A 144179-nucleotide genomic window follows, 5' to 3' on the forward strand; every position below is an offset into this window, starting at 1 on the left:
ACTGAGTGCCAGAGAATTGTTACTCAGGGACAGACAGAATTGTTACTGAGTGCCAGAGAATTCTTACTCAGGGCCACAGAATTCATTCTCAGGGACAGACAGAATTGTTACTCAGGGACAGACAGAATTGTTACTGAGTGCCAGAGAATTGTTACTCAGGGACAGACAGAATTGTTACTGAGTGCCAGAGAATTGTTACTCAGGGACAGACAGAATTGTTACTGAGTGCCAGAGAATTGTTACTCAGGGACAGACAGAATTGTTACTGAGTGCCAGAGAATTGTTACTCGCACAGACACAAAATTGTTACTTGCACAGACACAGAATTGTTACTCGCACAGACAGAATTGTTACTCAGGGCCACAGAATTCATACTCAGGGACAGACAGAATTGTTACTGAGTGCCAGAGAATTGTTACTCAGGGACAGACAGAATTGTTACTGAGTGCCAGAGAATTGTTACTCAGGGACAGACAGAATTGTTACTGAGTGCCAGAGAATTGTTACTCAGGGACAGACAGAATTGTTACTGAGTGCCAGAGAATTGTTACTCGCACAGACACAAAATTGTTACTTGCACAGACACAGAATTGTTACTCGCACAGACACAGAATTGTTACTCAGGGCCACAGAATTCATACTCATGGACAGACAGAATTGTTACTGAGTGCCAGAGAATTGTTACTCAGGGACAGACAGAATTGTTACTGAGTGCCATAGAATTGTTACTCAGGGACAGACAGAATTGTTACTGAGTGCCAGAGAATTGTTACTCGCACAGACACAAAATTGTTACTTGCACAGACACAGAATTGTTACTCGCACAGACACAGAATTGTTACTCAGGGCCACAGAATTCATACTCAGGGACAGACAGAATTGTTACTGAGTGCCAGAGAATTGTTACTCAGGGACAGACAGAATTGTTACTGAGTGCCAGAGAATTGTTACTCAGGGACAGACAGAATTGTTACTGAGTGCCAGAGAATTGTTACTCGCACAGACACAAAATTGTTACTTGCACAGACACAGAATTGTTACTCGCACAGACACAGAATTGTTACTGAGTGCCAGAGAATTGTTACTCAGGGACAGACAGAATTGTTACTGAGTGCCAGAGAATTGTTACTCAGGGACAGACAGAATTGTTACTGAGTGCCAGAGAATTGTTACTCAGGGACAGACAGAATTGTTACTGAGTGCCAGAGAATTGTTACTCAGGGACAGACAGAATTGTTACTGAGTGCCAGAGAATTGTTACTCGCACAGACACAAAATTGTTACTTGCACAGACACAGAATTGTTACTCGCACAGACACAGAATTGTTACTCAGGGCCACAGAATTCATACTCAGGGACAGACAGAATTGTTACTGAGTGCCAGAGAATTGTTACTCAGGGACAGACAGAATTGTTACTGAGTGCCAGAGAATTGTTACTCAGGGACAGACAGAATTGTTACTGAGTGCCAGAGAATTGTTACTCGCACAGACACAAAATTGTTACTTGCACAGACACAGAATTGTTACTCGCACAGACACAGAATTGTTACTGAGTGCCAGAGAATTGTTACTCAGGGACAGACAGAATTGTTACTGAGTGCCAGAGAATTGTTACTCAGGGACAGACAGAATTGTTACTGAGTGCCAGAGAATTGTTACTCAGGGACAGACAGAATTGTTACTGAGTGCCAGAGAATTCTTACTCGCACAGACACAAAATTGTTACTTGCACAGACACAGAATTGTTACTCGCACAGACACAGAATTGTTACTCAGGGCCACAGAATTCATACTCAGGGACAGACAGAATTGTTACTGAGTGCCAGAGAATTGTTACTCAGGGACAGACAGAATTGTTACTGAGTGCCAGAGAATTGTTACTCGCACAGACACAAAATTGTTACTTGCACAGACACAGAATTGTTACTCGCACAGACACAGAATTGTTACTCAGGGCCACAGAATTCATACTCAGGGACAGACAGAATTGTTACTGAGTGCCAGAGAATTGTTACTCAGGGACAGACAGAATTGTTACTGAGTGCCAGAGAATTGTTACTCAGGGACAGACAGAATTGTTACTGAGTGCCAGAGAATTGTTACTCGCACAGACACAAAATTGTTACTTGCACAGACACAGAATTGTTACTCGCACAGACACAGAATTGTTACTCAGGGCCACAGAATTCATACTCATGGACAGACAGAATTGTTACTGAGTGCCAGAGAATTGTTACTCAGGGACAGACAGAATTGTTACTGAGTGCCAGAGAATTGTTACTCAGGGACAGACAGAATTGTTACTGAGTGCCAGAGAATTGTTACTCAGGGACAGACAGAATTGTTACTGAGTGCCAGAGAATTGTTACTCGCACAGACACAAAATTGTTACTTGCACAGACACAGAATTGTTACTCGCACAGACACAGAATTGTTACTCAGGGCCACAGAATTCATACTCAGGGACAGACAGAATTGTTACTGAGTGCCAGAGAATTGTTACTCAGGGACAGACAGAATTGTTACTGAGTGCCAGAGAATTGTTACTCAGGGACAGACAGAATTGTTACTGAGTGCCAGAGAATTGTTACTCGCACAGACACAAAATTGTTACTTGCACAGACACAGAATTGTTACTCGCACAGACACAGAATTGTTACTCGCACAGACACAGAATTGTTACTCAGGGCCACAGAATTCATACTCAGGGACAGACAGAATTGTTACTGAGTGCCAGAGAATTGTTACTCAGGGACACCTAATCGTTGAATTAAATAGTATGTCAGACAACATGCAGAGGAGTGGCAGAGGAGGCAATGTTTTAGGAGCGAGCAGACGTGGCAGCAGAGGAAGGGGTCGAGGCAGCAGTATTCGCAGCCAGAGGCCAGTGCTCCCGGTGTCATCCAGCGGTCGTGTCTCCACCGACAACCCTGCCGTCATTGATTGGTTGGCTCGGTCGTCTTCCTCTTCCCAGGTCACCTCTGACACCTACAGCCAACGGTCGGTGGGTACGTCAGACACAACCGTTAGTTGGCATGGCCCGGGAGCAAGCCCACTGAAATCACGTGTCCTCTACCTGCCCCTGTCCTTTGCTGTTCCCTCACCAAGCGAAGTATCGCATGCTGTGGGCTCAGCCCCACTGTACAGTGAGGAAGAGCTAACAGAGGGCGGTCAGGAACGGGGGGAGACATCGGCCTTTTCAGCAGCCAAGCGAACAAGTACTGGCGAGGAGAGTGGCTCGGTAGCCGGTCTAGAGACAGGTCTGTCTCCTGACCCAGACGCAGCCGAGGGGGCTAGTAGTGAGGCGGAGACCCTACTTGATGATGAGGAGGTTGATCGCACTTGGCAGCCTCGTCGTCATCAGGCAATTTCTTCCGCATCATCAGGAGAAGAGGGTGGCAGCTTGGCAGCGAGCAAAACAGTCGGTGGGTTGCCCAGGAGACAGCAGCAGGGTCGCATCAGTGTCAGTGGAGCCAAACGTCCACGGAGTAGAGCACCAGCTCCACTGCAGCCTACCACCACGGCCAGTAGTGGTGCCGGTGCGCACGGAGGAAGTAGCAGTCAGCCAGTGAAGAGTAGCGGGGGCAAAGTTTCCTACTCGGTGGTGTGGCAATTTTTCCTCAAGCCGCCCGAGGAAGTAAACGTAGCCGTATGTCGACTATGTGGCCAGAAATGCAAGCGTGGCCAGGGGGCCCATGTTGGGACTACAGCGTTGCGTCAGCATATGCAGCGTCACCATTCGGTGGCCTGGGAAAACCGTGATAAACATACGGCGGTTCTGCCTGCCCCAGCCCCCGCTCCATCACCCGCTCCGTTACTTGCTCCGTCACCCGACGTCGTCAATCGCCCTCTATCAGCCAGTCAAGGCTCCAACACCTCTGCTGAGGGGAGTTGTCGCTCGTTGGCATCTTCCGCTCGTTCAGATGCTCCTTCTCCTGCTACTCCTCTTCTCGGATTCCGTCAACAGTCTTTCTTGGAATCCGTATCCAAGAGACAACAGTTTGCGAGCACGCACCCGACGGTGCAAAAGCTGAACGTCCTCCTGTCCAAGTTGCTGGTGCTGCAGTCCCTCCCTTTCCAACTGGTGGACTCAGCACCTTTCCGAGAAATGATGGCTTGTGCCGCGCCGCGGTGGAGAGTGCCAAGCCGTCATTTCTTTGCCCAAAAGGCAGTGCCAGCCCTGCATTCACATGTAGAAGAGATGGTGGGCCAGTCTTTGAGCATGTCGGTCTCTGCCAAAGTGCACGGCAGCGCCGACGTGTGGAGCTGTAACTACGGTCAGGGACAGTACATGTCATTTACGGCCCACTGGGTGAACGTGGTGCCGGCACAGCCGCACCAGCAACTTGGACAGGTCACGACGCTTTTGCCTCCACGTTTGCACGTCCTTGGTCCAGCAAGCATGTCCGCCTCTACCACCTCTTTTTCCGCCGTGTCCTCAGCCGCCACCCCCGTGCCAAGTCCCATTACCCGACCGGCATATCACATGTGCAGGGCGCAACGGTGTCACGCTGTGCTGCACCTGGTATGCCTTGGCGAACGTAGTCACACAGGGGAGGAACTGCTGAGTGTAATGAACAGAGAAATCGACAGATGGCTGTCTCCGCGCAAACTAAAAATCGGAACCATGTTGACTGACAACGGAAAGAACATGGTGTCTGCTCTGCGTCAAGGAAGGTTGTGCCATGCGCCATGCATGGCTCACGTGTTCAATCTGGTTGTCAAGCGGTTCCTAAAATCCACCATCCCACTGCAAGACATCCTTAAAATGTCACGTAAACTGTGCATGCATTTCAGCCATTCCTACACCGCAAAGAACACCTTCATTGAGCTGCAGCGGCAGAACGGAATTCCACAGCATCGCCTGATCTGCGACGTTGCAACAAGGTGGAATTCAACCCTACACATGTTAGACCGCCTTTACGAGCAGCGAAAGGCCATCACCGATTTCCTGATGTTACAAGCGGATAAAGGTACTCCCCTGTGTAACTTAGATGTCAGCCATTGGCAGCTCATGCGTGACACCTGCCGCTTGCTCAGGCCCTTTGAGGAGGCCACGCTATTCGTGAGTCGGCAGGACTATGGGATGAACGACGTCATTCCTCTGTTGCACGTCCTGGAACAAATGCTGTTAACAATGGCTGGTCAGGGTGCGGTAGACGTGGCGCACAGATCTCAACGCCACATGACCCCTGTGGGGGCAGGACAGGAAGAAGAGGAGGAGGTAGAGGAGGACATTTGTGCTCAGGAATTATTGAGTGAAATGGGTGGTTTTTCCACTCAGCGGACAGGAGTGGAGGAGCAGGAGCATCTGGTAGAGGAGGAGGAGGAGGAGACAGAGGACCCAGACGCACCGTGGCAGTATGCTGTGGAGATGGAGGCAGGGAGTCCCTCGCATTCCTTGGCACAAATGGCCCATAGCATGCTCGGTTGCTTGCGTAGCGACAGCCGAATAATAACCATCAGACAGAGGGATGACTTTTGGCTGTCCACCTTGTTGGACCCTCGCTACCGGTCCAAAATGGTGGCCTTTTTCACACCTGCTGAGAGGGAGGCCAAAATTACGTACTATAAAAACCACCTATGTAGTCAGTTGGTCTCTGCCTTTGTGCGCCAACGTCCATCCTCAGACACTGTGGGCCCTGTGCGCTCGCGTTCCGCTGGCATGGCAGCAGGGGAGGGGTGGGGTGGTAGGAGCAGTGGCAGCTCCACCAGCAGTGGCTGCCTCAGTCTGCAGTCGATGATGAGTAGCTTTCTTCACCAGCGCAGTGAGGAAACTACTAACCAGCCGCAGCAGCAGCAGCAGCATCAGGTGGACCTGGAGCAGGAGCTCAAACAACAGGCTTGGGCCTACTTGGACAGCACCCTGCCAACCGAGGTAGACAATCCCCTTGACTACTGGGCAACGAAACTTGACCTTTGGCCCCAACTAGCTGAATTTGCCCTTGAAAGGCTGTCATGCCCGGCCAGTAGCGTGGCATCGGAGCGCGTGTTTAGTGCGGCAGGAGGTATTGTAACTCCGCGGAGGACACGACTGTCCACCCAAAGTGTGGAGAGACTCACGTTTGTGAAAATGAATCAGGCGTGGATTAGTCTGGATTTCAAACCACCAGTTCCTGACACAACTGACTAAATCCGCCATGAATCATGCCTCAAACATGTGCCACTTTCAGGTCTCCTCACACTGCTGGTGTGTTTAATTTTTTGACATAGGGTGCTGGCAGATTACGGGCCTCCTATAGCTGCTGCCAGGCCCCTAATCTGCCATAGGCCCCTATATACCGCCTCCTCATGCTGCTGCTAGGTCCAGAGTCTCTCATGGGTCCCTGTACGGCCTCCCATTGCTGCTGTCTCCATCGCCACACTCTGCTGCCATGTGCCACTTTCAGGTCTCTTCACACTGCTGGTGTGCTAAATTTTTTGACATAGGGTGCAGGCAGATTACGGGCCTCACATAGCTGCTGCCAGGCCCCTAATCTGCCATGGGCCCCTATAAACCGCCTCCTCATGCTGCTGCCAAGTCTAGAGTCTCTCATGGGTCCCTGTACGGCCTCCCATTGCTGCTGTCTCCATCGCCACACTCTGCTGCCATGTGCCACTTTCAGGTCTCTTCACACTGCTGGTGTGTTAAATTTTTTGACATAGGGTGCAGGCAGATTACGGGCCTCACATAGCTGCTGCCAGGCCCCTAATCTGCCATGGGCCCCTATATACCGCCTCCTCATGCTGCTGCCAAGTCCAGAGTCTCTCATGGGTCCCTGTATGGCCTCCCATTGCTGCTGTCTCCATCGCCACACTCTGCTGCCATGTGCCACTTTCAGGTCTCTTCACACTGCTGGTGTGTTAAATTTTTTGACATAGGGTGCAGGCAGATTACGGGCCTCACATAGCTGCTGCCAGGCCCCTAATCTGCCATGGGCCCCTATATACCGCCTCCTCATGCTGCTGCCAAGTCTAGAGTCTCTCATGGGTCCCTGTACGGCCTCCCATTGCTGCTGTCTCCATCGCCACACTCTGCTGCCATGTGCCACTTTCAGGTCTCTTCACACTGCTGGTGTGTTTAATTTTTTGACATAGGGTGCAGGCAGATTACGGGCCTCACATAGCTGCTGCCAGGCCCCTAATCTGCCATGGGCCCCTATATACCGCCTCCTCATGCTGCTGCCAAGTCTAGAGTCTCTCATGGGTCCCTGTACGGCCTCCCATTGCTGCTGTCTCCATCGCCACACTCTGCTGCCATGTGCCACTTTCAGGTCTCTTCACACTGCTGGTGTGTTTAATTTTTTGACATAGGGTGCTGCAAGATAACGGGCCTCACATAGCTGCTGCCAGGCCCCTAATCTGCCATGGGCCCCTATATACCGCCTCCTCATGCTGCTGCCAAGTCCAGAGTCTCTCATGGGTCCCTGTACGGCCTCCCATTGCTGCTGTCTCCATCGCCACACTCTGCTGCCATGTGCCACTTTCAGGTCTCTTCACACTGCTGGTGTGTTAAATTTTTTGACATAGGGTGCAGGCAGATTACGGGCCTCACATAGCTGCTGCCAGGCCCCTAATCTGCCATGGGCCCCTATATACCGCCTCCTCATGCTGCTGCCAAGTCTAGAGTCTCTCATGGATCCCTGTACGGCCTCCCATTGCTGCTGTCTCCATCGCCACACTCTGCTGCCATGTGCCACTTTCAGGTCTCTTCACACTGCTGGTGTGTTAAATTTTTTGACATAGGGTGCAGGCAGATTACGGGCCTCACATAGCTGCTGCCAGGCCCCTAATCTGCCATGGGCCCCTATATACCGCCTCCTCATGCTGCTGCCAAGTCTAGAGTCTCTCATGGGTCCCTGTACGGCCTCCCATTGCTGCTGTCTCCATCGCCACACTCTGCTGCCATGTGCCACTTTCAGGTCTCTTCACACTGCTGGTGTGTTAAATTTTTTGACATAGGGTGCAGGCAGATTACGGGCCTCACATAGCTGCTGCCAGGCCCCTAATCTGCCATGGGCCCCTATATACCGCCTCCTCATGCTGCTGCCAAGTCTAGAGTCTCTCATGGGTCCCTGTACGGCCTCCCATTGCTGCTGTCTCCATCGCCACACTCTGCTGCCATGTGCCACTTTCAGGTCTCTTCACACTGCTGGTGTGTTAAATTTTTTGACATAGGGTGCAGGCAGATTACGGGCCTCACATAGCTGCTGCCAGGCCCCTAATCTGCCATGGACCCCTATAAACCGCCTCCTCATGCTGCTGCCAAGTCTAGAGTCTCTCATGGGTCCCTGTACGGCCTCCCATTGCTGCTGTCTCCATCGCCACACTCTGCTGCCATGTGCCACTTTCAGGTCTCTTCACACTGCTGGTGTGTTAAATTTTTTGACATAGGGTGCAGGCAGATTACGGGCCTCACATAGCTGCTGCCAGGCCCCTAATCTGCCATGGGCCCCTATATACCGCCTCCTCATGCTGCTGCCAAGTCTAGAGTCTCTCATGGGTCCCTGTACGGCCTCCCATTGCTGCTGTCTCCATCGCCACACTCTGCTGCCATGTGCCACTTTCAGGTCTCTTCACACTGCTGGTGTGTTTAATTTTTTGACATAGGGTGCAGGCAGATTACGGGCCTCACATAGCTGCTGCCAGGCCCCTAATCTGCCATGGGCCCCTATATACCGCCTCCTCATGCTGCTGCCAAGTCTAGAGTCTCTCATGGGTCCCTGTACGGCCTCCCATTGCTGCTGTCTCCATCGCCACACTCTGCTGCCATGTGCCACTTTCAGGTCTCTTCACACTGCTGGTGTGTTAAATTTTTTGACATAGGGTGCAGGCAGATTACGGGCCTCACATAGCTGCTGCCAGGCCCCTAATCTGCCATGGGCCCCTATATACCGCCTCCTCATGCTGCTGCCAAGTCTAGAGTCTCTCATGGGTCCCTGTACGGCCTCCCATTGCTGCTGTCTCCATCGCCACACTCTGCTGCCATGTGCCACTTTCAGGTCTCTTCACACTGCTGGTGTGTTTAATTTTTTGACATAGGGTGCAGGCAGATTACGGGCCTCACATAGCTGCTGCCAGGCCCCTAATCTGCCATGGGCCCCTATATACCGCCTCCTCATGCTGCTGCCAAGTCTAGAGTCTCTCATGGGTCCCTGTACGGCCTCCCATTGCTGCTGTCTCCATCGCCACACTCTGCTGCCATGTGCCACTTTCAGGTCTCTTCACACTGCTGGTGTGTTAAATTTTTTGACATAGGGTGCAGGCAGATTACGGGCCTCACATAGCTGCTGCCAGGCCCCTAATCTGCCATGGGCCCCTATATACCGCCTCCTCATGCTGCTGCCAAGTCTAGAGTCTCTCATGGGTCCCTGTACGGCCTCCCATTGCTGCTGTCTCCATCGCCACACTCTGCTGCCATGTGCCACTTTCAGGTCTCTTCACACTGCTGGTGTGTTAAATTTTTTGACATAGGGTGCAGGCAGATTACGGGCCTCACATAGCTGCTGCCAGGCCCCTAATCTGCCATGGGCCCCTATATACCGCCTCCTCATGCTGCTGCCAAGTCTAGAGTCTCTCATGGGTCCCTGTACGGCCTCCCATTGCTGCTGTCTCCATCGCCACACTCTGCTGCCATGTGCCACTTTCAGGTCTCTTCACACTGCTGGTGTGTTAAATTTTTTGACATAGGGTGCAGGCAGATTACGGGCCTCACATAGCTGCTGCCAGGCCCCTAATCTGCCATGGGCCCCTATAAACCGCCTCCTCATGCTGCTGCCAAGTCTAGAGTCTCTCATGGGTCCCTGTACGGCCTCCCATTGCTGCTGTCTCCATCGCCACACTCTGCTGCCATGTGCCACTTTCAGGTCTCTTCACACTGCTGGTGTGTTTAATTTTTTGACATAGGGTGCTGCAAGATAACGGGCCTCACATAGCTGCTGCCAGGCCCCTAATCTGCCATGGGCCCCTATATACCGCCTCCTCATGCTGCTGCCAAGTCCAGAGTCTCTCATGGGTCCCTGTACGGCCTCCCATTGCTGCTGTCTCCATCGCCACACTCTGCTGCCATGTGCCACTTTCAGGTCTCTTCACACTGCTGGTGTGTTAAATTTTTTGACATAGGGTGCAGGCAGATTACGGGCCTCACATAGCTGCTGCCAGGCCCCTAATCTGCCATGGGCCCCTATATACCGCCTCCTCATGCTGCTGCCAAGTCTAGAGTCTGTCATGGGTCCCTGTACGGCCTCCCATTGCTGCTGTCTCCATCGCCACACTCTGCCATGTGCCACTTTCAGGTCTCTTCACACTGCTGGTGTGTTTAATTTTTTGACATAGGGTGCAGGCAGATTACGGGCCTCACATAGCTGCTGCCAGGCCCCTAATCTGCCATGGGCCCCTATATACCGCCTCCTCATGCTGCTGCCAAGTCCAGAGTCTCTCATGGGTCCCTGTACGGCCTCCCATTGCTGCTGTCTCCATCGCCACACTCTGCTGCCATGTGCCACTTTCAGGTCTCTTCACACTGCTGGTGTGTTTAATTTTTTGACATAGGGTGCAGGCAGATTACGGGCCTCACATAGCTGCTGCCAGGCCCCTAATCTGCCATGGGCCCCTATATACCGCCTCCTCATGCTGCTGCCAAGTCCAGAGTCTCTCATGGGTCCCTGTACGGCCTCCCATTGCTGCTGTCTCCATCGCCACACTCTGCTGCCATGTGCCACTTTCAGGTCTCTTCACACTGCTGGTGTGTTAAATTTTTTGACATAGGGTGCAGGCAGATTACGGGCCTCACATAGCTGCTGCCAGGCCCCTAATCTGCCATGGGCCCCTATAAACCGCCTCCTCATGCTGCTGCCAAGTCTAGAGTCTCTCATGGGTCCCTGTACGGCCTCCCATTGCTGCTGTCTCCATCGCCACACTCTGCTGCCATGTGCCACTTTCAGGTCTCTTCACACTGCTGGTGTGTTAAATTTTTTGACATAGGGTGCAGGCAGATTACGGGCCTCACATAGCTGCTGCCAGGCCCCTAATCTGCCATGGGCCCCTATATACCGCCTCCTCATGCTGCTGCCAAGTCTAGAGTCTCTCATGGGTCCCTGTACGGCCTCCCATTGCTGCTGTCTCCATCGCCACACTCTGCTGCCATGTGCCACTTTCAGGTCTCTTCACACTGCTGGTGTGTTAAATTTTTTGACATAGGGTGCTGGCAGATTACGGGCCTCCCATTGCTGCTGCCAGACATGTAATCTGCCATGGGCCCCCGTACCGACTCCTCATGCTGTGACGTTGCAACAAGGTGTAATTCAACCCTACATATGTTAGACCGCCTTTACGAACAGCTAAAGGCTATCACAGATTTCCTGATGTTAAAAGCGGATAAAGGTACTCCCTGTGTAACTTAGATGTCAGCCATTGTCAGCTCATGTGTGACACCTGCGCTTGCTCAGGCCCTTTGAGGAGGCCACGCTATTCGTGAGTCGGCAGGACTATGGGATGAATGAGGTCAAATCGGCCATGGGCCCCCGTACCGCCTGTTCACGCTGATGCTGGTCCCACAGTGTGACCTGGGTCCCTGTACGGCCTCCCATTGCTTCCACTCTGCCATGTACCTCTTTGAAATCTCCTCACACTCCTGCGGTTGTCCATTTTGTCATAGGTTGCTGGCAGATTAGCGGCCTTCCATAGGTGCCGCCAGGCCCCATATCGACCATGGGCCCCCGTACCTCCTGGTCACGCTGCTGCTGAGCCCACAGTGTGACCTGGGTCCCTGTACGGCCTCCCATTGCTTCCACTCTGCCATGTGCCACTTTGAAATCTCCTCACACTCCTGCGGTTGTCCATTTTGTCATAGGTTGCTGGCAGATTACAGGCCTTCCATAGGTGCCACCAAGCCCCATATCGGCCATGGGCCCCCGTACCGCCTGGTCACGCTGCTGCTGGGCCCACAGTGTGACCTGGGTCCCTGTACCGCCTCCCATTGCTCCCACTCTGCCATGTGCCACTTTCAGGTCTCCTCACGCTCCTGCTGGTTTCCATTTTGTCATAGGTTGCTGTATGGCCTCCCATTGCTGCTGCCTCCACCGCCACACTGTGGCTCCAAACACTGGTTTTGGCCCCGTGACTGGCCAAAGGAGTGAAGTGTGCAGTGATTCTAAGATCGACGGCACTCATCTGCATGTCATACTGACAGACAGTATTATTTCTCTTCCCCAGCAGACTCCAAGGGCATTTAAATTAAAGGTACAGTGTTCTGCACTAATATTAAGTCTCTCTGAAGCCTAGAAACACCCTTTTTTAAGTTAAATTCACAGCGAATTTATTCGACTCGAATCGAATATTGTCCACGAATTCGCCGAATCAGTCGAATCGAATTTTTCATTTCTTCGCTCATCTCTAATCATATCCCCCCTTAATCTCCTCTTCTCAAGAGAGAATACATTCAGTTCCTCTAATCTTTCCTCAAAGCTGATCTCCTCCATGCCTCTTATCAGTTTAATTGCCCTTCTCTGCACTCTCTCCAGTTCCCCAATGTTCTTTTTGTGAATTGGTACCCAAAACTGAACTGCATATTCCAGATGAGGTGTTACTAATGATATGTACAGGGGTAATATGATATCTCTCTCTCTGGAGTCTTCTCTTTTAATACAAGAGAGGATTTTGCTCGCTTTAGAAACTGCAGCTTGGCATTGCATGCCATTATTAAGCTTGTGATCTACCAGAACTCCCAGATCCTTCTCCATCATTGATTCCCCCAGTTGTACCCCCCTAGTATGTATGATGCATGTATATTCTTAGCCCCCAAGTGCATAACCTTACCTTTATCAACATTAAACCTCATTTGCCACATAGTTGCCCAATTACACAGTGCATTGAGGTCAGCTTGTAAATTGAAGACATCCTGCAAGGACGTTATTCCACTGCACAGCTTGGTGTCATCTGCAAAGACTGAAATGGGATTTTTAATCCCAGACCCTATATTGTTTATAAATATATTAAAAAGTAAGGGTCCCAACACTGAACCCTGGGGTACACCACTGATTACCCTAGACCATTCAAAGTATGAATCATTAACCACTACTCTCTGAATACAATCTTTTAGCCAGTTTTCTATCCATTTACATGCAGATTTTTCCAAGCCCGTAGACTTTACCTTACACATTAGCTGTGTGTGGGGAACTGTGTCAAACGCTTTTGTAAACACAGACCTATGTGTGTGATTGGACATAGCCAATCAGCTGATTTCAGCCAAAATCAATCTCTTTTTTCCCTTTGGGATTTTCCTTTCTTTTTTTTTTTTTTGTTGATGCATTTCTTTTGTTTTTTTATGTGTTGTTTTTCGATGGGTTACTTTTGGTATATATTTCTTTTTCCTCCGTTTTGATATAACCCTGTCTGAATATGTATGGTTTCTTGTGATTTTATCCCAAGTAGACATGCATTTTGTGTTTTTTTTAATGCATTTTTGTATGCGTTTTTTGCATATATTTATATTTAATTTTGATTATTTACTAATGTGGCTTCTTAGCCTGTATCGTCTTGGGATATTTATTCACTTTTATCTGTGTTTGTTATTCTATTTTTCATTTATAATTTTTTCATAATTATTTTTGCACAATTATTTTTATCCATTTTTCTTTTTCTCTTTCTTTGTTTATCTTTTTATTTTACTTCACTTTTCTTTTTTCTTTTCTTCCTTTCTTGTTGTTCTTTGAGATCACTACTTTTGATACAATGGTTTTATTTGTCTTGTTACAATGTATTAGTAGGCATACTGTAGGAGTGCCGATTAGGACAGGTGTTCTATATTAACTAATACCTAACTAATATGCCACCCCACTGCAGTAAATGTACTATGGCAGGGCAGTAAGTGGTTAAATATATTTTGTCACATTCAATTGTCTGAAACACACAAAAGCTTACAAAATCTTGTCTTTGCTATGTGTTGCAAGTATCTGCTACTGGAAAACTAACTCTAGAGAGAGAACTTTCTCTTAAAGCAGTTCTACAGAACAGTTTCAGTGTCTACCCTTTCCTTGGTAAATCAGAATTCATATATACTATGCTACATTATTTATAGATAAAGAACATGTTGAAGAACAAAGCCACAGTTAAAGTACATGTACATGTAAATCCTAACAACATTTTCTTATTTGCCCCTCTTTGGCATGCTAAATACACCATTGAAAACATTTTGTTATATCTGTTCGGTAAGTGCAAAAAATTGTTTCAGAAATTGTGCTAGAAATTCAGAACTGTAGAGCTCAGTAAGCTTGTATATAGGAGCCTGAAGTCTTACCTGGCCATCACTACCCCTATGCAGATGACCCTGACAGTATGGAAGCAGGCTGGAATTCAATATGTCATAAAACACCTCCTATTCCCTCTACACATCACTCTGGGGCAACCCTACACTTTCTCATCTGCACACGGTGTCAGATCCTGCTGTGTGGGCTCCGTATGGCATTACGATATTGCAACACATCATGCCTCAGGGTGTCTTTCTCTCCTTTGCTTATGGCCTGCCTAACCAGATGATTTTTCGGTGTCTATAATTGCGCCATGCGATTGCTGCTCAATTCCCATCTTCCCCTACTATACAGACTGACCCTTTGGAAAGTTAGTTAATAAGGAAGATCTGCCTAAACCTTTGTCCTCTATCCACTCCTTGCTATCCCCTCTGACTTCTCCTAGAATGGAGTCACTCTATAGTAAATGGCACGCGGACCACTTGACCCTGACGAAGGACGACTGGGAGGACTACTTTTGCAATATCTCCCTACTATGGTCTCTGCCAGAGATCGCTTTATACAATTGAAATTTATCCATAGAGTATACTATACTCCTCAGCGATTGGTTGCAATTTATCCTAGCAGAACGATGGCATGTTCCCACTGTGATATGGTCAGGGGCACATTTAACCATATGTTCTAGTTATGTTCGAGGCTGCATCCCTTTTGGACTGGGGTATTGGACACTATCGATGCAGTTGGTAACCTGTCTCTTTCTATGGACCCGCTGATACTGCTGTTGTGTCTTACTGATCTTGTGGAGGCACCTTAGCATAGTAAGCTGTATGTCTTCTTCTCTACTTATTATGCTAGATGAGAAATTTTGTTGAGATGGAAGTTGCCAACCCACCCATGGCCTCTTTGGTAGGCTGCAATTAATGGTGCTCTTCCTATCTATAAGTTTAAGTATATAAGCCGCAACTGTCAAGCAAAATTTAATAAAATCTGGGCTGGGTGGGTGTAGGCACAGGGTCTCACAGTATAGGTTGTGATGTCTTCAGTTATTTAAGATTAATCTTGAAGATTTTTGTAGCACTCGAACAATGTGTTGCTACTGGTACTGCCTAATCTCCTCCCATGCCCTCTGTTTTCCCCTGCTGGTTTTCACTTAGGTCCCATACTTGATTTCTGTTCATCTGTGCAACAGCTTTCTATCCCCAGATAGGTCCTTTCCATTCCATTTAGTTATTCTTCTACTTCCCCTGCTGGTTTTTAGTGAGATGTGCGCTGCTGGACACTTCCTCTGAGGTCATGTCTGTAAAAGCTATTTGAACTTTTCTCAACTGTAGAGATTCTGTATATAACCCTACAAAACAGATAGTGTACAGTCCATTTGTGTTTATCTACTGCTTCTCTGTTAACAGGAACTTTAAAGACATAGAATTTAACCATAGGTGCAGCAACAAACTTATTAGCACTGCCATCTACTGACTGAAGAATATATCTCTACTGAATGGTGATACTGATTTAGTTGTTGTACAAAAATGTATGAATATTGTATTCCAACACACCCACTTAACAACTATTCCTTATATAACTGGAATTTATTTCTTCCAGTGGATTTCCTGACTGAAGCCTCTTGTGGCCTGGTTTCTTTGTTTATGGTATTTGGATTGTCTACATTAATTCCTTTTTCTGTGTCACTTTGTTGCTTGTCTTCAACTGACACTGATATGGAACTTCCCTCAGTTTGAGGCGTTTGTGTTAGTTCATGAACATTTTAACACACTGAATTTTCTTGGTGTAGAATTCTGTATCCCTTTTGAGATTCACTGTACCCCATAAGTACACCTTTCTTTTCGCAAGCATCCTATTTTGAAAGTTTTTCTTTTGTGATGTGCACATAAGCTTGGCTTCCAAAAAATTTCAGATGGTTCATTTTCTAAGCTTTTCCATTCCACAGTTTATATAGAGTTTTCTCAGTTCATTTTCCTGGTAGCATGCGTTCATAATTGGTTCCCCTCAGTATGTGGTTTTCAACTCTCACATAGAGTACATTTCAATCTTTACGCAACCCTGTTTTGTTCTGGATTGTATGATACAGTAGTTAGAAATATCATGCCCAGCTTTCTGAGAATCTCCTATGTGTTATCACCTGTATATTCAGTTTCATTGTTTGTGTGCAATTTTTGCTTACTTGAGCAAAATGCTGTTAAACTTTCTCTGTACTTCCCTTTTGTTGTGTAACAGATATAGTGTAGTATACTGTACCTGAAGTAATCATCTATAAAAGTGAGAAAATACCTTTTGGAGTCAATTTTCCATTGGACTGCAAAGAACTGAATGAATTTATTACAGAGGTTTGTTAGTTTTGGAAAGGCTTTTCTTGTCATTTTCCCTTATATACAGCTCGTGCATTTCATTGTTTGATCACATGGACTACTTTTTATTCCACTTCCATAGTCATTTCCAGTTAATTTCTTTATTATGTCAGGACTTGAAGTTTGAATGTTTTTCCTCCTTGGCAGTTATAACCACCTCATTGCAGTTCAGCTGATGCAGTTCATCTTTAATTTTAGCTTTTGTAAGTAAAATATCCCCTTTTGTGATGACACAACTGTCAACTTGGATGGTCACTAAATTGCCTTGTTTTGTGATCTTCACTGACAAAAGATTAGTGTCAAGAGCAGAGACATACAGAACATTTTTCACAGGTATGTTTCTGGTGATACTGTGGGCAATATGACATATTCCATATCTCTTATTCCTTCTGATTCCATTATTTGCCCATTAGCTGTGGTGATTTTTTTTTTTGTTTTACTCTGATCAAGGTGAATAAAGGCATTTGTCACTTGTCATGTGACTTGTAGCTCCTGAATCAACACACCATTCCTGAAAAGCTGAAGTGCAACATTTGATTGAAAAATGTATTTGTTATCTTAAGAAAAATCTGTTTCTTCCTTCACACTTTTGACCTTTTGTAGTTTAGTTTGTTTTAGCATTCTAACTTTCCAGATTCTGCAATCTTCTTCTAAACTACCTTGTTTCTTGCACACAAAACATTCTCGTATTTCTTGTTGCATATTACTGTTTTATATACTATTTTTATTCTTTAAAGCAGACTGTGTGACAGAAGCACTGTCACTATTAATGCTTTCTTTTTTATGCTTATAATTATCCACAAGCTTTCCCTTAACATATTCCAATGTCATGAAACTCCTGCATAAGTGTGGATGCCGCTCCAACCGCTCTTGGAATCCTAAAGTGAGATGGCCTCAGCCGTAACTCCGGCCATGCCCACTGATGTGTTTTGCCCCTTCCACTAGGGCTTGATCACAGCCCCTCGGTGGGCGGGGCAAAATGTGCCAGAGGGTGTGGCCGGAGATACGGCTGAGGCCATCTTACTCTAGGATTCCACGAGCGGTCGAAGCGGTGTCCACACTTATGCAGGAGTTTTAAGACTGAACCTATCTGAGGACACTGCTCTCCCTTTCATACTGGTGATGTAATGTTTTTATGCTCCAGCTTGGAGCAACGCCAGCACGCTATGCACACTAGTATATTCCAATGTCAGTTCATCATCTGGATGTGTATCAAGTGCTGTGACAAGTGTTTCATAAAGTTCTGCTACACCAAAAAGTAAGAGTGCTGCAACAGGAAACTCTGTTATTTCTTATCCTATACCTCACAGGCTTTCAATCATTTCTAGGGTGTGCCTTATGTAAGCCTGCATATTCTGGCCTTTCCTCAGCTTAGTTTGGTAAAACTTTCTAAACAATTACAGTTTATTGCTCAGATTAGCTCTCTCATGCACCTTTTGTAATCTTTCCCACATTTCTTCAGCAGTTTTACACTTTACACACATATATAGTATGTATGATTTGATCATCTTCAATGCCAAGAGAGGTTGTGCTCTGAGCTTTCTGTTCTTTCTTTATCCACTCATCTGAATGGTGTTCTGGCCTGACTTCATTTAAACATTTCCATGTAGCTTCCTTGTAAAATCATGCCTCGTCTATTGCAACTCCCTCCTCATTGGCCTACCTCATCGCAGGCTATCCCCCCTTCAGTCTATCATGAACACTGCTGCCAAACTCATCCACCTCACTAACCGTTCTGTATCTGCCACCCCTCTCTGCAAATCCCTCCACTGGCTCCCAGTTGCCCAACGGATAAAATTCAAAGCACTAACTATGACATACAAACCCATCCACAACACTGCTCCAATTTACATATCCGATCTTATCTCTAAATATCACCCAGTCCGTACACTCCGCTCCTCGTAAGACCTCCTACTCTCTAGCTCCCTTATCTCCTCCTCCCATGCTCGTCTCCAAGACTTCTCCAGGGCGTCACCCATCCTCTGGAACTCCCTACCCCAATCTATCAGGCTATCACCTACTCTACTTACCTTTAGGCGATCACTGAAAACCTATCTCTTCAGGGAAGCGAATCCCGCCCTCTGCTAATACTGGAATCCTCTACTCTTCCAACCACTCCATCCCCCACAGTTTTTACCTATTGTACCATTCACCCCTCTCTCCTAGATTGTAAGCTCCAAGGAGCAGGGCCCTCAATTCCCTTTTGTATTGAACTGTATTGTTACTGTATTGTCCCCCACTATAATGTAAAGCACTGAGTAAACCATTGGTGCTATATAAATCCTGTATAATAATAATAATATTAATAATAATGTACCTTCTCTTATTAGCAGCATCTTGAATTTTCAAGACTGGTAGTTTTGGTTTGTCAGCTTTGCAAATGAAAGCTTTTTTGCAGTTGTGTTACTAGCCATTTTCTTTTAATTTGTTAGAGTCGTCTTTCTGTTGCTGTATCTTGCACTTTTCTGCTGTAGCAGGCTATGACTGGGTGCTTGAGCCCATAACCTGTTAGAGATTCTGTGGTATTCCAAAATCGACGATCTCCATTATCCACCTGCCCTTTCATTTGCTCTGACCTTTTGACCATGACCTTGCCTGTTGATTTTGTGCCATGTTTTATATCTGCCTGCTGTCAGCTTTTGCTACTCCAAGTGTAATCAAGGGCCTCAGCTTGTAAGGGACATCCACAGCAAAGCTCATAATTCTTTAGAACCTGCACCTCAGCCCTCTTTAAGTCCTACCTTTGCCATCTTTGTGGTACATTCATTGTTAGAGCAAAGCTGATATACAATGAATAGGAACATATCAGAGAGCGGTGCTGTATTTACTTTTCACAAAACATTTTATGTTTTACACTTTCATGTATTTTTTTTAACAGCTCCATTTAAAAGCTAACAGCTTCCTATTTGTATACATTTTCATGCATGTTATTGCATTACATAAAATATTATACAATGATTATAAATAAATTTTTACTAACGTCTGCAAAAAAATACACCTCAGAAATGCATGTGAATATAACCCTATGTCTCTTATACACTATATGAAGAAGCAAGATTTATGTTTTTCCTACAGGCATCACATATAAAAACTGAAAAAATGTAGGTTACTATTTACCAGCTGTCATTTTCCTAATGCAGCTTATAAAATAACAACCAGTGGTTTGAGCCAAACAAGCAAAACCTCTATTTCCCCTTGCCTCTGTTTTTTACAGTTAAAGCTTGTTTAAGGATGACTAGCTTATCTTGTACTATAAGACAGTCTGCGGTAGATATTGGCTATAAAATGCAAACATAAAAATGTTGTTGTAATTAACAGCATTTGGGGGATTACAGCACACATCTCACGGAATTCTGTTTTTTGTGGTAGCCTTACCACAATATGATCTTTTTACATAAGCTTCTATGAGCAATAACATAACTCTTGTATAAAAAAACAGACCTATGAGAGAAAATAAACAGATTGTTGAAAAGATATTAGAAACAGCTAGAATACACATGATAATTGGAGATTAGTGAAATCGCCCAGGTTCAACCAGAGGGTTTGTTGCATCCTGTTTGAAACCCAAATTTAGCAATTTCCAGCAAGCTAATATCAACAGTAGCATGAGAAACTGGGCATTGCCATGGGGTACATTTACTAAAGCAAAAAAAAAAAAGTTTAAATATTGTACAGGGGGAAACTTCTATGTGTATTAGAGATGTCTTTAAGGTATAACTAAAGGCAAAGCTTTTTTAGCTTTTGATAGAGTGTAGAGCGATTAGAACCTCATCCATGGTTGTATAGCTGTCTATGCCCCCGTTTGGGGGATTTGCCTTCCCTATTTGTCATGTTTACCAATATCACTGAAAGTGAGAGAAAATCACAATTTTGGATTAAATTCAGAACAATAATAGAGGGGAAATCTTCCAATGGCGACACAAATTTTGGTGACACTGGTGACAACAAGTGACAGGAAGGGAGGTGAAATTTCCCCAATGGGACACAGATGGCCAAAAAAGCTGACAAGTTATAACCCTCCATGACTCTATTGAAAAAGGTTTTGCCTTTAGCTCTACTTTCAGCTGTATGCGGTGCTACAGGACAATGATTCTTATGGGCAGTGTCAGTAAAACTGTATTCTGGAATTGCATGTTTTGGATGGGCAATTGATTTTTAAATGTTTGCTTTTGGCTTGGCTTAAATATAGCCACAGCTCCCAAATCTGATTCATTTCCTTTTGAACAAAAGAATTTTTCATTTTTTTAAGTAGCTTTGGCTGTGGCACCTGATTTTTTGTCAAGCAGTAATAGGCTTGACTTGATCAGTATAACACTAATAATAATTGTGCTTGGGCTAAAACGAAATAAAAACTCTAAACAAGCAGCTAGCACAATATTACAGGGTACAATACAACATAGACATACTGTATCTCCTGCCGACAGCACCATTGTGGTCATTAGCTTCTTCTTGCAATGTATCAGCTGTGGTAAAAGTTCCAACAATTTATGCACCACAAGTATGAGGAAACACATGATTCAACACCACAGAGCTCAGTGGGAGCAGCACCTTGAGACAACAAATCTGCAGAAAAAGGCCCATAGTCTTCTTCCACATTACTCATTACTTTCCACACCTTCCCCTTCCATAACATTCTTCTGCTATATTTGTTAAAACTCCTGAAGCCTTAAGTGACAGGGAGGGAAGTTTCAGAAGAGTTTTTAGAGGCTTAGAATGTGCCATGTCAGGTGGGGAATAGGATCAGGGAACAAAGCTTGAACCTCTGCCAGAATCTCCACTGTTGTCTTCATTTCCAAGGCAGGTGTATCTTCCGCTGCTCTAGTATAAGAAAAAAAATCCCCCAAGTCACCGCATGCCCAGTGTCCTAATGCCAGCTTGACAGAACTACTGGATTAGTAGATGCTTTATTCCAGCTCATGGAATCAGCCCCCTTCCCTTAGTTTATGGCTTGTGCTATACCACAGTAGCATTTACTCAGCCCCCATTATTTTGCCAAGAAGATTGTTCCTGCCCTCCACCAGCATGTTGAATGTAATGTGCATGTGCAGCTAGACCATGCTGTCCAGTCAACATTGGCAGGGATGTTACATATCGTTCACTGCACACTGAGCCAATCTTTTGGTGGCTGGGAAGGATGCATTATGGGACACACGCTAGTGCTGGTAGTGCCACCCTGTGTCTTCTATGATGGTGAAACATGTACCCTCTCCCCCCCATAGGCCTCATTTTCTGACTCTTTGGAGCTAGCATATCTGCCAAGTGCCCCCAAGCATAAGCTCAGGCTGAGCACTGCCCTACTGTACTACAACTCCTATGGCTGAGGAATAGGAGCTCTCCAGACCCAGGCTGAGAGATGGCTGACCTAACATAATTTTCAGCTGGTCAAGGCCATGTGGGACAAGGGCACTAACCTGCCAACTCCCCTTTGCCAGGGAACATTCACACGTTCCCTGCCTAGCACATGTCCTCAGCCTGGTGGTACAGTGGTTCATAATTAATTACCTGGGGTTCCAGGAGGTCCTTCCATAAGCCTTAAGGGCTTGTGGATACATTAGGCATGCATACCCAGCCAGCATTTGCCTGGCAGAAAGGTAGATTCAACATTAGCTGCCTGCCAGCCACCTTATCTGTTTCACCCCCATGCACTGAAATTCAATATTGGCCATGCCTCAGAGGCTGCACCAGAATTCCATCATTGAGTACCTGTGTGATTATTGTACTGGGACAGAATCTGGGGACCTGTTTCCTGATTGACAGGGCACAGGAATTGTTGGGAATGCAACAGCATGTACTATAATGTACTATATACAGTATTCTGTGGTAATATCACTTGACCAGTAGATGACACTGTACGCTAAAGGTTACTAGTTGTGTACGTGTAAAACTTGCTGCTTCTTTATTCTTCTCTATCATCATCTTCAGGAAGTAATCTGTCTGTAATATATGTCTGCTGCAATGTGCTCTGTATGTTTGTAACTTAAGCCACACAAGTAAAGCCTGAACTCTGCTATCACTACCAGTGTCTTCTATAACACATAACCAACAGGAATCACAGCAGCAGGAGGAAGAATAGGACTTACAGCTGTGTCAGGGACAGCAGTATCCTTTGTCTACTACCTCCATCCCTCTGATGCAATAAGAGGTAAAGGAGAAATAGGAAGAGGATGAGGAAGGTTGAGCTGCTAGCAGTGAGCAAGAGTCTAGGCCTGAACCATGTGATTTCTGGATATATTGGGTCCTGGGCTGATGCAGACACTCTCAGAATTGAGGCCCTATTGAAGTGTCCAGGCTGGACCAAGAGTCACAGCTTGCCTGGTACATGCTGGATCTCCTAGCCTGCCCTGAATATCCCCCAATCCTCAACCCTGATATCTCTCATCCTTTTTTAATGTCACCTGTCCTGTAGAAATGCTACAGCATATTTCTGCAACTGGACCTCAGATATTAATTTTCCACCCAAAAAGTCTTCATAAACTTGTCAGTAGATGATGGTGCTCAAAGTATGATATGTAAAGGAAGACGACTCTTCACCAAACCAATTACATTGCCTCTTACCAAAGCATATTGACCACCCTGAAAATGAATAGTCAAATAGCGCTGTATAAAGCCAGAAAGAACTTCAAGGATTGGCTCTTCACCAACTCCTCCCCAAATCACACTCTCTTTGGTTTACAGATCAACCCAACCAGATGGGCAGGGGTACTCTCAAAAGATGTCAACCAAAGGAGAGAAAAGCCATTTCATAGTAGTAAAACCAGGTATCAACTTTTATTCAAAGTAATGCACTTGCTTAAAAATTATAATGAAACTGGCATATTGCCGATCTATATTTGTTGTTTCCAACCAAAAAGCTGGCTGCTGCATCTCAGTACACAATGACAGTGCTGTTTTATCGTTTCTTTTCAGGATTGTCAATATACTTTGGTAAGAAGCAATGTGATCAGTTTGGTGAAGGGTCTTCTTCCTATATATATCATACTTTGAACACCATCATCTACTTATGTAGACTTTTTGGGTGGACTTTTTACACCATCTGTTCGTCTAGAGGGAGGTTTTATTTATCTATGTTTTACTTATTTTATTTATGTTTGAAATGATCTAGGGGGGTCATCTGCTATTATTAGTGCGGCACTGTTTTTTATACAGTCAGGTCCATAAATATTGGGACATTGACACAATTCTAACATTTGTGGCTCTATACACTACCACATTGGATTTGAAATAAAATGAACAAGATGTGCTTTAACTGCAGACTGTAAGCTTTAATTTGAGGGTATTTACATCCAAATCAGGTGAACGGTGTAGGAATTACAATAGTTTGCATATGTGCCTCCCACTTGTTAAGGGACCAAAAGTAATGGGACAATTGGCTTCTCAGCTGTTCCATGGCCAGGTGTGTGTTATTCCCTCATTATCCCAATTACAACGAGCAGATAAAAGGTCCAGAGTTCATTTCGAGTGTGCTATCTGCATTTGGAATCTGTTGCTGTCAACTCTCAAGATGAGATCCAAAGAGCTGTCACTATCAGTCAAGCAAGCCATCATTAGGCTGAAAAAACAAAACAAACCCATCAGAGAGACTGTTTGGAACATTCTTAAAAAGAACGAACGCACCGATGAGCTCAGCAACACCAAAAGACCCGGAAGACCACGGAAAACAACTGTGGTGGATGACCGAAGAATTCTTTCCCTGGTGAAGAAAACACCCTTCACAACAGTTGGCCAGATCAAGAACACTCTCCAGGAGGTAGGTGTATGTGTGTCAAAGTCAACAATCAAGAGAAGACTTCACCAGACTGAATACAGAGGGTTCACCACAAGATGTAAATAATTGGTGAGCCTCAAAAACAGGAAGGCCAGATTAGAGTTTGCCAAACGACATCTAAAAAAGCCTTCACAGTTTTGGAACAACATCCTATGGACAGATGAGACCAAGATCAACTTGTACCAGAGTGATGGGAAGAGAAGAGTATGGAGAAGGAAAGGAACTGCTCATGATTCTAAGCATACCACCTCATCAGTGAAGCATGGTGGTGGTAGTGTCATGGCGTGGGCATGTATGGCTGCCAATGGAACTGGTTCTCTTGCATTAATTGATGATGTGACTGCTGACAATAGCAGCAGGATGAATTCTGAAGTGTTTCAGGCAATATTATCTGCTCATATTCAGCCAAATGCTTCAGTACTTATTGGACGCCGCTTCACGGTGCAGATAGACAATGACCCAAAGCATACTGCAAAAGCAACCAAAGAGTTTTTTAAGGGAAAGAAGTGGAATATTATGCAATGGCCAAGTCAATCACCTGACCTGAATCCGATTGAGCATGCATTTCACTTGCTGAAGACAAAACTGAAGGGAAAATGCCCCAAGAACAAGCAGGAACTGAAGACAGTTGCAGTAGAGGTCTGGCAGAGCATCACCAGGGATGAAACCCAGCGTCTGGTGATGTCTATGCGTTCCAGACTTCAGGCTGTAATTGACTGCAAAGGATTTGCAACCAAGTATTAAAAAGTGCAAGTTTGATTTATGATTATTATTCTGTCCCATTACTTTTGGTCCCTTAACAAGTGGGAGGTACATATGCAAACTGTTGTAATTCCTACACCGTTCACCTGATTTGGATGTAAATACCCTCATATTAAAGCTGACAGTCTGCAGTTAAAGCCCATCTTGTTTGTTTCATTTCAAATCCATTGTGGTGGTGTATAGAGCAAAAAATGTTAGAATTGTGTCGATGTCACAATATTTATGGACCTGACTGTACATTGTAAAATGCCCACACCACAGAGCACTGTGGACTGGTCCTGGAGATAGCAGTAGCCTGTAACTGTGGGACAGTCCCCTCAGATGGATTGGGATGGCTCCTCCTTTCAGTCCTTTTGATATCTGTCCCTGTTCCTGGACTAAATCCCCTCTTGCTGCTGTTTTGCTTCTATCTCAGAGTTTTCCTCCTTTCCAATCATTGGTACCCATGTTCTGCTATCTCGTAATCCCCCCCCCCTCATCACTGAAGTCCACTTGGCAATAAGCTCCAGTTGCTAGAACATCAGTGTCCCTTGCTGCTCCCTGCCTTACTCCCACCCCCTCCCCCTTCTTAATACCTGAAATGGAAAATACGTGCGCATGTCCAAGATTAGTCCCCAGGAGCAAGTCAGTGACTGTGTTATTAAATAAAGACTCATCATTGCCAGTTTGTGGGGCTATAGATTGATTAGCAGTAAAGGAAGAGGAAGTAGAGGGCACATTAGCAGCAGTAGCAGACAACTGACTTCTCTGTGCCTGGATGCAGAAAGAAGAGGAAGGCTTTGTCAGCCAATCACCAATCAACTACCTCCTGCATGCGCTGTGGCTGCATACCATGGCCATCTGAGATAGAAGGGGCAGACATACAGTGCCTCAGGATGGTGCTACCTCTGCCTCTCCATTTTGGTCTGCCTGGAATTTTTAATACATTTTTGGTATTTTGGTGCACAATATCTTACCATACAAGTATGTACGTGCACATTATGGTCCCCCAAAAAAGACCATAGCAAAATAAAATAGAATAACCCCCTCCCAAAAAAACAACAACCCTGAAACACTAAACTCCTACTTACATTTTATTAAAGTGATTATAAAGATTCAGCTTTAAATAAAAGCATGTCATACTTACCTGCTATGTGCAATGGTTTTGCATAGAGCAGCTCCAATCCTCCTCTTCTCAGGTCCCCCATTGGCCCTCCAGGCCTCTCCCCCCTGCTGAGTACCACCAAAGCAAGCTTGCTTGCTCTGTGGCACTCATGCATGCTTGCTCCCGAGCCATCTCTATGTGTCTATGGGACATAAAGAGTGTGGCTCAGCCCCTCCCCCTGCACCCTCCTCACTGGATGTGATTGACAGCAGTGGGAGCCAATGGAGACAGAGACCCTGGAGAGCCTTTACTATTGTGCACAGCACTGGATTGGGATTGGACTCTGGGACTGCACTCAGGGATGGAGGGGGAGGCGGTTGGGGGAGTTACACACTGAAGGTTTGCTACCATAGAATGCATGAAGGTAAAAAAGCTTCAGTCTTACAACCACTTTGTGGTAAGAAAGGTTACATCAGAACCTATTTTTTTTACGTTTTTTTAACCTAGCAGAAAATAAAAACAATATGGACAAATGTGAAAAACAAAACAAAACAACAAAAACTGCAAGGGGGTCCAGCACAGGCAGTTTTTTGGTAAACATTACCTAACCTTTTAAACACCTTTATAGATATGGAGGATATCACCTGGATGTGAAAGGCAAGCCACTTCAAAAAGTACCTACAAAATACAAAAGTTAACTTTTAACATTGTAAGCATCATGGCTAACCCAGTAACGTGCAGAGACTGCATTGTTAATACAAAACTAATACAGTTTTGTTGCCTGTAAAAGTTTTTCAAAAAGCATATGATGCCAAGCTTGTCATCATTGTCCTGACTATTAGCAGATGTCATGCACAGAAGATACCCAACAGAACCCTATGAACTGTCCTGCATCAATTTGTGGCTGACCCAATGATGCTGTTGAGTACCGTTGTTTATATTTTGTACAATGTACTTGTTTGGATGTTTAGACCAGTAATCACTGACCTAGAAAATGTTAGCACTTTCTGATGATTGTGTACTGTGAAACATATTTCATCCCATTCTCATTGGTGAGACATCTGATAGCGTTCATCTTCTATCAATTCTGTGCATTTATCTCCCTCTGTGATGCGTGTTATTCTGCACTATCTCAGTGTACTGTTTACCATATCCTGCACCTTCACTGAATTATTTTTCCAGAGCAGTCATGGAAACATAGAGCAGATATAGGCTGTAATGGTCTCGGAATTTCATACTCCACTTATTATTCTCAAATAGTTTGTTCTTTATTTTCCTTACAAAATGAGATCTGCTCACTTGTCAGAAGCTCTTTTATGTATGCATCTGACAAACGACATCCCATAGTATGTTCAATATATAAAAGCTACTAGCTTATTGTTATTTTCTTTCTACTGAAGATATATATATATGTATAGAGAGAGAAAGAGAGTTTGTTTGCACTTTGTACTCAATTTTTTCATGTTTGATGGCATTGAACGGTGAATCACAGTGGATTTAATTTGGTTTTTCAGTGCTATATTGTTTTACAATCAAACACAGAATAACTGACTGCATGAGAATACACCTCCTTCATGTTAGCATTTAGTAGTGCACATTTGGCAGTCTTGAATTTGTACACAGAGGCCTCTGTCAGCTCTGCGCAAAACTGATGCAGCTCTGTTGGGATATGCAGGAATTGTGCTTACACTTTCTCAGAACAAGATGCAAAATTTCCTTCGGATTGAAATCTGGACTCTGTCTTGGACATTTCAAGACATTATTATTGATCTTTTTAAACTCTTCTTGCATAGTTCTGGCTTATTCTTGGAGTCATCATCTTGCTTGAAGACAAATATCCCTAGGTTCAGGTTTCTTGCAGACCTCATGAGGTTTTCTTGAATGATTTCCTTGTATCCTGATGTATTCATGCTACCCTTCACTGATCGACTCTTTCCAGAGCCTGCTTCAGAGGAAAACCCATTGTTTCAGCCACCATCATTCTTTGCGGTGGTAATGGTGTATTTATCATACAGGTGAAACTCGAAAAAGTAGAATATCGTGCAAAAGTTCATTTATTTCAGTAATGCAACTTAAAAGGTGAAACTAATATATGAGATAGACTCATTACATGCAAAGCAAGATAGTTCAAGCCGTGATTTGTTATAACTGTGATGATTATGGCTTATAGCTCATGAAAACCCCAAATCCACAATCTCAGAAAATTAGATTATTGTGAAAAGGTGCAATATTCTAGGCTCAAAGTGTCCCACTCTAATCAGCTAATTAAGCCATAACTCCTGCAAAGGGTTCCTGAGCCTTTAAATGGTCTCTCAGTCTGGTTCAGTAGGAATCACAATCATGGGAAAGACTGCTGATTTGACAGTTGTGCAGAAAACCATCATTGACACCCTCCATAAGGAGGGAAAACCTCAAAAGGTAATTGCAAAAGAAGTTGGATGTTCCCAAAGTTCTGTATCAAAGCACATTAATAGAAAGTTATGTGGAAGGGAAACATGTGAAATAAAAAGGTGCACGAGCAGCAGGGTTGACCACAGCCTGAAGAGGATTGTCAGGAAAAGGCCATTCAAAAGTGTTGGGGACTTTCACAAGGAGTGGACTGAGGCTGGAGTCAGTGCATCAAGAGCCACCACACACAGACGGATCCTAGACATGGGCTTCAAATGTCAAGTCGCTCCTGAACAACAAACAAGTGTTGTGGTTTTTATTTTACTATTTGGTCTCCTCATACAATAGACTAGCCTTTTTCAACCAGGGTGCCTTGTGGTTTCTGCAGGGGTACCTTAGCAAAATGTCTAAAATTGCCCAAAACTTGTGTACAAGCCAGTTGGTGGAACAAGCCTGCCTTTTAGTTACAAAAAGCCACATGTGCATCATTATGATCTTCTAGCCACCAGTGTCCTGACAACCAATGACATCATCAGTTGATAAGGAGGGTGACAGTTGCCTTTACAGCATCCTTGTTTGACCCTCCCCTGTCCCTCTCCATTAGTCCAGGGGTCACATTATCTCAGTGATAGACAAAAACTAAGGGGGAAGAGAAACACTGGAATGCTAGTCAGTACCAGTGTGCAAAAGAGTATTTGCTTTGGAAGAATGAATCACCTCTAATGTTGGATGTACTACGTGTATGGATGTTGCTGCAGTATATAAAACTGTTAGAATAGTTTTTGCATTTTAGAATGGGGTGCGTCAAGACTGTCCATACTTTTAAAGGGTGCCTTGGGACTGTCCATAATTTTAAAGGGTGTCTTGACTAAAAAAATGTTGAGAAACACTGCAATAGATTACTAACAGAGTCTCTCAGATGCCTTCTGAGTGAACCACTGATACAATGTGTTAAAAAAAATGTTGAGAAAGGCTGCTCTAGAAGCTATTAGAGACCCACAGAGGTCAAGGGTGCTAACATTTCACCTCCAGGTAGAGCCCAGATGTATCAGGTTACATATAATGGGCTGTTCACACTCTGGTGAACACTAATGAATATGTACAACTGCTACATGATGTCAAAATGAAATTGAATTAATTTTTTTTGTGTTCATTTCCTTCCTGTTATACCTCAGTTATACAGTACAGGTCAGACTGATTTGGTACCAGACAGATATAATTACAAAGGCACCAAATCAGCATAAGAAAGGATACTTTACTTGGACACACTTTCCTACATAAAATGACCAAACCTCTCAACTAATGAGGTCTGCTACCAAAAAAAAATTGCAGCTTCCTTATTCCCAAATCAGTTGTTCTTAAGATGGGCACACACACACTTAGTTTTTTTTGTTCAGCCTAGCAGACTGAACAAATAAAAAGTGACAGATCACCATACCAACATAAGCAATGTTGGTGCTGCGATCTCCCCCACTGTGCTATTGTATTCTGACAAGGGGACTCCCTCCCTCCAGGCAGAACACATTGGACAGTGCTCACACCCATTGGTTGCAAGCTCTGATCAGATGAGGAACAGATGCTGGTTTTCCAAAATGCCCATTCAAAAGAAGGCAGTCATGAAACCAGCTTCTGTAGAATAGACAGGTGTACACACTAGCAAAAGGTTCCTGCTGAACCAAACAATTTCAGATGATTTTCGGCCCATGAGTACAAGGCTTTAGCAGGGTAGATCACAGTGGGGACTAGAGTTTAAAAGATAAGTATGGGCTTCTGAAAAAAACAATTATACTCACCTAGGTGGATGCAGCATTAATCCAATGCTGTATCTGTTCCAGCTCCTTCTAAGACCTAGAACCAATCAATCAAAGACTGCTGGTCATTCAGTTCTCAGTCTTCACTGAGCAAAGAGCCAGTAACTGACTAGTCTGCCCCTCCAGTGCTCACTGGAGTGCTGAGCTATGGAGGAAGCAGAAGCGACTCACTGAGAGCCTGAGCCAGCTGCTGGGTTCTTTCCAGATCTTAGACTGGCTGAGTGACGTCAGCCAACAGTGGGCTTTAGTCCTTTGCCAGCTTAAAATGGGTCACAGGAGCACAGTAGGAGCTCCACTCCTGTGATCCGTAGCAGTAGGGCCAATAGTAAAGGTTAGAATGAAATGTTATGTTACATTGTTAATATTAAAGTGTTACTAAACCCAGGACCCTGCATTCACAATATCTGGTCTCCCGCAGTACACAGAACATGGAAATGCAATTATTACAGTAAATATAAACTGCTAAATACCTTTTCTCATCAGCAGTTAGAGCAGTTGTGTGACTTCTATCAGTGTCAAGCAGATCACTAGAATGCATAGAATGCATGAAGGTAAAAAAACCTTGAGCCTTTAGAACCACTTTAAGACTTTGTTGCGCTCTTCAGATTGGGGAGATACTGTATATATGAGACAAGAAAAAGAGAGAAGGTGCACTGATCTTGTACATTACCACAAGCAATATTTATTCACATAAACAAGCTTCCATATACTCACAAAAGGTAAAAAGCTTCAAACACAAAGAAACAGGCCAGTATAAATTCCCGAATGCCGCCTATCAAAGGGAAACAGAGCTTGCGCTTTTCGAGGGCTCAACCCACTTCATCAGAGCTAAATGTTCATGATTTCTTGGCATGTCTGATATATAGTAGCGTGTTCAAATAGGCTTAAAAGTTTCGGTGCTATATCTATCAACATGTACTGCCTTGTTTCAATCCTGGTAAAAAAGAAAATAATTGTCATTTCTAGCTGCAATCTGCTTTCTCTCCCCTTCAGAAAATGCAGCCTGCTCAAAACGAATTCCATATTTAGCAGCAATTCTGTCAAATATTTATTTGCTCGGTGTGTGCAAAAGAAAGCCGATTTTTTGCTTTTGAATACAATCTAATTACCTGTCTGCATTAGAAATCATGGCCTACTCCAATGAAGACTTGAAAAGTGTGGTGCAGTTCTTTTCAAGGTTTATATTTTCAATTGTACACAGAAAAAAACCTTTCTTGTTCCAGATGAAATTGTACATACACTTTTCCCATTTTCAGTCTCCAAAACAAGACACTGTTGGGTTGATTTACTAAAATTGGTGTGTGCAAAATCTGGTGAAGCTGTGCATGTTAGGCAATCAGCTTCTAACTTCAGCTTGTTCAATTAAGCTTTGACAAAAAAAACTGGAAGCTGATTGGTTTCTATGCAGAGCTGCACCAGATTTTTAACTCTCCAGTTATAGAAAATCAACCCCTATATATATGCAGTGTGCTTGTGCTCTACCTCAGAATTGCAGACTCTCCAGTAAAAGCTTCCAAGGTGTGCTGCGATTTGCTTTAGGTTTTTCATTTTCAATTTAATATAAAAAAACACTCACTTTTTAATTTTCAGATACAATGTGCCTGCTCACTCAAAACTTGCAGCCTGACCATACTGGCTTAATATTTATGGTTAAAATTCTCAACCTTTTCCCATCTTTAAACAAGACAAATTTTATTTTCTACATGCAATGTGCTAGTTCTCTCCATTGGAGATTTTGGCCATTGATTGTGTGCTGCAAAACTGTGCCAGTGTTTTTCCATCTTCAGTCTATGAATGAAGACCTTAATGTTTTATTTAGAGCTGCAATATGCCAACTTAGTCTACAAGAATTTGCAGCCTGTTCATAGAGGCTTAAGATCTGTGGTGCAAGTCTGTAACATTTTTCTATCTATGGGGCAGCACAGTGGCTAAATGGTTAGTACTTCCTGGCAGTACTAGGGTCTTGGTTCAAATCCCAACCACAGCATCACCTGCCTGGAGTTTGCATGTTCTCCCTGTGCCTGCGTGGGTTTCCTCCGGTGCTCCGGTTTCTTCCCAAACTCCAAAGACATGCTGGTAGGTGAATTGGATCCTGTCTAAATTGGCCCTGTTATGTGTATGTATGTTTGTAATTTAGGCACTTTAGATTGTACACCCCTTGAGGGTTAGGGACTGATGTGAATGTACAATATATACTGTAAGTAAAGTGCTGCATAAATTGACAGCTCTATATAAGTACCTGTAATAAATAAATAAAATAAATATCTTCAGTCTCCTAAAAAAATATTTATTTTTTTATTTTCCAGATGCACTCTGCTCTATGCCTCTAACATAGCTTAAAAAGGAATACATACTGCCCGACAAATCAGTTCCATTTTTTTGCTTGTGACACTGGAAACTTTCATTCTATCTAACTTACTTATAATTTTTTTTTTCTGACTTCCATTGCAGCCTAGTAAAACACTTACATGTACAGCATGTCTGTGGAATAATGTTATCCCTTGACTGTGACATAAAAACATTTTTTGGAACAACATATGCCTCATCTCTCCCTCTAATAGTGGTTATGTACAAATGCTTGCATAATGTACTGCATGTCTATACAATACTTATGGTTGCTCTCTTTGAAATATCATACTATTTTATTTATCTCTCCCTCTTGCCCCAGATGCCAATAAACTGCTTACATATTCTTCACCCACTGTGCCATATGGTCAGCCATTGTCTCTGAAACAAGGCACTGTCATTTTTTTTTTAGCTGCCTTAGGCTACGTTCACACTAGCTTTGTCAGCAGGCGTCAGACAGGCATTTGGGAAGCATTTTTAACGCTTCTCAATGCCTATGAAAATTCTGCACATGGCAGAACACAGTGCTCTTCACACTGAGGCGTTAGAGTTGCGTTGCGGTAAAACTGACGCCTCATGTCCAGTCAAGAGGCGTTGAAGCCTCCCATTCAAGTCTATGGTGACGCTCCTCAAACTCCTGGCAGGCGGTTGCAAGGCATTTGTGGAGCATTAATACCATTAAACTTCATTGTAGGCATTTGTGGTGCGGTTTTATCAAAAGATAAATATAAAAGTGAGCGCTAGATGAAAAAGCTGCTATGCGCCAATAAGTACCAAAAGACTGTAATAAACATGCAAAGAAGGGGGCGCAGCGCTAAAGTGCAGTATGGTATAAAACATACATATATGATATAAAACGTACATAAATACAATAATAACAAAATGCCAAAAACTGTGTATAAAGGCAAAGTGAGTCCTTAAGTAATAAACGGTGACTGAAAAACGTGCGTCTTCCGGTGATCAGAGTAATTGAATCATGCACTCACCAGATGCATAATCCAAATATGCATATAGATGGTGTCCCGATATCCAAGCGAAATGGTCCCATAGATGGATAAGGTCATCATCTGAGTACAGCGGTCCGTCCAAAAAATCTTCTTATGGATCATGTGTTGCCACACTAAAGCACCACTCGGCTGTCCCCTAGGAGACTCTGCAAGTAATGAACTCAACAGGGTCCATAAAGGTGTACAAAGATGGCCGCCGCTCCATGCGGTGGCGCAATGTCTGGGGTATGCTGCTCTTACTCTGACGCAATAGTGGTGAGACCCTCCTGCGCTCCAAATAATGTGTTTAAACAATTAAAACAAATTAAATATATGAACCCCAAACAGCTGCTAGCATTAAATCATATACCAGTGATCAAGTGAATATAAACCATATAAATGCTGCGCTACATTCAAACTTATTAAGTGAATGTGGAATCCAATGACACAAATCCAATATAGTGACAATAATAATGAAATAAATAATACGTGCTTACTGATAACAAAAATTATCAAATAAAACACCCAAAAAGATGAAAAAACACAAACTTAAATCTATACGCATGTGCATGAAAATACACATACATATAATTACATCACACGTGCAAATGTGAAGTGAAATAATGGTTACTTATTAAACGCAAACAAAAAGTCCAATATAAAAATGTTGAAGGTGAACAAAACTGTAAACGGTGTTTCCAATAATACTGTAAAGTGACCACAAGTGAAAACAAATCGTGCAGGTATCTGGGTGTAGATAGAGCTTGTGAATCCAACCACCTTCTGGATTAGCCTCTCACCTCATCACTTCGACCCTTGCGGATCAAAGAGCAATAATGGATCCCTCTCACAGATCCTCCAGGCACCACAGCACTCCAAAAACGCTTTTCAGGATTTAATATTCCCACTCAAGCTCTTCTCCAGGTATAGGTGAAATATCAATCTCTCAGAACAAAACAGAGGAATCCTCCCATAGTGTAGTATATTTATTATACCATAGGAACATAGGAACATAAAACTTTTTGGTAAAAATTCCACTTACATAGCAGCCAGTCCACATGAGACCCTCATGCTCTCAGATGAGGATATATCTGTGTTTGTTGGGTGTACAGCTGAATAACAGGTGTACCAAGATGGCCGCCACGCCGGAAATACGTCACCGCGCTTACGCCCGGCGTAAGCGCGGTGACATATTTCCGGCGTGGCGGCCATCTTGGTACACCTGTTATTCAGCTGTACACCCAACAAACACAGATATATCCTCATCTGAGAGCATGAGGGTCTCATGTGGACTGGCTGCTATGTAAGTGGAATTTTTACCAAAAAGTTTTATGTTCCTATGTTCCTATGGTATAATAAATATACTACACTATGGGAGGATTCCTCTGTTTTGTTCTGAGAGATTGATATTTCACCTATACCTGGAGAAGAGCTTGAGTGGGAATATTAAATCCTGAAAAGCGTTTTTGGAGTGCTGTGGTGCCTGGAGGATCTGTGAGAGGGATCCATTATTGCTCTTTGATCCGCAAGGGTCGAAGTGATGAGGTGAGAGGCTAATCCAGAAGGTGGTTGGATTCACAAGCTCTATCTACACCCAGATACCTGCACAATTTGTTTTCACTTGTGGTCACTTTACAGTATTATTGGAAACACCGTTTACAGTTTTGTTCACCTTCAACATTTTTATATTGGACTTTTTGTTTGCGTTTAATAAGTAACCATTATTTCACTTCACATTTGCACGTGTGATGTAATTATATGTATGTGTATTTTCATGCACATGCGTATAGATTTAAGTTTGTGTTTTTTCATCTTTTTGGGTGTTTTATTTGATAATTTTTGTTATCAGTAAGCACGTATTATTTATTTCATTATTATTGTCACTATATTGGATTTGTGTCATTGGATTCCACATTCACTTAATAAGTTTGAATGTAGCGCAGCATTTATATGGTTTATATCTTACCCTGACGCGTTTCGTGCCAAGTGCACGTATTCATAGGGAGTGTGTCAGCTAACCAGACATCTACTCCAAACCCTGTATAAATAGTATCTGGCAATCGTATAAGCGTGTCCGCCATTTTCCCGGCGTCCTCGCGCATGCGCAGAACAGACATCGCTACGACGTCCGCATCCCAGTCCAGCGCCATTTTGTTGTGGTCTTAGTTATAACCACCGGCAGCTACGATACCAGATACAAGCACAGCTGTGCAGTGAGTACGATGTCATTCACCTTAGTCAATGACAACTGCTAGTAAAAACAACACATACAGGGCTGGAAAAACACACAAAAAATACATTGAAGACACCAAACAAATATAATGTAGACTCATATATATAGATGAATCAACATCGATATATAGTAAAAGTAAGTAGATGCTAAAAATTATGCCAAGCAAAAGCTTGTAAAAGTAGCTCTAAGGTGTCTTCAGTGTAGATGTACAAAAAGTGCAGCTACAAATAATACATAACATATACAAATGTAACTAACCGCACAATGTTTAAAAATAGTATACATAGAAATACATAATGCCCATATAAACAAAATCAAATAATAAAATATAAATTCACAATGACCAAGAACCACATCAAGGTAAAACCACATGATGTGTAATGTGACGATGAATATATAAAGAACCAATAAATGCAAGGCTGCATTTTATCTACGGTTGACAAGTTAAAATTAATATTAAAAATTAAAAATTATTTACTAAAATAGAAATATCAAGCGTTAATAATGTAAATTCCAACAAATAACAATATAAAATAGTAAGCTCATCAAATGATTAATAATAAAGAGAAAATGAAAGACTCAATAAAGAGATATAAAAATGTATAAATTAATAGCACATGTAGATAAATAACCAAAATCAACTATTATCAATAAATATTGATCGCTTGGCCAACGCCTATCAAATGCCTCAAAAATGCGCATAGGGAATTTGGGGAGTGTTTTGGGAGCATTTGAGGAGCATTAAAAACGCTTCCCAAACGCCTTTCTAATGCCTGTCAAACACTATAGGGGCGTATGACAAGAGTTAGAAATAAGTCAAGTGTGAACGAGCACTTAAAGTGGTTGTAAAGACAGGTAAAAAACCTGTCAGTGGTGACAGCGCACCACTGGAGGGCTTCATTTTAAAGGATAAGTTAACTTTTTGCCAAAAATAATAAATGCACATTTTTTTTTGCAGATAAAAAAATCAGCATTTATTATTTTTGGTTGCAGCAGCCTGGAAACCATTGCACCAGTGATCAGCAGATCGCTGACACCATGCATTAATCCTGCAGATCTGTCAGTATATCTGCATGACCGTACGGGACTGACAGGAAGAATCAATGAACATGATTCCACTAACATGGAGCTCTACAGTGCCGTAGTCGTTCATTGAGAGCTACAAGCTGACAGCCGCTAGTTTTTCATTCAAAGAAGACTGTGAATGAGTGACGCAGCCAGGTGGGCGGAGCCCAACGTGACTATGTTTTTTTTAATTTGACGGTTAGCGAGGGGGAGGGGGAGATCCCCCGTTAGCTGCAAAATAGGGGGAGTGGGGACCAGCGTATTCATAACATGTTACATGTTACACCCTGAATATGGGTGTAACATATAACATGCTATGAAAGGTGAACTTATCCTTAAGGTAAGTATTTAATAATGTGCTAGTATGCAATGCATACTAGCACATTATGCCATTGCCTTCCAGGAGATTTTTTTTTTTCAAAGGCCACTACCACTTTAATTTTGCTTATTTCTCTGGTGTAACAGTAAGTGTATATTGTAAGATACTGTACCTATCTAATCCAGATTTGTAAACTCATAGGAGATATACCATAGGGGTTACATTAAAAATAGAATGATGCTGGAACAGTGTATGGAAGGTTCAAAAACGTAAGAAATGTTATTATTGATTCGGTGATGGCTGAGTAACAGCCTGTAATACCCTTCTGTTCCATATTTTAGTTTCCAATGCTTTGATAGTTTGACTGACAATTACTCCATTGTGCAACACGGTATACAAATTAATGTTCTATCATTTTTTTGAGACAGATAGATCTTTCTTTTAATGGTATTTTAAAGCCAATGAGTTTTTATTTGTTTGTACTATAGATAAAAAACTAAATGTTTTGAAAAAAAACTGTTTTCCTTACTTGTTATTTGTTAAAATAAATGCTAGGACAATGTGAACTCTCCCAACATGGCACCTTTTTGGAAACTAGAAACCACAAGGTGATCCAATTTTTTGCAACAGTTTTTTGGGAAATGAAGAAACACATTGGTATTAAGATGGGCAAAACATGGAGCTTAGTAATCGTGCACAACATACAGGGTATACAAGTGATACACAGAGGAAATAATGAAGGTCATATACAGTGGGATGATGGAGATGAAGGTTAAAAATGAAGATGTTTAGGGTAAGGGAGGTTAAGGGATAATGTGTAGGTCACATGGAGAGCAAATATGGAAATCAGTAGTGTCAGAAATTGGGGTGGGGGTGAAATTGATAAATTTTACTTGCAGCTGCTGCTGCTGCTGCTGCTGCTGTGATTGTACTGCATTCAGGAACTAATGAATGAATCATCTATTCATTAGTTTGGGTTTCCTTAGATGGGATGGCTGAGATCTAAACACACAGATTGGGGGAAATGTATCATAACTTGTGAAGACAGAATCTGGAGCAATTGTGGATGACAAACAGCAAGCTTCTATCTATTATTTTCAAAGGTTAACTGAACAAGCTGAAGATAGAAGCTCACTGGATGCAATGCACAACTTCTCCAGATTCTATCTGTTCAAGTTTTGATAAATGCCTCACACTGTGTCTTTCTATGACTAATCACAGCCACCCCAAGGTACAGAACCATCTAGACTGGCTCTGTACACATTGTCTGTGAGCTGTCAGATGGTGGCTCTTTTCATGGACATTGCAATCAGAAATTGTGAATTGATAGAAATTATGGGACCCCCTACAGCTTACCTTACAGGGCCCCCCTCGACCCCACCCCTGACTCTGACCCCACCCACTCACCTAAAAAAATGAAGCTTTCTCTTCAAATTATATTTATCACCGGCACGACAAATTTGGACACTGTGACTGTTTCCATCTAGCCTCATGTCACAATAGAAATGAATGGGATCCTGGCATGCAAGACTTTGTGCATTCCCCTAATGGTAAAAGACAGATGTGCACAGGAGACACATATCTGTGATGCCATGTGTGCATAGGCCCTAAGGAGGCCTATTGATATATTCCACTGCCCTATGATCAGCAGCATGATAATCACACGATGCAATTGTTGAGGTTCCATACAGTGATTATCATGATGATAATAATGATGATCAAATTTAGCTGCTGCAAAAATCAATAATGGGCAACGGCGAGGGTATTTTACTGACTGTACTTTTATGGAGAAAAAAGAATTCACTGCAGTCTTGATGGTCCCCGCTTTTCTCATATTGTCACTCTCTGTGTTTTGATGGTTGCTGCCAATTTCCCTTCAGGCTGAGCCCGCCCTCTCTACAGCACCTAATTGATGAAGGTGAAAGGCAGTGAAGAAGATGCCGACAGCCATGCCCTGTGACTGATATCACTCTGCCAGGGCCAAAACCTTAATCTGATTTTTGGAAAAAAATAGTCCCTCCATTTCATAGCCTCCTTGGTCCATCTGAATAAACTGATGGGGCCCAGGATATATGATTTAGACCACTGTTTTTCAACCTTTTTTCAGCTGTGGCTTCCTTTACAAGTATGCAAACATTTGAGGCATCCCAATGTAAAAGTGTAAAATGTTTGTATAAATATATTACAATCTTTGCTTTATCACATGCCCCAATGAAATCATTCAACTCTCTCTTCTTCTATTTATCCTTTTCTCTCTCTCATCTTATATTTCCTTTTTTCTCTCTCATCCTCTCTTTTCTTCTCTCTCCCTCATTCTCTTTCTTTCTGTCTCATTCTCTTTCCTTCTAGTTTCCCTTTCCTTTTGTCTCTCTTTCCTTTGATCTCAATTCCTTCTGTTTCTCTATTCCTTTCATGCTCCTTCTGTTAACCGCTTCTCATCCGCCTTATAGCAGAAGTAATGCTACAGGGCGGCACAGGTGCGAAAAATCATGTATATATATATATATATATATATATATATGTGTGATTTTGCATTTCCAAGTAGGGGGCACACCCTATCCGTGCCGCCTTTTGCAGCCGCGGCTGTCAATCACTGAGTCCCGGCCGAAGATTACTCGCCGGCTCCCGGTGACTGTCGAGCATCTCCAAAGGGGGGGGAAGAACTGTTTGTAAATAAAACAGTTCTCTCCCTTCTCTCCCATGTCTGCTCCTGCACATAGCACAGCTATGAAAAGCAGTGTGCTTACAGTACACAGTTAACCCTCTGATTGCCCCACATGTTAACTCCTGTCTGCCCAGTACCATTAGAACAGTGTCAGTGCTTTTTATTAGTGTCACTGGGGATGTCAGTAACACCAAGTCATTTCCCCCCAGTGCCAGAATGCCCGCTGCAGTCCCGCTATAAGTCGCTGATCGCCGCCATTACTAGCAAAAATAAATCCCAGTATATATACCGCCATTTGTAAATGCTATAACTCTCATGTAAACCAATTCAATTACATGTATTGGGATTTTTTTTAGCAAAGACATGTAGCAGAATAAATTTTAGCCATTTGTAAATGATTTATGATGAAAATTGATTTTTAAAATGTTTTTACTAGACATGTTTAGTAGCAAAAAATCAAAAATATTGTCTTTTTCTCAAAATTGTCGGTTTTGAGAAAATGATCAAATACCACCTAAAGAAAGCTCTATTTGTGGGGGGAAAAAGGTCACAAATTTAATTAGAGTGCAGCTTTGCATGACCGTGCAATTGTCAGTTAAAGTAATGCAGTGCCATAGCACAAAAAATGGCCTGGCCAGGAAGGGGGGTACATCCTCAGGAGGGCAAGTGGTTAATTAAATTCTGAAACTTGTCTTGTACCTCATTCTCTTTTTATTTCTCTCTTTCGCTCTCTCTTTCTCTCTCTGTCTCTCTCTGTCTCTCTCTCTCTCTCCTTTCTCTCCTCTTCCATTCTCCTTTTCCTTCCTCTCTCTCATTTTCTCTTTCTTTTGTTTGCCATCCTCATTTAGATTTACTCCATTATTTCATGTTGTCTCTATCTCTTCATCTCTCTCTTTTGAATGTATCCAAAAAAATGTTTGGTGCTTACATACTGCACATTGAAGAAGAATATCTCTATTACACAATGTAGACATTCAAATAATACATGCACTCAGTGTACCAACAATGCCTACAGCACTTTTCAGGCAAGACTGTAGTATCTGTGATGTGAAAGTTAATAATGCTGTTTGGTTAATAACAGCCACTTTAACATATCTTTACCTGCCTGTAGAGTTTGGAATACATGCCTGTGGAGGATGATTCCTTGCCTGCCCTACACTGAGCAGTGACTGGACTGACACTGACACAGGTAGACTGTCTCTCGGCATCTCCCAAACAGCTGCAACTCCATCCTGTTCTGTTTTCAGATTGTATCCCATTCTAGATGTGACATGGCTGTGATTAGTCATAGGGGCTGGGCAGACAGAGATAATGGATTTTTCTGACACTGGTGATTAAAGGGTGGAAGTTAAATCTTTCACCACCCTGGTTGAGAAAGGCTGATTTAGAGCCTTCCACCCTCTGAAGCTACAGCCGGAATTAAGTGAGTTGCATTAGCTTATGTGGCCACCAGCTCACTCCACGGCCACCCTGCTGAACATTACAGAGTGCTTCGCTCCCTCTGAAACAGTATAGGCACTTATTTTTTATGTTTTACATAGCTACACCTGCAAAAGGGGCCAGCATGAAGTAATCTATAAGGACTTAATTTGCTGACTAAAGTTTCACTTTAACTCCCTCTTGCACATTCAAATTCTTCCTTTGTCTCTTTTATTTTTGTCTTTGGTTTTTATTACTTGCCTAATCTTTGGAGCATTACCAACAAGCCTGGTCCCTGGCTTTTATTGTGCCACAGTCTTATTCTTACAAAGGATTTTACGTTTATAAACTAGACTACCTCTCCTGCTCCACAACAGCTTCCGTTTCTTCCATTTCTTCCATTTTTAGCCCCATTTCATGTTTCTGTGTTCAAATTGAAAACCTGAAGACATGCTGTATACTGCATATTACTTCACACAATAAGACACATTGTCATGATCTGGATTCAGGCTCATAGGTCAGTAGCTATAGCAGTAGTGAGGCACCTACCAACCAGTTGGATAAGTACAGAAGCAGGTCAACCTGGTGAATGACATGGGCATACCTGGGCATTCATGGGCAGTCACAAAGAGCCAACTAACCGGTGTTCACCAGAGCTCCTGATGACTGAGATGGGTTTGGCCTCCTGTTAGTCCCAGGTTGTGGTCCCCAGGTTCGCCCCACCAGGAGGTAAGACAGCTGGGTCCAGGAGCTATCTAGCAGGTAAGCAGAAGCCTAGCCAATAAACAAGCCAAAGGTCAGTAACAAGTGGTTTCAGATTGGGATCGAGCAGAAACATAGTTGAAGAACAAGCCAGTAGTGAAGATACGGACAGCAGCTGGAGTGAAAGAAACAAAATATTGTCTTGAGGGAGCACAATAATCTGGCAAAAAGGAAGTACAAATGCATGGCTTTAGCTGGAAGTTCTTGAGAGGAGCAAAGGGTTTAAGGTTCAAGACAAACAAGGTTCAAAGTAGGATCATTCAAGGAATTGTCCAGGAAGCTGTCCTACATTCAAGAGTTCACAAGACACAACAGAGTTTGAAGGTTCACATCCAGGCCCTGACACACTTGCAGTATACTTGAACACTTGAACTTGTGATTGTGGATACACCTACAGAAAAATGTGTTGTTCCTTTTTTGATGAACTTTGACACAATATTGTGGGTAACACCTTTCTCAATGTTCACTCTTTGTCTTGATAATAAGTAAAGGCATGAAAAAATGCAAAAATAAATACTAGCTGCAAATATGCTCATACACAGTTTTGTATTATTTTGCATCATATTCTCCTCTTAAATATAACAATAAAAACTATTGAAATATAACAATCATTAATATGAGCACCATATATACTGTGCACAAACCCCAACTAGAGCTGTGAAACATGTTAACTCCCAATACAATTATTGTCTATCATTTTTATACACAGTACCTGCTTACTGTGTTTTGTTTGGCAAACCATTTATCAAAGAACTGAATAAAATATCCATTTGTTTTTGGAAACAGAGCAAAGTGGCTTAGTGGCTGTAATGTATAATAGAAACAAGTAATATTTGTAGGCAGCATTATGTCAAGTGACTATACTCTATATTCAAATAAATCCCATTTTGTATTCCACATATGATCAATGAAAAGTGATTATATACATCAGTACTACAGACAGTGAACATTTTATAAGTGAAATTTGCAGCAACTTTTGCAGGCTACTCATTATATTGAATTCATTTCATGTTTTATCATTGCACTCAACTATAAGATACTATAGCAGTCACAAAGAGCCAACATTTATTTTTCAGGTATTCATTAATTTGTTATTACTATGTCAAATAAAAGGACTGTGTGATCTTTTGGGAATCATAATGCTCATTCTGTAAATGTCATGAAATCTGATTAGCAATGCATTCACAGCTAATTGTGCAGAAATACATGATGATAAGATCTTCATTACAGTTTGATGCACTTGTAGGTATTTAAAATACACATAGCTGAAATACTGTGGCCATGAGCCAGAACAGCATTATGCAAATACACCTTTTATCATTATCCGATAATTTTCAAATGAATATCATAATATCTTGTTCTAAGAAAAAGGCTTGCGTCAGCGTGTTATGAAACTGAAAGACTAAAATAGTTTAGGCCATTCTATTATAAATAATCTTTTTATTTATTAGCTTTGTTTTATGTAACATTGGAGACCTAGCTCACCCAGTTGGTGGTGGCTTACTTTTCAGATTCTGAAAACGTAAAAAAAAAATACTTAGCTCAATATAGGGGATAATCTTTAAACGCTATATGTTTGTTAAAGCTGTTTTGTGTGCAGAGGGGAAGCAGATCCCACAGAATCCCAGGTATCAGGTATATCGCTGTAGTAAGGCTGACTGTTATAGTGATTTCAAGCGTTCCCATCAGGTAGGAGTTATGCATACATACTGTCAGGACTGTAGATAATTTTCTTTTTCTAGCGGGGGTTCAGCTGGTGGCTGAGCTGCATTTTTACCCCCTCCCCAAAGGCAGCAGAGAGGCAAAAGTTATACAGGCTGTTGTACTCAGTAGTTAGCAGCACCTATTAAATGTAACCCATTCACCATGCAATTGTGGTGCAGGTTTTTAGGGGTTAACACAGGTGGTGAGGAGGCAATGTTAATGCCTCATCACAGATTCATAAAATAAACAGAATAAAGGTAGAGAGCTAACACTTTGTCTGAGCCTACCATGAAGATGGACTTCATTAATGCAACCTACACAGCAATGGGCAACTGTTGAGAAAATAAAATTTAAAAAAAAACTTTGATCAGACATACGAGACACATAACATATAAGGCTGGCCATACACAGATATTTTTTTTTCCATTACAAAAAAAAAAAAAGGAACAGATTTCCCCATCTACAAAAAGCAAGGTGGATGGAGAAATCCTCCCTACTGTGTTATTGCACTCTAAAGCCAGCCATACATGGATCTACATTCAGCAGCAACCAGACAAAGTTTGATCCATGTATGTACAGGGAGATTGTACAGAAGTCAGTCTACTGGTCTACTACTGTACAATCTCCTTATCAGAATGTCCCTGCTTGATCAGCGCCACATGCTATAGCCAGCAACGCTAAGCTGTGTATTCTGATGGTGGGGACGACTCCCTGCTGCTACAATACAAAGACTCAGTGGGGAGGATTCCCCCATCCACACACACTCAAATCAGGTCAGTTTTTTGTTCTACCATTGACTCATCTATGGCCAGCTTAACAGCGGGAGTCCTCCACTTTCAGAATATCCTAATCGGCACTGTGGTCACTAATCTAATGGACATTTTCCAACATTCCCATTAGACAAAAAGTTAATTGTTAAATCAATATCTATCAATGGGAAAGGGCATAGATGGATTGAAATGCTGCTGGTCTCTGCAGAACTGGCTGAATTTTGCTCCATCTAAGGCCAGCTTAAAGTTTATGTAAAATGCTACATGCTACATGGAGTATATGTAGCTCAATTTACAAAGCTGACACACCAGGATAAGAATCCTTATTTTTTTAGCACCCTCCTAGTTTACTCAGAAGCTTGTTAGCAGCTTCAGGGGTCAAATTGTGGTCAAGGCTGAGAGACTCTGCAGGCCAGCCCATCTGGAATTTCCCCCTGCTCTGAGGCTTTCGGAGGAGGGCCTTGGAGGCAGTGAGTGGATCTGAAGAGTGGCTGGCTGCACTCTTGAAGGACCTCAGCCAATCCTCAACAAAGGGCTTGGCAAGGGACTGGGACTCCCTTAAAATGTAAGAGCCTGCTCAGTGGCAGGAGTTGGGTGGAAGAAGGTGTAGAAAGAAGATGTGAGACTGGAGAAAGAAGGCTTCCAGGAGACCCAGTGAGATGGGGCCTGCCTACAAGCCTAGAGCTGGGAATGAGGAAAACTCGGGACCCAGTGGCCCTTGAGTGAGGAGCACCTGTATGGCACTTAAGGAGCAGCCCAGCTGATAGCACTGAAAGCAGCAGCCAACCTGTAAGTGGTATAGGAGAGGTTTTGAGTGAGTACACTTGTACGCCCTTGGCAGATAGGGGAAGGAACATTCTGGTGGGAAACCAGATTAGCCCCCTACTAGTGACTGTTCAGCTCATTTAAAGGAACAGCAGCCAGATCCCCTGCTCAGGAAGAAAGTCTCCAGATTTCTGGGTGAAGAGGAGTTCATCTGGGGTCTGGAGTGGTACAACTAGGAGATGCTGGCTAGCACGCCAACAGAGACTGTATCAGAGAAGAGAAGCTTGTGGATAGTTCAGGAAGTTGTCCTCAGATATTGGTTCTCTCAGCATTCTTATACCCCCATTACCCTATCCAAGTTCTAATCCCCTCAATAAAATAGCCAAACCAATGCTCAAGGGCTGGTTTCTGAAAGCTTGTGTGGAAAATGCTGACTGACTGGCTCTGCAAGACTATAGGGGGACCCAATTCTTCAGCAATCCCTATGGGAGTAATGCTATATTTTCAAAAAAAGTGACAGTTCATTTCCAGTCCAGTGAGCTTTGAAAATGACAATCACAAGGATAAAATAAAGATCCTTATCCTGGTGTTAAAACTTTGTGAATTGAACCTGTATAGTGTGGCTGCCAGCAGTATATAATGCACTATATAGTTTATGTCAATGGATCCAGGGTGGGGAAAATAATCCTGGTGTCAGTGATCCATGGGACTAAAAAATGCCCCACATTAGTGGGGGATGAGATTGACTGGGCCTTAATTGTCTGCATGGAACAGATATTTATAAATAGGTTTAGGTGAGCCTAAGGTGTGCTATTTAGTGCTTTAGTCTGGGTTTACATTACAGCATTGTGGTACCCTGTTATGTGTGTTGATGTGCTGCAGTGCCATACATTAAAGTTGGCCATAGACAGAGCAAAATCTGGCTGGTTCAGCAGGGAGTGGATTAATTTTTATCTGTTTGTGACCCTCTGTTCGAAAGACCTTAGAACAATTCTGTTGAATGAACAACTTGGAAAACTTTTGTCAATCGACAGCCACAGCCACTGATCAGTGTATTATGATGGCAGAGGGTCTTGCTGTCAGAATACAATGTTCCTGGAGAGGAAGGATTGCTCTATCCAACCCATTTGTGTCTGCTAGCACCCATTCAAAATCAATAATTTGCTCTAACATAATACATGTAAGTGCTGTTGACAAGTGTGAACCCAGACTTAGGGAGAATAATGCTACATCCACTGGCAGTCACCAGCAAGAATCAGTAGATTATTGGCAGTGGTTGTAAAGCTTCCTGCACACGCTGTGCGACCAGCAATGGTTATTGACAGCAGCTGCCAGATATGTACTCTTTACAAATCAATCACCTGTGCCGCTGTTCATAGTAACTTACCTGTGAACAGAACCTCCAAATGATCCTGGATGCAGGCATTGTGCCTTCTGAATCAGGCTCTGGTTACATCTGGTGATTTGGGATCATGGGCAAAATTGCACTGTAATCCTGTATCAGAGGTTTTAGAAGTGAGAGAAAATGTATCTAAGAAAACACAGGTTGAAATACCCTCCCACGATTAAAGTGTTTTAATTGAGGGTGGTGGGGTAACCAAGTATTTTCCTCAGAAGAGACATATTATTAATAATGGGAAAATATACCTAAAAGTGAATACGTTTAATAGCACCACTGGGCTAGTATTGTCAATCTGCAATCCTTGTGTAGGATAACTTGAAGGGGTTGTTCACCCAATTAAAGATGACTACTGCATATTCTTTTTATGTTTGTGAAAGCTAAAAATGCAAAGTGATCCTGTGCAAGCAAAATGCATCTCCTGACAAAACGCTCTATCTGTGTTAAGCTGTTATAATTCTTGTAGTCCCAATTTACTTTTAGCAATTAAGTTTAATCCTTTGACAATTAAATAGACAAATGTAACCTTGGAAGAGAAATAAACTGATTAGCAAGCTGGAACAAGTCCATTAACTTTACCTTAAATATGTAAGAACTATTCTACAGGTATTTGAGTTCATCTTTACAGCTGGGATATTTAAGGAGGAGGTATGCCTGGGGGTAAGGGATTTATGGAGAAAATGTATTGTGAGTAAGAAACAGAACAGCAAAATTATGTAATTTTCCAAAATCACCCAATATTCTTTGTAATTAACATCTCACATTCTGGAATCAAAACAGATGCCGGCACCCCCACTGGATGATCTCCGTGCTGCTTTTTTTGCTGGTTGGGGAGAACTCTGGAATCCATTGCTTTGTGAATCTGAATACATTAATTTGTAAACTGGTCAAAGACAGATTGTTGAAGCTAGTTTTCAGATGCCTTGTGTGTGGAATCATTTTTACAAACAATTATGGACAATTGCTGTAAAGGAAATTTAGCTCTGCTTGCTGCTATTTTAGTTCTACCATAATCCCATAATTCTTTTATCTATGATTGAAAATATTTTTGGTGAAAAATATCCTTGCATAATCCCTCCAGGAGAGCAGGGCTTTTTTTTTAGCTGGAGCCTCCAGTTTAGGCCCTCTGCTCCCTGCTCATTGCTATCACTTGTAAACGAAGTAGTCCAGCTTCAGTGTTTACAAGTGACAGATTGTCTCCCAACAGCTTCCACATATCTGATCTCCTGAGCGTCTCCCACTGAGTGCAGGATGGGGACAAGGGAGATGCAGGTGCTCAGGGTGCAGTTCGGATGCCTGCACCCCTACTGGATGATCTCCCTGCAAGTGAGAGAGGCGGTGCCACCTACAGTGTGAAGGAAGGTACTAAAGTTGGCTGAGTGCTTCAGCCTAATACAGCAACAAACGTTAGACATATGAAAGATGGTAGAGTTTTTAAGGAGGTGGGGGAAAAAATGGGCGGTGGAGTGGGGGGTTGCATTCAGAGGTCACAGCTGAAGGGGGGTGAAAGTGAGATGTGGATGCGGGATGCAGATGTAAGCAGCTGTGGAAGAAAGCTGAACTCTGCAATCTGTATGTACCACACCCCTGATTTCTAGGCATGTCTTATTGGAAAGAAGCTTGTTATGATCATGTATAGTGGTAATGTGTATGTTTGTTATCTAACTCACAACTATACAGAGCCATCAATAACTTAAAGTGTATGCAAAGTTTTATGCATGCAGAAACCACAGCTAAAGAGGGGTGAAAGTGAGATGTGGATGGGGGATGCAGAGGTAAGCAGCTGTGGAAGAAGGCTGAACTCTTGCCTCTGTGTGTAGTGCACCTCTGAACCCTGCACTATGTATATAGTGCACCCCGATCTCTGCACTCTGTGTGTAACCGGCCAAACTCTGCACTCTACTTTAAGACCATCCCACTGTTAGTAAAAGATTTGCTCACACCCACTATTTGATGCAGTTTTGAGGGGGTGTGTAGGGGTAGTGGGGCTTGTGGTTGAGTTCCTGTAGCCCTGCATCTGAGTATATGTTAGATTTAAAAGAGGGCAAAAAAGGATGAAGCCTTTTTTTTTTAAATACTGTATTTTAGTATGCAAGGTGTGGATGGGTTAATCTAAGCTCTGCAATCAGAAAATGTAGAACCCTCATGAAGGGAAATGTACTTATTGCTCTGTGTGGAGAGTTTCCAATGAGTTTAGGAGTGTGGCCCCTCTGTTGTCCCAGTTTGAGAAGCTCATGTGTGCATAAAAGATCTTCCTAAGCCACAGAATTTAGAGAGTGATGGTGCATGAATAATAGGTGCTAAGTGGAGGTTGACTCTATAATTTGAATCCCCATGCTTTTCATAACGTGGGTCTTAACTCAGCGAAAGACTTAAATTTGTTCTTGATGTCCTTTGATCCATTTATTGCTGAAAAGTATTTTGAGCTCCCATTACCTTTCTACATTTCCATTTGGATACTGCAAGGTACTAAAATTTCAGTAAACAACACATTTAGTGCAGACCTCTGAAATAATACTTCTGCTTCCAAAAACCTCTATCTATATTCCTGGGGATTTTTTATGTAAAAATTTGCTACTAAACTAATTTACAGTTATGTTCATGTCCAGAGCTGGAGCTTTATTGTCCATTATACACACTGATTTTGTTAGACTCTTTTGGAATTACATAACTCTAAATACAAAATATGATTGCATCTCGTCAATGTACCGGGCAGCACAGTGGCTAAATGGTTAGCACTTCCGCCTGGCACTACTAGGGTTGTTTGCTCGAATTCCAACTACAGCTACACCTGCCTAGAGTTTGCATTTTCTCCCTGTGCCTGAGTGGGTTTCCTCTGGGTACTCTGCTTTCCTCCTACACAACAAAAGACATTCTGGTAGGTAATTTGGATGCTGTCTAAATTGGCCCTAGTATATTTATGTATGAATGTAAGTTAGGGACCTTAGATTGTACGCCCCTTGAGGGTTAGGGACTGATGTGAATGTACAATATATACATAAAACACTGCAAGAATTGATGGCGCTGTATAAGTAATAATATTAATAATGTAGTGGTGGTGGAGGGATTGTTGTCCTTTGTTTTTTTTTCAATATAACAGATCAGTAATAATAATCATATCTAATCATGGACTATAAGGTTTGTCATTTCTAGGCATGTCTGCTTCTTATTGTAAAATAGAAGCTTATTATGATTATGTATATTGATAATGTGTACTTTTGTTACATAACTTACAACTATACAGAACCATCAATAACTTAAAGTGTATGCAAAGTTTTTTTTTTTTTAATTTTGGATGGATTTACAAACGCTTAAAACATCTGCCAGTTTTTTGCTGATTACTGGGGGGATTCATCCTCTCGATTTGACCGTGTGATCATGGTCACTGAGACCAAAAAAAAGAGAATTCCTAAGTTTTAATATTGTCATAAGAACAAGAGGTGAGGAGAAATCTTCCAATGGAGATACTTGTTTTACTAATGACTGTCTAACATGGGGATGTCTCTTACTTTTGCATCTCCTAGTCAGAAATTAAAGGGAAATTTTCCCAGTAGGGCACAGACAGCAAAGAATAATGTGATAGGGATTTTAATCCTTCCCCACTTTATCAACAACTAAAAAAATGGTTTGGTCTTTAGGGAATTGTTCATCCTAAAACAAAACATATCTGATACTGTATATTTACCACACTTTAAAAGACTGTTTTTCTCTTTCGTAAGAACTCTCCCTCACAGATCTAGTGATTTTTGCAAGACAGATATTGAAATGTGGTGCTATCCACCCTTAAGGTCCTATTTGTTTTAATGCCATGCATCCACACGTATGATATTTTTTATGTCTTCCACAATATGTATAATGCTTAATCTCTTCTCCTCAGGGCCAAGGCATTAGTAAGATAGTTAGATTCACTGGATGGGGGCACATTGCTAGGCAGCACAGCATACCACCGACTTTATTTCATTTTGTCTGTGAACTGAATTCTTTTAAACTGTAGTCACTGAAAGTCAGAATGATACCCTCCTTTTCAATCTGCTTAAACAGAATATAATTTATTTTTTTGCTGGCGCCTGAAATCTAGCATACAGTTTATTACAATTTCTGAAAAATATGCTTTATACAGGACCCAGAAGATAGATTTATAAATGTGCCCTTTGCTTCAGGATGTGCCAAGAAACAGGAAAGCGTAACAGCTATTTAAATAATAAGTGGACACTAAATAACACCAATAAAATTGCATTCTGATACTTTCATTATAAGCTAGACATTAAAAAGTATAGAAGACTTATTGAGAAACACATTTTTCAACAACATTGTGGCTTTCTTGATTAAGCTGTTTCATGATACTGGTGTGAATACAAGTTTACTATACGAATGCTTATGCTTTGCTTGCTAAACAGAGTTGCTTATAGTAATTAGGATATGGGTTAAAAATTACAGTTGGTCATGGTCACTGGTGTATCCTATAATATGTGCAATGTGGCGTTCAGTGCACACAAGCCCCAAGGGGATCGTGCCCACTGTGCACTCATTGCACACATTTTGGGTGCAGTCTGTACTGGGCACCAACCACTTATAGGGTGCACCAATGCAAAATAGCAGTGGTGTGCCAGTTCCTGAAATGCTCATTGCATTCCAGCACCTGCCACTAAAATAAGCCATTGTGCAGCATCCAATTGGACACTATCAGAGGGAGGTGGGTACTAGCAGCTCCGTACTGCTAGGCATCCTTTAGGGCGATTCACAATGTGATCATCAGAGCTGCTGCAGCCTCCCTCTGATAGCTGCAAGAGACTACTTAAAAGTCAGAGTATCCATACATAAAATTAAACTCAAACCAATTATTATATTGATAGTACTACATGACAGGAAAGATGAGATGGTGGCTTGTGTATAGAAAGGCATAATAAAATGCAATACAATAAAATACAATAAAAATAAACTTACCCCCCTTGCTTTCCTTCTTTTATGCAAGTTTTTCTCCAAAATAATACCCATTTTGTTTTTGGATTAGTTAGAGAAAGTTGATGCCTCAGTTTATCTGGGCAGAGAATACAAATCTAGGCTAAATGTAAACCTATTAGCCAAACACAAATCTGCTGGAAGGCTGAGTATAGTCAATCCATATATTTTGCAATGGATGCTGCTGTTTGCAGAATAGCTAATTGCAAACACTCTGTTAATAACCATACTTTTTTTTATATCCTAACAGACCAGACCTTTTAGATTTTTTTGCTGTAGAAAAATTTTTTTTTTGGAAAAAGAGTTGCTCTATTCCCAACTGGTTTTGGAACATTTTCAACACCTGAGTGATCTCTGGATTCTGTAATAGTCAATTAGGAAGTTAGGGGGATGGCCTGTTTAGTTAGGGGGATGGCCTGTTACTACAGTATATTCCCGTGGTACTTTGAAGATGACAGTGATGAAAATGCACACACTATATATACTGTATATATATATATATATACACAGTATATATATATATATATATATATATATATATACAATATATATATTTACATTTGTTTGTTTTTTATTTACCGATTCATCAGTTAATAGAATATTGCTTGCAATAGTTATCATACGCCATGTTTGCCTTTGTTACAAAAATAAGTCTTTAACAAGCTTGAACATGTATTTTACAACTTGAAAGTGCTTTATTTTATCCAAGCACAGGAAGTGACATTTTCTCTTGGTTCTCAACATTTTCAGTATTGAAAATCTTTTGTATGGTATCCTCTTAGGAGAACTGAACTTTCAAGTCAAACAAGAACTTTAGATCCTTGCATTGTCAGCTTGTCTTTGTTTTGATCCAGTAACAGAGTTCAATAGAAATTGTCATAGTGGTAGAAAAAGCTCCTCAGGTACTTAAACTACAAAGAGACACTTTAACTGCGCTCTGTAATATTCGTGTTCATTGTCAATTTTTGTTTCAGAGAGAAAACTTCATCTTGTCAATAACCTAGAACTTTCTTGACATCATTTGCTTATTGCTTTTATACTGCTATTTTACCATTTAATTACTAATTCAAAAAAATAATCATTTCAGTTTTGATTAATGCAGTAGAAATCTTATGTTAGCTGGTGTATTTGTGAATCCCTTCTTTTAATCTGTTTGGCACCAACTAAACAGTCAATAAACTTGTTTTGATTAAAGTGGTTGTAATGCTTTGTTTTTTTTAATTAAAATAACAAACACATCACAATTAAATTGCTGTGTGCAATGGCTTTGCACAGAGCAGACCCAAATCTCCTCTTCTTGGGTCTCCAGCCAGCACTCATGACCACTCCCCCCTGCCAAGTGCCCCCAGAGTAGGCTGCTTGCTTTGGTGGCACTCGTGCATGCTCACTCCAGAGCTGCCCCTGTGTTTCTAGAAGACATACAGAGCACGGCTCAGCACCGACCCCCACTTCCTCCTCACTGGCTGTGATGGGCATTAGCTTCTGCTGCTGTGTATCAGCCAATGAGGAGAGAGAGACCCGGGAGAGCCAAGGCTCTTGTGCAGAGTACTGGATTGAGATCAGGTTCAGGTAAGTATTGGGGAGCTGAAGGGGGAGCTGCACACTGAAGGTATTTTACCTTCATGCATCGAATGCACAAAGGTAGAAAAGTTTCAGCTTTTAAAACCACTTCAAAGTGATCCTGTCACCACACCTGATAAAAGGGGGAACCTTATAAAGAATATCACCATATTGTATGTCCTTACGTTTTTAATGGTCTGTGTCCTAAAACATTGCTGACTCACTGTTCATTGACCACTGCAGGTGGCCCATGCTTCTAGGTTTGTGCTCTCCTTGCCACATTCTGTATTTCCCGTCACCAGCTAGTCACCAGTTCATACATTCCTACAGGTCCCACAAGCTGGTTGGAGGAAGCATGAGCAGGGAAGAGGATTTTTGATCCACCTAGAAGTGTAGCTACCTGTAGCATCCAAGAAGCAGTAAAGTGGCAACATTTCAAGTCAAAGGATGCAGAAAAGTTATGCTTGGTTATCTTCTATAGGGCGCTGGGCTATTTTTTTAAGATACCCTGCGGTGACAGTCACTTTCAGCACAAATTTTTTTGCTTTTCAACAAGTCAACTGTTTATGTTTTGTATTCTATATGATTTCTGTTTGCGTTTTTTTTTTTTCTATTTTTGCTAAGCTGTTGCTAATCTGTTTTAAAACTGTTTAGAATGAAAAAGAAACAATATTTTATTCTGCTTCATCAATAAACAGTGTACCCACTCTTTCTTTTGTATAATGTTAACCAAAGGAGGAATGGGCATCCAGGCATTTGCCCCACATGCCAGTACTATTAAGATATATTAACTTGGTGGCACAGAAGGGAGATACTCGACTATTCAGATCACGGTGAAACCTGCAGTAAGGCAGAGGGATTGCAATGTCTGTCAGAAAAACTTCTATCATTCTTTGCAGCTCTAAGATTTCATGTAAATGAATAGAGCTGCAAACAAAACTGATGTTGGAAGATATGAGAAGGTGTATTATAATAAACTGTGTCCTTTAGGACCAACCAACTCTTATCATGCCTATCAATCAATGTATCACCGTGGCATGCTTAGCTTGTTAAACTTTTATAGCCTTGAGGAAGCCATCTCTATCATGAAAGGGTAGCTGGTTGTGTTTGTCCCCAGCCCTGTTCTTCCCCTCCAAAACATAGCTTTAAATCAGATTTATTTATGACAGTTCCTAAGTTATTGATTAGGGATTCTTTATCTTGCGCTAAGGATTACAAACTCTTTTCATGATTTGAAAAACGTGTGTGAACTACACCAAGAAAATTATTTTAAAAATCCAACAAATCACAGATTTATAAATTGACTGCAGTTCCTATTAAGGGTACTGACCTTCACAATCATAAATATAAGAGCGCTGCCCTGTGCAATCTTCTAATTACTGCAGATCAAATCAAACATACTATGGTATCTCAATAAAATCTTTTGTGACTTGTGCAAAAATAATAGTACCTTCCAAATTGTGCACATGTACTTTCCATGAAACTTCTGCAGTTAATGCGCTGTGCTCCCCGCCAGTGGTCCCATACTCTCACCGACTTCTATGGACTCTTATAATTAAACAAAAGTCTAACTCAGGTGGAACTAAATCCTGGTTCTGCTGGGTCTTGTAGTCCTCCACCCTGCTGCACTTGCCACCAGATGTTGTTTCAGTGCGGTGATTCAAAAGGTAGAATGCTCCTATGTAAGGAATGAAGGAAGGGAACCACATAGTGTAATTCCATTTATTTAAAACTGGAATAAAAATAAATGTGCTGCACTCACATTATTCCAATATTAGCAAGCATAAAAATGGCGAACCAGGAATTAATGAACAATGCTCCACCGGCCGCATATGATGTCACCACGGTCCATAACTGCCGAGTTTCGCCCCTCCCACTGGGTGTCTTCAGAGGTCAGGACCTGTGGTGATAAGCGGACACATTTATACATCTTACATCCGGGGAGATGTGCAACAGGCTGTGATTGGCAGAACCCCCTCCCCCACCCACAGATAACCCACACCAGGTTTTAGCACATAAATAAGATAATACAATTTGAGATCAAAAACATTTTTATATGAAGATTTAAAACATTTACTTGATATCAGTTCTGTATTTATCCTCTGTATTTTCTTTATTTTAATATGTGACCGGCTGCAGAGAACTAGAAGCCCCTCCTGTCGATGTTTTCTTGTTTATGGGCTAAGAAAGAACTGGGTCACATGGCAGCTGTATATCAATTATGAAAATGGGTACTTAGATTTTTTTTTTTTAATACAGTGCCACCATCCATACACATAAAGAGAAGGGATAATGTAATTAAAACAGTATGTGCTTAGTGTCCTATAAAACTAATAAAATGTTTGCATAGAAAATGTTAACAGACTACAGGCAAAGTGTGGGTAGTGGGATCATTTCAACAGGTGTTGGCGATATTTGGGAACAACCATCCTACAAGCAGCAAAAAATGCTCTTGACAGTGCTATACCTGTTTAAGACTCCAATGTGGAGGAATTGAATGACCTCAAAATACAGAGGAGTAAGGTATATAATGTAGTGTCAAAAACCAGGTTTATCACCAAGATCACTCCATCTCAGTAACACGCCAATTATTAAACACCTACAAAGTAAGATAATTAGAAACGCCTGATTTGCTCTACAAATTCACAAGAAGACATTTCCTTCATGCCTATTTTCTACATGTTTTGTGTAAAATGAAGAATTGGGTCAATCTGTGTTAGGAGAGAAATAGAGAGGTAATTCCTGCATGATGTCCTCCCAGATATGTTCCAGGACAAAGTTCAAGTCTGTTCCCAAATTCTACCACTGCAGGGAGATGACATATTAGAGAATTGAAAAGTAATCTTTATTTATATGAAAGTGTCCCTCTCACCAACTTAAAGAACGAAGGCAAAAGCACAGGAAAAATGTTTTTTTTAAATGCTTACTTGCAGTATATTCCATTAAAAAAATATTATTTATTTACTTGCAATGTGCCCAAGAAATTGCTTAAAAAATTATGACTAGTCAGTTCCCTCCCTCCTTGCATGGCATAGCCCTCTTTTCTTTTTAAGAGTGACTAATTATTCTCAGTGCTCCTCCAGATTTGTTTGCCCTTTCCTTCACCTCCCTATATACTCTTTCAGGTACAGTAGCTGAAAGAGGGTCATTTTAATGACATCTCTTAGTCTCTGGGGCTGCTAACATCTCATTCAGGATGGCAGTGCCCAAAAGCAGTCTCAGAGTTTTGGATGTCCACACAAAGGAGGTTTTTACAAGGAAACTAACAAAGATAAATGATAACAACTGGTACAACACTATTTTATGTAAACTGATTAGGGATGGTAGTGCAGCTGTCCTAGTTGTAGTTTAGTTTTATAGTTTTTTTTTACATTATCATTTTTCTCTTTTTTTTGTTTTCTCACAGTCACATTCGTTGCGAAATAAAGTCCAGCTTCTTTATACTAACAATAATGTAAAGAGTGATGTGACATTGGTAGGAAAGCCTTGCCACAATCATATGACATTTCTTTGTGCAACTGACTGTGTTTTGAAGGTAATTTATAACATTCAATAAAGCATGCTCGATACAAGCTTCAAAAGCATCCTTGACCTTGTATCAGTGAACCTTTATTACATGTTGTAGCTACCATTGGTTTATGCTTTATAGAATACACTTTCTAAATATAAGTTGCTAAGAACAATTCTTCATTTATATTTTATAGAGATATCAGTGTACAGTTACATGCTCAGAATTACACACACATTTTGGTGTCCTAAGCCCCACAAAAAAACTAGACCCACCTTTATACACAAATAATTGTCTTTCTCTTTTAAGCCAGTGCTCCACAAGACTTAGATCTATTTTAAAAATAATGATGTAAACATTACCTAGCACTGTATGACCTGAGCAGTTGCAAAAGTGGCATGTTTCCATCTGAGGTGTGCATTTGATGTTTAGGGTGAAGAATACAAAGCTATGTATAAAGTTAAGTGTACAGGGGAGTAAGTGGCTCAAATAGAGGTCCTGTCTCCACTACAAAGAAATCAGCAGAAAATTAGGTGTAAATATCTTGACTTTGAAACATTCATTCAAAAGTGTTATAATATATGAAGCTTCAGGTGACCTCCAAACACATCCAATGCCACTCGGCAAAAAAGGAAGAATGAAAAAGGAAAACAATGCCAAACTGATCCTGTTAAAAAAAAGTACAAAAATAAAGCAAAAATTCCAAAGTAACCAAAACACTTTATTTAAATGATTCTACCCTTGTACCCTAACCCCAAGATAAAACTCTAAAGAATTAAAATATATTCACCATATTACCTGGGAGGAACTAGTGTAAGATTGTAAAACCATTATGATAGTAAATGACCAATGAAGCCCCATAAAGCTGTTAATTTAGGAAAGCTATGAACTAGAATAATTACATTCAAACATTATTAATCTTTAAGGTCATATTCCATCAATGCCAACTCCCAGGAGAGAATAAGTCATAGCATGAAAGAACCAGTCATTAGTTCCTTCCAAGTTGTAAGTGATAAAAAGACTAATGCAGGCAAAGCAGAGGGGAAATAAAAGTGGCGAATCAAAAACACTTAAGTAAACAGTAATACAAACACAGAAGAATTAATATGGACTCTAATACATAAATGTAACAAGGTCCTAAAAGAGTAGAAAGTATGCTGTGAATCAAAGGCAAGCCAGCAGAGCAGTTCTAAATGAAGCCAATAGAAAATATAGAAAATGTGGGAATCTTGCGTGAAACCTTTTTGAATCTTGGGTGAAAACATTTATAAATAGAACAGTGAGTTTTTTTACAGTCATTCACAAATTAAATCTTGCTATACTAATCATAAACTATTTCCCAGGTTTTTGAGGGTTGTTGCAACTATCTGGCATCATCAAAATAATGTTCACCACATTTATGTATTATACATCCATGTGGGACATGGATCTGGATTCTTCTGCAGAAAAGACTGCACCAGGAGATGCCTGGGAAGGGTGGAGAATACATACAGACATATAATCACCATCTGATCTGACTGTGATTGTAAAAAAAGCTAATGCAGGCCATACATGGGTTGAATTCCGAACGAGTTGTTGATCAGAAATCAGAACTTTTGTGCATTTTGTAATCCGATGGTGCCACCATTGCCACCATTTTGATATTCAACCAACCAAGCCTTCAATTTCACCTCATGCTGCTACAGAAAATACATTTTGTATGTGGGAATCTTCTTTTCTTTCTAGGTCACAGCTCATGAGCATTTCTTTTTTGATTATATTTCTTACACGATTCTCCCATCATTGATTACAAATTTGTTTGTTTTTTAAAAAATATTTACAACATGCCCAATCATTCAAATTTGATAAACGCCCGAAAATCGGCTGTTGCTGCGGTCCACTAATGGTGTGAAAGTCAGACAAAAATTCTTAATTATGATTTTGAAAGAAAATTAATTTGGATTTCGACCCATGTTTGGCTGGCTTGAGATCATATTTGTTGGAACCTCTATGATGCATTCCTAAGACAGTACCTGAATTTGGCTTTAGTAAAAGATGCAATTAAAATCCCACAATAACAGGTTAGATGCCCATGGATACTAAAATTACATTAGATTTCCCAATTATTCTACATTTTTTCATAAATGAATATGAACATTTGAAAACCAAATTATTAATTTGCTCACCATTATTAATTTGCTCGCCTCTTTAGTGACAAAACAGTGTGAACATGCAATGCTAGATATTACAGTATACATGTAGCACCCTATTATGCTACTGTTTGACAAATTTAGTTTTGGGCCTCTCTGTAATCACAGAGAGCACTGCTTTATTAATTAGATCTGGTCTGCGCTCATGGGTTCAATTACTTTTCCCTGTCTCCCAGAGGATCCTGGGACATAGTGAGTGGGAGAATATGACACAGCCTGCATACTAATATCCCCTCAGCCAATCCCTGGTCAATATGGCAGGTGACCAGCAGGGGGCTGAGCGGGGTATAAATAAGTAGGTGTACAGAGCAGAGGGAGAGCTCTCGTTCCTGGGGGAGGAAGACCCAGCCTGAGGGATGTGGCATTCCTGGGAAGTCTTCCTGGAACTACAACCACCTTTATTGGGGTTCCTGCTATCGCTTGGCTGAGGGACCCTTTGTTTTACCCTCCTGGATTATTGCATTTACGGAAGCCCAGCAATGGGTTTCAATTGACTTTACACTATCCCAGAATGGATCCTGAAATTTGTCACTATAGGGCAGCTACTAAAAAAGACATGAATTATAACCAAAAAGCCCCTTCCCAGTAAACTGAACAATGAACAAATATGAAAAAAAAATACATTATTATATAAATGTATAAATGTGAAGCTGCCTCTTTAAAAGTGTAAATGACACTTGCAACAAATAATAACATAAAAAGGTAGGTGCTGAACACCAAGAATTTAGATATATAACCAAGTGTAAAATATATATGAACAAATGTCCATAAACAAATTAAATAGTCTCCATACCATGTGGAATTAATATTTCTACCATGATTATTTAGATTGCACTGATCACCATCACCACAATATTACACTGCACTCACCAAAAGATGGTGACCTCTAAATTAATATAGGTCAACAAGCGCTGTTTATAATGCATCAGGATATCAGCCAAAGCGACCCCAATAATCTTCCATAAGCCAGGTGGCTTCCTGAAGACACTGGATATCAAAACTAGTTGATGCTCCATGACTGCTGCTCTTCTGATTCTGGCTTGTGGAACACGCTCTGGCTCCTACATGGTGGAGCGGCGGTGCTAGTATCTATACTAGCCTGTATACATTAGTGTCAAGCCTGGGCACTATTCCAAGTAAGTGCAAATATAAATTTGGTGCTTTTATCTGCTGGTTTAAATAAACATACTACACTATAAAAACCTTTTTGGCATGTTTGATGTCTTTTCAGTGATCACTCCTGAGAAGATGAATGAAGGAGATTTTAAGTGATTATGGAAGATTATTGGGGTCATTTTGGCTGATATCCTGAGGAATAATAAACAGCGCTTGTTGAGGTATTTTAATTTAGAGGTCATCGTCTTTTGGAGAGTGCGGTGAGTGTGGTGATGGTGATCGTGCTATCTGAAGAATCATGGATAGAACTACTGTATTACAAAATCTACATGGTGTGGGGACTGTTTAATTTATTTTTGGAAATGTGTTCATATATATTTTATACTTGGGTATATATCAACATTTTGGGCATTAAGTGTCTACCTTTTTATGTTATTAAAAAAGACATGTGATAGACTGCAGAATGAGTGATATCAGAAGGGGGAACATTCTGCAGGGCAGTCCGGGAAGATGATGGTCTGGAAGAGAGCCATCTTGGGAAGAGAAAAGAAAAGAATGATTAGACGAACATCCTGCTAAATTCCTTTTCCTTCTGGTCAGATTCCTGTCTGCACAATGCTTACAGGACAGGGCAAGAGAAGCTGGAATAGATTCTACTGGATTCTTCTGTCTCCCTAAGGCAAACCATACACATTAAGATTTGCTGAATGAGAAAAATCAATATATTCCTATATTCTTTTTAATAGTGCGGATGAAGGAATCTCCCCTGCAAACTATTGTATTCTGCACCCACAGTTCTCAGAATACCCAGACAATGATTGCATCTGATTGGATGAAGTCACTGCCAACAGGGCTCAGCAGGAATCAGACAGAATTTGAGCCACATATGGCCAGCATAAGTGGACTGAAGAGAACTAACTGCTGCATTGTAAGTGTCACATGGTCTTCACAGAGAGGATATTTGTGCCACACAAGTTACTGTCTATCAGATTTGTTAAATTACTATTCTTTAGTGAAACACAGTACTGCCCATCTTCAGATACTTTTTATCTGTTGGTCTCATCTAGAGCTAGTTTGATAACCTGCACTGCAGGTAAAAGGAAACTGCCAGCTAGATACAGATATTAATGACAGATAATTACTGGATAAAGTAACCTGACTGAGAAGAGAGTTTTCTCAGAAAGAATCATCTTGAAGGGACAGGACACCTGTTGCTTGCTCAGTGTGGAGTGTATTATAAGGATACTATACCTATTGCTACTTTAACACTTTGAGAAAGACTCCATTACTGCACAGTCATACAGTTCACATGTGTGAGTTCACAAAAGGACAGGTTAGAAGTTCATTCAAAAGTCATTTTAGCTAGCAAGAGAAACACAACTGAAATATTAAGGTCATTTATGCCATGAAGTGAACATATTGAAGTTGATTTACTAAAGGTAAATTGACTATGCACTTTGCAAGTGCAGTTTAACACATTTTCCTTACCGTATTTTTCGCCGTATAAGACGCACCTGACCATAAGATGCACCTAGGTTTTAGAGGCAGAAAACAGGAAAAAAAAAATTCTGAACTAATGGACTGCAGACACAGTACAGGAGATGACCAGAGACTGCAGACAGCACAGGGATGACCAGAGACTGCGGACAGCACAGGGATGACCGGAGACTGCGGACACAGTACAGGAGATGACCAGAGACTGCGGACAGTACAGGGATGACCAGAGACTGCGGACAGCACAGGGATGACCAGAGACTGCGAACAGCACAGGGATGATCAGAGACTGCGGACAGCACAGGGATGACCAGAGACTGCGGACAGCACAGGGATGACCAGAGACTGCGGACAGCATAGGGATGACCAGAGACTGCGGACACAGTACAGGAGATGACCAGAGACTGCGGACAGTACAGGGATGACCAGAGACTGTGGACAGCACAGGGATGACCAGAGACTGCGGACAGCACAGGGATGACCAGAGACTGCGGACAGCACAGGGATGACCAGAGACTGCGGACAGCACAGGGATGACCAGAGACTGTGGACAGCATAGGGATGACCAGAGACTGCGGACAGCACAGGGATGACCAGAGACTGCGGACAGCACAGGGATGACCAGAGACTGCGGACAGCACAGGGATGACCAGAGACTGCGGACAGCATAGGGATGACCAGAGACTGCGGACACAGTACAGGAGATGACCAGAGACTGCGGACAGTACAGGGATGACCAGAGACTGTGGACAGCACAGGGATGACCAGAGACTGCGGACAGCACAGGGATGACCAGAGACTGCGGACAGCACAGGGATGACCAGAGACTGCGGACAGCACAGGGATGACCAGAGACTGTGGACAGCATAGGGATGACCAGAGACTGCGGACAGCACAGGGATGACCAGAGACTGCGGACAGCACAGGGATGACCAGAGACTGCGGACAGCACACGGATGACCAGAGACTGCGGACAGCACAGGGATGACCAGAGACTGCGAACAGCACAGGGATGACCAGAGACTGCGGACAGCACAGGGATGACCAGAGACTGCGGACAGCACAGGGATGACCAGAGACTGCGGACAGCACAGGGATGACCAGAGACTGCGGACAGCATAGGGATGACCAGAGACTGCGGACACAGTACAGGAGATGACCAGAGACTGCGGACAGTACAGGGATGACCAGAGACTGCGGACAGCACAGGGATGACCAGAGACTGCGGACAGCACAGGGATGACCAGAGACTGCGGACAGCACAGGGATGACCAGAGACTGCGGACAGTACAGATGACTGCTGACCTTTGGGGAGGTGGGGAGCGGGTACCTGAATTTGACAGGTACCTGCTCTTACTTCCGCAGAGTTTTTGTTTGATCTTACTTGTGCCTCGATCCAGCCGCGTGCTGTCTTCCTGGCTTCTGTAATGGCGCTCGGCATGACAGCCGGGTGCCCAGTGCGCATGAGCGAGAAGCACTTGCGCTTTGTGATTGGTCCGGTGGCTTCTGGGATCTGTCATGTGTCCCAGGTACCGCCTTACCATTCACAAAAAGCACCGCTTCTTGCGCATGCGCACTTGGCACCCGGCTATCATGCCCAGTGCCCACACTACAGAAGCCGGGAAGACAGCACGCCGCTGGATAGAGGAACAGGTAAGGTCCGGCTGCAAAGCTGAGCGGCCGGCCCGGTATTCTGACACGGCCGCAGTGGAAATACCGGACCGGCAGCTCCATAAGACGCACTGACATTTTCCCCCCAGTTTTGGGGAAGAAAAAGTGCGTCTTATACGGCGAAAAATACGGTAATTGCAATGTTGGTAAGCTTCACTTTGTATAGAATACCCAAGTAGGTGCAAGTAAAATAAAAAAAATAAACTCTTTTGCTTGCACATGATTGGATAATGGAAATCATCAGATCTTTTAACACATTTACTAAACTCTAAGGAAAATAAGTACAACTGCACATGCAAAGTGCACAGTCTATTTGCCTTTATTAAATCCACCCAATTGTGTCTATGCAATTGATCAGGTAAGTCTTACTCTGTTTTCTACTAACCATTTTGGTGTTGCCACTACAAAATAAATCGATGCATTATTTCCAAGTTTCGGTCCCACTGGGGTTCATTTTGGGGGGTTAATTCTTTGGGAGGTTAATTTTTTGGGGGTTAAGGCAATCAGGCTGTTCACTTTGAAAAAGGAAGATTCAATCTCTCATCTTTGCAATGGAATTTTCCCTTAACAGCTCTGCAGCTCTGCTGACATCCATAATCCAATCATGTGCAAGCATAAATACTGTTTTTCTTTCTGTCTAATTGGATATTCTTTGCTAAGTGAATCTTTGCCACATGAACTAACCCACTGGAAAATTTCCTTACAAAGTGAAAATCCCTTTGCAAAATGAACAGCCTATTTAAGTCAACCCCACCTTTTCACAGAATTTCAATGGTGTCACAAGATTTAAGTAGATTTAAGTAGATTTATCTGAGCTGTACTCAGATACTTATCAAAGTCACCTCTTATGGGTGTTCTACAGTTGTTATATTCACATGCAAAACAGTACTTATGTGATGAAATGCAGTGCCTAACCTCTGCCCTTCTCACCAACTCATGACAAAGGACTGGCCAATCTCACAGGGTGCTGTCACTTACATAACAATGCCATTCTTAGCTGCACCCTGTACAAAGATTTTTCCAGCAAGCAGGACCACAATCTTGGTGTCAGCAGTCTGAGAATGATTATGAATGGGTTAAGTTAACTAAGCAATTAACCCTTTGAACTCCAAACTGCCACCAGATAGCTTTGGGCCTATCAACCCTTCACAATATTAGCAAGAACAAATATGAAAATTAAACGTCTGTACGCACACTGTCACCACAGACAGGTACATTCAGAGATTTATCATACACAGTAGCACTCTTCGAGAGACAGTGATTCTTTAATTGCATTAAAGCAAAAAAATTAAAAACACACAGGTGATCAAATACCACCAAAAGAAAGCTGTATTTGTGGGAAAAAAGGCCAGAAATTTCTATTATGTATAGTGTTGCATGACCGTGCAATTGTCAGTTAAATTATCGCAGAGCAAAAAATGGTCTTGTCAGAGGTAAATCCTCTGGAAGGCAGGTGGTTAAAAGCCTTAGAGAAAATAAGGTTTAATAATGAAAAGGTCAAAATGGTGCAAATATTTACAGAAAAGGGGTTACAAGGAAATAAAGAGACAACAAGGCAACAGAGGAATAAAAAGGCTCTGGAATTAAAGAATACTTAACAAATGCCCTGGTTTGCAGAGTCCAATGGATAAGCAAAGATGGTGCAGTGGCTCTCTCAAGTCCAGTGAGGTGTTCCTTGATTTGATGTTAAACAAGAGCTGTCAAAATGTCTTGGCATTCTCTTTTTCTGTGGTGTCAAAGGGGTGTTGATAGAGAGCATCTGACCAATCATTTGGTCTAAGGGGTGGTTGGTGGCAGTTCACCACATATAAGACCAAGTCCCAAATATAGTTTTTCTATAAGTATTCATATTTTTGATTACCTACCGTTTACAGTCTGATAACACTGTTCAACAAATTTTTATTTTTTGCCAGTTTTGGAAACAAAAGGATCCATTTCTTAATTAATTTCACATTCTGAGTTCAAATATAACAATGAAATTTGTCAATTGGCTCTAGTTTTTCTGTAAACGGAAAGTTTTCTACTATAGGCGTAATGACTACATAATGCACAATAATTATATAGATAGATGTCTTTCCACAAATATAAAGCAAGTGATATTGACTACATAACAAAGCCTAAATGGCATAATATATTGCATAGGATTACCAAGAAAAATTATAGCCATAAGCTAAGTTGAATCATTTTAATACTTAGGATTCTCACTAGTTTTGTCTTCAGTTTGTGTCGGTTTTGCTTCTCTTGGCTTTTCTCTTGTATTCGAGGAAAGGGCTATCTCTTACAACTGCACGTGACTACACGCTTCAGGTTTTTCCTCACTTGACTCAACCACGAAGGATTCTGGTGCTTTAGGAATTGGTAGCCCCTCTCCATGAAGAACTGGACGTATTGCCGATGGAATATTTGGATAGTGCACAGATAACTTTTTCTTCTTATTTAGCCCTTTTACAATTGGAGGCACCATACAAAAGTAACAATTACTAACATGATCTGTTGGCTCTCTCCAAATCATTGGCACAGCGAAAGGCATAGATGCCTTTTTTCGATTCAACCATTGCTCCAGTGCCGTCCCACAAGAATTGCAGCATATATGTGGTGCCCAGCTCTTGTCCTGGTCTCCTATCTTGCAGCCAAAATACAAGTTGTAGGCTTTCTTAATCATTCCTGTTATTCTCCTTTTTTGTGAGATAAAAGTTATTTCACCGCAGATATAGCAGAAATTATCTGCTTTATTCACACAAGTTCGAGGCATTACTGAGTAGCCTATATAAGCATAAAACGAAATGTAAAGACGCTGTCGAACTACAATCAGCTACAGATACTGCAGCTTTTATGCAGTGAAGTGATGCAAATAAAGGCTAATATTGCATCATCTCAGTATACATGCAATTTTCTATTGGTCACCAGTATCAATTGCGCAATATGCAGCTAAAGTTGCATCATAATTTTGAATGGCTTACGTGATTAGATGGGTGAATATATCATGGAAACTAGAGCCAATCAACATTTTTTAGGGTCATTTTCGTTTTCAGCACCCCAAAATTATGTAAGATTAGCTAATTTTATGCCCAAAACTTTTCAACTGTTGAACAGTGTAATATGCAGATTATTGTCCAGCATAAAATGAGCTTTGAAATGGATATAGATATGACAGGTCTCGGATAACTATTTCTCATAGGAGGGGTGTGGAGGGCTAATCCACTCCAGTACCTTCTAGCATGTTTGGGTTCAAAATGCTACCCGATAACTGATAAAGCTGAATATGACTTTATTCTTGCGATACTGTCAAATTTTCAGAAGTTATGAAATATGCTGAAGTTTTAGAGTCTTGCTGATAACCAGTCTATCAGGAATGTGTATTCTACTGACTTCCAACTAAGGTATTTATGACCCAATGTCTGTTAATTTTCTAGTAACTGAAAACACTATATGGGCCCTGTGATGTGTATTGGGGGTTGGATCCTGCTAGTCCTATTACCATACTGGTGCAGGGTGTCTGGCAGCAGCAAAGATGTTGTGGATTGTATGAGCTGAAAGGAGGACGGAGGGGGAGAGAGGAAAAGGTCACTGTGGCCATTTCTCTCTTCTGACAAAATGGCATGGAAGAATTGTGACCTGAACAAAATGGCTGCTACACACACAGCTATTACACACGACCATTACAACTTAGATCTGGCATTTTCTCATAGCCTTCTTTTTCTTTTTACTAACTAGAAAACATATTTTCGAATAAATATGTTTGTCCTATAATATTTTATATAAAAATTAACAATATGTGAAATGGCTGTGAACAGCATTGATCCTACTTAAATTACATTTTGAGACATCAGTACTAAACATCAACAATTTAAATTGTATTTTCACTTTATAAAGGGAACTGATTAAATACAATTATAATGATGCTTATGCAGCTAGTTTTATTCATGGCAACTTTTATCAATATAAAAGACAAAATGTATTTCATGAAATGAAATGATGGTATAAGGGTTTATTTCTACAACTATATCATGTGTTGTATTATGCATTGTGATACATGCATTGCCGCTGGCAAAGAACATGATTTGAATTCATAGTTATGTGTCTCAAAGCATGCAGCATATATTTTAAGTGCTTCAAAATCATTGTTTTTGCACTCTGAAAAGTGAGTGCCCTAAGCTGCCCATACAAAGACACATTTGTTTTCAGAGTTGGTCTGTCAGATCAACAAAGGTTATCAACACCTCTCTAATAGTGATCAGCAAAGCATCTTTATTGAAGGAAAAGCCCCTTATAATGATGATTCATTCTTAAGGAAGCATGAACACAGATATATTGTAATATTACAAAAAGTGCTGGAACAAGTGATATATTCACATAGAATTCACATATAATGTCCTAATAATATAATGATAATAATGCCTGGAAAGATATCAGAACACCCCCCCTAAAAAAAAGTTTTGTCTGAAAGACACATGTCAATCTTTATTTGTACACATGTCTTGTTTGCATAATATTAACCCATAGGTCTGTAAAAATATAACAACCTTGTATCCAATAGTAGCATACATGCAATCAAAGAACAATACTGTCAGGGCAGGAGCTGAGGAACGGACAGGCAGGCCTAACAATGTAACGCACTGGCTGACGACAACCACCACCCACAGACCGAAGTCCCTCAGGGCGCGGAGTCTAAGTCCCAGGCTGCCCTTCACCAGGGCCCCTGATGGTGGGGATGGACTTGACGCAGCCAGGAACCAGGTCGCGGCCCCCGAGACACCTCAGCTGCGGTAATGGCCGCCGCCAATGGCGTGTAGCTGGTGGAAGAGACAAAAGAGTAGTCAGACAAGCCGGGGTCAACAACAACAGGACAGAACAGTACAGGACAGCAGACGAGAATCACAGGTCACGAGCCGGGTTCAGCAACAGAGGGTCAGATCAAAGGAGAATACAAAGAATAGTCAAGACAAGCCGAATCAGATACCAGGAGAGTCACGAGAGTCAGAACAGAGTAACAGCAACACAAAGACACAAGACACAAGTGCAAAGAGCATGTGCGGGCCACAGGCTTATATGTCATCAGCCACACCCCTCTGGAGGATGGACCACAGAAACCTGAAGGCATAAAAGGGCTCCCATCATGCACAGCAGAATCCAAGATGGACACCAGCACATGAAGTAACATAACCACAGGGAAAAGGTAGGACCTTGACAGTACCTCCCCCTCAAGGGCCCCTCCCCCTCCGCGGCTCAACAAAAGGTTTCTGAGGAAAGCGGGTATGAAAAGCGCGGAGGAGGGCAGGAGCATGGACATCCGCGGAAGGAACCCAGGAACGCTCCTCGGGACCATAACCGCGCCAATAAACCAGGAACTGTAATTGACCGCGCACCAATCGAGAGTCCAGGATCCGGCTCACCTCATACTCCTCATGACCGTCAACCCGGACAGGACGGGGCCGAGGAAGAGAGGTAGTGAAGCGATTGCAGATCAGAGGTTTCAACAGGGAAACATGAAAGATATTGGAGATCCGCATCCCAGACGGAAGGGCAAGTGCATAGGCCACCGGATTCACTTTGCGGAGAATGCGGAAAGGACCGACAAAACGGGGAGCTAGTTTGGGTGTGGGCACCCGAAGATTGAGGTTGCGAGTAGACAACCACACCCGATCGCCGACCTGGTATGAAGGAGCGGGCAACCGTCTGCGATCAGCCTGGAACTTCTGGCGCTGAGCTGAGTCCCTCAAGGCCCTCTGGATCTGCCCCCAAGAAGAACGCAGGGCAGCAAGATGGTTCTCCACAGCCGGAATGTCCTGTGGTGAGAACCTCTCAGGTAATACCGCGGGTTGAAACCCATAGTTTGCCATGAAGGGAGACATCCCGGTGGAGGAGTTGACTGCCGAGTTCCTGGCAAACTCTGCCCACGGCAGGAGATCGGCCCAATCATCCTGATGGTCTGAAATATAACACCGAAGGAATTGTTCTAAGGCCTGATTGGAACGCTCCGCAGCCCCATTGGACTGCGGGTGGTAGGCTGATGAAAAGGAGAGACTAATACCCAACTGGGAGCAGAAGGCACGCCAGAATCTGGACACGAACTGACTCCCGCGGTCTGAGACAATCACCTTAGGTAACCCATGCAGGCGAAAAATCTCCCTGGAAAAGACCGTGGCCAGTTCCTGCGCTGTGGGTAATTTCCTGAGTGGAATGCAATGGCACATCTTGGAAAACCGATCGACGATCATGAGGATGACCGTATGACCCCGAGACACCGGGAGGTCTACAATAAAGTCCATCCCTAGATGTGACCAAGGACGCTCCCCATTGGGAATGGGTTGCAGAAGACCCAAAGGGAGATGCCGTGGAGACTTATTCTGGGCACAGATCGAACATGCCGCTACATAAGAGGTAATGTCGGCACGGAGGGTTGGCCACCAGAATAAGCGAGAGACGACCCAACACAGCTGGTTCTTCCCCGGATGCCCGGCAGTTTTGGCGTTATGGTAGGTACGCAGCAGGCGGGTGCGCAATCCCTCGGGTACGAAACATCTACCCTCCGGCCTCCCGGGAGGAGCATCAGTTTGAGCCGCCAAAATCTGCTCCCCAAGGGGAGAGGTCAGACTGGTGCGAATGGCAGCCAGGATCTGATCTGGAGGTATAAGTGAGATTGGCTCAGAGTCCTCCCTGGACAACTCAGAGTATTGCCGTGATAACGCATCAGCCCTGACATTCTTGGAACCAGGCAAATATGAAACCACATAGTTGAAGCGTGACAAGAACAGAGCCCATCTGGCCTGGCGGGGTGTCAATCTCTTGGCCTCCGAAAGATAAGTCAGGTTCTTGTGATCGGTAAGAATGAGGACCGGAACCGCGGAACCCTCGAGCAGGTGCCTCCATTCCTTGAGAGCCAGAATGATGACCAACAACTCCCGATCTCCAATCTGGTAGTTGCACTCAGCCGAGGAAAGCTTCCTGGAGTAGAACCCGCAGGGAAGTAGGGGTCCATCGGGTGACCGACGCTGAGACAGGAGAGCCCCTACTCCCGTCTCGGAAGCATCAACTTCGAGGACGAAGGGCAACCCAGGATTGGGATGCGAAAGAATCGGAGCCGAAGCAAAGGCAGCTTTCAGAGCCTCGAAAGCTCTGATGGCCTCGGATGGCCACTCGTGAGGGTTACTCCCCTTCTTGGTTAGGTCAGAGAGAGGCTTTGCCAATGTGGAGAAGTTCCTGATGAACTTCCGATAGTAGTTGGCAAAACCCAGAAAGCGCTGAATGGGCCGAAGACCATTGGGACGAGGCCACTGCAGAACTGCCGCAACCTTCTGAGGGTCCATGGAAAATCCCTCCGCGGAAATTATGTAGCCCAAAAAGGCAACCTGGGATCGATGGAACTCGCACTTCTCGAGTTTACAAAAGAGTCCGTTCTCACGCAATCGTTGCAGCACCTGCTTAACATCCTGGACATGGGACTCCATGGAGGTAGAGTAAACCAAGATGTCATCCAGGTAAACCACTACGCATTGCTGCAACAAATCACGAAGGACATCGTTTATGAATTCCTGAAAGACCGCGGGCGCGTTACACAATCCGAAGGGCATCACCAGGTATTCGTAGTGCCCAGTTCTGGTGTTAAACGCGGTCTTCCACTCATCCCCCTGTCTGATCCGTACGAGGTTGTACGCCGCCCTAAGGTCGAGTTTGGTAAAGACCGTTGCTCCCTTAAGGCGGTCGAATAACTCAGAAATCAAAGGAATTGGATATGCATTTTTAATGGTAATCCGATTGAGACCCCTATAATCGATGCAGGGCCTCAATTCCCCACCTTTCTTCTTTACGAAAAAAAACCCCGCTCCTGCTGGGGAAGTAGACTTACGAATGTGCCCCCGGGAAAGCGCATCCACCACGTACTCCTCCATGGCCTTATTCTCCGCAACCGAGAGAGGGTACACCCTGCCACGTGGAGGAGTGGCCCCGGGTTGCAGGGATATGGCGCAGTCGTAAGGACGATGCGGTGGTAAGGTACCAGCGCGTACCTTATCGAACACGTCCCGGTATTCCCCATAGTCGGTGGGCAACGCAGAGTCCGAGGAGGCACACAATACCTTAACCGGCCCCCGGATGCACCCGGCCCCACACTGTGGAGACCATGAGAGAATCTCGGCTGTTTGCCAATTGAAGGTTGGATTGTGCCTCTGGAGCCAGGGATACCCCAAAACCACCGAATAGTGTGGGGAAGAAATCACCTGAAAACAGGCCAACTCCCTGTGAACAGCCCCAATGGCTACCTCTATTGGCAGGGTCTCGTGGGTAACCTGCGGCGGCTGCAGGGGCCTGCCATCTATTGCTTCGAGAACCAATGGGGCAGCACGAGCCTGCAGGGGAATGGAGTGCTGCGCAGCAAACGAGCTGTCCAAGAACAACCCACCGGCCCCAGAGTCTACCAACGCCTGGGCCGTCACCGAGCCCCCTGTCCAAGAAAGGACCACGGTGATCAGTGGCTTATCCTTGCGGAACGCCGGGGACGAGGAAACTCCACCCAAGATCTGTCCCCGACATGATCTCAGGTGCGAGCGTTTCCCGGACGGACCGGACAAGACTGCCGAAAGTGCCCACCGAGGCCACAGTACAGGCAGCGACCCTCCCGACGCCGAGCGGCCCGCTCCCCCTCGGAAAGGCGAGCAAACCCCAGCTGCATGGGTTCCCCACCAGACAAGCTATCCCCAGGAGGCGTGGGAGGAGAGGGAGGAACGGGTGGGACAGAAAACGCAGGTGCCAGTCGATTGGAAGGCCTCCGCAGGCGTTCCTTGAGTGAAGGCCTCTCCCTGAGCCTGGTGTCAATCAGGATCAGGAAAGAGATGAGCTCCTCCAACACCACAGGCAGTTCCTTAGCTGCAATCTCGTCCTTCAATGAGTCAGAAAGACCATGGGAAAACGCAGCCACCAGAGCCTCATTGTTCCAACCGACCTCTGCCGCCAGGGTACGAAACTCTATAGCGTACTCGGCCACGGTCCGTGAACCCTGATGCATGGTCATGAGCAGCTTGGCCGCCGAGGCGGAACGAGCCCGTACGTCGAATACCCTACGGAAGGCATCGACAAAACCAGAAAAATCTTGAATCACCGGGTCGTTCCTCTCCCATAAGGGATTTGCCCAGGCCAAGGCCTTGTCTGAGAGTAGTGAGATGAGGAACCCCACCTTTGACCTCTCAGACGGAAAGGCGTGGGGTATTAATTCAAAATAAATACCCACCTGGTTGAGGAACCCACGACACTGACTCGGCTCACCCCCAAAGCGCTGTGGAAGAGGGGCTGAACCGGTCATACCTCTGGACACCGCGGGTACCGCATCAGCCGCGGCGGTAGGCACAGCAAGCGGAACAGCAGCGGAAGCGACCACCGGAGCGACCACCGGCCTAATAACACCAGGAGTAAGGTGCGCGGTGCGTGCAAGCAGAGTTTGCAACGCCTGAGCGAACTGATCCAACAGGTGATCCTGTTGATCGAGTCTGGCGACTAGCATTGGGAGCGAAGGCGTGCCTGCACCGTCAGGGTTCATGGCACTTGTGTAATGTCAGGGCAGGAGCTGAGGAACGGACAGGCAGGCCTAACAATGTAACGCACTGGCTGACGACAACCACCACCCACAGACCGAAGTCCCTCAGGGCGCGGAGTCTAAGTCCCAGGCTGCCCTTCACCAGGGCCCCTGATGGTGGGGATGGACTTGACGCAGCCAGGAACCAGGTCGCGGCCCCCGAGACACCTCAGCTGCGGTAATGGCCGCCGCCAATGGCGTGTAGCTGGTGGAAGAGACAAAAGAGTAGTCAGACAAGCCGGGGTCAACAACAACAGGACAGAACAGTACAGGACAGCAGACGAGAATCACAGGTCACGAGCCGGGTTCAGCAACAGAGGGTCAGATCAAAGGAGAATACAAAGAATAGTCAAGACAAGCCGAATCAGATACCAGGAGAGTCACGAGAGTCAGAACAGAGTAACAGCAACACAAAGACACAAGACACAAGTGCAAAGAGCATGTGCGGGCCACAGGCTTATATGTCATCAGCCACACCCCTCTGGAGGATGGACCACAGAAACCTGAAGGCATAAAAGGGCTCCCATCATGCACAGCAGAATCCAAGATGGACACCAGCACATGAAGTAACATAACCACAGGGAAAAGGTAGGACCTTGACAAATACAGTGTACATATACCATTTTGAACAAATATACACTGAAATGACTGCCATAATTTGAGTGTAACTTGGTCAGTTGAGGAGTAATTTTCCAATGAATCCAAATATGTTTCGGAAAACAATTCTTTCATCAGAAGAAAAGTGAGTATATCAATTCAACAAGTAGAACATCAATAGTATACCAAACATGGCTGGAAAAAATACATTCATAGATAAAATATGCAGATCTATGAATGCGCATGCTCTACATAAAACGGTGCTTAAATACACTTACAGCCTGTATGTTTTGTGCTACTAAGTCCAAAAGCAATAAAAATAGCCAAATACTACATGGAGTTTGTGTGCACCAGACATCACACAGACCTTGCCGGGAACGCAGGCCGACCGCACAACCACAAGGACCCCTGTGTTCCCACCTCTGGATTTCCAATGGGTCTATAATAAATGTATGCAAAAGGAGGCAGACATGTAACCCAAACAGGGGCAAGTAAATAATAGACACAGATGAAGTAATAACATGTGTACATTGCATTTAAATGGCACAAACAGCCTGAGATGGTGTGCATGGTGTACCAGAGATATGCAAGAAGGAATGTATAAAACTTACCAACTTTGAATAGGGAAGGAGTGTTCCTGTATGTTAACAGATATTTCTCCATGTGGTCGGCTATCTGAAATGGTTTAGTAGATATACTGGGTGTAAAAAAAGGACTGACTCCAGAATGGACCAATCAGTGGCCAGGAATGAGAAGGATGCCTGCCGGTCAGTGTCCAGCATGTAATGGCGTCCATCCTGGGATCCTCCATGTTGGTTGCCCTGCCCCCCTGGGCATGATCACGACATGTGCTACTCACCGCTGACACATAGCAGCAGTCATGCCACCTACCAGTGCCTCCTCATCAGTGCCACCTATCAGTGCCCATCAGTGCAGCCTCATTAGCGCAAATCAGTGAAGGAAAAAATCACTTATTTACAAAATGTTATAACAAAAACTAAGAAAAACATTTTTTTTTAATTTTCAGTTGTTTTTGGTTTGTTTGGCAACAAATAAAAATCCCAGAGGTGATTAAATACCACCAAAAGCTGAAAATTGGCCTGGGCAGGAAGGAGGTAAAAGTGCCCTGTAGGCTAGTGGTTAAAAGTCTTTTTTTAGGCTTTTTTACTTTATTTTCACCTAGTGATCCAGCTAGTAAGTCTGTTATTTTTCAACTTACTTTAGCAGACCAAGCTGTCCAGACAAAGCAGCAGCTAGAGGGTTGAGACAAACCATTTAACATTGACAGGGGTGCTAACAATGGCTGGCATTTATCCATCTATGTAAAACCTCTATCCCAAAAGAGAAAAAAACTATTCACCTATAAAGCGTTAGCTGAAGTTCAGCTTAGAATTGCTAGTCAAATCCATCTAAATCTGCTAGTCTAACATTACCCTCTCCCTAGACAGACAATGCTGCTTTCATAAGGTGTCTGCTTTACTACTTCATTCAGAAAGAAGACACCCTAAGACAGAAAGTGTGTTACAGGCTGGATCCCCAAGTGAAATAAATGAAAAAAAACTTAAAAAAAAAAGAAAACCAATGCAGTCACCAGATTAAAGATTGGTAAAATGCAATAGATTACTATTTTGTTTTTAGATTTAATGCTTTAAGTTTTCCCTACTCTTTCCAAAACTTAACAAAATAACTGGAGTTTGCAAAGCTGTGCCCTGACTATGCACACTAAAGCATTTTTAAACTTTGAATAAGAAGTAGAAGCAGTACAAGTCCTTACTCACCTCTGTAGCTATAGGCATGGTGAAGAAATTAATCTTCAAAGCTCCCATATCAATTAAAAATTTCAAATATTCAGACTACTAGCCATCTATGAAAATATGTCACAGGATTAACACGCAGACACGCAGGTGCTGGCCCGATCCCTGACTCAGCAATGACTAAGCATGTGTTTGTATGAAAAGTGTCTACTGCTCCTCTGTCATGTCTTGGAGTTGTCATGTTCTTATCATATTGCATGTAAAGGATTCCAATACAGGATTTCATCCATCACATTGCTGTTTGTGTGGCCAACCATTCTCCATTTTTCCAGGACATTTAATCTGGATATAGAGCAGGCCCCACAGGTGGAATTCTTGCTGATGAAAAGTATACTATCTTTCTGAATTATTTGTATTTTAGAAACCACAACTGGACAATTTGTTCACTTTGCATAGCAGGACGATATGTCAATCACCGTATATTGATCTGCTGCTTTACATTTTATAGAATCCCACAATAAAGGATGTCCAGTCCCGTATGTGGGTTATATTTGTACACACTTTGTTCAACACTTTCCTGTTTAGATACTACCCAAATTCAAGAATTGCCTTATACTTAGCTACAGGACTTAGTGCACTACCTTCATGATCTTTGGCACGGCACTAAATTTTATTATAAGGTAATATGTTTTTTGATAGTTGCAACATTCATTATTATTATTTTGCTCTGTCGTCGGTGTTAGATGGACTGTATCACAGGCCTTGGGCCCATTGAAATAGCAGTGAATGAGTTGGACCTTCTGTTTATTTGTATTGATTTTGCATTTTACAGGTATCCAGGCATATAGTATATATATATATATTTTTTTTTATTTATTTTTTTTTTTTTTTAAATTGGGAGATGCATTGCAGGTGGACTAGATCATAATGTATGACTGCCATGTCTTGTCCTTCAACAGAGGGTTGCATATTGGTATAATTCTTTCACAGCTCTGTGACCCACTAGTTCATTATCCTCTCTGAGTAAAGTCCTGGCACATACAACTGTCATATTTAATACACCCAAGTTCCAGCTGCAGGTCTGGTACATATGACTTTTTAGGGACATATCATGGGTGCTTTACTAGCCAGTATGTCTGCCATGTCCCAACTTGTTGTTGCAGTAAGACACTTCTTGACAGATACATACCACTTCTGACCCTCACACTCTTCTTTCTCATTCCCCTCTTCTTCTATACAGAATATCAATGCACCATCTGTATAATCCAGGTTTAGGCACTTTTTTACCCACATGAAAGAAAAATATATTTGAAATATATTTTAAAAATATTCTTCCCAAATATATTGACATATATTTGAAATGCTACAATTTTGGACATATTCAATATAGCTAAAAAAATATTTCAATAAATAGATTTATACTGTATATATATATATATATATATATATATATATACATATATTACAAAATATATGAACAATATTTTTAAAAATACATTTCAAATATACTGTATGTCTTTAAAAATAGAAATCTACATTTTTGGAATGCATTTACAAGTATATGTAAAAATATATGTTAAAATTACTTTTTTTATACTTTTTTTAAGTGTCTTACTGCAACAACAAGTACAAGTTGGGACATGGCAGACATACTGGCTAGGCAAGCATCCATGATATGTCCCTAAAATGTCATATGTACCCAGGGGCGGACTGACAACTCATGGGGCCTCCGGGCAATAGGGGATCATGGGGCCCCTGTGTTCTCGCCCACACCTACAAAAGCATTTCAAATATATGTCATTATATTTGAGAAGAATATTTTTAAAATATATTTCAAATATATTTTTATTCCATATGGGTACATTTTTATGGGGCTCTCATCTTCAACTGTTCTATGTTTTCTGTTGTAGATATTAGTGCTTAGACTGCTGGGCCTCTGGTACCTGAGTTTTCAGGCTTTGAGTCAGTTTATGCAGTCCAACCTTCAAAATTCCCAACAGAAGCTTGAAAATTTAAACTTTTTTCTTATTACATTCTCTTATAACATAATGTTTCAGCCAGCCAGCCCTTTAATGTCAACACACAGCAGGTGTTTTTAAGCTGTTAGAAACTGACTGAAAACAGACTTTATAGTTTTGTTGTAAACTTCAAGGATGTTTGAAAATTAATTACTTAGAGGATATTTGAAATTTAATGAATTCATATTACTTGCAGCTAGAGAGGTGAGAGATGGCTTGTTTTAAAGTTCCTTTTACTGAATGCTTATAATATGCAAATTCTTAAATGTCTATAGTCTGGCCACACTGGAACTCTAATTACTATAAATTGTAATCATGTTATTTTGTGAGCCTTCTGCATAACACTTTTGTATTGGATGAATAATTATAAATACAGATTTTTTTAGGGGGGAGATTTTTCTGTAAGATGTTGTGAAGCTCAGTGTAAAGCATAACGGAAATTATGAATTAAACTATTATGGCTAACTCATACTAGACAGAAAAATATATTATGCACCTCCCGCCCCTAAATTCACCTGTTATCAGTGAAGGAATAAATCCTCTATAGCAGACGACTAGCAATTTGGCAAACTTTCTAAGTGGCTAAACATGCGCCATTAAATTAACATGCAAATTTCCATAAAATAATTGCTTTCACGCATAATAATTGATGAAGTCCACAGAGAACTTTCAGCAATTGAGAGATTGATAGAAAACAAAGCCCAACTATGTGGGATTTTGTCGATAATATATTCAGTCCTCCAAAATAACGAGGATGTGCAGCAGAGCAGTTATAGATTAAAATGGGAAGTGTTGGGAGGGATGCAAGTTAGCATGGTCCCAGTTATATAAAATGATTTCTAAATGTTTAATTAATTACTCTTTTTTAAACTGGATAGCAAGAAGGTACCTTAAGATAAAGTAAAAGAACTGTTCCACATTATAAATCTTACTCAAGTTTTCAAACCTTATTGCTGCAGCATGTGTATGAATACTGTATATAAGTGTATCTTTATTTAAGCTGGCCAACAAAAGTCATAAATGTGCTCAGTTAAATAGAGATGTAAGTTAAATTCAAAGACGTATGTATACAGAAATTATAATCAGAAAACCTAATTAGGGAAACTGTATTGCATGGCTCATCTTTTTAATTGTAATGGTCATTAGTCAAGGACCTAAGGAGTCATTTGTTCAGTTAGTACTAGGACCATTAACTTTACACCCCAGTCAAGATACGGGAATGTTATCTATAAGTCATAAGAACAGTTATTGGTGATAAGTTACAGTTTCTTATCTTTGTTTAGGATGATCCACTATGTATCAATAAAGTATGCCATTGTCAAGGTAACAAATATTAACACATGCAAAATACATTTTGCTTAACTGCTGTAGGTAAAATACTAAGTAGGGCAATTAAAATATAGAATTGATCTGAACATAATAAAATAATTAACAACAGGGCTAATTTATGAAAGCTGAACAAACAAAATTAGAACAATAATGCTGCAAGGTAAGAGATGAAGGCAAGGATGACACTAAGAACACTGCATTATTTTTAGTGAGATATTTAATGTATTTATGCATTGTAGTTTAGGTCCTCCTTGTACTTTTTAACATGGTTACTTTCATATAGTGGTGCTGCTGTGCTAGAGGTTAATTTAAATGTGTCTGACACTGGTGTTCTGAGAAGCGGAAATACCTGTAGGGAGAAAGATGGAGGGACAGACTAGTAAAATACCACATATACCTTTTTCCTCCAGAATTCTTTCTGCAGCTGAACTTTCCCTCCAGTCAAATACCCAAATTAAACAGTAGTAGCATATATAACAGACTCTGGTCTTTAAGTTAACATTCAAAAATATGCTGAAACCTTTAAAACAAAAGTATTATATTTAGTCAGTTATAAAAATATTATATTCATTTTGTATTTCTTTGCAACATGCAAAGTGTTATGTAAATTGTATAAGTGCATATATTTCTGGAAGGTCTTTTTGGTTGCCTTTTTTTGGTGTTCTAGCGGCTCTCTATATATATTTAATTTCCTTTCTTTAGTAGCGCTCACTAGACATTTAATTTTCCATGCAAAGTGTTATAGTCTTGACAAAAGGAGGAAGCAAAACTGATATCTATATTGCTATTACTTACTACTAATCTCATGTAACAGAGGTGAACAATGCCAGACATGTTTATAGATCAACCTAGGTGGCAACCATGTCCAGAGCTATAGATACAGTGAAGGAATGAGCATAGCTACCTATGGATAGAAACTGTGTTATTCACAGCATTACAAAGATGCAGTTTTTTTGGACAGGATCATCAACAGTTAGGGTGCCCCATTACATTTTTGGAGGTCTTACCTGTGCATAATGGACAATAAGAGACAGTACATTGTATCGCAGAGTTCAATGTTTGGTTAAAGGATTGGTGCAAAGCTGAAGGTTTTGGTTATGTTAGTCATGATGCTATCAGGTGGTCTGACATTAAGCTGTACAAAAAAGATGGTCTGCATCCCTCACACAAGGGTGCTGAGCTTCTCAGTATGGAACTTAGTAGTTTTTTGGACATGCATTTAAACTGAGAAATGGGGGCAGAGATGTAATTGTTGAGGAGCATTTCTGTCCCCAGCAGGTTGAAACAAAAGTCAGGGTTTGTGTTGCGAAGGACTGGGCTGATGGGGTCACTTCAGTTAAAGTTTCTGGTGGTAAAATAAAGTGGTAGATAGCAGTGTTTGTCTTGCCATGTGCACTAATGCTCATAGTTTAGGCAACAACCTTTGTGAGATGACAACTGTTATGTCTAGGGACAACTTGGACCTTGTTGCAATTACAAAGACATGGTTCAAGGATTTAAATGACTGGGAAATAACTATACCAGGGTATACACTATATGGGAAAGACAGAGTAGGGAAGAGGGGAAGTGGAGTTGTCATATATGTCAAAAATAGCATAACGCTAACATTAATTCAAAAAACAAATGAGATACCTTAAATCCTCTATGTCTGCCTTCCAACCAGAGAGGGATCTTCCCTTAGAATTATTGTAATATACAGATCCCCTGGACAGACTGAAGAATATAACATGTTGATTGAAAAGATAACTCAAATGGCAATGAAGAGGGAGGTATTGATCATGGGTGACTTCAACATGCCTGACATTAACTGGAATTCTCTAACTGCTATTACAAGCAGGAGCAGAGACATAACAGAAGCACTGAATGGGCTTTCTCTAAAATAGTTAGTAAAAAGTCCAACTTGATGCGATCATATTCTAGACCTAGTACTGGCAAATGGGGATCGACTGTGTAATGATGAGGTAGGAAAACATTTGGATTCTAGTGATCACCAATGTCTTTGGTTTGATATTAAAATAAGAACTGAAAAATCATATACAAAAACAAACGTTTTAGATTTCAAAAAGGCGAATTTTGCTCAAATTGGTGAAAGTTTTAAAAAATTAGTTGAAAGGTTAGAGTAACATGACAGGAGTAAGTAATCAATGGGCACTTTTGAAGTCTACCATCCTGGAGGCAACTAGATTATATATCAGGCAAGTTAGTAAGAATAAATGGAAAAAAACCCAATATGGTTCACTAAAGAGATAAGGATAGTAAAGGATTAAAAAAATCAGCATATAGGAGATTCAGGGAAACAGGATGTGTAGCTGACAGTGAAGAGTATAGGAATAGACAAAAGGAGGCCACACACAGTATCAGTGCTGCCAAACAACAAGAAAGAGGAGGAAATTGCTAAATATATTAAGAAAGGAGATAAAATCTTTTTTAGGTACATTATTGATATAAAGAAAAAATACGATAGGATCACTAAAATGAAAACTGGGCACAACACTTACTTTAAGGGAGACCTGGATGCAGCAAACCACTTAAACAATTACTTTTTTTCAGTCTTCTCAGAAATAAATTATACTAACAATAATAATTTGGGAAACCATATTGGTTCTAGTAATGATGGTTCATTTGTAGGATTTCCGGAGACAGAGGTAGCAGAGGAACTGGTTTAATTAAAGATTAATAAAGCAATGGGCCCTGATGGTATTCATTCCAGTGTTCTAAGAGAACTTTGAAGTATAGTTGTTAGACCATTAACTGATCTTATTAATCAATCTTTTCTAACAGGGGAAGTTCCTCATGACTGAAGGACAGTTAATATTGTACCTATCCTCAAGAAGGGCAGCAAGGTAGAAGCTGGCAATTACAGGCCAGTGAGTTTCACATCCGTTGTAGTCAAGTTAATGGAATCACTCCTGAAAAGAAGGATCATTGATCACTTTAAAACACACAACGTGCTGGATCCAAAGCAGAATGGTTTTACTGAGGGCAGATCATGTCAGACTAATCTGATTGGATTTTTTGACTATATTACCAATGTAAATTACCAGGGTGGCGCTATGGACTTATCATATCTTGATTTCAGCAAGGCATTTGATACAGTTCCACATAATGATCTAATACAAAAGTTGTACAAGCTAGGACTTAGCCCTTGGGTGGTTCAGTGGATATGCAGCTGGCTAAAGGATAGATACCAATGTAAATGGGGTTCACTCAGAGACTCAGAGAGACTAGTGATGTACCAGAAGGCTTTGCATTAGGTCCTGTTCTATTTAATCTATATGTAAGTGATAATACTAAAGATTTGTTGGGTAAGGTATGCCTTTTTGTTGATGACACAATGGTGCATAATAGGGTTGATATCCCTGGAGGTGTCTGTAACATGGAACATGATTTGGCATCGCTGGAAGATCGGTCAAAAAAGTGAAAAATTGCAGTTCAATGTCTCTAAATGTAAAATAATGCACCTAGGGAAAAATAATCCCTTGAGAGAGTACGACATTGGGGGTACAGTGTTGGCCAGCACTTCAGAGGAAAAGGACTTAGGGGTATTTATTTCAGATTATTGCAAAATAAGCAAACAGTGTGACCAGGCAGTGGGGAAAGTGAATAGAATTCTTGGATGCATCACTAAAGGGGTCACCAGCAGGAGGAAGGAGGTCCTCATTGCCCTATTTAGATCTTTAGTTAGACCTCATTTAGAATGCAGTTCTGGAGACCTCACTTACAAAAAGATATTGTAAAACAACAAGGCGAGTAAGCGCTAAATCCAAATAATAAAATTACAGATGAAGCCAGCAGCTGAACACCAAAAGGCAACATATAAAACCTTCCAAGTACTCGAATAAAACAGGGTGCAGCACTAAAAATAATCCACTAAATCTCACTAAGTTTAGTTATACTCATATATGATATAAAATGCAATACAATAAATCACATAAAATAAGTGACAAAGTGCAGATAAAAATGTCACTAAATACTGACTAGTAACATGAATGAGTGTTACACACTAAAGCAAATACAGTCCATAGTGTAAGTGCAGATGAGATCCCAAAAGATATTCAAAAATCCAGTGGCCCCATCGTTCTGCCCACCTGTGTGTTGCCGTTTACATTATACAAGACCTGGACCCAACAGAGGAGCCTTTTCCAAGTGTGGCAGCACTTCCAAGCAGTGAGGGGTATCTGACTTAAACTTAGTGAGATTTCGCGGATTATTTTTAGCGCTGCACCGTTTTATTTGTTTACAAAAAGATATTGATAAGATAGAACGAGTCCAGAGACAGGTAACAAAAATGGTGAAAGGTCTGGGGGATAAAACATATCACGAGCAACTTCAGGAACTTAACATGTACAGTCTGGAGGAAAGAAGGGAAAGCGGAGACATGATTGAAACCTTTAAATACATCAAGGGGGTGAATAAGGTTTAGGACGGCAGTATTTTCAACACGAAACCAAAATCAAGAACATGGGGACATGACCTTAAACTAACTGGAGGAAAGTTCAAAACTAATCTCAGAAAAACTAATCTCAGAAAGTACTATTTTAATGAAAGACTAGTTGATGCTTGGAATAAATCTCCAGCAGAGGTAGTGAGCCAGTCAATAGTAAATAGCTTCAAACAAGCTTGGGACAAGCATACAGTAGATCTATACTTATACAAAAAAATTAACAAAAAAAAAAGAAAACACAAAAAACCCCACACACAAAAAAAAATGAGCAGACTCGATGGACCACTCGTTCTTTTTCTGCCATCACTTTTCTATGTTTCTATTACCAGGTAAAAATAAAATAAAATGCCTGAAAAAAAGAAAACAATTTCTACTAGTAAGCTGCAAAATATTACAGTTTTGTTTTTACAGGTATGCTTTATTCCGGATTTTCAGGGAAGCTATATTTAGTCATCAAAACCAAGTAAACAGTAAATTGTACATAGGAAGCATTACCTACTCTTTTTGGCCAAAGCTGAGTGCAGGCTCCCTGCTCCAAGGGGTCATAGTAAGAAGCCTTTTTCATGTAGGTATCCTGATAAAAAAATGTAGTGTACTGCTGATGATAATGCAATCTGACAAACCCCAAACTAAGTGGGGAGGACTAAACACGGCGTCCCTCTCATTGCTCCAAAATTCACAAGTAAATAATAAAAAAGTCAGATTTAAATATTACGTTTGTGTAAAAGATTAATGGGTGGTAACACTTTCCAGTCCAGTTTGCTATTAAACGTGTCCAGTAAAAAAAAATTTAAAAAATCAAATTTCATCATAAATTTAGGCCAAAATGTATTCTGCTACATGTCTTTGCTAAAAAAAAATCCCAATACATGTAAATTAATTGGTTTATGTGAAAGCTATAGCATTTACAAATGGTGGTATATATACTGGAATTTTTTTTGTTTTACTAGTAATGGCGGCAATCAGCTACTTATAGCGGAACTGCGGCAGGTATTCTGACACTGGAGGGAAGTGACTTGGTGTCACTGACATCCCCAGTGACACCAATACAGTAATAATAAAAAGCAATGACACCATACTAACAACTCTGGGCAGGAAGGGGTTAACATCTGGGGTGATCAAAGCGTTAACTGTGTGCTGTTTTACTATGGGGGCTGTGTGTGTGTTTCACTGTAAGCACATTGCCTTGTATGGCTCTGCCATGCAGAGCCACACAAAGCAATGTGCAGGACCTGACAGGGAAGAGATCTGTATTGTTTACAAAAAGGTCTCTCCCCCGTTGGAAATCCTCAGAGATCGCCAGGTGCCAGCAGGGAATCACAGGCTGGGACCCGGTGATTGACAGCCGAGACCGTGAATCGCGGTGCAGGTAGGATACGTGCGCACTTATATATACAGGTGAAACTCGAAAAATTAGAATATATTAGAATATAACAGTTCATTTATTTCAGTAATGCAACTTAAAAGGTGAAACTAATATATGAGATAGACTCATTACATGCAAAGCAAGATAGTTCAAGCCGTGATTTGTCATAATTGTGATGATTATGGATTACAGCTCATGAAAACCCCAAATCCACAATCTCAGAAAATTAGAATATTACATGCAATCAATAAAACAAGGATTGTACATAGAACAATATTGGACCTCTGAAAAGTATAAGCATGCATATGTACTCAGTACTTGGTCTGGGACCCTTTTAGAGAAATTACTGCCTTAATGCGTGGCATGGAAGCTATCAGCCTGTGGCACTGCTGAGGTGTTATGGAAGACCAGGATGCTTCAATAGCGGCCTTCAGCTCTTCTCCATTGTTCGGTCTCATGTCTCTCATCTTTGTGGATTTGGCAAGCTTTCAGGGTGTACCCCCTTCTTCAAGGTCCAAGCAGTGAAAATTTAAATATTAGAGCAAATTAAAAAAGTTTAATGGACAGTACTCAATTGTTTTTGTTGCAAGTGCACTAATACATCTACAATCACGTCAAACATAATTCCAGTTGTAATGAAGTTACTTTCAGAAAATGTGCTAACTATAATGTATAAGAGGATAACAATCAGATACAAACAAGGCCTATGTATTGCGAAGGGAAGCAGATTAATAGAACACATTCAATCTAATGAGTTACTTGGTCTCTAACAATCATAATTTCATTCTGTGTGATATGTTGGGTGTCAGATTTTAAAACCTCTGTCAGTCGAAAATAAAGATGCATTTAGAAAAATTGGCATTAAGAGTGTTAACTAGTGTTGCAAACTTCTCATATTTTTCACATGTACACTGCTGAAGCCCCCATTTATGCATCTTATAATCCATGGCAGTACTGCCTCTCCTCTAGACCTCTTGATATTATAAATTGTGGGTTTAAAGGTTACACAAGCCTACAGTCTTCCAACCTGATGTTTACTCAGTCCAAACTAGGTCTTCTGGGGGTCAATAGTCACACCTGACAGAATTGATCTTTTGCCTAAGCTTTGTATGGGGCCACGTTCTGAGCTCTGGTATAGACATAACATCACTCATTTCACTCAGATTTTAATTCATAGGCTACTCAAATCCTTTTATAAACTAAAAAAAGGAATTGAATGTTCTTTAATGTGAATTTAATGTAATTTTGGGATTCTACACAGCTTTCCAGGAACTCACAGCATGAGCCTGGGCTTATAATAGAAAGATTTTGTGGGAGACTGATTTGGGTCCTAGCAACTAATTAGCCCCCTTGAAACCTTCTGATAAGCTCACCCATCTATTTATACATAATTGTACCTATCTGATGCCAATTTGATTGAAAGCAAGATATAAACTGCCTCATAAGCCATTATGCTCTAAGCGTGAAGGGGCCCTTGGCTCCTTTTCCACCTGTCTTGATCCTGCCAATATATACAGGCTTACTGGAAGCCAATAATAACCGTTTTTGCATGATGTCATGGGTTTCTCCATTACAACTATACCCTTGAGTCCTCCTGATTATTATTAGTTAAACATTTATCCACCCAATTTTTTTCATGAGGCATTGCTTTCTGCGAATAAAATGATATATAAAGTGTGAATCTAGAATGGGGTGCCTATCTTACAACAATCAAAAGCAGAGAATAATAAAACTCTCCCATATACATGACACAGAGGTTGCCTGAAAAAAAATTCCCAAGCATTTCAGGAAATCTGGGGTATGTGGCAGGCAAAATCTTCTACTTGTTGCCCATTAGATACAGCTCTTATTTGATTTTGAAGAGTGTCTCTTTTGCATTGAGGTCCAATTTACAGTTCCATATACTCATTTGTGATCTGTTATGTCTAAGGTACTACTAAGTTCAAAATATCCCAATATATTACACAACAGATGACACTTTTTCGTGAGATTGAAACTTTCTGCACAGGGTGCAGCTAAGAATGTTGCATGTTCCATGTACTTTTACTACTGTATATTCCATTCTATTATTGAAGCATAGTGTTTCTTCATTAAGGCAGTAATGTCACAAAGGCGTCATCAAGAATCAGATCCTACTATGAAAGACGTGGAGAGTTGAGTGACACTCAGATGTGAAGTCCAGCTGAGTGACACCTGAGTGAACAGTAATACATTGGCACAGCTGAAGTATATTTTTGTTTTCTTTTGTACATCAGTTTGTTTCAGTAAATAGCTCCCAATCAGTAAAAAATATCTCCAGCAGTTGACAACTCTGAAAACTATTAAACTGATTCAATGGAGAGTGCAAGGAACAAAGCACTGCAAACACATGAAAGCATAGTAGCTCACTGCAATGCATCAGAATTCACATTACTGCAGTTAGACCAGTGCAGAGTGAATCTGGAATGGTTTTGTTGGGCACTGCATGGTCAGGTCAGCATTATGGTCTTCATGCAATTTTCCTTAATACATTTATAATTGTTGATTAGACATTACACCGTTTCCTAGATTACTCTTCCCACTCCAATGACTGAAGATGTTGTCTGGTAACCCTACCTCCTTAAATTGACATTACCCAGAACCTCAACATACATAAAAGTAAATAAATATTATTTAGAGAAATGATTAACTGTTGCATGTTATAAAATTATATTTAATGCTATTGTATATTTTTTATAATTCCATTCAGTGTACCTCAAAGTAGATAAGTCTTATGAATGTAAAGGGCACCGTTCACCCATAATATAAAAAATATATGCTAACTTGTTTCACAAAAAAAGTGCTTATCACATAATTAAATACAAATAGACTATTTTTATATTTTACCTAGGTTATCTATTTTCATTATATTTTAGCGTATGCCTTGTTGTTTGAACGAAGGAAGAATTTTGAGCAAATGGCTCAAATCCATATGACTAAATGTGTCATAGAAGAATACTGCTCTGTCGACAGTAATCAATCCATTTTTCAATTTGTTCTTCTAGCATGACTCTAAAACATGAAAGATAACATTGAATGATATGGTCAACAAGGTTAAAGATGAGTTTAGTGGGTTTTTTTTTTTAAACTCCACCAAGGACATTACATACAACGAGTGAAAAATGTACCTTGTGCCGGAGGTTGCTCTGTTTGGTTGAAATCTTCATCTCTCTGCCCCTAGACACCCCTCGCAGCTGTGATTTTCTGATGCTGCCGGGGTCAATAGGAACTACTGCACCTCAGCAGCGGACTGACAACTCATGGGGCCCCCGGGCAATAGGGGATCATGGGACCCCTGTGTCCTTGCCCAAACTCAAAAAAGCCTATGAAAAAGGTACCAAGGGCATCTCATGGGGCCCCCTACTGACCCTGGGCCCTCGGGCAGTGCCCGAATTTCCAAATGGTCAGTCCACCCCTGCTGCTCCTATAACAGGCACTCATCAAGAGTGCCAACTAAACCTGCCCTTCTTCTAAGAATGCTTCTATGAATTCTCCATTCAAAGAAGCCATACTATTGGTTCCCATAATGAAAGATTCTCCATGAATGAAGGAGGTGGATCTTTCATTCATTCACCCGCCTCCCATTCATAGAGCAATTGTAAGAACCATTTGTGAGGCTTTTATAAATGAAGCAGAGAGGCAGAAAGGGCGGGCATACTTGGCCCTTTTGGTGAGTGCCTATCACAGGTGCAGCAGCTCATATTAACCCTTGCAGTACCAGAAGATCACAGCTGCAGGAATGTCAACCTAACACAGCAGCTACCAGCATTTGTGTAAAAACTGGACCAGTAGTGGCGAAAATTCCATCTGGGTGGCACCAATTATGTTAAAACGTTTTGTTTTTCTTTCAGTTTTAAAATGAGTTGCTACTAGAACCACTCTTCTTTTACAATCATTTTGTATAAACCTTTATTTTTCTTGGTTGGGACTTTTATGGGCAATAAAATTGTAATTCCCAAGCAAATACATCATTATAAAATTGGCATCTTTTATTCAGTGTTAGGCTCAGTTCACACTAGCTTTGTCAGCAGGCGTCAGACAGGTGTTTGGGAAGCATTTTTAATGCTTCTCAAATGCCTATGAAAATTCTGCACATGGCAGCACAGTGCTGTTCACACTGAAGCGTTAGCATCGCATTGCGTTGCGGCAAAACTGACGCCTCTTGTTGAGTCAGGAGGAGTTGAAGCCTCCCATTCAAGTCTATGGTGCCACTCCTCAAACGCCTGGCAGGCGTTTGTGGAGTGTTAATACCATTTAACTTCTTTATAGGTGTTTGTGGTGCAGTTTTAATGCTTGGCAAATGCCTATAAACCGCCTCAAAACCGCGCATAGGGCATTTGGGGAGCGTTTGGGGAGCGTTAAAAATGCTTCCCAAACGCCTGTCAAAGGCTATAGGGGCGTTTGGCAAGAGTTAGAAATAAAGTCAAGTGTGAACGAGCCCTTAAAAGAAGACCATTTAAGATAAGTTAAAAAAAATTAAGCCAATGATGAAGTATAAACATATCAAAAGCATAATGTACAATCACAATGTGCAAGAAAAACAAACCATTATATCACAATTAGGAATGTGGCAATTTATTTAGGATTTACACTGGACTCAATGAGGATTTTTTTTTAAACATAAACTGTTGTACTTACCTAACAAATAGGCCTGTATGTAAACCAAATGGACAGCCACATAACATTTGGATACAATTGTCTGCAATCAGAATGAGTATCCAATTCAGCAGCTGGAGGTTTGTTGCACAAGATTCTGCATAGACTGTAGAAGTCTTCCTCATATTATATCCCCTGCTAATCAAGGTGTCCGTTTATGACACAGAGAATAGCTGCGATTCAACAGATCTCAGCTATTCTCTGGTCATTCACAGTTCATGACACTCAGGAGATCATGTTCAGCCCTTCTCTGGAGATCTGTGTTCTCCCTACAGATTCTCCAGCCCAGAGCTGGAGAATCAGAGGGACCGAAAACTAAGCAGAGATAATTTACCTCTGTTTAGTAAACTGATCTTTTACTGTAATCGAGAGATTATAGTAAAATGAGCCGTTTTCCAGAGTTTGTAGACCGTTCTCCCTTCGTTCGGAGAACTGCTTCATAAACTGCATTCACAGGAGAACTGTGTTCTCCGAGAATGCCGGAGAACTGAGCAGCAATCTATTACCGCTGGTTCATGAACGGACACCCAAATCTTCTTAGCCTATAGTGTTAGGCTGTTTTCTCTATTGGTGAATGTTAACTCTCATGGTCAAATATTCCTATAGCTTTGCGTGAATGTGATATTTTTTTTAAAATATACAACTTAGTGTGTAGTGTATCGCTAGCCTAAGCCAGAGTAAAGCTCTCCAATGAAGCCCCTGATAGCAGTAAAAAACCTGACAGGAGTTCTAATCCTTTTATTGTAAATGTAAGCATGTAACTGAATTTTACATGGTACCAACCTCTTGTACAGCAGAACTCAGACTGGGAGAGGGAGAAACAGCACAATGAACAAGTCAATCATATTGCAATGTTCATGTGCTAACAGCAAAAATACTGATAGAAGTAAAGAAAAGTGACGGAGAGATGGGCTCAACATTCTGCTGCTCCTCCTTTCACCGTTTAGTAACTGACTGAGGAGTGACAATATCTGAAAGTTTTACTTAACAAGAAGAAAAAAATCCAGTCTCCTGCTTTGTAAGTCAGGGCTGTGTCATGTAATTCAAACGTTACATAACATACCGTACTTTAACCACTGCAAGCCTAGACATTTTAACCCACTCAGGCCATTTTTCAGCTTTCAGTGCTCCCACGCTTTGAATGACAATTACTCAGCCATTAAGCACTGCACCCAAATGAAATTTGTGTAATTTTTTTTGCGACAGATAGAAATTTCTTTTGGTGGTATTTAATCACCACTGGGTTTTTTTATTTTTTGCTATATAATTGAAAAAATACAGAAAATTTTGAAAAAAGAACACATTTTTTTCTTACTTTTTGTTACAAAATTTTGCAAATAAACAATCTTTCTTCATAAAGTTAGGCTAAAATATATTCTGCTACACTTTTTTTTTCTAAAAATGACCTAAAACAGTGTATATTATTTAGCCTGTATTGAAGTTATAGAATCTACAAACTATTATACACAGAGCTTTTTTCAGCGGGAACGCGGGGGAATGTAGTTTGGGCACTTCCAGCACTGAGTGTATGTAATGGCAAGGGGTGCTGGGATGTGCTGGAGGGTCTATTGAAGCTGGCTGCTGGGGGATCTATTGTAGTTGGAATGGATCTATTTTTGTGTGGCAGTCTAGTGCTGCTGGGGAGGTCTAATATTGCTTGTGAGGGATCCGTAGTTGCTTGAGTGAAGGGATCTTGCTGGGGGTCAATTGTTGCTGGGTGGTACCTACTGTTGAGGTAGATATCTATTGATGCTGCCTACTGGGAGATCGTTTGCTGCTGCTAGGGTTGTATTTTGATCATAAAAGTCAGTGCAGCGCTGTTAAATGAATATGTAGAGGATACCAATATATACAAATACTAATGTATCTTAATGCAAAACATGCAAATCATAACACAACATTACGCCATGGATGCAATGAATATAAAGTGCAAAAGAACATATAGGACCACATATGAGTGGTTAAAGTGCTAAGTATGTGAAAGTCCAAACAATGAACTTGAAGATCATAGCAGATCTCAGCTAAAGGTGCTCAATTCCTCTAGATCAGGAGTGACATATGGTGTGACTGGAAATAAGCAAATCGCGCACTCACCAGATGTGCGCTAAAAACATGCATTTAGAGATCACTTATGTCTCCTCAGGTCAGCCAGATCACTCAATCCCAGGTATGGTCAGGTTCCTGTTCCTGTTCCCTCCAGGGTCCCTCGATTGGTATCACTGCGTCAGGTCACCTCTAAAAAGGGCTCTGTGAATCATAAGACTCACAGAAAGCCCAAGAATGATGCCACATAGCGTGATACTGCGTTTTCCAAGCCTGCACCCTATGACTAAGTGCTTTGCACGAAACGCATTAGGGTAAGGGGCTACAGCGTCCTGACATCACGCCGCTGCTGGCGGCCATCCTGATTACATGGTCAGTTGTTTCATTTTCTTCTTTGTTGTATGCACCTTATCTGGAAATAAAACTCCTTGGTAAACGCATTATCACGCTATGTGGCATCATTCTTGGGCTTTCTGTGAGTCTTATGATTCACAGAGCCCTTTTTAGAGGTGACCTGACGCAGTGATACCAATCGAGGGACCCTGAAGGGAACAGGAACAGGAACCTGACCATGAGACTTGTTCACAGCTTATAAACACAGACGGGCCCAAAATTCAAGGGGCACCATCAGGCTTTCTGGGGGCATAAATTACGCATTTCATTTCCTAAATACCTATCACATTTTTGGGGCCCTGGAACACAAGGACAAAAGAAACACCCAAAATGATCCCATTTTGGAGCATAAACACCACAAGGTATTTTTAAGAGGCATGGGGAGTCTTTTGAAGACTTACATTTTTTGCCACATGATTTTGGAAAATGAGGAAAGAAAATGAAATTTTTTTTTTACACCAAGTTTTCAGTTTAATGAGATATTTTTCACACATAGCATGGGCATATTTACAATTACACTTTAAAACACATTCTGCTACTCCTCCTGAGTAAGAGGATACCACATGTGTGAGTCTTTTTTCACAGCCTAGCCACACAGAGGGTCCCGACATCCAAGAAGCACCTTAACCACTTCCAGTCTGGGCACATTCCTCTCCTACATATATAAAACATTTTTTTGCTGGAAAACTGCTTAGAACCCCCACACATTCAATATTTTTAAGCAGAGTCCCTAGAGAATAAAATGGTGGGTGTAGCATATTTTTATGTCAGACAGTATTAAGTGATTGAGTTTAGTGAAAGGTACTATTTTTTATGAATGTATTTATAAACAAGGGATGTACAGTACATCCAGTTTTATGGCGTGTACCAAGGAACTTGTAATGAACATCTGAGAATTCTCATGAATCATATCCGGTACTACATGCAAAGTAACAGACATGTTTACAATCCAAGTATGCTCTACTTAACCTCCTCGGCGGTATGATTCTTTCCGATTTTTTGTACTGAAAGCGGTACCATTTTTTTGCATGGAAATATGTAGTTTTTTATTATAGGCTGTAATTTTTAGGAATAACTCACAGAAATCTGTACGAACAAGAGTCTAGTAAACATCCCGGGTAGGATAAAATTTGAAACACGAAATCATAAATTATAATTTAATAAATAATCATAAAAAATAATAATATAATAATAATAAATTTAATTCAATAATATAATCAACCAAAAACACTGAAATTTGAAATACAGAGGCAAATTCACACATCGCTGAGCAAAGTCGCAAAATCGTTTTCAGTGTCTGATGACGAATTTCCCCATGAATCATTATCACTCAATTCTGCAAGTGGTTCTGATTTACTATCGCTGCTCTAAAACCGCTTTTGACGTAAAGGGACGCTTTTTGGACGCCATGGACTTTTCTAAGTTTCCAGGCAGAAAGAACAGTCAAAATGCAGGCAGGGCACAGGACAAAGCAGTAGGGACAAAATATATGTGAAATGCATTGAAACAGCAATGACAGCAAAAATTACATTTTTTAAAAATTTCAAATTTCCCGCCAGCGCCCGTACGTCCCGACGTCACAGGGACCGGAACACAGAAGCCAGATGCCGACATCGGCCGGAGGAGATGGCCGGGGACGCTGCAGGGGACACATCGCGGGAGCGAAGGACAAGGTAAGTGCTGCAGGGACTCCCAGAGCAACGCCGCATGGTAAGCCCGAGTGTAGCTCGGGGTTACCGCTCTTGGTATGGAAATTTTACCCCGAGCTACACTTGGGATTACCGCTAAGGAGGTTAAACTCTATATATATTATGGTGGTGATCAGAACACTGGTATGACGTATGGCAATGATCAGGACGCTGGCATGGTATATGACAGTGATCAGGATGCTGATACGACATGATGGTGAACAGGATGCTGGTATGGTGTATGGAGGTGATCAAGGCACTGGTATGGTGTATGGCAATGATCAGGGCGCTGATATGGCGTATGATGATCAGGGCTCTGATATGGTGAATGGCGGTGGTCATGGGTCTGGTATTGCGCTTTGTGGTGAATATGATCCTGGTATGAGGTATGGTGGCGATCAGTGTGCTGGTATTGTGAATGGTGTTGAATATGGTACTGGTATGGCATATGGTGGTGATCAGGACACTGGTATGGGGTATGGTGGTGATCAGGATGTTAGTATGGTGTATGGTGGTGTTACTTTGATCACTGGTGACACTGGGATAGGCGACAGGAGATGACTGCACTTTTTATTACTCTGTCACTAAGGGCAGGGATCAGGGAGATTGGGCATGCTGACACTGTAGTCTGCAAGTGTGCAAACATCCTGACAGGCTGCTGTACACTCACAGGCTGTGGCATCGGTTCTCTCTGCTCTCATAGCTGATCTGTATGAGAGCAGAGAGAAGCAATGTTTACATCCAGTTCCCAATGAGAACTATGTGATGTGCTGTGATTGGACACAGGAATCATATGGTCCAAAACTGTAGTGTGATCTGCTGTGTCCATGTGACACACAGATCACCTGGCTCCTGGGTGCGCACACTGTGAGTCATGCCGGAAGCGACAATGCATGCTAATGTACAGTTACATTAATCTGCATTGGCTCTGCTGACCATTTGCCACTTATAGGCTGTTGGCAGATGGGAAGCAGTTAAATGACAACATCATGGGACATATTAACAAAACACCCCAAAATGACAAAAATATCTACATTTATTGATACAATGTGAGACACTGTATATGTTTAAAAAATATTTTTCCAGGCATGGACTGTGGTCCAGATGCTCCTGATGAAGCAAGGGAGCATGTGAAATGAGTTGACCATCTTACGGTGTGAATAAAGAGTACAAGATTTGTGGGACATTTACTGTATACTAAATGTGATGTACACTATACTTATTCCATGAACGGTAAAATGTTTTAAACATGTAAAGTGTCTCACACTGATTACATTTTGCTATAGTGAATGGGCAGGTTCCATGCAACCATCAGAGGAGTGGCGTGTATAACTTCCTGTCCAGGCACCCCAACTGCCTATTGATTTCTATAGCAGCAGAGCTGTCATTGCAGGACCTGACCCCCTGGTGACATCACATCCTGTCAACCATGTATGCTAATGATGGAAAGGAAAGTATTTAACCACTTCATTTTTTCCCCCTTCCTGTTCAGGCCAATTTTCAGCTTTCGGTGCTATCACACTTTGAATGACAATTGCGCAGTCATGCAACACTGTATCCATATGAATTTTTAAGCATTTTTTTTAGACAGATAAAACTTTATTTTGGTGGTATTTATTCACCACTGGGATTTAAATTTTTTTTGCTATATAAATGAAAAAGTCCAAATATTTTGAAAAAAAGTGTTTTTCTTATAAAATGTTGCAAATAAATAATCTTTCTTCATAAATCTTGGCCAAAATGTATTCAGTTATCATTTTAGTAAAAAAAAATAACCCAAACTAGTTTATAGCCAAACATTATAATTTTTCAAAAAAATGTTGTTTACATTTTTATTTTATTTTTTTATATTAGTATTTATGTTTTTTAACATACTGTCACCCTAGCAGTACTACTTGTTGGGGATGATGAAGATTTTTTTTTTTACACTGATTGCTTTAACACCCACAAAGGCTGTAAAAGCAATCATTTCTCCTTCTCTCTGGCTGCATTCTTGCAGCCATTGAGAATTACTGTGTGAGCTGTGATTGGTCACAATTTGTCTCATGGTACAAGTGATATTTGTGATCATTCACAGATTTCACATGTAGTAAGCAATGATATCAGAAGTGACATCTTGCTTACTACTCTTCATGTGATCACTGATTCACACAGAGGTCCCGTGTCCTCTGGATACAGCAGGCACCGGAATCGCGGTGCCGTGCGCTCCCAGGGAGCACGCACAGTCGAACATGGTGGGCACCTTTTATGAACAGCAACCCGCTCCTGCACTGTCCCCATCCGGCCGTTTATATACATGGGCCGGGCAAGAAGTGGTTAAAGTGCATTGACATTGTGGCTCCTTTTCTACTGATGAAGCCTATCCTTGGGAGTAATGTATATAGGAAAGCCACAGTCATGATGCCATGTCTGGTTGGGTGGTGAGATGTACAGACCTGTGATGTTATTTTATTGTGCTATTTGAGCACTTTGTTGTGCTTTAGTTTTATGTGTGTGCTTTTATGGCATTTGGCATTAATAAATTGAGAATATACAAAGAACACTATTTGTTCACCATTTTATACTTTGATTATGCCATGAACTGCTTTGAGGAAAGAGTGGTGTGATACCCGTCATCATTTGCCCAATCACCACTGGTCTTTGAGGGTATAGAGCGCCAATGGGAAACACCCAAAAGTGCTTATAGACCTCATGTGATTGGGAGGTCTTGGAAGGAAGCGTCCATTTTTGCACATGGTGTCTTCACGATTGGGGACATTTGGGGATACGGATAACATCTTAGAGCATAGTTTTCATGCTATATGTTCACTTATGATTGAGTATATACAGAGAGCACTATTTGTTTCCCATTTTATGCTTTGCATATGCTATCAAATGTTTTGAGGTGAGATACCTGCCAACAGCTGCCCATATGCTACAGATCATCAGGGGTTTGAGCCCCAGCAGGAGACATCTTTGATCACTTGTTTGACCTCATTTGTATAGAGAGATTATCTATGGAGGTGAGCACCCATTTGCGCATAGGCTGTATGCATGAAAGGAGATACTCAGGAAGAAAATTTTATTCTAATCAACATATTCATTTAAAGCACTGATTAATGGACACATTGATGGACTTTTTTGATTTATTAATTATTGCACTGCACCATTTTGTTTTGTTAATTTCCTAACACTGTTCAAAGACTGCATTCATACAGTCTTTATTTACTGCATTGGCCCTGTACTATGTGATCACTGTAATCAATCACAGAGATCACAGTAGTAAATAAAGGCTTTCAGGAATGAAAGCCTTTGTTTACAGCTGTTAATGTGATCACTGTGATTGGTCACAGAGATCACATGGTACAGTGCCAATGTCATTGCCTCTTCACCACAATCTGTGATCTGCTGTTTCTGAGGGACACAGCCAGGGGCGGACTGACCATTTGGAAACTCGGGCACTGCCCGAGGGCCCGGGGTCAGTAGGGAGCCCCCTGAGATGCCCCTGGTACCTTTTTCATAGGCTTTTTTGAGTTTGGGCAAGGACACAGGGGCCCCATGATCCTCTATTGCCTGGGTTCCCCATGAGTTGTCAGTCCACCCCTGGACACAGCAATCACAGATCATGCTGCTGCATGCCCCAATTGTGCGCACAAGGTGCTTTAGTGGTGGAATGTATGTGTTCATCCTACTGGATGGACAGAGCTCTCACCTGACCGTTTATAATAGTGGTTGGGCGGGAATCAGTTAAAGTACATTTTGTATCCTTTGAAGTATTTGTATTTGAAGGATGACAACATCTTTGGACATGCTATCATTACCAATGCCCTCTCTTTTAATATTTCTGTGACTAGGGCTATATCGTGGCAGAACTGTGTAAATCTCATAACTGGATGGACAAAAATACAAATCCTTTGGCAGGTAAACCTTTGAATGTAGTGTAGAACACAGGCACAGGAAATGATGATGAATGTCAGAACAAGGGCAGTAATTCTAGCTTTAGGCCTCCTGAGTGAATCTAAAGTGGTAACCTGTAAAGGCTTTTAAAGTGTTGCGTATGGATATTAAAAAATGTATGTAGTTATCCATTTGCCACTTGTTATCCACTATTTTGCATTGTATGATTGATGTAATGTCTTACACCACTTTGTTTTGTACGACTGTTTATAATTTGCCCCGTCTGCGAAACGGGAAGCAACATCTCATGTCTATGTTTTGACTGTGATCTATGGCTGTACATGCTCTAAATGCTTTTTTGTTTTCTCTTATAACAATAAAGTATTTTTGGAACAAAAAAAAATGTATGTAGTTTGACGCCGTTGCATGGGGCATGTACAGTTTTAAAGGATGTCATGTTTGGTATCTATTTACTCAGTTTAACATAATCTTTTATATTTAACCAAACAATTGGCCAATATATTGTGTTTTTTTGCATTCAAAATTCAAAAATCTGTATTTTTAAAAAAAAATTGCATTTGAAAAATCACTGTGCAAGTACTGCATGACATTAAAAATTAAAACACCCACCCTTTTGTTCTCTAGGGCCTCTGCTTTAAAATATTATATAATATTTGGGGGTTCAAAGTAATTTACTAGCAAAAAATAAAACTTTTTTAATGTGAACAAAAAGTGTCAGAAAAGGCTTGGTCTTGAAGTGGTTAGAAGAGTTGGTGATGAGTGGCAGAAGCTTCTAATGTTGGGCATAACATGCCAGGATAGCACAGCTCCCCCCAAAGGATCCCTTGTTGGAAATTAGACACCACAAACTATTTTCTGAGAGGCATGTTGAGTCAATGGAAGATTTTATTTTTTGCCACATGTTTTTAGAAAATGACCCCCCTCAATTTTTTTTTTACAAAAAGTTCTCAATTAAATGATATATTGCTCCCACATGCCATGAATATATGTGGAATTACACCCCAAAATACATTCTGCTACTTCTCCCGAGTATGCAGAAACTTTTTGCAGTCTAGCCACATACAGGACCCCAAAATCAGACTTTTAGAGTGCTTTTTGCCTCATTACACTTCCTTACTACCTATCACAGTTTTGGAGGATCTGAAATGCCAGAATAGTACAACCACCCCTAATTACCCTGTTTTGGAAAATAGATACCCCAAAGTATTTGTTTAGATGCATGGTGAGTATTTTTCAGACCCATTTGTTGCCACAAGTTTTTGGAAAATGAAAAAAGAAAACAAACATTTTTTATGCTATTTTTTTTATTTTTCAATACTTTGTGAAATAAAATGAGATCTGCAAAATACTCAGCATGCCTCTTATTAAATTCCTCAGGGTGTCTACTTTCCAAAAGGGTGTAATTTGTATTTTTGGGGGGGGGGCTCTGAAACTGTGATAAATAGTGAGGAAGTGAAATTAGGAAATTTCACACTTTTAGGCTTTCAAAGGGATCATTGGATTTGAGGTTCCTTTATATAAGTAGCAGAAGTAAGTAGCAGAATGTATTTTGGGGTGTAACTCCACATATACCCATGGCGTATGGGAGCAATATATCATTTATGTGACAGCTCTGGGTGCCTCTCAGCAAATAGCTTGGGGTGTCTACCTTCTGAAAAGGTGTCGGGGGGAGGGTGCTATCCTGGCATTTCAGAGCCGCTGAAACTGTGATAGATAGTGGGGAAGTGAAATTAGGAAATTACTCGCCTTCAGGCTTTCAAAGGGCTCAGTGGATTTTGGGCTCATGTATGCAGCTAGGCTCCCAAAAAGTCTTATACATGTGGTATCCCCATACACGGGAGAAGTAGCAGAATATATTTTGGGGTGTAATTCCACATATACCATGGCATGTGTGAGCAATATATAATTTAAGTGATAACTTTGTGTAATTTTTTTTAGTCATTTTACAAAAACTAGTGGAAAAATGTAAATCTTTTATTGACTCAACATGCCTCTCAGCAAATACCTTAGGGTGTCTACTTTCTGAAAAGGGGTCATTTGGGGGCGGGGGGTTGTACTGCCCTGGCAGTTTAGTACCTCAAGAAACGTGATTCAGTCAGAAAGTAACAGCTGTGTTAATTGCAGTATCTATACCATAGTTTGTATACGCTATAACTTGCACACAAACTAATTAGTATACACTTATTGGGATTTTTTTTTACCAAAGACATGTAGCAGAATACATTTCAGCTTGAATGTATGACAACATTTGAGTTTATTGGATATTTTTTACAACAGAAAGTAGAAAATATCATTTTTTTTCCAAAAATTTAGGTTGCATCGCAAAAAATAAAAAACCCAGTGGTCATCAAATACCACCAAAAGAACTCTCTATTTGTGTGAAAAAAAATTATATAAGTTTTGTTTGGGTACAGTGTTGCATGATTGTACAATTACCAGTTAAAGTAGCGCAATGCCGAATAGCAAAAAAAAAAAGCCTGGTCATGAAGGGGGGTAAATATTCCGGAGGTCAAGTGGTTAATAATTATTGTTGGTTTAAGAATATGCACAGTTGTCTTGCTAAGATATAGGCCCAGAGTTCTGAATAAACTAGCATACCTTAACTGAAGATAATTTGACTTATGGACACTGTACCCAATACATACTGTACTTCAATATAACATACAATAAGCGCAGGTCCATTTATATTGAAAAGTATTACTTTTTAAGTTAGGTTGATGCTATTGGAGCCAACAAGGCCAGCATCTGATCTTTTTCAGCTATGGCATTGTATGTGTTAAAAATTATCTCAATCTGTTTGTTGGCTCCCTGGAGATCTGTCTTCTGCTCCTCAGATTACAGCCAATCATGTTATTATATCATTAGGGATAATTGAGAATGAGGCTCAAAGGAGCCATGTTGCAGTACTAAGAGACAAGCCAGGTGCATCATCTTTCACTTTTATCTGTTGCTATTGTCAGTACTCAGACAGCTGGGAGACTAACAGTCCCACTGGATCAATGCAGCCAAAGCTGGTCAGCTCTCTATGTAGTAGATAGCAGGAAACAACATATTCTGAGAAATCAGCTGGACATTGTTATATTCTCTAAAGTAGCAGATCATATCCATTTTCATCCCTACAAGGATAATAGTCACTGTACTAGATATATGCACAGCTAGAAACAACTGATGTTGATCCTCACATGAACCCGTGTTTGGTTATGACATTTACTGTATTGTCTGCCATTCTGCAGAATATTTCAGACAACTACAGTTGTATACTCTGCTTCATTTATTTTAGACATACATATGGATTATACTTTTCCAGAATGCATAACCAATAATGCAGAGCTACTAACAATACAAAGTATTCATTATTTGCATGCGATATGCACACTGTCATCACCTACTGTAAATTGATGCACACTTTTAGAGATGAGCGAATTATTCAAAAATTCGATTCGGCTGATTCGCCGAATTTGCGGAAGAAATTCGATTCGATGCGAATTTATTCGCTGCGAATTTAACTTATTAAAAGGGTTTCTAGGCTTCAGAGAGCCTTTATATTAGTGCAGAACACTGTACCTTTAATTTAAATGCCCTTGGAGTCTGCTGGGGAAGAGAAATAATACTGTCAGTCAGTATGACATGCAGATGAGTGCCGTCGATCTTAGAATCACCGCACACTTCACTCATTTGGGCAGTCACGGGGCACGACGAAGAAGAAGAAGAAGAAGAATGAAAAGAAGAAGAAGAAGAATGAAAAGAAGAAGAAGAAGAATGAAAAGAAGAATGAAAAGAAGAATGAAAAGAAGAAGAAGAAGAATGAAAAGAAGAAGAAGAAGAATGAAAAGAAGAATGAGAAGAAGAATGAAAAGAAGAATGAGAAGAATGAAAAGAAGAATGAAAAGAAGAAGAAGAAGAATGAAAAGAAGAAGAAGAAGAATGAAAAGAAGAATGAAAAGAAGAAGAAGAAGAATGAAAAGAAGAAGAATGAAAAGAAGAATGAAAAGAAGAAGAAGAAGAATGAAAAGAAGAAGAAGAAGAATGAAAAGAAGAAGAAGAATGAAAAGAAGAATGAGAAGAATGAAAAGAAGAATGAAAAGAAGAAGAAGAAGAATGAAAAGAAGAATGAGAAGAAGAATGAAAAGAAGAATGAAAAGAAGAATGAGAAGAATGAAAAGAAGAATGAAAAGAAGAATGAGAAGAATGAAAAGAAGAAGAAGAAGAATGAAAAGAAGAAGAAGAAGAATGAAAAGAAGAATGAAAAGAAGAAGAAGAATGAAAAGAAGAAGAATGAAAAGAAGAAGAAGAATGAAAAGAAGAAGAATTCCAGTACAGCAAAAAGTGTATCTGCAGAGAGCTCTGCTATTTCTGACAGTTCTCTGACAGTTCCTTCACATTTACAGCGGTTGAAACATTGTATCTATTTGTTTCCGAATAAAAACATCTGTATCCTAAATGGAAACAAATAGATACAATGTTTCAACTGCTGTAAATGTGAAGGAACTGTCAGAGAACTGTCAGAAATAGCGGAGCTCTCTGCAGGGACACTTTTTGCTGGCTGTAGAAGGGATGAAAATCAGCCGATCGGGAAAAATTCGATTCGTGCATCCGAAGTTTGCTAATTTTCGGATTCGGTGCGAATCAAATTTTTCCTAATATTCGAAACGAATTCCACTTCGCCAAGTTCGATTCGCTCATCTCTACACACTTTGCATGGGTCTAAAATTCAAAGTACAATTACATTTTGGTAAAATTGGCAGCTGAGGTTTTTGTGCTGATAGCAAGCTCACTGTGCCCTCCCAGCACAGTGACTGAGCTTCCACCAACTGGCAGGATGGGTTCACAGTCAAATAAACACTGTTGCCGCCAATCACAGTGGTCATGTAATCAGGAGTCCATCCTGTTTCCTCACCTTAAGCCCCAGTTAGAGGTCAGTGGCCGGCAGGAATAGGTTAAATATAATATGAATATAATTTCAAAAGTCACTATTTTTAAATTTTCAATAAATTAATATCTAATGATCCTGCCCTGTAGGTCCTTGTTCAGGTGCTTCCTGTCATAGGGTGACCACATCTCCCAATTGATCTCCTATGTTGTCACCCAGTCACACACTCTCCTAACTGAGACTGCAAGCATCCATGCCAGTGCACACTGCACAGTTCACTGTCACTATCATTAGAAAATCTGCTTTGAGAACTGCAATGTTGGAGTGCATGCATGTAGGGAGAAAGCAATGAAAAAAGTGGCTGCTGGTGATCAACATTTTTGATATGCAACGAAGGATGAAAAAGATCAAAATTGTTTATACTGTGTGTTGGTTTAGCAATCTTAAAGGATTTACATGTTTGTTATTGTTTACCATGGCAAGATGGGTGTGGTACTGCACAATTTTAGCATTCTTGCACATGGTACTGATGTATGCACATCAGGTATTATTTGGTGAATATTCCTGTTTAAAAAGGCGAGGAAGGGTTGTATAGTACATGCATATATGTGTGTAAATACTCGTACATGCACACGCATGTAAAAGTTCCCCTAGCTTTTTTTTTTATTAAAGGGGTGTGGCATATGCAGATTTTACTGACCAGCAATCCAATTTTTTTCCCCAGAATTCCTAAAAACTTAAAATTTTTAGGCATCTGTGTACAAGAGCCCTTAGAGTTTTTAGGATACTGATGGTTGTAGCAGTGTTTAGTAAAATTGGTACAGACCTATACCTGTTGTTTATTTATTTGAGGTACTTATATAGCGCCATCAATTTACGCAGTACTTTACATACATATATTGTACATTCACATCAGTCCCTAACCCTCAAGGGGTGTACAATCTAAGGTCCCTAACTCACATTCTTTCATACACATACTAGGGCCAATTTAGACAGGATCCAATTAACCTACCAGCATGTCTTTGGAATGTGGGAGGAAACTGGAGTACCAAGAGGAAACCCATGCAGGCACAGGAAGAACATGCAAACTCCAGGCAGGTGGCACCGTGGTTGGGATTTGAACCACTAGTACTGCCAGACGGAAGTGCTAACCAATTAGCCACTGTGTTGTTCTTAGTGACCTGACATTGTGCACAGTGCCAAAACTAAGCATTGTAATTTTCAAAGGGAAAGGCTAAGTTCTTATATTTTTTTAGGGTTTCTCAGTGGTTCTATCATCTGGGATTTTTGCAAGTGCTCCAAAAAGTTTCAGAGAAGATGTGTTTCATTCTACTGTACCTCTGTCTGTCAATGCTCACCGAAGCACGAAGATATCCATTTAGGAAGGCTGCCATATATAGCGTTAGATCTAGATTACTTAGACTTTACTACAACTTCAAATACTAGACAACTGTATTAACGTGTAAAATGTATAACATACGTGCAAGAAAAACAATAGGTAGGATGAATTTTCCCAAGTGGGGAATGGAGAGCAATAAAAACTCCTCTATACTCAATCCAAAGCTAAAAAATTAAAAAAGAAAAGTTTTGGCATTACATACACTTCAAGTTTAAAATATTTTTTTAATGTAAAAATGTAAACATTTGCATTTGCTTCTGCACTTACTAAATGTAACGGAAATTTACCTGTTCACTATGAGTTTAGAAAAAAAAAATTGCATGATTTTGTCTATATTTTACATTAAAAGTGGGACACCAGGCAAAGTTTTTGTACTTTTATGTGGAGTAGGAAATGTTATAACCTCTGTCAAGATTTTATGGGTATTTGTGTCCTTGTTGGGGACAATTTTCCTCACTTTCAGTTCTAGGACCACACAGAAAGTGATGGTAAATCTGTTCAACATGAAGAAAGTAGCCATTAACAAACTCCTATCAGTTTTTAAGCCTACCCAATCTAGCAAAATCTAAAATAAAATGAATAAAGGAAAGGAGAACCCTAGCTGTCCTGAAAAACCTACTTTAACTGATGCACAAAGCTATTTGTTTCTCATAAATCTGTCACATGCATGTCTAAGTGGAGAAATGTTTGTTTTTAAGGAACAGGTTTTGAATAACGATAACCAAAAATCTGGCAATATGTTTAACTATATTGTTATCAGACACTATAGAAAATGACCTATTCGAGTCAAACATGACTTGAAATGACGAATCATTAGAAAATCAATGCACAGTGTTGTAGCATCTTTTTTGTGCTGTCTTGGGGGTCCTGCTTTAAATTTAGCAATGACAATATTTAAATAGAGTTTGTGTGTTTTCATTTTGGTGCATATTTCCTTCAGTTATTTTGTCAATGAATCAGTGGTTGGTTATTAACTGCTTTTATAGTAAATTGCTGCAAATGTGCATTTTCCTATTACTGTTGTATGTTAGTCTGTAATTTCCTCTGTGGCAGGGGCTGATGCAAATGGATTTTGGCTTTCTGTAAAGTGCTCCATATTGTTATGGTGCCATGAAAATAAACATTAAATGTCTAATAAAATCTACACACATAGTTACTTCAATGCAAAGTTGAAATAGCTAGTTAGCAGAGAATTCATTAGGCTACATTTACACAGGAGATTGGGGGCAGATAGATAGACAGATAGATAGATAGATAGATAGATAGATAGATAGATAGATAGATAGATAGATAGATAGATAGATGTACTATATTGCCAAAATTATTGGGGTGTCTGCCTTTACAAGCACATGAACTAATGGCATCCCAGTCTTAGTCCGTAGAGTTCAATATTGAGTTGGCCCACCCTTTGCAGGTATAACAGCTTCAACTCTTCTGGGAAGGCTGTCCACAAGGTTTAGGAGTGTGTCTATGGCAATGTTTGACTATTCTTCCAGAAGTGCATTTGTGAGGTCAGTCACTGTTGTCGGATGAGAAGGCCTGGCTACACTCTAATTCACCCAAAGGTGTTCTATCAGTTTGAGGTTAGGACAGTTGCAGGCCAGTCAGTTCCTCCACCTCAAACTTGGTCATCCATGTCTTTATGGACCTTGCTTTGTGCACTGGTGCGCAGTCATGTTGAAACAGGAAAGGGCCATCCCCGAACTGTTCCCACAAAGTTGGGAGCATTAAATTGTCCAAAATATCTTTATATGCTGACGTCTTAAGAGTTCCCTTCACTGGAACTAAGGGGCCAAGCCCAACCCTTGAAAAACAACCAAACTCCATAATCCACCAAACTTTACACTTGGCACAATGCAGTTCTCCTGGCAAATACCGTTTTTCTGGCAACCGCCAAACCCATGACTTCCATCAGATTGCCAGACAGAAAAGCGTGATTCATCACTCCAGAGAATATGCGTTCACTGCTCTAGAGTCTAGTAGTGGCATGCTTTCACGCCACTGCATCCGACGCTTTGCATTGCACTTGGTGATGTAAGGCTTGGATGCAGCTGCTCGGTCATGGAAACCAATTCCATGAAGCTCTGTATGCACTGTTGTTGTTCTAATCTGAAGGTCACATGAAGTTTGGAGGTCTTTAGCTGTTGACTCTGCAGACAGTTTGCGACTTCTGCCCACTGTGCACTTCAGCATGTGCTGACCCCACTCTGTCATTTTACGTGGCTTACCACTTTGTGGCTGAGTTGCTGCTGTTCCCAGTTGCTTCCACTTTGTTATAATACCAATAACAGTTGACTGTGGAATATATAGTAGTAAGGATATTTCATAGATGGACTTATTGCACAGGAGCAACCTTCCACGGTACCACGCATGAATTCAGTGAGCTCCTGAGAGCGACCCATTCTTTCAGAAATGTTTGTGGAAGCAGTCTGCATGCCTAGGTGCTTGATGTTATACACCTGTTGCCACGGAGGTGATTGGAATACCTGAATCCAATGATTTGGATGGCAGAGTTTTCACTCTCCAGTTTTAGTAAATCAACCCAGCTGTCTGCACCCTGGGTCCGTTGGAGGCTCCATTTGCATGTATGTGCTTAGATGAGCAGCTACATGAAAGCAGCCCTGGACAATAGCTGGTACTGTTCACTCACACTGTGCACAAAGTGTGCACAAAGTGTTTCATAATTTTCATTTTTACTTCTTTGATTTCAAACCTGGAAACAATCACAGCATCAAGTGAAAACTTTAAGGTTCAACCGTAGATTTTTTTCAACTGTAAGAGGTTGAGCAAAGAGAAAGAGAGAAATAAAAGAAAGCTAAGAAATTAAAATAAGGCAAAGAAAAGAAAGAGAGAAGGCAAAGAAAAGAAAGAGAGAAGGCAAAGAAAAGAAAGAGAGAAGGGAAAGAAAGAAAGAAAGAAAGAAAGAAAGAAAGAAAGAAAGAAAGAAAGAAAGAAGGAAGGAAGGAAGGAAGGAAGGAAGGAAGGAAGGAAGGAAAGAAAGAAAGAAAGAAAGAAAGAAAGAAAGAAAGAAAGAAAGAAAGAAAGAAAGAAAGAAAGAAAGAAAAAGAAAAAGAAAGAAAGAAACTATTTGCTCATTTGCTGTGTAATTGTCTTTCTAAAGTTTCCCTGCTAGATTTGATTTTGTTTGCATCACATAACAATTCATTTTCAGACAATTTTGCATGCCAAAGCTCATTATATTCTGTATGTTTTTATACTAGTGCCCTTATTTCTTCCACTCTGCTTATCCAAATCACCAACTGACATGCACAGAAGAGGATTAAGAAACTATTTCCTGATAATGTGACAAAAAGTGACACATAAAACTGCTCATAAATGATCCAAGTGGTTCTGAGCCATTGATTTCTATCTATTTGGATCACTGAATACATTTTGGCTTGGATCAGAGGGTATCTAAGCTGATGTTTGCTAATAAATATAGAGTTGTCTTCCTACCCTGCAGATGAGTCATCAGTCAATGAAACAGACATGTGGGCGGTTTGCTACACTCATTGACAAGCTCTGCACTGACTCATCATTTTGAGAAATTTGAGCCGTCTTTACGTAAAAGTTGTTTGGAACTTTTTCTCCTGAAAGAATTAGAATTTTGCATTGTGTATTTGAAATCATGTTTCCAGTGATCAGCAAGTTATTATTTTTTTAACAACTGTAAAATAAATGTTATGCCTATACAGAAATACTTTTTTGCACTTCTTAATTCAGCTTTCAAAATATAAAACAGAGGGGTTTTTTTTCCCTTTTCGCTGTTAATCTAATATTTATTATTCTTTTTATTCTCTGCCTTTCCTTGTATTAAATGTTTACTTTGGTTAATTTAGGTTCATCTTTTCTCAGACACTAGGCTTTTTCAGGCCACACTTTGTCAGTGTATAGGCACTTACTGCTAAAATCTGTCATCCTAACAAAGCTCTGCATATTTGTAGATATGATAATTATAAAGTTGCAACTTGCAAACCAATTATGCATTAGTAGTTAATAACAACTTAGTTATTTTTTACTTTAACAATTTTGTTTATTGTGCTTTCTATTATCTTTCTGATTTTCCTGATTTCTTGTCATGGCAACATTTTATCCAAGTAACTATTATTATATTTGCACAAAAATAAAAAAAAATAGGCGACATACAGCAGAGAGAAACAGACATATATAATATATAGATTTGTTCCATAGTATGTGGAATGCTCATCGGATACCAGTCAGCTGCTGTACACATTGGCAGAATTTCGACTGGTTTCTGTTTAACTAGCTGATACTGGCCGATATTCGGCCTGTGTGTACCAGCCTTAAGTAATTTTCAATTTAAACAATCAGGTAAAAATGAGACTGCTCATTTAGCTTAGTGAATAAGGTGAAACTATGTTCCTTTCCATAATCCAATAATATGTACAGTGAAGGAAATAAGTATTTGATCCCCTGCTGATTTTGAATGTTTGCCCACTCACAAAGAAATTATCAGTCTAAAAATCGAATGGTAGGTGTATTGTAACACTGAGAGACAGAATAGCAACAATAAATTCAAAAGAATTGCATGTCTAACAAATTTTGCACTGATTTGCATGTTCATGAGGGAAATAAGTATTTGACCCCCTACCATTCAGCAGGATTTCTGGCTACCAGGTGTCTTTCATACAGGTAACAAGCTGAGATTAGAAGCAGTCTCTTAAAGGGAGTGCTGCTAATCTCATTTTGTTACCTGTATGAAAGACATCTGTCCACAGGAGCAATCAAACAATCAGATTCCAAACTCTCCACCATGGCAAAAAAGACCAAAGAGCTGTCCAAGGATGTCAGGGACAAGATTGTAGACCTACACAAGGCTGGACTGGGCTACCAAACTATTACCAAGCAGCTTGGAGAGAAGGTGACAACAGTTGGTGCAATCATTTGCAAATGCAAGAAACACAAAACAACTCTCAGTCTCCCTAGGTCTGGTGCACCATGCAAGATCTCACCTCGTGGAGTGTCAATGATCATGAGAACAGTGAGGAATCATCCCAGAACTACACATGAGGATCTTGTCAATGATCTCCAGGCAGCTGGGACCACAGTAACCAAGAAAACAATTGGTAACACACTACACCGACAAGGTCCCTCTGCTCAAGAAAGCACATGTCCAGGCCCTTCTGAAATTTGCCACTGAACATCTGAATGATGTAGAGGAGGACTGGTTGAAATTGTTGTGGTCAGATGAGATAAAGATCGAGCTCTTTGGCATCAACTCAACTCACCGTGTTTGGAGGAGGAATGCTGCCTATGTCCCCAAGAACACCATCCCAACTGTCAAACATGGGGGTGGAAACATTCTGCTTTGGGAGTGTTCTTCTGCTAAGGGGACAGGACAACTGCATCGCATCAAAGGGGCGATGGATGGGGCAATGTACCGTCAAAGCTTGGGTGAGAACCTTCTTCCCTCAGCCAGGGCATTGAAAATGGGTCGTGGATGGTGTTCCAGCATGACAATGACCCAAAACAAACGGCCAAGACAACAAAGGAGTGGCTCAGGAAGAAGCACATTAAGGTCCTGGAGTGGCCTAGCCATTCTCCAGACCTTAATCCATTTGAAAATCTGTGGAGGGAGCTTAAAGTTCCAGTTGCCAAACGTCAGCCACCAAACCTTAATGACTTGCAGAGGATCCGCCAAGAGAAGTGGGCCAAAATCCCTCCTGAGATGATTTTTAGACATATCATTTCTTTGTGATGGGGCAAACATTCAAAATCAGCAGGGGATCAAATACTTATTTCCTTCACTGTAGGTAAAAAAAAATCAATACCACATGATTGGATATTGAAAATAAAAACAGGATTACTTGTTTAGGGTTGTACCTAAGAAAAAACATTTTTTCTTGCAATGTTTTTTTCTTGGGAAAGATTTAAGTAATTTTTCTTTATCATTTAGGTTTTCTCTGTATTTCCCAGAATAGTAAACATAAACTAAAATGTTATTTTATACCAGCGATAGGCAACCTTAAAGAGGTGGAGATCTACCTGAACACCATGGGAGAAGTCAAAGATCAAAGGCACATTGTCACCTCCTTACACCGGATTTAAACTTCAAACTGCCGTACGTCCATGTCACAATTGCCTTTATTGCACAGCAATCATGGGTTTAAATCAGGTGGTGAGGAGGCAATATAATAAAATCCTCTGCATCTGTCAAACACGCTTAAATCGCTTTTCAGAGGAACAGCAAAAGCTTGCTGCGTTTGTGAATCAGCCCTTAGATGCATTCGGCAGCAGCACCTTTAGGGCTCATTCCCACGTATAGTTTGGGGATGGTAAAACCCCACAGTTGAGTTTTTACCATCCCAGATCCCTACCTGTTTAGCTGCTGAAGCACATGCAACATTGCTCACAGTGTAATAAATCCAACTGAAACATTCAAATTCAATAATAAATAATGTCCATCAGGATAAACAGGTAAAAAAAGGAGCTTCATGAGGACGTGCTGTGAGCGAAATGCATTGAGGCTAAGCTGCTGATGTCATTTTCAGTCCTTCACCTACATCATTTCCAATCACCTGGAATGCACACTGGCTCCATGGATACGAGTGGCGGTGAGGGAGAAAGGACCCTAGTGAACTGTTTGTATTGATGCCCAAACTGGAACCTCCAATATGTAGAGTGTATTGATTTCAAATTTTAACCACCCTTTATTTAATAAAACTTACTGCACTATGATTGTTTTCTTTGGTATTTATTTATACTCATTTTTGGGTGAATGAGTATTATAACAGGACTGGTCTATTTTGAGGACTCCCAATTAAAGGAGCTGCTATTCCATGTCCAGGATTTGACATGTGACGCTTGTTGGCCACTCTGTTGGCCAAAGCTATCTGGTGAGTGCATAATTCCCCTGAGCACTTGGGGAAGCACTATTAGACGTAAAGAAGAAGTTATCCCTTAATTTTCTCACGGTGGAAGAACACGGTGGTTTGGGCCTTTTTTTTCCTTTTTTTCCTGATGGACTTTATTATTTATTACCAAATTTGAACTTTGAATTGGAATTATTACACTGTGAGCAATATATATATATATATTTATATATACACACACACATTTTTGCACATTTTTATTACATTCGTTGGTTGGCGCCCACTTATGTTTACAGTATTATAGGTGTACACATGTGCTTGCTTTTGGTGGGTGCTACCGCCTGTCAATTAGGCCCCATTCAAATAAATGGGGTCACTCTACAAACTTCAGGTACACTACACTGTACCCAGGGTCTGGGTAAACCACGGCACATCCATGTAATAGCAGCACTATAATATTATGCCCAGTGTATTTATATATTCAAATACACAGCACAAAATTCCCAGAAAAGTAATCCACCTCCACCCTTGAAGGTTAATCAGAAAATTATATATATAAAACTTTTCTCTTTTACAGAACCCCAAAAGTGTCCAAAATATCAAAAACAGTCCCCACTAGTGTAAACAATTGTTCAGCAAAGTCTCTTTTTTCTTCTTTCAATGACAAATCTCTTTCTCAACACCCGCAAATTCTGATGACAATATACCTCAAAAGAAAAAAACTCAACATAGTGTCATACCTTTTAAATAATAAATACACACGTGCCACTTAATGTGCAACATGCAATGCAACATGAGAGAGGAAAAAAAAAATATATATAAATGTGTTAATCTATATGCGAATATCTACATACACGCATATATTTTAAATATTTTAAATATTTCTCTGTGTACCCGAATTCCTAATCAGTGAAACACTCACACATCGTGTCCAGTCCACTATAAAATCTGTGAAAACAACTCAAAGTGTATCACTGCAAATGTGTATCACCACACTCTATATTCATCAGTGATCACCTTAAACCCTACACACACCCAAAACCAGCAATCTCCAACTCGTGTGTTGATGGATAATTACCCTATATATAAAATGACAGGGCATAACACAAATCTGGGTTGACTTCTTATCGTAGAGTTCCATCCAGTATTACAGTTTTTCTTCCATTATCCTCATAAGAAAATCAGCAATTAAATATGGTAGATTCAATAAAATATCATCCTTTATTTGATAACTCACATTCAAGTTTGGATAAAGCAGCTCCTCCTCATAGAGATACAAATGCAGACAGACTAGGGAACACTGGCCACATGTTCCCACTTCCAAGATGGCAACGATCGCACTTCCTGTCAACGTCGATGCGTCTGACGTCACGTGTCACTGACGCGTTTCGTCACTTCCTATGACTTTTTCAGAAGGGTAAGGACGTCTGCGCATCGACTCCTTAAATACCGCCCTTCATACACTAAAGGCACTTCAAACCGCCATCTTGGAAGCTGGAAAACGCCGCCCATACCTATCCACATACAACCTTACTACAACAACTGATCGAATACCTATTTATCCATGATTGTTTGAGTAATGAATTAATTGATGATGTGTATTTGAAATTTTATTTATTAATTTTATTTATTGATTTTAATTTAATTTATTTTAGGGTATCATGATAGAGTTAAAAAGAGAGATGAATTATATGTTAGGATATGTGTCTGAATAAATTAATATATATTGGTATTGGTAAAAAATGGTAGAGGAATATGATGTATTTATATATTTAGATGGTATGAATTACATTTGGGGGTTTTTGTAGAAGATTTTTAGAAGATTATGAGAGGTTTAGGGAAATATATAAAAAGTAGGGTTGTTCTAAATGTTGACCAGTAGAGGGAGTATTGGGGATTTTGGTTTTATGTTATATATGGATATAGATATGTATATATAGATGGAGATAGTTATATCTTAATGAATTGTATATGTAGGTATGATACTGGAAGGTAGGGTAGAAAAAATATTAAGGAGTATATAAATATGTATAGTGTATTGATATATATGTCTGTATGCTGTCGTTTTTATTTATATTGTATATTGTATGTTGCACTTTGTATTGTGGACTGTAATTACTATGTATTTCATGAATAGGATAATATAGAGGTACATAGTTTGTGATTAGATGTTTTAAAATAGGTATTCGATCAGTTGTTGTAGTATGGTTGTATGTGGATAGGTATGGGCGGCGTTTTCCAGTTTCCAAGATGGCGGTTTGAAGTGCCTTTAGTGTATGAAGGGCGGTATTTAAGGAGTCGATGAGCAGACGTCCTTACCCTTCTGAAAAAGTCATAGGAAGTGACGAAACGCGTCAGTGACACGTGACGTCAGACGCATCGACGTTGGCAGGAAGTGCGATCATGGCCATCTTGGAAGTGGGAACATGTGGCCAGTGTTCCCTAGTCTGTCTGCATTTGTATCTCTATGAGGAGGAGCTGCTTTATCCAAACTTGAATGTGAGTTATCAAATAAAGGATGATATTTTATTGAATCTACCATATTTAATTGCTGATTTTCTTATGAGGATAATGGAAGAAAAACTGTAATACTGGATGGAACTCTACTGATAAGAAGTCAACCCAGATTTGTGTTATGCCCTGTCATTTTATATATAGGGTAATTATCCATCAGCGCACGAGTTGGAGATTGCTGGTTTTGGGTGTGTGTAGGGTTTAAGGTGATCACTGATGAATATAGAGTGTGGTGATACACATTTGCAGTGATACACTTTGAGTTGTTTTCACAGATTTTATAGTGGACACGATGTGTGAGTGTTTCACTGATTAGGAATTCGGTTATGCCCAGTGTATTGTTTCACACTGGCCTGACGATCTCTTCTTTCCTGCTGCTGGCACCACGCTAGCCAGGATAAGAAGTGGAGTGCAGTTGACATCACTCTGCATGGGACAGGAGCCAGCTCTACAGAGGATGCATTGGCTTATGTGGCTCTTGCTCACTATTACAGCTTCAACTTTAGTAGTCTTTCTGCATTGCACTGTGTTTGATGCTCTGGGACAGTGGGTTAGCAAGCCAAGATCATGATCTATCAGTTACCTGGCCGCAATCTACTGGTAGACCGCAATCTACTGGTTGCTGTTCCCCAATTTACACAGTATGAAATAGTAAAACTACTGTAGCTTGAGTCATGAAGAAATGAAATAGTCTTAATCATGAAAGGGTTAAGTGCAGATTGACACAAAAGGAGAGATTTACTAAAACTGGTCTTAGTAAATTTCCCCCAATGCTCTAGCATTAGTTTGGCAACACTCCAGACCAGATCATCTGTAACACTTCATTTACACATAGAAAGAAGAGAAATCTGAAGTTCATAGTTTCTGCAAGCCTTACTACCAATTAATCTCTTTTTTTTATTCTTGTAAATTTCAAAACTTGATAACTTTACTGATAATGCATTTTAAGACCTTGCCAAATTTACCAAATTTACTAAAGTGCACAAAAAACAAATTTTCTATAAATGGAAACAGCCGGTTGATCCTGCTAGTTTCTGATGTCTCTGTGTATTGTCTACTATTGCTGTGGTGGGTGCACACACCTGCTTTGGAATTAGGTATGTGCACCTGCTTGACCCTACAGCCTGCAAGTTCCCACTCTGCTTACCCAAATCAACAACTGACATGCACAGAACAGAATTTGGAAATTATTTTTTAAAAGTGTAAAAAAGTAACACATAAAAAGTGTAAAAAAGTGACACATAAAACTGTTTATAAATGATCCAAGTGGCTCTGAGTAGATTATTTCAATCTGCTGAATCACTGAATACATTTTGGATGCATGAGAAGGTATGTGAGCTGATGTTTGCTAATATAAATAGAGATGTTTTCTAACTTTGTGCTCAGCTGATGATTCATCAGTCAGTGAAACTGTGTGCAGAGATCGGTAGGCAAGCGGCTGGACTGTGTGCAGAGATCGGTAGGCAAGCAGCTGGTGAGTCTGTCAGGGAAGCAGCTGGAGGATGTTGTTGGAGCTGTCAGGCTGCAACATGGAGCAGCCTCACAGCTCCGGCATCATTCTCCAACTACTTCCCTGGCAGACTCTGCGGGCTCCAGCCGTTTGCCTACCGATCTCTGCACACAGTCCAGCCGCTTGCTTGCTGATCTCTGCAAGGTGTCATCAGTTCTATGGAGATCCTCCACACTGACTTACATGCTCATAAACCCAATGCAGTGAGTGCATTACTTTTTTCTTGCTTTTTCTCACCTAAAATCCTACATTGAGATGGGTGTGCCCTTTCTCTGTTCATATTTTCATATGTGTACTAAGTTACTCAGGACCTCCTTATAAGGAGCATCATCTGTCCCTCTTTGTTTTCTGGCATCAGTACTACAGTATCCTCCATAGTTTATTCCCTCACACCCCCACCTTTTTTTCCCCACATTAGTAGTTACAGGCAGAGCTATAGTCTATCCACCTTTGTAAAGGTTGCATACAGACATCTTTGTAATTTAGCCTTCAAAATGCAGAACAGGATTACATTTGGCCCTTTTGCCCAGTTCTTCTTTTTTCATACACCAGGCTTTTTTTTTTTTGGCTACACTTTGTCAGTGTTTAGACACTCTATGTTATCTATTTGTCATCCTAACAAAGCTTGCATATTTGAACATGCAATAATTATAATGTTGCAGCATGCGCCTAATTAAGTATTAACAATTAAAAACAACTTAGTTATCTCTTTACTTTTACTAATTTTGTTTAGTATGCTTACTGTATCTTTCTTATGCCTTTACCAAGTTCTTGTCATGCCAACATGCCATCCAAGTAACTATTATTATATTAAAACACTTGAAAAAAACAACATATATCAGAGAAAAACAGACATATAATATATACATTTGTTTCAAACTGGGTGGAACAATGTGGAAAGTGTTTATTTTTTTGATACAGTAATTCAAATTCCTCCCTATACATCGCTTTCCCTGTGCCAAGTTTTTCTTTATAGAAAGTCTGGAAATTTCTCTTTTCATTAAATTCTCATTAGCTAGATTTTTGTTTTGGTTAGGGCTAGCCATAGATAGAAAATAGCTATCTAAAGAACCAGGTGATTTTCAGTGAAACTACTGGATTGAAAGAAGACTGCTCATTTAGCTAAATGAATAAGGTGAAACTGTATTCACTTTCATCATCCAATCATGTGAAGGTTAAAAAACACTTCAATGTCCACATTATCAGGTATTGAAAGTTACAAAAGCTTCACTGTATTCACTAAGCAAGCACACAAGAACATTTGTAGAGGGCTGAACCTAAGCAGGATAAAGCAACTCTTTGCATTCTTTTTCAGTATTTCCCAGAATAATAAACATAAAATAAAATCTGTTCCCAGAAATATAGTCCAGTTTTTATGTTAACACACAAATCAGTTAGAAAGTTATTGCATGTCAACAGACATAATTTACACAATGCAAAATGGAAACATTGGTTTGGGTGATCAAGCAAAAGAAAAGCCCAAATCATGAAAAGTTTAAGTGCAAATTGCCACAAAGTTCACAATTCAGATCATCTGCAACAATTTATTTACACACAGAGACCTGGATGTCTCTAATTTCTAGAAGCTTTGGCTACTCATTAAACTCTCTGTGGGTGCTCCTGCAAATTTCTAGGTCATTGGCTAATAATGCTGTAGTGAGTGCACACACCTTCAGTGATCCCCGGAAATATGGCTAGAAGGTGTACAGGTGAGCCAACTGTCATAGGAAAATGGCATAAGAGTACCTAGCACCTGAACCCAGTACTAATGTCACTGGATGTGGCTCAGCAGACAGATGAAAGTTATAGCGGTCACATGACTACACCTTGACTTTATCAAATCAACAAAGTTCACATATAATTTTAGTCCTGCAAAATATTCCAGTAACTTACTATGTTCCATAGCCTTTTAATGAATCCAATCTTTGATTTCTGTCTTTACACAAAAATCAACTTACATCTTGCAGGAATTTTTTTATTATCGCTTATATAATCTTGTCTCAAAAACAGCAGTTTTCCACACAATAAAAATGCTGATATTCAAATTAAAAGTGGTATGTTATCATTCTGACTCCGTGGAGTTGGTTTACTAATGTAGTGCAGCATGTTTAATTTGGAAAATTAATTTTTATGTTACATGGGAATTTTCATTAAGATTTTTGAATGTGGTGTAAATTCACTTTGGAAGAAAAAACCATGCAAAATAATTGCATGCAAGGACAATTAAATAAACTTGATTTTTGCTTGCAACAATTGGATAAATGAAGATAATTGAAGTCAGCAGAGCTTCCCCTCATTCATTAAGCTAAGGGAAAACACCTTGCTTAGTGAACAGCCTATACTCCTTTAGTAAATTAATCCCTATGCTTCTTACTGCATTATATTTTATTTGACATAATAAACCACATATTCCACATTTATTCACTTTAGTGTTAAGATTGTTTCTGCTCCTAATTCCCTTGTCTTAATTATGAGAAAAAAGTAACCACAATTTCAATAAATATCATCACAAAGGCTTTATATCAGGTGTAGGCAGCCTTGAAGTATACTGTTTTTAAAAGTTGTAACCTAGAAAGGCCTCATTAAAGATTAAAGAAGAACTAAAGAATTCAAGGGTCAGTGGTAAGTTATTCGGAGTGATGAAGTCAGGAGTAAGTAACACAGAATGCAGAAGTCAGGAGTAAGTAACATAGAATGCAGAAGTCAGGAGTAAATAATATGGAATGCAGAAGTCAGGAGTAAGTAACATACAGTTCAGAGGTCAGCAGTAACAGAGAAGCAGGGGAGAATAGTTAGTAGTACAGATCTCAGACATCAGCGGTAACACTGAGTGCAGTGTTCAGGAGCAAGTAAAACAGAATACCAGGGTCAGTAGCAAGCAACATGAAGTTCAGAAGCCAGTAGTAATTGATTATGAGTTGAGAGGTCAGTAACATGTAAATTAGATGTTGATAGTATGTAATGCAGAGTGAAGGGGTCAGTAGTAATTAATTATGAGTTGAGAGGTCAGTAACATGTAAATTAGATGTTGATAGTATGTACTGCAGAGTGCAGGGGTCAGTAGTAAGTAATTCTGAGTTCAGAGGTCAGTAATATGTAAGTTAGATTTTGATAGTATGTAATGAAGAGGGCAGGGGTCAGAAGTAACACAAAGGGGGGGGGGACAAAAAAGAAAAACATGGAAGGAGAAGGGGGTGGCATCCAGGCTGGGAGATAGGATCCTGATTGGTGGTGTAAAACATATAAGATTTACAGTCTCAAACTTGGGACTGTCACACTGTTGATACTGATGGAGAAGCTGGGAAGGGATGCAGAGAGGGAACTATTATGAACTCAGTTTTGGAAAAATTTAGTTTGAAAAAGTGGTGCAAGATCAATGCAAATATGTCAAATAGTAAGTTAGTGATGTGCAAGGAAACCGGATAGGGTGAACTGAGGAGTGGATAGATTGTGTTGGGGGCTTAGGAATCACTTAAGAAAGGTGGTTGAATCCTAATGAAGGGCAGTTATGTGATAAAGTCCGTGGTAATGGAATAGGCAAATCCATTGACAAAGGACAAATCGAAGTTCACCAAAATTATTGTAAAAACAAAAGTCACCAAAATCTGGTCAAAAGTTTTTGGTTGTGCTGTAATCAAAGAAAGCCTTTTCCCAGTCCACTTTTCCTTCCCATTCCTTTCCTTGGAACAAATTAAAAGATTCCCACTACTATTGAATGGAGTTGTTTTTAAATGTCACCAGCTATAATACTTACATTGGCTTACTTTTACTTTTTCATAGCTGGGTAAGCTCCACTTTAAGGTGCTTGCATTCCTAACTACTATCCTGAGCTAAATTTTATTTTTAATGCATAAGAACACCAAAATGGTAGGAAATACCTTACCCAGTCATTCCGTTATAGATATTTTCTGACAACCCTTTCTATGACATCCTCTAATGCTCTGATGTTCCAGCTTGGTTACAAAGTCAGTGGGCAAAAATTCAATAGAGGCAGAACAGGTGGCATGGGCAGGTTCAATCCCTTTAAAGATTGACAAGTCACAGATGCAGGGTTTGTCCTTTTTTCGTAATAATGAAGCAAGAGCCTGACCCAAGAAACTATATAAACCAGCCTAGCTTGGTAGGCTCTCATTAAACCCACATGCATATCCTTTAATTACTATTTAGTGTGTGGTATAATTAAAATTAATGATGTGCATAAAGGAGAAATTAGTTTAATTTACATTTCGGATTTGTTAGTTAAGTTAATAATTTAGTTTCGTCATATTTGTTATATTAGAATGATTTGTTTTTGAAACTCGTTTCATATAGTCAGATTCATTTCATATATTCATTATTTTCAAATCAATTCAAAATTCGAATTCTGAAATTCAAAGTTTGAATTTTGAAATTGAATTTCGAATTTCAGAAGATTGCTATATTCATTCTATTTTATTCTATTCAAATCTTATCTGTTTATTTTCTATTCTATTTTTCTTTCTATTATTATTTTCTATTCCATGTTCTTCTATTTTATTCTATTTATTTATTTTCTATTGTCTTCTGTTCAATTCTATTTTATTCTTTTTTATTCTATTCTATTCCATTCTTTTTTATTCTATTCTGTTCTTTTCTGTTATGCAACCTAAGTAGTATTTATCATCTTATTTTACTTTTATACTTTACCGTATTTATTCCGTATTTATGTTTCTATTTCAAATGCAAATTTCATTTTTGAATTCAAATTCATTTTCAAATTCAAATTCATTTTTTACTTTGAATTTAAATAATTTGTTTAGCTATAATATATTGTGGATTTGTTAAAATTTGTTACCATTGTGATTCGGAAATTCACATACACCCATATGTCCAAATAACAAAATATTCATCCAACTGTCAATTTGTAATGAAACAAATCGCACATGTCTAATCAAAATCAAGATCAATAAATTAGTGAATTAGGAGACTTGTAAATAGCTTTAGAGTTGGTCACGTGATTCTGTCCCAGTTCTTCAGTCTATGTGTTGTAGGCCTACCGGTCATTTGATTGACTGGCAAAAAAAAAGACTAACCAGAATATAAAGAGCATAATGTAAATTGAAATAAATTAAAGCACTGCTTGCTTCCATGTATGGACATGGAGGTTAATTACTGCATATAAAAATCATTGAAGTTTCTTAGTTGCCCCACGTGATACTTTTGACATCATGCATGGCAGCTTAAGAAATGTGATTGACTGCAGAGCATTTCCTTCTCACTCTATGTCTATGTGAATATGTGGGCAGGGTTTGGCAGACACATGATTGATTGAGAACCAATAGTTTATATCTGTCTGGAGTTCAGTTTTAATTATGGCACTGATAAAAAAAAATAAACAGAAAAAGAAAAACCTTAAGTTTCCATTGTAATGCAGAAGTCACTTGATTAGGTGGCATTAAAGCATGTAAAATCAAATGGGTAGCCATGCCCTGAATGATGATATGGTCTTCCTTAGCTTCTTGAAGCTCAGCTCAGGGAGTTGGGTAGTTTAGGGTGGCATTACTTGGATCCATTATTTGAGCAAATTGTCATAGGGTTAATTGGTCCCTCTGTGTGAATAGTGATAGGTACTGGTTTCCTCAAAGTGTGGAATCAAAGAAGTGTCTGATCAGAAACGTGTGTAAGTAGGTTTGGATTTTCTACCTAACAGTCCATGTTTATGACAATCAAATTGCCCTCCTTAAGACATCTGATAAACTGACAGGTAACTTACAAGTAAACAACTGAATTATCAAGGAAGAGAATAAAATATAATGACAGGTAAAAGGCAAAAAAGATGGGCAATACAGACATCAAAAACAGAACAAAGGTTATATTTGTAATCAGAAAAAAAACAAAAAAAGAATTACAGTTCAAATATCATAGCCAACATAGGCTAATAGTAATTGAGAGCAGCTCAGATGAATAAGAACAGAGACAATATATAGAGCAAAATTTGTACTTGGTGTTGGGTAATATCACGAAACATTGGAGCATGATTGCACTGTAGTTCATTTTCAACTAGCAGATATAACAAATCCATTACTTGTACCAGCATGCACAGACTACGGTAAAAAATTTGACCTAAAGGACACAAGAAAATCAGCTGTCCTTGTGTATTGAATGGGAGCCACTAGTACCTTAAAAGGTTGTAGCATACACAACATGGAAGCAAGGATTCCTGGAAATACCACACTACTGCAAAATAAAATACATACGAACCTTAGCTGACTTACATACTGTATAATATATTTAACATGATATAAATAGCTCATTATATACAGTGAGATTTTTTTTATGGTATGAATAGCCTCTTTTTCATATGCTGTTTCACCTCTAAGGTCTAATCCTCTGTCACCATCTCTTGTCCTCCTCATTATCCTGCATATTCTAAAGCCTGTTGTGGATTTCTAAATCAATGCTCAATTTAGTTTGAGTTACAACCTGGCAATTTTATTTATGAGCAACATAAATTGGTTTGTGTAGTATCATTAAAGACATGCTGCAATGCATATTAGTGAATATTTAAAACCCCATGATCTCTTTTGACACAGATAAACTTGTACAATTTGAGCTCATGTTTTTGCTCAAGGCAGAGCGAAAAACACTTTGACGTGTTTTGAAATGAAAAACCCTTTAACAAACTTTTACAGAAACCATAGGAACTCATTTTTTGGCAGAATTCATATTTAGCACCTCTGACGGTGAAATAATTCAGACTAAACATGTCACCCTTGTTGTTCTCATTAGATTTTTACTCCCACGCATAATCTTTGGATACTAGATCTGCCAACTATCTAACAAGAGTATTGGTTTGTTGTCTTTCTAAGGATTAGAGTAATTCTTTGACATTATGCATTAAGTTGAAAAACAACTGAAACGTCTTTAAAGGGTTAGTTCACCTTTTCCAAAAAACTGCCTATGTCTGTAGATAAAATACAAAATGTGCAGCTTTGACCAAAGTTGAATAATGACCTTGCTTTGTTTAGGCCATTTATGTACCTAAAGAAGCCTGACTGGAATACTCCCAGGATGTTGCTAGGATGTTACTGAGGCCTAGTCATTTCTGCTTAGCTCCACCATCACAGGAGTGATACTGTAAAGAGACTTTACACTGACCCCCATAGTAAGCAGGTTGTTCTAGGGTCACTTGGCAGGAGAGAGGTGCCAGGAGTGCATGTGGGGAACCCCAGAAGAGATGGATTGGGGCTGCTCTGTGCAAAGACATTACACAGAGTAGGTAAGTATGAGATGTTTGTTATTTTTTTTTAATTGCCTTTAAGATCACTTTAAGACAAATGCTTCCATACTTTCCAGTAGCTCTACAATATTTGTGGCTCTCATTTTAATTTCAGGATAAAACGTGCCAAATATCTTCCTTTTATGTTGTGGCCTAACCAAAGTTCTTACATAGCCTTCAGCCACTGTATATTGTGTGCAGCTATTGTATCTGAAATAATACACTCTAATTTTTGTTGCATTCTGATGTTGTTGCACAGGGCTCACAAATTCATTGCCCCGCCATCAATTTTTACAGTGGTCCAGCGTAATGGACTAATGAGTGAGATTGTGTGTGATTGTTTTCCCATTACCAAAAGCCCCTGTGCATTTTAGATGAGATTTCTATTATCTCACTGAGGTGCTACTTCTTCCATTGTAGCCAAGGCACCACTGAAATTCAGGAGGCCACAGTAGTTCCCAGCAGGTTCATGCATTTGGATGCTGACATTATTGATGAGGAAATCTCCTTATGCAGCATTGCTTTGATTCCAGGTACTTTCTGAAGGGGCAGTGAGATGGTTGTTGGTATGGGTATTGATCTGTGCTTCCAGCTATACAATCTGCTGGCTGGGTCAAATCTGACTCTTTTTGATGTTTATTACCCAGCCATATGTTTGTGAGGAAGCAAAAAAAAAAAAAAAAATGCCCAGATGAACCAATAGCTACTACTATAGTGATGTGCTTTTGTCCTTGTTCTCAGAGAGATGCAAAAGTGACAAACAGAACCTTTTTGAATGTCCTTAAGCAGGTGGTATAACAGCGTATACCCAGAAACTGACACAGTCCTCCATTTTGATAAGAATCTCTATGTTGTCCCTCATTTTTCCCCCTTTCCTCTCTGTTAACCCTCAGGGACATATGTGTGTTGGAAGGGTCACAGGCAGGCTATAGGACCCCAAGGGAGCCGGGGCCTAGCTGTCCAAACAACCTGTGCAATTTAACACCTCGTATAAGATAAGGCAAGCTTTCCCCAGAGTTCAAAGAACATTCCAAGGAAACATGACCAGATAACCTTTGTTAAAATCCATTTTTCCCCTATGTCTCATATCTTGGAATATGAAAGACTTACATAAAAACCGGACATATCATCAGATTGGCCATGAGAAGACGAACAGTTTGGTAGGTCACTCGCCTTGTCTCGAATATATCGGAAAGCAGAAAAGTAGATCTCGTGAACCAGGCAGTGTATCATTTCATATTTTATATCTAATCAATCCTCAGACGTGTCTGCATAATAATCTACCCGCGGGTGGAATGTCACTTGTGCAGATGGAAAGTTATGAGCCAAAGTATGAACTACAAGAGATTTTGGCTCTAGTTTAGGTCCACACCCAGACGATCCCTCCCTACACGGGGTATTGGTCCTTGACTTCAGAGACACCCCCTGCTAGGGAACTACAAAAATGGGCTGTCAGGCCTAAGAGAGTTAAGTTGAAGAATTCTCCCATTTAATATCAATACCACCTGGGGAGATCAGTATCCTTTCGCTCTGAAACTTGATCTACTAACTCAGGACTTTGGCAAGTACTTTAACCCTTTAACCCCTCTCTGTTATCTCTTTGCTGTGCTGTTGTTCTCTGTATATTTATATATATATCTTAGTTACATCTTTTTCTGTAAATATTTTTATTGCACCCGTTTGACCTTTTAGTAATAAATCTTTCCTCCTGAAAGTGTTGAACTGTTTCTATAGCGCTTTATTGCAACTTACGAATTCCTGCCTCTAAAGAGAATGCTACTGTGTCTGTTTAACCCTCTGCATAATCGGCCTGCGGTGACCGTATTATGCAGATGATTATCTCAAAGAGTTTCCTCTTTCTCTGTATAAAAAAGGAGGTGGTGGCAGTGTGAAGGGTTAATTGCGTAATTAACCTGACCCAGTAACAATCGCTCAGGCTGCCGGTACATCGATTGTGGTCCAATTAGCTGGAAAATCGTTGTGCAGGGTGCAGCTGGGTGTGGCATTGTTACGCACGTGACATCGTGGTTTTAGACTGGCTAGTCCTTCGGTCACGAGTTTGGTGAGAAGGGCTGGGGTCTGACGCCGCGATCATGACAGGTGGGTAGTTCAAAAGGCAGACAGATGAAATGTGGTTCACCTGAGTAAATCTGAAAAATCTCTGAAAAAACGGTGAATGAAGATGTGCAAGTAGGCATCCTGAAAATCACTGACAACATCCATTCCCTTGGTTGAACAATCATGTAATCTGTAATAACTCCATTTTGAATCTTTCCAAACAGATAAAACAGTTTAACTTCTTTAAGTCGATCACTGGTCTTTACTCTCCAGTTTTCTTTTAAACAAGGAACAGAGGGAACAGAGGGGAGTTAAACACTGTATATCTCTCATATTTGGGCCCTGTGTTGATTGCCTGTTGAAGCCATAGGGATCAGAGGTACTGGAAGAAAATACTCATCTTTTCTGAAGAATGCAACACTTGTTTGGTGTTAAGGCGTTTGAAAGAAAATACTGACTGAAAGTCCAGAAGGTGCGATGTTTGATGGTGGAATCAACCCATGGATTCTTGCACTTATCCGCCCAGATATGCACAAAATTGACCAACCTGGCTATACCTGTGTATATCCAAGCAGGTTGGCAGCTACCAAACTGTGGGAAATTGCTGGCTTGCGTGATCCCCCTCTCCTATCACTACCTGGATTATTTAAATCCACGTTAATTCTCCAATCTAAAATCTTCCAAAAGAAGTGTGACATTCCTGGAAAAACACATTACCACAGCATCCACCACATGAGCATTGCCTAGAGAAGAGATGTTTGCCTCCAATAGTGAGTATAATTTATGCTGAAAATTGGTCATGGAGGACTTCTTGTTGACCTTCTGACACTTGTCCTGGATAATATCCTTTATTTTGTCTATTACAGGAAAAGAAAGACTTTGTTTAAAAAGGAAGAATTTTTTTAAGTTTCATTGAAGGTTCTTCAGCCTATTCCCACTCTGTAGTCTGTTTAACTAACTTGACAAAAGGTTGTACTAGGGCAAACCCTCACACCCAACACAGACGCATTTGCTTGTGAAGGAACCTCACCACAGGCCAAACTCTTTCTTTTTGGTTGCTGTGAGTACTCATGGTGACAAGAGCTCTTCCTATTCCTGGTGTGGGACCTGTGGGGGCTAGAAGAGACAATCTTACCTTTCCCTATCTTGCACTATAAAGGTGTTCTGTTCTCTTTGATAGAGAACAGGCAAGGCTGAAAGAAAGAGCAAATGCCTGCCCATGACAAAACACTTTTTTCTTACCTTACTGATGGTTAATGGCTGATAGGTAGATGTGGTGTCTAGGCAGATGCACATGAAAAACGAAAGGGAAAAGGTGAGCAAGGATATAGGGATCAAAGAGAGATCAGGGGATAGAGGAGAATGCTTAATGAAGTACCTTAGAAGTCTGGCAGGATAGGAGAGACCAGTGAATGTATACATGTGCACCAAAAGACAACAGGGATTTCCTTCTTGCCATGACCACCTTTAAGAAACAGCATCTGGACAGAAACTGGACACCATGCAGGATCCCCACCATGCCAAACCAGGGAAAATATGCCCTCAAGCAAAATGGCCCTGAACACACTGCACATGTCAAGAACATTGTGATATTGGCCAGGGGACAGGCAGAGCTGAAGCCCAGATCACTGTAAGTTCAAGTCGCATTGCATTCTGGCTGGTAAGAAATCTAAGGAAGGGGAGGAAAAGAGAGACAGAATACCTGAGTAGGTAAGATATCACTAAGAAGAAAGGAGGCATACAGAGGGAACAGTCATAGTTAGAACCAAAACATTAGAGGGAAGAGATGGTGGGCAGAGGAATAATAGAAATGTAAGTGAAAATCAGCATGTACAGCTGAACCAATGAACTGACACACAACAGCATAGCCTGCCACAAAGAGGTATAACCTTTCTAATTAGAAAACTCAGCCCCAAAAGGTCCAAAGAAGGGGCTCCCCACCCATAGGTGCATTTGACGACCTAATGTAGGAGACTGCACTTTGGAGAAGCTGAGCCCAGGTGGGTGCTAAACTTTGTAGGTAAGGGACATGAAACACTGGTCTGCAGGTGAACGGTCTTGAGAACAAAAAGCTTCAGTATCTCCTACTCTTTTAGAAATTTTAACTGGTCCTTTAGGTGGGCAAAGGGACAGAGCTCTCATTAACATGCTGCCATGTAGGCACCAAGAAAATATGTTATCTTACTCTATGTTCTTGCAGTGTGATATTAGAGACATTTTAACTTTGTTTGCTATTTTATCTCTTGATAATTTTCTCTTAGAAATGTTCTTACAGAGTGATATCATGTGCTATTGTAATCTATAGCTGGCTGATATAATCAGCAGTTGGTAGGGATAAGTGAACTATGCAAAGTTCGATTTGCAGGACATTCAACAAACTCAGCTAATCCACTAAACTGAATCTACTTTTATCCTCTTTTTAAGGCCAGTTTGCAAATTTTGGTAAAAAAATAGGGCATGGGTAGATGGTCACTGCCATGAGGGACATGTATCAAATGGCAAAAAAACAAAAACAACAGAAAAAAATCAGTAAGGAGAAATGGCAACATTAAAAATGCACAAACAGCAACTGTGAATTAATTCATTGTGAATCGAAAGGGCTGAAAGGGCTGGAACAGTGATAATAATGGGGGATTTTAACTACCCAGGAATTGACTGGAGTAATGGTACTGCAGGAAAAGTCAAAGGGCAAAAATTTATAAACCTACTACAGGACAATTTTATGGTACAGTTCATAGAGTTCCCAACTAGGAATGATGCTTTGCTGGACCTGGTAATCTAAAACCATTCAGAGCTTATTATAAATGTCCATATAAAATAACATCTGGGTAGCAGTGACCATAGCATGATTTCATTTATTATTAGCTGGAAACAACAAGCACATGTGGGAAAAATAAAAACACCCAAGTTTAAGAAAGCTAATTTCCCAAGGCTGAGAGCTGCTCTCCAAGACTTAGCGTGGGAGGGAATATTGACATAAATGAACATAACACAGAAATGGGAGTTCTTCAAAAAGACTGTATGTGAACACACTGCAAAATGTATTCCCATGGGCAACAAAAAAGCTAAAAAGCTAAAAATCAAACCTTTGTGGCTTATGGCCAAAGTTAAAAAAGCTATGAATAATAAGAAAAGAGCTTTTATTAAATATAAAAATGAAGCAACGCTATCGTCGTTTAAGCATTACAAGGAATATATAAGAATATGCAAAAAGGAAATAAAGGCAGCAAAAATTGAAAATGAATGACAGATTGATAAAGATAGCAGGACCATCTCCCAAAAAATCTTCAAATATACTAATAGTAAAAAGGTCCAGTCCTAGCATGTAGGCCCTTTACAAAATAATCTAGAGTGGGTGACTGGGGACAAAGAGAAGGCAAATTTATTAAATACCTTCTTCAGCTCTGTGAATACAAAGGAGCATGGGGGTGCTCTTGTCCATAATGGGTATGATATTGACACAGCTCCAGATGATCCACATTGGCTCACAATTGATATGATCCAGAAATATTTAGACAGAATAAAGGTGAATAAAGCACCTGGACCGGATGGCATACATCCACAGGTCCTTAAAGAATTGAGCTCTATCATTTCAAAGCCATTTTTTCTAATTTTTAGGGACTCTTTAATGACTGGCATAGTACCACTGGATTGGTGTAAGGCCAATGTGGTGCCTATATTTAAAAAGGGATCAAAATTTTTACCAAGTAATTATAGACCAGTTAGTTTAACATCTATAGTTGGGAAAATACTGGAGAGTTTAATAAAAGACCACATAGATAAGGTCTTGCTGTAAAAAAATATTTTAACCAACAGACAGCATGGATTCATGAAAGACAGACGTTGTCAAACAAATCTGATTTCTTTTTTGAGGGGGTGAGTAAAACCTTGGACAGAGGGGTGGCGTTGGATGTGGTATACTTGGATTTTGCAAAAGAATTTGACACAGTTCCCCACACACAGCTAATGTGTAAATGTAAATGGATAGAAAACTGGCTAAAAGATCGTATTTAGAGAGTAGTGGTTAATGATTCATACTCTGAATGGTCTAGGGTTGTCAGTGGTGTACCCCAGGGTTCAGTATTGGTACCCTTATTTTTTTATATATTTATAAACAATATAGGGTCTGGGATTAAACATACCATTTCAGTCTTTGCAGATGACACCAAGCTGTGCAGTGGAATAACGTCCTTACAGGATGTCTCCAGTTTACAAGCTGACCTCAATACATTGTTTAATTGGGCAACAATGTGGCAAATGAGGTTTAATGTTGATAAATGTAAGGTTATGCACTTGGGGGCTAAGAATATGCATGCGTCATATATACTAGGGGAGTACAACTGGGGGAATCAATGCTGGAGAAGGATCTGCGAGTTCTGGTAGATCACAAGCTTAATAATGGCATGCAATGCCAAGCTGCGGTTTCTAAAGCAGGAAAAATCCTTTCTTGTATTAACCTCCTTGGCGGTTTTCCCGAGTGTAGCTCGGGGTAGAATTTCTATACCAAGAACAGTAAGCCCGAGCTACACTCGGGCTTACCATGCAGCGTTCTCTGGGGGTCCCTGCAGCACTTACCTTGTCCTTCGCTCCCACGATGGGTCCCCTGCAGCGTCCCCGTCCATCTCCTCTGGCGGATTCCGGCATCTGGCTTCCGTGTTCCGGTCCCTGTGACGTCGGAACGTTCGGGCGGCGGAACCGGCGGGAAATTTGAAATTTTTAAAAAATGACATTTTTGCTGTTATTGCTTTTTCACTGCATTTCACATACATTTTGTCCCCACTGCTTTGTCCAGGGCCTGCATTTTGACTATTCTTTCTGCCTGGAAACTTAGAAAAGTCCATGGCGGCCAAAAAGCGTCCCTTTACGTCAAAAGCGGTTTTAGAACAGCGATAGTAAATCAGAACCACTTGCAGAATTGAGTGATAATGATTTGTGGGGAAATTCGTCATCAGACACTGAAAACGATTTTGCGACTTTGCTCAGCGATGTGCGAATTTGCCTCTGTATTTCAAATTTCAGTGTTTTTGGTTTGATTATATTATTGAATTACATTTATTATTATTATAATATTATTTTTTATGATTATTTATTAAATTATAATTTATGATTTCGTGTTTCAAGTTTTATCATATCCGGAATGTTTAATAGACTCTTTTTCGGATAGATTTCAGTGAGTTATTCCTAAAAATTACAGCCTACAATAAAAAACTACATATTTCCATGCAAAAAAATGGTACCGCTTTTGGTACAAAATTCCTGACATAATCATACCGCCAGGGAGGTTAAAAGAGGTATAGACTCCAGAGAGAGAGATATCATTTACCCCTGTACAAATCATTAGTAACACCTCATCTGGAATATGCAGTTCAGTTTTTGGGCACCAATTCACAAAAAGAACATTGGCGAACTGGAGAAAGTACAGAGAAGGGCAACCAAACTGATAAGAGGCATGGAAGAGCTCAGCTATGAGGAAAGATTAGAGGAACTGAATTTATTCTCCCTTGAGAAGAGGAGATTAACCTCTCTAGTGGTATGATTATGCCAATATTTCTGTGCTCAAAGTGGTACATTTTTTGCATGGAAATATGTTGTTTTTTTATTGTAAGCCTGTAATTTTTAGGGATAACTCACTGAAATCTGTCCGAACAAGAGTCTAGTAAACATCCCAGGTATGATAAAATTTGAAAAAAAAATCATAAATTATAATTAGAGATGAGCGAATTATTAAAAAATTTGATTTGGCTCATTCGCCGAATTCGCGGAATAAATTCGATTCGAGGCGAATATATTCGCTGCGAAGTTAACTTATAAAAAGGGTGTTTCTAGGCTTTAGAGAGCCTTTATATTAGTGCAGAACACTGTACCTTTAATTTAAATGCCCTTGGAGTCTGCTGGGGAAGAGAACTAATACTGTCAGTCAGTATGACATGCAGATGAGTGCCGTCGATCTTAGAATCACCGCACACTTCACTCATTTGGGCAGTCACGGGGCCAAAACCAGAGTGTGGAGCCACAGTGTGGCGGTGGAGGCAGCAGCAATGGGAGGCCATACAGCACCCTATGACAAAATGGAACCCACCAGCAGTGTGAGGAGACCTGAAAGTGGCACATGGCAGAGTGTGGCGATGGAGACAGCAGCAATGGGAGGCCGTACAGAGACCCATGAGAGACTCTGGACCTGGCAGCAGCATGAGGAGGCGGTACAGGGGCCCATGACAGATTACGGGCATGGCAGCAGCAGTGGGCGGGCAGTGGATGCAGCAGTATTCGGAAGCCAAACACAGGCCTCGGTTAAAAAGCGGAAGCCGTCAGCAGCGTGAGCAGACGACAGAGGCACATGGCGCAGGGTGGCGGTGGAGGCAGCAGTATTCGGAAGCCATACACAGGCCTAGGTTAAAAAGCGGAAGCCGTCAGCAGCGTGAGCAGACGACAGAGACACATGGCGCAGGGTGGCGGTGGATGCAGCAGTATTCGGAAGTCAAACACAGGCCTCGGTTAAAAAGCGGAAGCCGACAGCAGCGTGAGCAGACGACAGGCACATGGCGCAGGGTGGCGGTGGAGGCAGCAGCAATGGGAGGCCATACAGCACCCTATGACAAAATGGAACCCACTAACAGTGTGAGGAGACCTGAAAGTGGCAAATGGCAGAGTGTGGCGATGGAGACAGCAGCAATGGGAGGCCGTACAGGGACCCATGACACACTCTGGACCTGGCAGCAGCATGAGGAGGCGGTACAGGGGCCCATGACAGATTACGGGCCTGGCAGCAGCATGAGGAGTCGGTACGGGGGCCCATGGCAGATTACGGGCCTGGCAGCAGCATGAGGAGGCGGTACAGGGGCCCATGGCAGAGTGGCGGAGCGTAAGCAGCTAAAATTGAAGGCCTTACAGAGGCCTATGTTAAAAAGTCCCCCCAGCAGCAGCGTGGGGAGACGACTAATAGTCGTCTCCCCACGCTAGAGTGTGTCATGGTGTGTCATGGGTCCCTGTACGGCCTCCCATTGCTGCTGACTTCATCGCCAGACTCTGCCATGTGCCACTTTCAGGTCTCCTTACACTGTTGGTGGGTTCCATTTTGTGATAGGGTGCTGTATGGCCTTCCATTGCTGCTGCCTCCACCGCCACCCTGCGCCATGTGCCTCTGTTGTCTGCTCATGCTGCTGATGGCTTCCGCTTTTTAACCGAGGCCTGTGTTTGGCTTCCAAATACTGCTGCATCCACCGCCACCCTGCGCCATGTGTCTCTGTCGTCTGCTCACGCTGCTGACGGCTTCCGCTTTTTAACCTAGGCCTGTGTATGGCTTCAGAATAATGCTGCCTACACCGCCACCCTGCGCCATGTGCCTCTGTCGTCTGCTCACACTGCTGCCAGGTCCATACTGATTCATGGCCCCCTGTACCGGCTCCTCATGAACGTGGTTCAGCGGGTTTGCATCACTTAACGGCAAATCGTTGACAAACGCTGGGACGTTCAGTGTTGTGCGCATTAAGCCAGACACCAAAGGGCAGCACAGACCTGTTATTACTCGCTCAAGCATGGCTGAACAAAACCAGTCTCTACCACAAATTGGACCCAGACCTGCCCAGGGTCTCGTAAGTAGATTGCACGGAGGAGTAGAGTTCGTTATTGGAATTAACTGTGAGGGACTTTTAAACCTAGGCCTGTGTATGGCCTTCAATTGAAGCTGCTTCTGCTCCACCACTCTGCCATTGGACTCTTGATAGTCGTCGACTATCAAGAGTCCAATGGCAGAGTGGCAGAGCAGAAGCAGCTTCAATTGAAGGCCATACACAGGCCTAGGTTTAAAAGTGCTTTGCGGTGTAGGAATGGCTGAAATGCATGCAAAGTTTACGTGACATTTTAAGGATGTCTTGCAGTGGGATGGTGGATTTTAGGAACCGCTTGACAACCAGATTGAACACGTGAGCCATGCATGGCGCATGGCACAACCTTCCTTGACGCAGAGCAGACACCATGTTCTTTCCGTTGTCGGTCAACATGGTTCCGATTTTCAGTTTGCGCGGAGACAGCCATCTGTCGATTTCTCTGTTCATTACACTCAGAAGTTCCTCCCCTGTGTGACTACGTTCGCCAAGGCATACCAGGTGCAGCACAGCGTGACACCGTTGCGCCCTGCACATGTGATATGCCGGTCGGGTAATGGGACTTGGCACGGGGGTGGCGGCTGAGGACACGGCGGAAGAAGAGGTGGTAGAGGCGGACATCTTTGCTGGACCAAGGACGTGCAAACGTGGAGGCAAAAGCGGCGTGACCTGTCCAAGTTGCTGGTGCGGCTGTGCCGGCACCACGTTCACCCAGTGGGCCGTAAATGACATGTACTGTCCCTGACCGTAGTTACAGCTCCACGCGTCGGCGCTGCCGTGCACTTTGGCAGAGACCGACATGCTCAAAGACTGGCCCACCATCTCTTCTACATGTGAATGCAGGGCTGGCACTGCCTTTTTGGCGAAGAAATGCCGGCTTGGCACTCTCCACCGCGGCTCGGCACAAGCCATCATTTCTCGGAAAGGTGCTGAGTCCACCAGTTGGAAAGGGAGGGACTGCAGCACCAGCAACTTGGACAGGAGGACGTTCAGCTTCTGCACCGTCGGGTGCGTGCTCGCAAACTGTTGTCTCTTGGAAACGGATTCCAAGAAAGACTGCTGACGGAATCCGTGAAGAGGAGTAGCAGGAGAAGGAGCATCTGAACGAGCGGAAGATGCCAACGAGCGACAACTCCCCTCAGCAGAGGTGTTGGAGCCTTGACTGGCTGATAGAGGGCGATTGACGTCGGGTGAAGGAGCAAGTAACGGAGCGGGTGATGGAGCGGGGGCTGGGGCAGGCAGAACCGCCGTATCTTTATCACGGTTTTCCCAGGCCACCGAATGGCGACGCTGCATATGCTGACGCAACGCTGTAGTCCCAACATGGGCCCCCTGGCCACGCTTGACTTTCTGGCCACATAGTCGACATACGGCTACGTTTACTTCCTCGGGCGGCTTGACGAAAAATTGCCACACCGCCGAGTAGGAAACTTTGCCCCCGCTACTCCTCACTGGCTGACTGCTACTTCCTCCGTGCACACCGGCACCACTACTGGCCGTGGTGGTAGGCTGCAGTGGAGCTGGTGCTCTACTCCGTGACCGTTTGCCTCCACTGACACTGCTGTGACCCTGCTGCCTCCTGGGCAACCCACCGACTGTTTTGCTCGCTGGCAAGCTGGCACCCTCTTCTCCTGATGATGCGGAAGCAATAGCCTGATGACGATGAGGCTGCCAAGTGCGATCAGCCTCATCATCATCAATTAGGGTCTCCGCGTCACTACTAGCCCCCTCGGCTGCGTGTGGGTCAGGAGACAGACCTGTCTCTAGACCGGCTACCGAGCCACTCTCCTCGCCAGTACTTCTTCACCTGGCTGCTGAAGAGGCGGATGTCTCCCCCCGTTCCTGACCGCCCTCTGTTAGCTCTTCCTCACTGTACAGTGGGGCTGAGCCCACAGCATGCGATACTTCGCTTGGTGAGGGAACACCAAAGGACAGGGGCAGGTAGAGGACACGTGATTTCAGTGGGCTTGCTCCCGGGCCATGCCAACTAACGGTTGTGTCTGACGTACCCACCGACCGTTGGCTGTAGGTGTCAGAGGTGACCTGGGAAGAGGAAGACGACCGAGTCAACCAATCGATGACGGCAGGGTTGTCGGTGGAGACACGACCGCTGGATGACACCGGGAGCACTGGCCTCTGGCTGTGACTAGTGCTGCCTCGACCCCTTCCTCTGCTGCCACGTCTGCTCGCTCCTGAAACATTGCCTCCTCTGCCACTCCTCTGCGTGTTGTCTGACATACTCTTTAATTCAATAGTGGTTGTGAAGCAGAAAGTAATGATTCTGTGTCCCTGAGTAACAATTCTGTGTCCCCGAGTAACGATTCTGTGTCCCTGAGTAACGATTCTGTGTCCCTGAGTAACGATTCTGTGTCCCTGAGTAACGATTCTGTGTCCCTCAGTAACGATTCTGTGTCCCTGAGTAACGATTCTGTGTCCCTGAGTAACGATTCTGTGTCCCTGAGTAACGATTCTGTGTCCCTCAGTAACAATTCTGTGTCCCTCAGTAACGATTCTGTGTCCCTGAGTAACGATTCTGTGTCCCTCAGTAACGATTCTGTGTCCCTCAGTAACGATTCTGTGGCCCTGAGTAACAATTCTGTGTCCCTGAGTAACGATTCTGTGTCTCTGAGTAACAATTCTGTGTCCCTCAGTAACAATTCTGTGTCCCTGAGTAACGATTCTGTGTCCCTGAGTAACGATTCTGTGTCCCTCAGTAACGATTCTGTGTCCCTGAGTAACGATTCTGTGTCCCTGAGTAACGATTCTGTGTCCCTCAGTAACGATTCTGTGTCCCTGAGTAACGATTCTGTGTCCCTGAGTAACAATTCTGTGTCCCTGAGTAACGATTCTGTGTCCCTGAGTAACGATTCTGTGTCCCTGAGTAACAATTCTGTGTCCCTCAGTAACGATTCTGTGTCCCTGAGTAACAATTCTGTGTCCCTGAGTAACAATTCTGTGTCCCTGAGTAACGATTCTGTGTCCCTGAGTAACGATTCTGTGTCCCTGAGTAACAATTCTGTGTCTGTCCCTGAGTAACGATTCTGTGTCCCTGAGTAACGATTCTGTGTCCCTGAGTAACGATTCTGTGTCCCTGAGTAACAATTCTGTGTCCCTGAGTAACGATTCTGTGTCCCTGAGTAACGATTCTGTGTCCCTGAGTAACAATTCTGTGTCTGTCCCTGAGTAACGATTCTGTGTCCCTGAGTAACAATTCTGTGTCCCTGAGTAACAATTCTGTGTCCCTGAGTAACGATTCTGTGTCCCTGAGTAACGATTCTGTGTCCCTGAGTAACGATTCTGTGGCCCTAAAGTCTCTGTGGCCCTAACTCTGTCCCTAATACAGACAGGTCTGTCTCTCTTGAATGACCGGAGGCTAATGGAGAATTCTAAGATGGCCGCGATTTATAGCTCCACCATTACACAGTGCTGGCTGGCTGGCTGCTGATTGGCTAATGCGATCACATGTCATGAATGAATGCATTATGGGTCAGCACGCCTTGCCTGCGCGCCTTCCCAGAGATCCCCGCTCCGTCGCCACACATGTCGCCGCCATTTTTGGGAAAATTTGATTCGTGCATCCGAAGTTTGCTAATTTTCGGATTCGGCGCGAATCGAATTTTTCCTAATCTTCGAAACGAATTCCACTTCGCCATGTTCGATTCGCTCATCTCTAATTATAATATAATAAATAATCATAAAAAATAATAATATAATAATAATAATAATAAATTTAATTCAATAATATAATCAAACCAAAAACACTGAAATTTTAAATATTGCGCCAAGTTTGCACATAACTGAGTAAAGTCGCAAAATCGTTTTCAGTGTCGAATTTCCCCACAAATCATTATCACTCAATTCTGCAAGTGGTTCTGATTTAATATCGCTGTATTCTAGCTGGTCTAAAACCACTTTTGACTTGAAGGGACGCTTTTTGGACTCCATGGACTTTTCTCAGTTTCAAGGCAGAAAGAACAGTAAAAATGCAGGCAGGGCACAGGACAAAGCACTAGGGACAAAATGTATGTGAAATGCTTTGAAACAGTAATGTTTTACTATGTGATTTTAGTGTATTTTGTGAATGTCACTTTTTAAAATTTTTACATTTCCCGCCGGTTCCGGCCCCATACGTCACGACGCTCGCAGGGACTGGAAGCTGGAGGACAGATGTCGGCATCGGCCAGAGGAGATGTCCGGGGACGCTGCAGGGGACACATCGCTGGAGCGCAGGACAAGGTAAGTGAAACTAGGAATCCCTGAGCAACGCTGCAGGATAATCCCGAGTGTAGCTCGGGTTTACCGCTTTTGGCACTGATAATTAACCCCGAGCTACACTCGGGAATACCGCCTGGGAGGTTAAGGCGGGATATGATCAACATGTATAAATACATCAGTGGTTCATATAGTGAACTCGGTGTAGAGTTATTCACCCTGAGGTCATCACAGAGGACAAGGGGGCACTCTTTATGTCTGGAGGGAAAAAAATGTAATCTCCAAACATGGAAAGGTTTCTTCACAGTAAGAGCTGTGAAAATGTGGAATAGACTCCCTCAAGAGTTGGTTCTGGCCAGCTCAGTGGATTGCTTTAAAAAAGGCCTGGATTATTTCTTGGATACACAGAATATAGCTGGTTACTAACATTTATAGGTAATATTGATCCAGGGAATATCCAATTGCCTCTCAGGGGATCAGGAAGTATTTTTTTCCCCTGCAGGAGCAAATTGGATCATGTTTTTCTGGATTTTTTGCCATCCTCTGGATTAACTGTGGGTGTAGGATTATAACTTTTTTTTTTAATGGTTGAACTGGATGGACTTTAGTCTTTTTTCAGCCAGACTAACTATGTAACTATGTAATTTAGCATTGGCAGCACTGCTACTTATAAACGACAGATCCCTGCTGCTAATGACAGATCCCCTACTCATTAAGGTGCAAGGAAGGCCATCACCAGATTTAACCCGAACCCAAAGCCCATTCCTACTGGTTGATTAAATTTTCCATTACGGTTTAATTTACACAATTTGCTGTTTTGGCATGATGCAGTATAATGTGCTGTTCCAGTGCGATGTGATATGATTATGTAGCACCAATATATTAGGATCTAAGATGAATGAGTTATTTTAACAACATTTGCTATTTTATGTTATAATACTTTTCTCTTAAAAATGTTACATTTACTAACATAAATATCATTTTGATGTGGAATTGTTGCTTGAAATGAGCACTTTCTCAAATATCATAATTTTATCGCAGACTTAAATAAGCTATAATGCATGCGCTACTTGCCATTATGGTAGTAATAATTGGGGCCACATATCATTTCTGCACAGAAGCCCTTTGTTGACTTTGTCTGCCTCTGAACATAGTTCCAAATCTCTTCTAATCATGCTCAAGTCAGAACATAGGCCTAAGGATTAATATGCCTTTTCACAGTTTTTACACTGATGCCTGCCAGTTGGCTGTTGAACTGGTAACAGTAACTCAGGGACTGCCAGGTCTTTGAATTGCTCTCTAGGAGATTCCATTATATTCAGCTGGATGCATGGGTTGAATCTTCCATATACATGCTTCCTTCTCCTCAATAGTGTATTGAATTATGTTTTAAATAGAGCCTATTTTTCCTAAAACATATTCCACAGTAGTGATAATATTGCATGAAAAGGATTCTGGTGTAGGAGCTTTGACTGATGCTGGTTGCCATTCTTACTTTATATTGTTTCTTCTCATTGATTGCACATTAAGATCTTTGTAGTTCTGTCTTTGTTTCTATTGTAGTTGAAATAATATTGTGAACTTTTCAGATATTTAATATCAAAGAATCTATATTGTTTCCAATATAGTATGTAGTTGCTTTATTCTTTAGTTAGTAGTTGGTTGTTGAGCAGATCAGGTATATCATTTGTTCCAGAGATATATGCATTTTGTGGATTATTAAGATTTAATGGATCAGTCCACCACTGGTGAAGAAGGTGCTGGATTGATTGTTGTTGAAATATATAATTAGTAAAAGAAGGACTTCTGAATACCGTATTTTTCGCCGTATAAGACGCACTTTTTCTTCCCCAAAACTGGGGGGGAAATGTCAGTGCGTCTTATAAGGCGAATATGGAGCGGCCGGTCCGGTATTTCCACCGCGGCCGTGTCAGAATACCGGGCCGGCCGCTCAGCTCTGCAGCGGGACCTTACCTGTTCCTCTATCCAGCGGCGTGCTGTCTTCCCGGCTTCTGTAGTGTGGGCACTGGGCATGACAGCCGGGTGCCAAGTGCGCATGCGCAAGAAGCGGTGCTTTTTGTGAATGGTAAGGCGGTACCTGGGACACATGACAGATCCCAGAAGCCGCCGGACCAATCACGAAGCGCAAGTGCTTCTCGCTCATGCGCACTGGGCACCCGGCTGTCATGCCGAGCGCCATTACAGAAGCCGGGAAGACAGCGCGTGGCTGGATCGAGGAACAGGTAAGATCAAAAAAAAACTCTGCGGAAGTAAGAGCGGGTACCTGTCAAATTCAGGTACCCGCTCCCCACCTCCCCAAAGGTCAGCAGTCATCTGTACTGTCCGCAGTCTCTGGTCATCCCTGTGCTGTCCGCAGTCTCTGGTCATCCCTGTGCTGTCCGCAGTCTCTGGTCATCCCTGTGCTGTCCGCAGTCTCTGGTCATCCCTGTGCTGTCCGCAGTCTCTGGTCATCTCCTGTACTGTGTCTGCAGTCCATTAGTTCAGAATTTTTTTTTCATGTTTTCTGCCTCTAAAACCTGGGTGCGTCTTATGGTCAGGTGCGTCTTATACGGCGAAAAATACGGTAGTTTTATAATGAATACAAAGGTTCAGAGAAACTAACTTATAATATACATAATTTAATCTGTGCAACTAATTAAAAAAATAAAATGGTTATTAAAAAAGGTATCATAGTAGCAACAATATACTGTATAATATGTACGTAATTTGACACTCATATGAGTGTACAAACTACGTGCTTATGTATCGGCAAACCAAAATAATAATAAATAATATAATACACCCAATGAGCTGCTGTTTTCTCAATACACAAAATAAGAACAAACAATCTCCACCACTTATAAAGATCCAATTGGTCCAGTGCCACACTTCCATGTACAGCCCGCTGTTCCACTTCCGGGTAGGAGAGACAATGTCACATCTGGTAAAGTGCTGACATCACGTATTGGTCACACCCTGATGCGTTTCATCATTGCGACTTCCTCCGAAGGTGTGACCATACATTGCAAGAGGCAACATTTTATAGCCCAACTTTTAACCATTAAGGGTTAATAATTATTCATTAATTCAAATGTACAGCTGCCCTTTAGAGAATGAATATACATATAGCAGCTTGGATTAAAACTACCACCCCTTCCATCATTAAAGCCATAAAAAAAAATAGCCATAAAAAACAATTGTACACAAATTACATAACATATATAATTCATACTAAAGATGACATAATAAACAAAAAACACAACACAGTATCCCCTTAATAATCCCATTTATCTTTTCCAAAAATTAGAAGATAACCAGACATTAATAATCACTTAGAAAACAATTAATTTCAATCTTGACATTTAAACCTTTAGGCACTAGAGAATCACTCATATAAATTTACTTTGTTTCCCTTGTCTATACCCCGAAATTTCAAATCAAAGGGGTCCTTATTATGATATTTCCTAAAATGCATAGACAAGCTGTGATATTTGTACCCTATCAAAATATTATGGAGATGCTCACTTATTCTTTTCTTAAGATGTCTTTTAGTATGACCAGTATAAATAAGGCCACATGGGCACTCAAAGGCATAGACCACATGAGTGGTTTCACACGTAATAAATTCTGAAATCTCAAATTCCTTTCCATTAGCTGACAATTTAAACTTGGCAATGCCTCTTAACCTGTTTTTGACTTGATTACATGCTGTACATCTCAGGCATGAAAAAACAAACAAAGTGGATTTATATGACTGATTCTCTAGTGCCTAAAGGTTTAAATGTTGAGATTGATATTAATTGTTTTATAAGTGATTATTAATGTCTGATTATCTTCTAACTTTTGGAAAAGATAAATGGGATTATTAAGGGATACTGTGTGTTTTTTTGTTTATTATGTCATCTTTAGTATGAATTATATATTTTATGTAATTTGTGTACAATTGTTTTTTATGGCTATGTTTTTTTATGGCTTTAATGATGGAAGGGGTGATAGTTTTAATCCAAGCTGCTATATGTATATTCATCCTCTAGAAGGCATCTGTACATTTGAATTCATTAATAATTAATTAATGGTTAAAGGTTGGACTTATAACCAGATGTGATGTTGTATCTCCTACCAGAAAGTGGAACAGCGGGCTGTGCATTGAAGTGTGGCACTGGACCAATCGGTTCTTTATGAGTGGTGGAGTTTGCGGGACCAAGAGGAGGATATTATTGTTGTGCCTAATTAACACCATGTTCTGGTGAGTGTGTAGTCTGATGGGGTGATTGCAGGGGCGGACTGACAACTCATGGGGCCCCCGGGCAATAGTGGATCATGGGGCCCCTGTGTCCTTGCCCAAACTCAAAAAAGCCTATGAAAAAGGTACCAGGGGCATCTCATGGGGTCCCTTACTGACCCCGGGCCCTCGGGCAGTGCCCGAGTTTCCAAATGGTCAGTCCGCCCCTGGGTGATTGTCACCTAAAGAACACGGCGGTGCTGGAGTGAATTTATGAATCAAAGACTTTCCCTATAAGAGATCTATATGGTGGACTCTATTCTTTTTATCACTCTGCTATACCTTGGTGGAAGATACTTAATTTATTCTAAATTATTTAGTTTATAAATTAATATATTTTTATTTATTTATATATATATATTATATATATATATATATATATATATATATATATATATATACAGTTCTGTTCAAAATAATAGCAGTCAGACATCACTAACCTGATCAATCACTGTTTTTGGTAGAAATTATATTTCTACATGGCAAATAATTTACTAGCAGGTGGAGTAGAGTAATAGAAATCCAACAGACCCAACAGTCATGACATGCATGCTGCCGATTCTGTGTAATTGAATCACTAATTGAAAGGGACATGTTCAAAATAATAGCAGTGTGGAGTTCTATTAGTGAGGTCATTCATTCTTTGAAAAACAGGTGGCAATTATTGCCCTTATTTAAGGAAGGAAGGCAGCAAATGTTGTACATGCTGGTTGCAGTGCATTTCTCTCTGAAATTCTGGGGAAAATGGGTCGTTCCAGACATTGTTCAGAAGAACAGCGTACCTTGATTAAAATGTTGATTGGAGAGGGGAAAACATATAAAGAAGTGTAGAAAATGATAGACTGCTCAGCTAAAATGATCGCAAATGCTTTAAAATGGCAACCAAAACCTGAAAGATGTGAAAGAAAGCGAAAAACTACCATTCGAATGGATAGAAGAATAGCCAAAATGGCAAGGACTCAGCCAACAATCAGCTCCAGGAAGATCAAAGAAGGTGTAAAGTTCCCTGTGAGTACTGTTACAATTAGAAGACGCCTATGTGAAGCCAAGCTATCTGCAAGAAGCCCCCGCAAAGTCCCACTGTTGAAAAAAAGATGTGCTGAAGAGGTTACAATTTGCCAAAGAGCACATTGACTGGACTAAAGAGAAATGGCGCAACATTTTGTGGACTGATGAAAGTAAGATTGTACTTTTTGGGTCTAGTGGCCGGAGACAGTTTGTCAGACGACCCCCAAACACTGAATTCAAGCCACAGTACACTGTGAAGACAGTGAAGCATGGTTGCGCAAGCATCATTATATGGGGATGTTTCTCATACTACGGTGTTGGGCCTATTTATCGCATACCAGGGATCATGGATCAGTTTGAATACATCAGAATACTTGAAGAGGTCATGCTGCCTTATGCTGAAGAGGAAATGCCCCTGAAATGGGTGTTCCAACAAGACAACGAACTCAAACACACCAGTAAACGTGCAACATCTTGGTTCCAGACCAACAAGATTGACATTATGGAGTGGCCAGCCCAATCCCTGGATCTTAATCCAATAGAAAACTTGTGGGGTGACATCAAAAATGCAGTTTCTGAGGCAAACCCAAGAAATAGAGAAGAACTGTGGAATGTAGTCCAATCATCCTGGGCTGGAATACCTGTTCACAGGTGCCAGAAGTTGGTTGACTCCATGCAACACAGATGTACAGCAGTTCTCAGAAACAGTGCTTATACAACTAAATATTCATTACGTGATTCAAAGGAAAGCAAAATCTTCAAACATTTTTCAGTTTATATAGTGAATGTTTGAGTTTGTAAAGAAGAATACAAACACTGCTATTTTTTTGAACAGTCTAATATTCACTTTTCTTCCATTTTTTTAAAGGAACAACACAAATTTGATATATTTTTCGTTATGTTTTGATTTGTGTGTATAGAAATAAAAGCTATTTGAAGGATTTTGAGCTTTATTCACTTTTTTCAACACACTGCTATTATTTTGAACACAACTGTATATGGCCATATGAAGTGAAGTGCTGTTTTTATGAGGATTTCTTTGTGACTCATCATTTGTTTTTAATATACTGTGTAAACTGAACAAATTCATGTCACAACCCAATTTGCCACCCATATTTGCCAATTTAAAATTGCAGAATTCAAAAATATAAAGAAAGATCTTTTCTAAATTTGTATCTGTGCTGTTCTATTATACAGTATATATAATTTATAGGTCATGTAAAGCTTAATACAATGTAGGATAGCTCCAGTAGAGCAATTTCCATCAGGGAAAGTTGTTTTAGTGGGAAAGCCTTAAACATGTTTACCCTTTCAAACAATATGTATGTTATTTAAAATCACATGGCTCCTATTTTAAATGTTCTTGTTTACTGAAAGCGGTTTCTCAGAAGGTGAAAAACCTTCTGTGCTACACAATCCCCCCAGCTCCCCATATTCTTACCTGAGCCTGATCTGATTCAGAGATGTGCATGAGAGCAGCGGCTCTGGCCCTCTTCCCTGGGCAGATAGATAGCTGTAGCCATTGGTACCCGCTACTGTCAGTCAAATGTTGGGCCTAACTGCTTACTCTCTGTTAATGGACGCAGACAGGGTGGCTTGGGAAGCATCAGCCCAAGAGAAGGGGCCGGGAGAGCCGACGAGGGCCCCCTAGAAGAAGAGGATTGGGCTGCTCTGTGCAAAATCATTGCACAGAGCAGGTAAGTATAACATGTTTGTTATTTTAATTAAAAAAAAATACCAATGATTTAATGTTGCTTTAACTGTATTTTGTACTAGGTGGCATCTGGAATTTTGTAACTTTAGAAGGGTCTCAGTTCTTACCTGGTGTTACAACACTTGCCCATTAAAGCTTAATCAATGACAGAATACATGTCTCTGGCGCAAATGTTATACTTGCTCAACTGCAAAATACTTTTGCCAGTGCATTTCTATGTGTAATGCTTTTGTGTTGTGTTGACAACTCATTCATAATAAATGGGCTTCCTTCATGAACCACAAGGAAAATGTGCTTCTGTCAGTCCAGTTTTCACAAGATTTAGGGCTTTTACCTTTTCCTGTTCCCATTGTTACATAACTTTGATATACAGCTGTGGGGTGGCAGCTATAGGCACAGTGACATACTAATATGTCGCTGTTTGTTCCTGGGCAACAGGAACAGACAGTCCTGCTGCTCAAGACACTGGGCTTCAACAAAATGTCAGCCTCCAGCAAGAAGAAACAGGAACAATGTTGGAGGCAATTTACAGCACACATTCATTTTGTTAGGATGCATATTCCTTGCTGAAGAACATTATTTTTCATTAATTGTTATGGGTAAAATTTCACTTTACGTCACAGACTTGGAACAATCATGCTGTAATTGCATGTCAGAATTCCTTATATCTATGCTTGTTCTGGGTCAGCAATTAATAAACATTGAAGCTAAAGCATCAACATGACAGCCAGGGACCTGACTCTTTTAAAATGCAAATTCAGCACTGGCAGTCTTTATTATTCTTTCATGGCAGGTTCCCTTTAACTAGCATTGTCAGTGTTGCACTTAGGGGTACTTTACTGGAAATATACAGTGCTTGTCATTCTTAGTTAGTGTGTAAGATTGTATTTGCTATGGGGTGCATGTGGGTGGTGCTCATGCAAGAACGAGGAGAGAGCACTTGTTAGTGCCTCCTGAAACAAACATCTAACGCCCATGCTTTAGATAACGTTACCATAATATCAATTCAAAACTGCAAGCCAAACTGATCTTTTAATTAACGAAACATAAGTCCTCATGGGGCTGTCTGTTATTGCCTCCCTACTGTCACATCAGCACACTGCATACCCACAGGGACCACACAAAAAGGACCCAATGCCAAAGGAAGTGAAAAGGGTCTGAAATAGTAATTAATTAAATGTAGTCCAATAAAGAAGTAAATATACTGACTCAGCTCAAGCACAAAAAGCTATAAAGCATCCTCCCGCAAATGAATTATGGCACATGCTAAATATATTTTTAAAAAAGAGATAACACTGAGTCAGTAAAACACTAAATCTTTGAGAAATAATAAAACATGGAACAATGATATAGCTAACATCCACATAGAAGGATTTATGATGGAGGGTGGTGCTTACCAATGAGGTCAATAATAGACAGCAACTGTAAGGGAATTCCTGTGAGACGGCTTGCTAATAGAAATATCTGCAGAATAGTGACCAGACATGCGCATGCACACAGAAATGCATGATCGCGCACAAGCACGCTCACAGTGATTATTAGCGCAAGACAGACTATTTAAAGGATGCTTCTGTCTGTGCTTAGTGCTGAATGGTCTTCAGCTGTTTCCCTGTGTCCTGCTGTATTCCTGTATGATCCCCTTGTTGCTGACCCGGCTTGTTCCTGACCTGACTTCGGATTCCTCTCCTGCCTTTTTGCTCGTTACTGACCCCGGCTCTGTTCCTGACTTCAGCTTCCTTATGATTTGGTACCTCGCTGCCCGCCCGTTGATGACCCTGGCTATTCCTGTTACCTTGCTCCTGTCTCTGATCCCCGCTTCCTGCCCTGCTCGAGTGCCCAC

Source organism: Staurois parvus, unplaced genomic scaffold (assembly GCF_062004578.1).
Source record: "Staurois parvus isolate SC_StPar_1 unplaced genomic scaffold, SC_StPar_1.0 ptg000175l, whole genome shotgun sequence".
NCBI lineage: Eukaryota > Metazoa > Chordata > Amphibia > Anura > Ranidae > Staurois > Staurois parvus.